The sequence below is a fragment of the Vitis riparia genome, chromosome 12, assembly GCF_004353265.1.
Source record: "Vitis riparia cultivar Riparia Gloire de Montpellier isolate 1030 chromosome 12, EGFV_Vit.rip_1.0, whole genome shotgun sequence".
NCBI classification, from domain to species: domain Eukaryota; kingdom Viridiplantae; phylum Streptophyta; class Magnoliopsida; order Vitales; family Vitaceae; genus Vitis; species Vitis riparia.
Window position 1 is genome coordinate 20517861 of NC_048442.1, and position 144179 is coordinate 20662039.

Genomic DNA, 144179 nt, shown 5'->3' on the forward strand with positions numbered 1-144179 from the left:
AGTATTAATTATGTTTTAAAGTTCTAATTAAAAAATTTATTAAAATTAATAATTGTTATCATATTTTAGTTTTGTCATATAATAAAAGGTCTAATTTTGAAATTTTGTAGTAAATTTTTTTTTAATCTATCATTTTTTTTTTAAATATTCAATGAGAAAATCTATAAAAAATGTATCAAATTTAATTTTGTTCAGCATTGAATGAATTATGAGGCAAAAATAGTGATTACATTTAAATTGGAGGAATTTATAGAATTATGGAATTCAATTTATAGTAAAATTATTTCTTATTTAAATTGCTACAAAAATCATATTTTTTTTCTTCAATATTTTGTGAGGAATTATATTTGCATATAACAATAAAGTTAAAAGTTGAAAAGAGAAATGAGAAAAAAAAAAAAAAACCTTTTCCATGCACTAAGAAAAGTGTTAAAATATTTGATTTTGTCTCTTAAGACAAGATTGTCTTAAAAAGAAAAGTGATAAGCTAAATACGAAACTACTTAAAAGACTTAAGTGGGAAAGAGAAAAAACAAATAACCTCTTAATAAAGATGTCTACAATTTGATTATTAATATTGTAGGAACATATGAACAAAATCACAAAAAGAAATGAAAGCCACATTAACTTGACAAATGTTCTTGAAAATATTGTTAAAATATGAAAGGAAAAAACAAAGTGAAAATAGTTCACATTCTTGAGGTCAAAACAGAATCATATTGGAGATTAGCATGTATATATATAGTTCAGTGGTTCACATGGCCTTTCAATTTTGTGCCTGGAAATGGCAATGCTATAATGTAGGACTGTGTCATGAAGGTTCCTGGTGCCTTCAAAATTCAAAGCTTAATTAACCTTTTTAAGCATGATATGGAATTCACCAAAACCGAAAATCAGCAAGACATTGCAGATGAAGCCATGCCCATTTAATGGCCTCACATGTGGAATCAAAACAGAATCTTACCTATTGGGATGTTTAATGCAAAGAGAACCATAGGTAATTTCCATGCCCTTGATATATGTTTGATCATGGAAATATCATGAGGTTCTGTCACAAACGATCCTCATGTCTTCAATTTAAATCTTTATGATTAAACTTGAAACAAAATGTTAAAGTTGGGGGTCGTTTTCAACTTCATCTTATTTCTACCAGGGTTGTTAAAATGCCGTTTAAAGAATTAAGATCCCTCCCCTTTCCTTTCTTCCTCTTGGAGAAGGTTCTTTGAAGCTTCATGTTGGACTTAGTTTGGTGAGACGGCTTGTGAATTTTCATTTTGGGATAACAAAGAGTTTAATCTCAGCCACATAGTGGAGCACTCAGCATTTATATATCGGTTTAAGTGCACCAAAATAAAGACAATTCCATTAGCTTATAAACGTGTCCGGTTTTGTATATATTGCTAAGCTATCAACTCTGGTCCAAACAAAAGCAAATGGCAAGACAGTTTGTGATAGGAGATGGCAATGCAGGCCAAGCGAGTTTGGTGCTTGTGAGCTCCGGAGGTTTATTCTTGCTTTGCATGATCGTTATGTCCCTCTCAATTATATCCATGGTCATATTTGCTTGTGGTGATCACAACTCTGGCTCACCTCGCAAGAAAAAGGGTGATTTTCGTCGCAGTGCTGCTATCCTTCATGGAGGTGGCAGCCATGGAGGCATAATCTTTAGCAGTAATTATGGGGGGAACATGGCTGGTGGTGGTGGTGGCGATGGTAGCTGTGGTGGTGATGGTGGTGGTGGATGTGGAGGTGGAGGTGGAGGCGGTTGTGGTGGTGGTGGTGGAGGTGGAGGTGGTTGTGGTGGCGGTGGTGGTGGAGGTGGCGGTGGAGGTGGTGGATTCTGTTGAAGAAAATGGTATTTTACTGGACAGCACAAGCATAGTTCGAGCAAAAGAAGGTATCCAATTCATTTAATATCAAACTCATCACACCGTATCTGTTTTTCCACATATTGTATACTTGGCCTCAGTGTTTTCTGCTTTTAAGAACATGCACCCGTTCTGCATCACAAAGAGGGAACTGGCCACGATTGTAAGCCCTTCGTTCTTATGGGCTGCCTTTTAACAAGCACTATCGGAAGTTAATAAATGAATTCTTCTACTTAACTCCTCTTGGGGCTGGGCTCGTTGAGCACAACTATAAGCTATAATCAAGTAATTAAAGGGACTCGTTGAGGACAAAATATAAGTTATAATGAAGTACTATCTTTTTCCCCTTTCATATACTCATGTGCATAGGTTTCTAATTGGTATATAAAAGAATTTGTCAAATTGTGGAACTCTTTCCAGATGCTCAGCATAGCATATCCCAGATTTTGTTAGACAGAAGAAATGTAGTTGAGTTTTCAAATGCTTCTGCTATGAACTCGATGTCTTTCTCTATAACTATGTGACATTTTTCAATATATAGTACTTGCTCATTGCTTTTTTCAAATGGGAAAAGTGTAGATGTCTCAGATGTTTAACAGAAATTATATGACATACTACTCAATGTATATCACAATCAGTTGGTGGGGATAGCATGTATATATTCCTGGGCAGAGAGAACAAACTTGGTTTGATTCTGAGCCTTTCTCTACAAGGTACTTCCCTATGGAGTATTGACTACTAAGTTTGTTTAACAAAAAGTTAAAACACCATGGAATTAAGATTAATATATTTATGTTATAGGAACTGCTACTCATACTTCTTCAGGTGCTAAAGAGCACCTTAGACAATTCATATAAATTAAGAGCCTCAGTCAAGACACAACCCAAATGATCCGGATTCAATATGAGGCTGATGCAGCATTATGCTCCAGCAGAGCTAGCTAGCCAGCCTTACATTATCAGGATCCCCCAACTGAGAAACTGGGGATCCCCCAACTAAGAAACTGGTCTTGTTCATAATTTTTTGTTTTGAAGAAACTGATAGAGTTCTGATTTATATGAGCTAATAGTAGTATTCAGTACCATTTCTTTTTCTGGCAATCCTAATAGCTAGTCCACATGATCCTTAGAAATGTTATTTGAAAGGATCCAAACCTTAATTTTATCCAGTCATCAAAGTTAAAGTACTATGTTATTAACTTGGAAAAGTTGTTTTTTTCTTTCTGATATACATGATGACATGCATGGGATGTAAACTTACAAAGTTGAGGACATTTGTACACCTATCTATTCTAAATATTCCAATATGCATTTCAGTATTTAACCTGTTGGGAAACCTGGCTCTGTACGTTCTTCAACTTATTATCCACAGTAAGACACACATTGCCTTTTAATGCATGGGCTAGCTAGCTCACACTGATCCCACAGACTGGACAATGGACATTGCAGGGAAAATTGGAGGAATGTGTATAATCTTACTGATTGAAGGATTTCACATAATAAACATACACCCACACGACTGTATATATTCAAAGTGAGATTTCCATACTAGCAATCAGTAGTTGGAAAGTGAAAGTGAAAGAGAGCTTGTTTCTTGTCATATATCTTGGAACCCATGAAAGACAACAAATTCATTTTGCCTGAGAAAGCATCCTTTTTAACTGACTCATTATCTAAGCAATGAACCATTTGCAAATATCTCAAAAGGCTGCATTTTTTAGTGACAAGCTTGATTTACAGCTTTAGTACACGTAGGCAAATACTCCGCATTGCAGTTAATTCATTCAGTATATATTATTTTGAACTTGTATGTTAATTAATTTCAGCAAAACCATATGATGAAATTGAGGAACTAAATATTTAATATTGAAAAAAAAAGAAAAAGAAAAATGCTAGCTTGCAACTATCATCCAGTTTTAACCTGAGAGAAACAACTGGGGATTCCTTATTGTGAGCAGCAAAACTAATTGTCCAGTTTGGCCTTTAAGACAAGTACTTAAAAGATCTCACTTCTATGCTCAATTTTACATGGTCAGATCCTAATAAGTACTCAGCCCTGTGGCCTTGGTACCACTTGTTTGTAACTATCCCAAATGTTAACTTCCAAATCTCTTCTGTTTTCACTAGATTGTGCTTGTTTTCTCGACGAAGAGTTGGCCACAGAAAGAGAAAGCATTGTGCTGATCTCTTTGGTGCTTTCCCGAGGATTAATATTCACTTCATTACCAATTTCAAAGTTGTGGCTCAAACTTAACTGTAAATCAGGTAGCTGTTTCTTCTCTTTAAACCTGTCTACAAAGGCACTTTCTTCTGCTTGCAATACCATTTCATTTATGCTCTGGGGTTGTTTTTCTTGTAACCTGTGGAGCTGCATTTTAAAAGGGTTAGATCAAGTCAGTTCAATTAACCAATTTCAGATATAAGCATATGGAAAAGAGTGATCTATGTTAAATACCTCGACTCGAAATGGGGATTCAAACTCAGGTTCAAAGCTATTTGATAAGAACAAGGGATTACATCTGTTGGATTGAAGTTGTTTGTTGATGATGCTGGGATTGGTACTCCAAATAGAAGGCTGCATGGCATAGTTATTGCCACCAAATGAAATTGGCTTCGGATGCATTTGGTTTGATAGAAGTTCAGAATAGGAACCATCCCAACATATATTTAGAGAATTATTTCTACCCTTCCCTTGATTTTCAATCAACTCGCGTGGAGGCCACTTCTTCTCTTCAACAAATCGGCTAGTATGAATCGGCACAATTCCTGTTCCCCCATCCCTTACATCAAACAGGTGTGAGTTTGTTGACCGGTCCTTGTTCCAATCCGTACTCATCAGATCAAGTTCAGAATCCTTGGTCCATAGCGAACTTGTTTTCCTCACATCATGATCGAAAGCCCACTGTTGGTTTCTATAATATGAGAGAAAAAGGACAGAGATCATCAGTTAGGAATATGTCTAAAACATTTGCCAAACAAGTTCTTTTGGGTTTCTCATCACTGGAGTTGTAATTTAGTGACCTTGAAGAGCTAGCTTTGGGGTCAAACTTCTGTCTCAATACAGGAGAAAAGAAGTGGCTCCTGTTCTCCATTCTAAAGTGTCCGTAAGGACTGGCTCTTTGGTACATCTCCAGAATGTGATCTCTTACATACATCGGTCTACTCGTGTGAGATAGAACTGTACAAAAGATGCACAAATTAAAAATAATAATAAATAAACAAATAAATAAAGGGAAAACAGAAAAATAGTGATCAGCTCATAAACCAGCAAGAGCTCATGAATCTGATACTATTACATTCTTCAAATAATGAGCGAACTCTAATCTAACATGAAAACTGTCTTTTGGTTAATTTTTGCATTTTCTCTTTACTCTTGTTTTGAAAGTCATGTTCAAATAATGACCTATTATATCCATAAATAGGCCAATTCAAGCTGAAGATGCAATCCAGACGCTAGATACAGCTGAATAGCGTGAAAGCTATTCATGTGATCAAAGCCCTGTAGTTTAGATGTCATACTTTGTTGATCAGTGGTTTTGGCTAGTTTGTTTCATCAACTTGTCAACCTGTCTTTAAATTGTATGCTAACAGACCTTATAAACCGAAGATATTGTGTTGAACTGCTAAAAGGGCACTGAAATTTTACCTTGTCCAGAATCATCAAGCTTCTTGCTTCGATACATCTGAATTTGAAGATCACCATGCATAAATTCAGGAAAATGGACAAAGGCAAAAATATTAATGGTTAAAAATAATGGGACTAGTCGCTCTGATATAAATGTTGACAGAGTTAACCTAACCAACTTGGGTCATTTTCATTACCTGCAAGTGACTCTTTACATGAGCTATGCTAAGTCCTCTCACATTCATCAACTGAAGAACTAATTTGGGAGTTGCTCCTGCATTTATTCAAACAAAATCAAAGTAAAAAAAGGGATGATACATTAAGAAAATAGTTTTCTTTCAGTTATTTGTGTGGGATGGAAAAATCTTTGGGAAAACAATTCCACAAAGATGATAGAGCAATAACTTTCTTCTCTTCCCTATTCCAATTGATATTTCTGAACGATGAAATGGAAATAGACTCAGAAGTCTGCACCCAAAGAAAACTTACTTTCTTGCCCACCAAGCCTTTCAACAGCATTCACAAAAGCAAGATGGAGATCAGGAGTCCAACGGAGCCTAGGCATTTTTGATCGAATATATTGCCTAACTGTTGTTCGTTCTTTCCCTTCTACAGTTGTGTTGTTACTACTGTTACTGTAATTAGCATCTGTTGATGTCTCGTCCTCTTTAACTTCATTTTCAGGAACACCAGTGGTGCTACTATCCTCTTCATCCATGGCCTTTTGATTCAAGTCAAAGGACAAATGCCCTGGAAAACATAATAGAGATGAGGTTTTGGTTTGAATTTCACTTCCATCACTCCTATCATCATCAGAAATCTCTATTCTCTCAGCCATGGCTAATAGTATTCTATCTCTTTAGCATTTCCCCGCAGCGTTGAACTTCTAGACTTCCTGGTAGCTACTTGGCTGTTGAGGACAGTCTTGTGTGCTGTTAGATTTTGAATCATTGATTTGCATTAGCTAGGCAGATGAGAAGTATAGCATAATTAAGATAGATAACATTTTGAGGCAAGAAGAAAACAAATGCATTAGAATGATGAGGATAGGAGGAATTAATAATTTCTGACAAATTTTACTTAAATGATCATGCATATGTAAAATTTCCAAAGAGATCTTCAGTTGCATTCCAAATGAATTAATTGATCAAAATGATGTGTTCTTGACTCCAAATATGAATGTTCTTATTCATTGTTATAAATGAATGTATTAAAAAAAAATGCAAACAAACTGAATGTATAGGATGCATTAGAAGGAATACACCATGCAACCCATCAATGTAAAAAGGAGAGTTTTGAGATCAAACTCAACTGATATGCCTGAATTTCTAGTTACCTAATTATTCTTGCATTACTTATAAATAAGTGAATAATGGTAATTAAATGAATGTAAATTTTACTTTCTCAATTTTATGAATGTCTATAGAAATATTAATGTGGTGAAGGGAAAAATTAAGAGCAGTAATTAATCTAAGAATTTTCCTCCAAATATTAGTAATAAAAATGAAAGCAAGAAAAAAAATGTGGAGTGAACAAAATGGCATTCTAAGTTTCCTAGAAGGCTAGAACAGTATTGGTTCATGTATTTTCCATAGTACTAGCCTACTAGGCTCCCTTCAATGGCATTATATTGTACTTCAAAGACAAAGGAAAATAAAAAAATAAAAAACAATGGAAATTCCTTCCTATTTCATGTTGAAGCCTCTTTTGACACATGAATATCATGTTATCAAAATGATTTTTCCCAAGTACAAACCTCCAAGATATTATCCCTGGAGTAATGTATGCTTAACTAATATGCATATATATGTAATATCAAATGATCAACTGCTAACTCTAACAAATTCACCATGCATTTATTTCATGAAAATGCCTTCATAAGTATGTGTGTTCTTCTAAAGAGAAAAAAATGTACGGCAGCAGTATGTACATGTGTCACTAGAAACCCTTTAAACATCTTCATCAATTTGCACAGAATCACAATTTTATTTTTGTGCCCAGGTGGGGAAGAAATTTTCCAGCATGATGATGGCCTTAGAAGGTGTCAAGAACTCTATTTTTGTTTGCCTTCTTAATTCATTTCATGGTAGTTCATGCTTTGCAAAACTACGAGATAGGTGGTAATACTTCAGAAATGTTAAAAACAACACAATGAATGATGCGAAATGCAGATGACCTGGAAAATTCCAGAAAAAAAAAATTAATCAACAGATATAAAGAGGAATATATTGAATCATCAACTGAAATTCAGGTTTGAGCTTTTATAGCAATTGAATAGCAATATTTAGCTACAAAATAGCACTTACTATTAGTAAGCTTGGTTATTTGAATTGGCAATAGAAAATTTTGGATGATCAACTTCTTGTTGAATGCAAAAGGAAAATGATACATCTTTTCTGGAAATGATAAGAAACTGTTTAAAATTAGGTGGGGAGGAAGAAAAAGAAAAAGTGGCCAAAGATTGAAAAGGGAATGATTTATGGAACTTCTAAAATCCTGAAATTTGATACAACATAAAACCTTAGGGTCTAAGCTTCCTGAAGAAATTAATGACTTGGATGCACAGAGGATTTAATCTTTTCTCTTGAGTACAAACCATTGATGACGGAGCTTCATTCATTCTTTCTTCCACGATTTGGACTGCTCAGATGAAAAGTAGCGGCAGAATCAATAAGTGTATCAAATTTCCTATATTTTGAGAACACTTTGTATTGGATTCAAATAAGATCGATGGATCATGAAGTAACCAGCTTCCCTACCAACAGAAAAGAAGTTTTTTGATGAATAAATCCAAAGCATGTATCTGAAAAGTAGATCAAAGGATGATTCCTATGAACTTACCAACATGAGGCACGCTGGTGTATCAATTGATGGATATGTTGATTGACCAAAAACAACTCAGTAAACGAAGAATAGATCAAATCTTAAGACACAGAGAGAGAGAGAGAGAGAGAGAGAGAGAGAGAGGAGAGGGAGAGATCTACTGCATGGTACTCTTGTGTTATGCATTGAGATGATTTGGCTGCATTGAACTCTGGGGAGTTATTTTATTTTCTGGCTAGGAATCTGTTGAAATTAAGCTTCATGCCATTAGTCATACTTCAGATTTCTTAAAGAATTCAATTACTATATTAGAAAGGGAAGACATTGGTCGGACAATTCCACTTTGTCCTTTTTACACTAGGATAACAATACTAATACTACGAGTTAAGATGCCACCACCACTCTCTTGAACTGTTGAAAATCATGTGACTTCTCGAGCCTTTCTCGTTTTGGTCTTCTTTGACAGGTTGTCCATCCCTCTCTCTCTCTCTCTCTCTCATCCGTGATAATCTTCATGGTTGACCTCTGCTAGGGACTGCTCTCTTTGTTGTATTGCTCAACCATTTCAAGAGATGACTTTCTTCCTATATTTTAACACTATTTCTCTGTCCCTTTGTTCTTATTGTTGTTCCCTATGGCTTTAGTTTATGTTGTTTATATTCCCACCATTTTGATTCATTGTTCTGATCTGGAAATTGTAAACCCTTTGAATAGATCTCATTGTTATCCATGGTGCTGGGCCAGCCAAATTAGCCTATGTTAACTGTAAAATAGTCTGAATTTGGTGGGCAAAAACATGCACACAATGCTTCCAGCTTTATTAAAAAAAAAAAAAAATTGTGAGGTTTTAGGGCAATAACCCTAAATCTGATTACAAACATATAAAACAAATAACAAATCAATCATGGATGCAGTAAGAGTTAACATGACTCAGTAGCATACATCTGCAGATGAGAAGAAAGAATTTCATTCATGGTTTCCCACCTCGAGTCATGTCTGATGAGACCAAATATGATGACACAAGTTAAGGTCTTAGGCAAGCTAAGACTCAACCACGTCTCCCCAAGGAACTATCACATATTCTTTTATGAGTTTTATCAGTTAAGTATGTAGAGCTAAAGTACATTAAAAACAATAGCTGATCATGTATTACCTACCTATCTTTTCCAAGTTAAAAGGAAAAAAGAAGTGTATGGTTTCTAATTTAAAGATTCAGCTTAGTGTAGAATTTTTTAGTTGATCAATGATTGAAATTAACTGTTGCTAGTGGTTCTAATTAATAATCCATATATAACCAGAAATCATGCTTTGGCTTCAGACCAAGTGTTCGGCCAGCACAGCTCACAAAGAACTGTATTCCGAATCTCTGGATGTGGAAATGATATCTGGATGGTAAAGGCTACTTATAGCTAGCCTGATTAATTTTCTAATCTAGCAAGCACAATTCAATATAAAAGGTGCCAAGGACAACCAGTTCTCAAGACCTCTTTGAAAACTAAGTATTGATTTAGGGACTAAATGAATTACCGTGATTTTTTTAAGTGAGGTGATTAAATTTATGTCTTAGGTTTCCCTATAAGCATCGCTACGTCACAGCTAGCTGGGCAATTCTACTAGGGGATTATATATGTATATATATTATCTATCTAGTCATATAATTAATATGAAAGATTCCTTGTCACACGGAGCACAATACCTACCTAAAACTTGTTTATGGGATAAATTGGCAAATAGCAAAGGTTGAATAAAAACTATATGTTTTTGAAACCTCAGATTGTTGATCATCCACCCAAGATTTATTGCCTAGTTATTAAGTTTTTAGAACCATGTCATCCTTCTATATGGATATATAAACTAACATACATATATGTAAAGTTTCCTTTGTTGAGCACAAAATAACTGGAAGCTAAGATGTTTAGATAATTGATTCTGAGTGGCTGAAAATGAGAACTGGTATATATATGAAACCCCATATTAGCCAAGAAACTAGCCTTCTGCTAGCTAGAATCTTAGTTCACGTGTCAACATCAACCAACCTTTAGAAAAATGTCTGTTGGCATTTTTTCTATATATTGGGATTCTTATAAGAGAAGTGTCGATGAATTCAAGAACCAGTTTATGCGTAATTACAAAAAGAAATAGTGAATTATTAGAAGATCATAATACAACCCTTCATGATATTATTTTTTTAACTAATTAATTAAGCTCATTTACAGAAAAAAAAAAATACAGGACGGTGAACTTTCTCCCAGCAAATGATAATGATATTAATATATGTATATAAACCTTTTCCTCACTCTAGATAAATTATTGAGTGAGACCCACGTCAGAGTCATTGTGTTCATACTCCAATATTTAAAAATAGGTATATGTTTTGTAGTATGCAAGCTCATACTTAGGTAGTCATACTTCTTGGTAATAGATGGAGCTCCTTGGAAAGAGAATCAACTAACATTTTCTTCCTTTGTATGTGTGTATCTCCTGATTACTTGAATGATCAAAGAAAAGGGTATTCCTAAATGTTTGCACTCCACTCATGAGCTTCCAGTCCTTTACACTGCTTAAAGTACATGCCAAGTAATAAAATAGAGTTTTTGAATTAAGACATTCAGAAAGTTCATAAAAGGGAATACAAACAATCTTGCTCTTTTTTGTAAATTAATGAAAATATATTCATTAATAAACCAAAAATTAGTATGGAATCACCCTATTCCAAAGATCTAATTTGCAAAATAAAAAATGCTAGCAGCTGGTAATGTTGAGGCACCCAACACTTGGTCTAGAAATTGAAGGAGACAGTACAAGTTATAGAAGGGGAAAAAGTGAAAGAATGATGGATGATAGGTAAGAAAGACCTGTTGTCTCCCATAAAGCATTAATTAGTTATACCCTTATGTTGTCTTTTTTCTCTATTTTCCTACCTACTGTCCAAGGATTTACTTTCCAAGGCATTTTAGGTAGAATTTGAAAATTTTGTCCTCACACGACAGAGATTGTTTATTTAGTCTTTGGAAAGAGAAGAGGTCACTATTGGAATCATTGAATGGATTAGGTTTAGCTAAAAGACACTCGAAACCTGACTAGATATGTGTGACATTTTATTAAAATGACTATAGGTATGTGTGAATACATTTTTATGTGTGAAGATGTGTGTGTGTGTGAGAGAGAGAGAGACAGAGAAAGATTCATGGATTCCAATAAGGCAATGAAGACAAATATTCGAAGGATTAAAGTAAGAGTTTGAATGGTAAAGGCTATGCAGGAGAGGTGAGGAAATTAATCAATCGGGTTAATCGGGTTTTGTGTAGTTAAGAAAATAATTAAGGAATTGTTCATCTTTCCCTAATCACCGATTAACCCATTTATGTTTTGTCTTCTCCTGCATGGGGAGTTGACATTTTCATTATTCTATTGCATCGGCAAACCAAAGGGAGAATCTTTGGTGGAATATACACCAATGCTCTAATACGCCAGATGAGGAAGTTTCATTAGCAAAGTTGTATGTCTTAGACTCTTAGCTACTGCATCAAGCCCTAAATTTCATGGATGAATTTGCCTCATTTTCCATCCACTACTTTCTCTGTAAATCTGTATAGAAACTCCCCCGAACCCACTTGCAAAAGGTTTCCAATTCCAATAATCTATGACCAAAACCTACGCCAAGAAGAATTTCATAAACCACTTCTAATTTTTTCAGTTACATGAAATTTGTCCCATTTTCACTTCACTCAACCCAAAAATTTAGAGATATAGTAAAGGATGTATGATAAAACTTAATATTTATTACTTAATAATTTAAGTTGTTAACTTAAAATTTATTATTTAATTTTATTTTAGGTATTAAGTTTGTTTGATCAAATTAACTTAAAACATATTTTAAATCTTTAAATTGACATATTTATCCTCATAAATTATAATTAGGGTATAAAAGATTGAGTAACAGTGAAGGTTATGAAAAAACAAAGGAGATCATGAAAATAATTAAGATAAATGAAGGTAAAAAGGTAAAATAAACATGTAGACTTAAAAATGGATTAATCGTTTTCACTTATAACTTAAAATTATTTTTAACTTTAAATCATCATTTTACTAAACATACTTAGGTGGTGTTTGTTTTTTTACTTAATTCTAAATAGAACATTAATGCTTAATATTGTTAAATATTAAGTTGTTTGTTTTTGTAATATTTTATTTCTATTAAGTATTAAAAAGTAAAAAAAAAATCCAATATGTTATTTTTTCTATTTAATTATAAAAAACTACATATTTTGACTTTTTCTATTTAATAAAAAATTTATAATAAATCATAAAAAAGTATAAAAACAAACAACCTAAATTCTGAAAACAAATTACTTTAAGCAAAAAGCCAAAAAAAAACAAACATCACCTTAATTTATTTTATGACTTAAATTAAATTATTAAATCACTTTAAGTTATTAAGTTAGTTTATCAAACCACCACTAAGTTGCAAATTTCATCTATATATTTTCATTTCAGTGACAATCTATAATGAATCTAAATTATATGTGAAGAAAAATAAAGAGATAGAAATTAAAACTCAATAACTAGGTCTGTACATACAAGAATTAATATTATTTCTCATAATCACCATGCTTCAGTGTCATGCATTGTCGATTCAGCTTGTATCTATCATAGGGTTCTATAATGTAAAACTAGGTATATATACGTGTCATAGTGAAGCTTCAAGAACAAGATCAGTAGCCATTTCTAGCAAGTTATGATCCCTTGTCACCAAGATTAATAAACTAAAAAGATAAAACAATGAAAGAATAATATAATTCATACATAGAGGGCCCATGAAAGTTGCAAGAAATGATGACGTTCTTCATCCATCATGCTTTCTCAATTACAGAAGCAGGATGGATGGAGACCGAGGCTATGTCGTTCTACCAAAAACCATGGATAGTTTATTATACACATTTGTTTTTAGCCACTTGGGTTCTGCGATACCGATAACGAGGCATTGGAGGTCCAAATTGAAAATGGCAGATAAATCAGATCTTAGAACTTGTTTAATCTAATCTGATTTTTGTGCACATACAGTATGTTGTTCATATAGATGTTATCATGATAGAATGTCCTTGACCTTCTAATGAACCAATCCATCGATGCTGATAAACCGATTAGTCTGTAAGAGTACTAGTCTTTGATCAGTGCCAACTCCATTTTTGAGCTTGCAAGTCTTTGCTAGCCAAACCTGCAGAGATGAAGCAGACTTCCATTGACATAATATACCCAACCCAATTTCTAAGTTTGAATTCATGAAAGGATGATCAACTCCTATCCACCCTTCAATCACATCAATGCCATATAGCCTTAGGGTTATCAGGCACTTGGAAATTAAAACAAAAAGTTTATAAAGTCTTCATTAAAAGAATCATAAATTTTTTTTTTTTTTTTGTAAAAATTAAAGTTATTTGTACAATGTGGCAGACTCTAATTGAAAACCTAGCATTATTCTAGGTGTTTTATTAATATAAACTCCTCCAAACCTAACTCCTAGCTACAATATTTAAAAAACCAAAATGCTAACACATGCAATAAATGACCAAATATTCCCAAAGCATAAAAATTAAGATGAGAGAGATCTCAAAAGCAAGTAAAATAGAATGAGGGAAGCCTACACACCCATCTGGTTTTGGACTTTGAGAATAATCATACTGATCTCTTTCTTCATAAACTCCATATAAAAAGGCTATAATGCAAAGAATCTAGGTGTGAATGGCTTGGTGTTGGCTAAAGTGTCGCCGCGAACATAGGCAATGTATCCGATCTGTGTGTGTGTTTGTATGTATGTGTTGTAGATCACATGCCCATGTTTTGCGGAAGGAGGGAGATGAATCTTAGGGTAAGAATCAGTCAAGAAGTAGCATGGAAACTAGCACCAAAAGAAGTGAATTGGCTTGTTTCAACTGAGAAGTGTGCTCATTAATGTTTATCCTCTTCTGGGTTTTAGCTTAAACATTAAACCCTTTTATAATCAAATTTACGTTCTCAAAAAATTCTCTTTTCCTTGTGGCCACTGCCCACTGCCTCTCTCACTCGGTCACTCTCTCTTGGAGTCTTGACTCTTGACTGTCCATTCTGCCTCTGGGCTGGTCATGCACAATGGGCTGAAATCATCACGTGGAAAGTTATAAACAAAATACCAGTCAAGAGGATGTATGCAGCAGCCCACCATACCATGGGTGTAGTTTCTCCTGCTGTAGAACATGGTGAACTTTGAAGCCCAAAAAGTGATGTAGAAGACCACTATCTATAATTTTGTTCTAGTGTAAGTTAATTACGTCTTCAAACATTCCATTTGAAATGCCCAATCAAACAAATTTTTCTTGAACAAACTCCCTAATATATATAGTTTTGTTTAACATTTTTTATTTTTCATATTTCATGAATAAAACCTACTTCCAAATAGCAAAAGAAAAGAAAGTTAGAAATTAAGAATTTGTTTGAAAACATTTTCAAAATCATTTCTTAAAATATTTTTTTAGAACCGTTTTGGAAAATATTTATCTACTATTTTTAATGAATAAAATTCTGTTTGAAAACTCTAATATACATATAAAAAGAAATTTCTCAGCTTATTCTCCATAGGGTGTTGTACACTGATGTCCAATACAAAAGCTTTCAAAATATTATCTATTTTTAAAATTATTATTAAAAAAATTATAAAAAAATTTAAAAAAAATAACTAAAAATATTTCAAAATACAAATTCTAAAACAACTGCTTTTATAAGTAATTTATTAAACCAGTTTTCTAACTTAGAAAACGGGTTTTGTAACTAAAAAAACAGTTTTTAGAACGTTCTAAAAAATTTAAGTTTGAAGTGGTGGATGAGACTAAAGGAATTCTCATGAGCAGTGACACAAGCACATTCTTGTGTTAGGTTCCCACAACAAGATGCTGGTTCATTGAGCCTGGATATTCTGTGGACAATGCCATCAACCAATCAGACTCACGGATGAGAATTCAGCCACATGGCTAGCTAGCCACTGAAACCCATGATTGGCCAGTGGTGGCCTAGGGTAAGCTTAGTTGCTGGACCACACCGAACTTCATTCAACTACACCCTCCCATCAAGATAAGTACCACCTTGTATTTTCCATTTTGATAATTCCAAGTTGCAGCATGAAAACCAGGTGAGCCGCGGTATGGCTCAGCCCTCCACGTTCAACTTGACAGTATTTATAATCCACTGCTTCTCATAATTATCTGGGAAGTAATTCACTAATGCTCATTGCTCCAGTGGTAGGTTTCAAGTGTCTTTAGCTGAGAATCCCACCAATCACATCTCAAATTTGGTCAACTCAGCTATTACTTTTTGCACTAACAACAAAAACAAGAAGAGAAAAAAAAAATGCAAACGTGTGAGTGCCATGAGCCTCCTGTAACACAGCCCACTGTAATTTTAGGTCATGGGCTACCACTGTTTCTGGTCTGCAACTTAAATCCATTGCCCTTCTATTAAAACCCAAAGTCCCACATCATTATTTGGATCAAAGCTTGGCTCTTTCTGGTTCACTTGGTAGGGTGCTGCATTCAAATGCTCTTCATCAATCTTTGCCTTCAACCAACTTGGTATGGTTTTACTCATCTGTTGCTGCTTCTTGTATGTTTTTTTCTTTCATTTTCAGCTAATTTGAGTTTGATTCTTCTTTTTACCATTACTGGTTTTGATTAATTTCTTTTAGTCCATTTATATTGATTTTATCATTTATTTTTGAATTGCTATTGGATGTTCTGATCTATATGAATTCATTCTTAATCTTTGAAATACTCATGTAAATATGAGGCAAATGCCTAATTTAGTGATCCTATTTGGAAGAATGATACATCCCATATCAACCCTAAACCCTTGCCAAGAAATAAGCACACACAATCCTAAATCTCTAAACCTCTATTTGGCATTGAGATTAATGGATTCACATGATGTCATGACAACAATCATTAACAACATACCATATAAAACCTCAACCTGTATTAAGAAACAACTTAAACCCATTCCTTTTATCCTAAAGATTGGGGAGTTTGCAATCTTTCCCACTAGCAATTGGTCCAGGACATTTATGTAACAATCCCAAATTTTTACTTCAGTATCAGATTAAATTACAGGGCAATTAATTCTTGCTGATAACCAAGGTAGCTTTCTGTGCATACTAGGAGCTCAAACACATCAGTTAGCTCCTTAGCCATATCCTCGAAAGTGTCAAAACTCAAGCTCTGTGAAGATATATCAATTGCTAATTGGCATTGATATAGATCACAGCGCAGATCTTTAACATATTAGTTATTTGGTCAGGCCAATCATCGGTCTGACTTCTCCAAAACATAAGAGACAGAATAAGCTGAAGGTGACAAATTGAGCTTTGGTTTTCACCTGTTAAACAAAGTTGAGCTTGAGCAACGCAAGATGATTTGAGGACTAGAAAGTAGTTCTACACCCAGCTGCTTGACTAGGGCGACAAAAAGATTGCATCTGCCTATTGCAATGGGAGAAAAATTCCCCATAAGAACTTTATCAGACGCAAGTTCTCACAAATTCCGGTGACTGTTCCACTAGTTAAAGGTGAGGTCAGTGAATGGAAGTACTATAATGGTATATAAATATGTACATTCCAAATACCTAAACTTATATAGCCAATAGGATTAATTATTGCCAAGGCTATTGACAACTCATATACCAGAGCTTCCCCCCAATGTTTCCTAATATGGAAAATCCTAATTCATTCAAATGTACGGCACACCCAAAACAAGAATTCTCAACGTCTGATGACGGGTCCCCTGTACTGCCCCCTCCTAATCACAAAGTTGTCAGGGGGTTGAAACTCTTCTAACCAAGTCACGTCAGAAACGGTCATTCCATTCAACTGAAGTTCGCCTTCATTTAAACACAAATCAAAAAGAGTTAGTAGTTGAGAGGAACAATCAAAAGGCAAATCCTTTTGTTTCAGAGAGGAAATGTAAAAAATAAATGATAATGAACCAGGTTAATAGAAAATAAATTCTTTTACCGGGTAGATCCTTTCTTGGAGAATTCCGGAAATAAGTGCAATGACGCCCATTCTCTGAAGAGTAAGGTGGAGACAGGATGTCTAAGATAGCACAGGGAGTTACGGCTTCAAAAGTGTGGATGTTGCCCCCAGACGATGGATAAAGGATTGTTGTCCCACAAGGCGCTATCATCTCAGTATCCCTAACAAGCACTGCCGGTCTTGCTGCACACATAACAATCAAACCTTAGTAAAAAGAAAAAGAAGATAAAACAAGTAACAGAGCAAAATACAGATATTTCAGTAAAAAAATTAACAGCCAATTAAGCCATAAAAATGAAAACCAAAATGCAGTTTCAATTGTAATATTTGCTGTCAATCCCACAAGTGAAAACCAACTAAATATAATCAACATTAAACTATGATACAACATGGTCCAGAGTAAGTCATGTTCCAACCCTCTAAGATCAGTCCAATCTCCCATTTCTACCTATTGAAGGTCATGACTATTGTTAAGTGAAATTCCCGAAGTACCAAGAAAATAATAGATAACAAATATCTCCTCAACACAGTATCCATTCCGAGCTTTCAACTTGCACCTTAGTACTTAATGGAACGTGTCCATTTTACATAACCGTCCATCTCATCAACTTTTCCTCATCTGTCACTGAAAAGTGGTGTTTCAGGTTCAAACAATTGCATTAATTTCCCATTCTATGAACTTTGAACTTGTTACTCATCCAGCTCAACAACTTATTTCAGTTCCACTCATTTTCATATATGCTTTTTCACCATCCAACCGTGTATCATCAATCATGGCTGGTCTAGACCTTTTCATAAGCTTTGAATCTTTCATTTAAATTACTTGGTTAATGTCACAACTACAAAATTTCCCCACTACTTTTTCACGTTGTGTGGATCTTAAAAACCCTTTAAGCCAACCTTCTCTAAGCAGACCCGCACGAGATGCAACAAGGAAAATCACACAGCCCACACAAGATTACAGAGTAACACTCTAACTTGTATATTACTCCACAGAATTTACAAGGAACAACCCTGGTTCTTTTAACAAGATTCCAAAAATCTCTTTGGTGAGTTCATGCAGAGAATGACTAGTAGGCACACGATTTATAGGGGCATCCATCAGCCAACCAACTCTCCCTCATCTAGGAGATTGACTCTTTTGAATTCAAACTCTTTTAAGTTCAAACTCTTCAAATTCAAAAGCTTCAGCCTATCCTAAGGCTTCAGTCATTTGCCACATGTCTAGTTGCATGTGTTGCTTGCCTCTAACTTTGCCACCTGTTCCCAAACTCAACAACCCACTCTTGTCATGCCTCTATCTTATGGACTTAGTTGCTTGCTTGCACCTTTGCTTGCCACATGCCTCTTGTGTTGCAAAGATTTGTTTGGCTCATGTCAAGTGTCTAGCACATCTCAGCCTATCAGTTGTCAATCTCCCATTCCTCATCTTACTTGGGCTTGCCTCAATGCCAAGGTGCGCTACAGGCGTCATGCTTAGTGCCAACCCATGCTTCTTGTTGAGCCCACGAACATCAAGCCCATTTATGCCATTTATGTGTCTAGGTGGCCTTATGTGCCACCCAACCTGTTACTTGTGTTTCTAGGCAGTCCATGTGTATTGAGCCCTCTCTTGGCCCACATGCTTATGCAACCTTGCCTTGGTGCTAAGTCCTCTTCTTAGCTCATCGTCCATGTGTCTGCTAACCACATAGATCCTTCCAACCGAAGCACGCATCCTCATGCCATGCACCATAACCGCAACCCCCTATTAAGGCCCAAGGGTTGCACCACACATGGCATTGCGCTCATGCGTGCAAGCTAGCAAGGCTCACCATCAATCCTTGCTCATGTTTGCCCTCATGTCATGCTCTTGATGTGGCATAATTTGTCACCATCACCACCCTTTAGTGGGCCACCCCCCTCCTTGAACATTTTAAGTCATTCCCAAAGTGTTAGGAGGAGATATCATAGCTGTTTGACCAAGCATAATGAATTTTCTAAAAAAATTGAAAATCTGAAAAATCATTTTGTCACTTGGAAACCCTAACTCAAGGCATCCTCTTTAAAGGAAAATTTTCCATCATAAAAACTCCCGCACTTGAATTTTTGTTAGGTCAAGCCACCCACATGGTGCCTTGCTTGTGCACACCTGTGTGCTGCCACTACCAAGCCTTGACATGATCCTTAGCCTCATTCATCACCTTGCCTCGTGCATGACATGTCTCCCCACATGTCATAGGCACTTAATGGGTGCAAGGTGCCACCACATGAAGCCTTGGTGTCGTGCAACCATGTCAAGGTGCTAAAAATTCACCTAGAAGCTTAGAAATACATCTCTACCTATCCATTATGTTCAAATTCTAAGCAATGCCTATCACATTGCCCCCCTCATAGGTGATCTATCCAAGACAACAAAATAGACAAACTTTGGGAACCTACAAGCTTTAGAAAAATCAAGCTTGATCAAGCTTAATTATCTCAATCTTATTATTAAAAATCAAGCTTAATCTAAAAAAATATGCATAAGAAACTAACCAAAGAAAAATTAGCCTATAACAAAGAAAAAATTATGTCAAAGATAAATTTTAGCCTGGAATTGGAGACATGCTTTTTGTTGGACTGGCACATTGTCAAAAAAGGACAAGTTACCATTTAAAAGATCTCCCAAAAGATATCAGTAAGGCTAGGACATAACATCAAAAATCATCATCTCAATACAAACATATTTATTTTTATTTTTTTCACCCGTCATGTATTAGAACTTGAAACAGAGAGAAGAGTGGCATCTACCTCCCAATCTTAGACAACATCAGCATCAAAGAGCACACACTTAGATATTCACTACAAATTATCATTGTCTAAATCAGGTACCCCCAGTGGTTTAGTACTAACATGCATATGGTCCTCTCAACACTTGCAAAGGCCATCCCTCTTTTCCCTTCAAAAATCCATTAGGTGTTGATGTCATCCATTGAATGAGGTTTAAAGCCTGCATGGAGGTTACCATGCACTGAGGAGGATAGAAGCCTCTACAAACCCTATTGAAATTTTTCGGGTTTATCTAGCAGACTTGAGAACAGTCTAGTAAGATTCTACTTCCTATTCTTCTCAATCACAAAAGCCAATTGAAACAACTCGTCAAAATTGAAGACATGTGTTACCATTTAGCGACACTTGCAATCCTGACTTAGGTTGGAGGAGAGTTTGGCTTGGATCATCAACACCCCTACCTAGAATTCATACATCCTTAAACCTTGTTCATGTACGCAACAACTGTAGTGCTTCCTTATCTAAGAGTTGTTTGCTAACCAAAAAGCTCATCCTGAGTCACTGTAATACATCTGTTTTATCCATAATTTCATTGCTTTAAAACTAATAATAAGAGTTTATCCTGCATCTCAAAGACATTCCATACAACCGTCCATGAAATCTAAGCAAAATGAGTAAGTTTCATAATAGCAAATCAAACTTGTTTCATTCATCATGTCATGCCTATCAATAAACCTCACCAGAGTAGCTGCCCAATCTTAAAAGGCTTCTATCAAATTTTCCAACAAAATTCAACAAATCCATTCACAGTTTGAAGATAAAGATACTCCTTGATCATTCATTAAATTAGTGGAATTCCTCTGGGACCTAAAGAGATAAATAAATAACTAATAACTCAAGTACAAAGCTTTTATAAACTAGTGAACACTAAACACAAAATAATCTATCAGATCCCTTGAATTAAAAAATCATAACCTCTAGTTTTGAGTTCATAATAAGGACTCACAAAAGGATGCAAAATCCTCATTCAGTACACTGCTATGGTAGCATTAACAGCAACTCACTGCAGTGGAATGAACATCCCTGCTACAGTGGTTTGGCATCTTTTTCTTTGATAGGAAACAAATGTTTTATTAACATAAAGAGAGGGTATGATGAAGAATAGGCCATATTCCAAGCTAAGTAGGAAGAAAAGAACAAAACAAAGAACAAAGAAAATCCAAAAGCCTAAAACACCCTACAAACACTACATAGGAAGGAAGGTCCCTACAATCATGTAAACAATTTCACTTCGCAACAACAATAAACATCCTACTTGAAAAATAAAAATTCCAGAATCAGGGCATTACTTGATTTTGAAGGAACAAGAGCATAGTTCTGAGTGTCATTTCAAAGCATCAAAGCACCATTTGTCATAATCAAAGTGGGAGATATGATATGCTAAAAAAAGCACACCTTGTGATGGATCAGCAGCTGCAGGAAAATCAAGCCAATCATATGATTTTACATATAATGAACCATATAGAAGCTTGCTCAACACAGTCATTCCAGGATGATTATGAAGGGGTATAATAGAGGAAGGTGGCATGCAAAAGATTCCTATCTGCAAGAAAATTCAAAAACCAGTGAGTCTCTGTTATCTAGCTTTCAAGTTTCAGAACATTAAGGGCCTGTCTGGACGAGGAAACAGCAAGGGAAAGGTCAATAGAGCAGGGGAAAGATGCAGGAAAATGTATCGGAGTTAAACTTGCACTTTCTTTCCTTTTTCTTCCCTTCCTTTTCCCTTACCTCATAGTTTTTAGAACCAAACATAACCTAAGTTCAGAAAACCAGGTGTAAAATATTGAATTCTATTAACAATGGAAAACCTAGAGTCAAATACTTACAGAAAAGCTGTCACACTCGTGTAAATGCAGGTATTTGATTGGTGGTAGTGATGGATGGCTGCCATTACACTGATGCATGGGACCTGACGATACCCGTGCATATTGTGCCTCCTGTTCGAGACCTACATCAGAAGGCCTGATTTTGTCTGAAATAAAATCATATCTAATGTCAAAAAGTGCAAAGTTGCAGTTAAAAAGGGGCTGAGATGATATAATGAGATCCTATAATTTCAAGCAAACATATTGCACGATCTTAAAATTTCAAGCAATATATGATTTCTTAAGTTATAGAGTGAGGTGAAAAGAATAAAAGATGACAGAAAAATATAAAAATGAATTTTTTTTTTTTTAGATAAAAAAGAAGATATAAGAAGAGGCACCAAAAGATTGACTCAAGGTATACAATACATATACAACCACCGCCAAAACGGCATAAAGGGGAAAAAGAACAACCCAACAGAAGGGGCTAATACAACCTCAACAAGAACCCAACCAATCAACAAAAAGGAATACATACATATATAGTCTTTGACAATCACAAAAAGGTTCCAAGGCAATCACACTTAGGAAGAAGGTAGTCACACCTTCAAAGGAAAGCATAATAGATGCTGAAATTTTATTAAAATTCTCCTCTTTACTTCGAAAGACTACAAAGGTATATATAGACTCTTATGACTCTCTTCCTTGATAGGATAACTTTCCTAATTTCTTATATTTCTCGCAAAAATAGGAAAGGAATATTATTCACTAATTAAAAGAAATAGAAACATTCCTAATGCTAATAAGAAGAATAAAAGGAATAGAAACTTAACAAAAAAGTCAGCCACTACCTAAAATAAAATAAAAAAGCTTAACAAAAGTAAACTATTAATTTTTTTTTTTTTTTTTTTGATAAGTAAAGAGAAGTATATTAAAATGAAAGAGGAAACACCAAACTAGTGTCCTCTAGGTATACAAAGAGTATACAAAAGCAGCCCCTCGACTCTAAACCAAGGAAGCGAGCCGAAACCCCTACCTATAACAAAAGCCTAGCCACTCAAAAAAGCTAACCAGAGACCGCGGGCTCAAAACTATAAACATCCTCACCCATGACCACAGATTACATACAAAAAAATGTTTCAACCTTTGGATTGACAACACCTCATTCCCAAAAGCCAACGAATTTCTTTCCTTCCAAACTGACCAAAATATACATAAGGGGGTCATTTGCCATGCCTTTTTACGGATTTTCCCCACAAACGCTCCATGCCACCCTAGGAGAGTTTCCTTAACTGTACCAGAGAGAACCCACTCCACACCAAAGAGAGAAAAAAGAAGATTCCACAATGTCCTCGTCATAACACAATGGAGTAAAAGATGATCCACCGTTTCTGCTTCAGCAAGACAAAGAAAACACCTATTTGCCAAAGAATAACCCCTCCTCTGAAGTTGGTCTAGAGTTAAGATTTTGCCCCAGGATGCTTCCCACGCGAAAAAAGCTACCTTTGGCGGCACACTCGCTCTCCAAATACCAACATAAGGGAACATAGCTGAACCACCAGGCTCCAAAATAGAGTAGAGCGACTTGACTGAGAAAACTCCACTTTTAGATGTTGTCCACACCATCTTATCCTCGTTCTCCCTTTGAAGCCTAAAAGTTTGGATTTTAAGCATAAACTGTTCCATCATCTCAATTTCCCAATCATTAAGCGCCCTTGAGAACAAAGGGGTCCAACCATCCCCTACACCATCTGGGTTCCACACTTCCGATACCCACGCGTATTTAGCCTGAGAAATGGCAAAAAGAGAGGGGGGGATTCGTAGAGAGGCTCATCTCCACACCACTTATCCTTCCAGAATCTCACTCTCCGACCATTGCCCACATGGAAGGCTAAACTGCTATACATACCCAACCACTCCTTTCTAATAGCTTTCCAAAGCCCTACACCATGCCTCCCTCTTTCGGCCCGAGTACACCAACCCCCCTCCTCTACACCATATTTGTGATTGATCACTTTCTTCCACAACACCTCTCTTTCAATGGCAAAACGCCAATTCCACTTACCCAAGAGAGCTTTATTCATCAACGCTAAGTTTCTTACCCCCAAACCACCTTTCTTCCTTTCCAAGCAAACCAGATGAGGCCTCTGGTCAAGAGCACCTTCCCCCCATAGGAAGTCCCTCTGAATCTTCTCCAACCGCATCCTTACTTTTCTGGGCAAAAGGAAAAGAGACATGAAGTAAACCGGCAAACTGGAAAGAGTGCTCCGAATAAGGGTGAGTCTTCCCCCATTGGAAATATACTGTCTCTTCCACATAGCCAACCATCTCCTAAACCTCTCTTCAACACAATCCCATACCACCTCTGATTTGAAAGGTGCCCCCAAAGGCAAACCCAAATAACTGGAAGGCAGACTACCCACCTTACAACCCAACTCCAGAGCCAAATCCTCTATATCATTCACCCTCCCCACCGGAATAAGCTCGCTCTTCTCCAAGTTAACTTTCAAACCTGAGCAAGCCTCAAACCACATGAGAAGCCAACTTAGATACGTCAACTGATCCTGGGACTCCTCATAAAACACCAAGGTGTCGTCCGCAAAGAGCAAATGGGATATCAGAATCCCTTCTCCACCCCTACCTCTAGCCCTCCAACCAGATAAAAAGCCCCCACTGATGGCCCTTCTCATTAAGCAACTAAACACCTCCATAGCTATCACGAACAAGTAAGGGGATAGAGGGTCACGTTGTCTCAAACCCCTTGAGCTTTGGAAGAATCCGGAATGAGAGCCATTTATCAGAACGGAGTATCTTACAGTTGAGATACACCACTCTATCCACTTAATCCATCTCTCCCCAAATCCCATTTGCTTTAACACAGCCAACAAGAACTTCCAACCAGCATGATCATAAGTCTTCTCTATATCCAATTTGCACATCACGCCCCCTTGATTGCTTTTCAATCTGGAGTCCACAACCTCATTAGCAATCAAAACTGCATCAAGAATTTGTCTACCCTCCACAAAGGCATTTTGGGGTTCCGAAATCACTTTTCCCATAACCTTCTTGATTCTATTTGCCAACACCTTGGCCAACAACTTGTAAAGGCTTCCCACAAGGCTAATCGGTCTGAAATCTTTCAAATCTTCTGCCCCTCCCTTCTTAGGGACTAAAACCAAGAAGGTTGCATTTAGGGATTTTACAAATCTGCCCCTTTCATGGAATTCTGTAAAAAAATCTCATAATTTCAAACTTCACCACATCCCACCCATAAAGCCAGAACGCCATTGTAAAGCCATCTGGCCCCGGGGCTTTGTCTTTGCCTAGGTCCGTAAGAGCTGCTAACACCTCTTCCTCCAAGAAAGGGATCTCCAACCCCTCAGCCTCACTGATATCTAACCTCATAAAAGAGATCCCGTCAACACTAGGGCGCCACCCCTCTTCCTCCTGGTACAGCTCTTGAAACGCCCCCACCACACTGTTTCTTAAGTTATTTTCCTCTAAATGCCAACAGCCATTAACTTTCAACTTGGACAGTCAGTTTCTTCTACTATGAGCATTCGCCATCCTATGAAAGAATCTGGTATTATTATCCCCCTCCTTCAACCACAACTCCCTAGACTTCTGCCTCCAGAAAATCTCTTACTTTATCACCCAAGACTTGTAGGCCTCCCTTGCTCCATTTCTTGCTTCACAATCTTCCATATTTAAAACATCATATTTCTCATTTTCATCCCAATACTCAACCTGCTTAAGAGCTTCACCCTTTTTAGCCTCAACTAACCCAAACTCTTCCTTATTCCAAATCTTTAGAATATTTTTAAGGGCCCTCAATTTAGCCTCTAAAATGTAGCTGGATGACCCAGTAAAATTTAAACTCCCCCACCACGTCTTCAACTTGTCTTTAAAACCCTCCTCCTCCAACCACATGTTCTCAAACCTGAAAGGGGAAGGACCCCTCTTCAACCCTCCTCTTTCCAAGAGAATGGGAAAGTGATCCGAGACAGGTCTGGGGAGAATGCCCTGCACAACACCATTGAACATATTATCCCAATTATCCATCACTAAGAACCTATCCAGCCTAGACTGGACCTGGTTATTCAAACCCCCTCTCCAAGTAAACGAACCCCCCCTCAATGGATAGTCCCTAAGCTCCAGATCTTCTACCACTTCTGAGAATCTCCTCATAGAAGCTGTAAGACCACCTCCCCTGCTACGCTCCTCTAGAAACCTTACCAAGTTGAAATCCCCTCCCACACACCAAGGGTCACTCCATAAGCCTTTAACTGACCCAAGTTCCTCCCAAAACTCCTCTCTATCACCACTACAAACCGGCCCATACACCCCAGTGAACACCCACACAACACCATCCACACAATTTTTGAACCGGCACGAAATTGAGAACACTCCTTTTTCCCATCCCACTAGCTCCACCACCCTGTTGTCCCAGAACACCAAAATACCCCCAGCTGCTCCCCTAGAGTTGACTACTCTCCACTCTATATTTCTTCCCACCCCCAAACTACGAACAAGCCCCGTAGTCATTTCTTTAATTTTAGTTTCCTGTATACAAACCACGTCCACTCTCTGGGATTTAATAACTGACTTGATGATCCTCCTTTTATCCCTATCATTAGCCCCTCTAACATTCCATGACAAAATTCTTATCTTCATTTACACCCTGATCTTGAAGCCCCTCCAAACTACCAATGTCTTTCTTTTGTTGTGAATAAACCCTGGGGGTTAATTCTTCACCATTCCCTCTAACTAGGAAGAAACTCAACATCGAGTTTCATTGACTTCCTCGATGTACAGAAATCCAAAGCAAACTCTTCCAACATTTTGTTCTTTTTCTTCCCATGTGAATGGATGATTACAAACAATAAAGTACTCCGCTTGATATAAATTTTACATGTAAAATGTAGAATTGTGAGTTGTCCATCATGTGACTTGCAAAAATTTCAACTCTGTCAATCTTGTACACTTAAAGAGACCTTTCTTTGTCTTTAAAGTTGTTCTCCAATCATCTTCATGGCCTTCTTTGACCAAGTGAAAGCAACCAACCACACCAACACCAACGTCAACATCAAAAGTGGGTGAACCTTTTGTTTTAGGTAACTTGTATATGAACTCCTTACTCAGCTTACATACCATATCAGCATCCAATACAATCCCTACAACCCACTGATTTGGACATCGTACTCCTTATAACTATCTTGCTCATCAAAAATTTGAGATTGTCCCTACCACCCTAAATTTTAGGTAACTTCAAATGGTTTTATTAGTTTTATCGATGATTGTGCTTGTGATACTTGAATTTATCTCCTCAAAGATAAATTTGAGATTGTCCCTACCTCCCTAAATTTCCATAGAATGATCCAAACTATGCTAAACTACAAGTTTTAAAGTCTAATAATGGAGAGAATATCTAAATGGTACCCTAAGCTCATCTTTTCTTAAAATGGGATCATACACCTAATTATATGTGTTGGTATACCCTAACAAATGGGTGGCTAAGAGAAAAATAGACTTTTTTTGGAAGTGGCCAAGGCTTTAATGTTCTCTCATAATGTTCCTAAAGTATATTAAGGAGATGTAATTCTTATAGGGAAAGACCAAAACTTGATGCAAGTGTTATTAGATGTATATTCCTATGATACTCTCCCACTCAAAAGGAATACAAATGCTTTTATACTCCTACAAAACAAAGATTTCTCACCATGGATGTGTGCTTTTTTCAAGAACAACCATACTATTCTAAGACTAATCTTCAGGAGAAGAAATTTAGTATATAAGAATATTTCTTGTCGAGAATCTAGGAATATTGTTGTTATTTTTAGGAAAAGGGATGAATTTTGATATTTATTTTTAAATTCAAATTTAGTTAGGATTTTTTTTTAGTTAGTTTCTTGTTCTATTTTTTAGGTAAGTTCCTATTTTATGGCTAGAGGAGTATCTATTTTTTAGGTAAGTTCCTATTTTCTAGCTCGAGGAGTCTCTATATAAACTTGTATTGTATCCTTCGTGAATTATACAGAAAATAGGATTAATAAAAATTTATTTTCCTCAAAGCCTACATGGTATTAGAGCATAGAATCTTTATCAAAAAAAATCCCTTGATGAAGTGAGAGGTCAAATCTTGGGGAGAAAACGATTTCCATCTCTTCAAGTTTTTCTAAAGTTAGAAGAGAGAAGGCTAGAAGATTTGTTACGATGAACCTTGAGTCACCAAGGACTAAAACAAAATTTGATAGTTTTGCCTTTGTTACAAAGGGATTTGATCAAGGAGAAAAAAAGAATTCTAAAAAGGATGATAAACCATGGTATGACCACTGTAACAACCCTAGCATACTCGTGACACCTTCTAGAAGATTCACAGAAAACCATCAAACTAAAGGAAGAAACATGGCAGGGAGAGTCGTGCCTACCAAGTTGAAAGCGATGAACAAGGGCTACAACCGTCCTTAGAAACATCTCCTTTTACTAAGGATCAAATAGAGCATTTGTACAAACTTCTTCAATCTCGGGTCTCTTTAAGTCAATCCTTTTCTTGTTCCTTAGCCCAAAAAGGTAATCATCTTGCCACACCCCTTATTAGCCTTGATTCAAATTGCCCATGGATCATAGATTCTAGTGCAACTGATCATAGGACTAGTTCTTCAAATCTGTTTTCTTCTTATAGTCCCTGTGCAGGAAACAAACAAATAAAAATAGCAGATGGATCACTTTCAACTATTGTTGGAAAATGATCTATCAAAATTCCCTCACTTCTTACACTCCATAATGTCCTTCATGTTCCTAATTTGTCTTGAAATTTATTGTTTATTAGTAAATTAACCTTTGATTTAAACTATCAAGCTAATTTTTTCTCATCTCAATGTGAAGTCTAGGATTTGAACTCGGGAAAGATGATTGGCAATGCTATGAAGGACTTTATTTCTTTGAAGATGGAATCAAACTAGGTAGACAAGCCCAAAGTACTTGTTTTGAACTTGTTTTAATATCTAGTGAGAATGAAATAGTGTTAAGGCATTTTAGGTTAGGACATCCCAATTTTCAATATTTGAAACATCTATTTCCAAAGTTGTTTATTAATAAAGATTCATCTTCATTCCATTGTGAAATTTGTGAACTTGCAAAGCATCATCATGCATTTTTTCCTTCACAACCCTATAAAGCCTCTAAACCTTTTTTTGTAATACATAGTGGTGTTTGGGGACCTTCTTAGGCGTATTTGCTAAAAGAAAAATCAAAAGTAGCATAATTGTTTAAAACTTTTCACAAAACAGTCAAAACACAATTTCAAACAAATATTCAAAATTTGAAAACTAATAATGGAACGGAATACTCCAATCAATTGTTAGAAAACTACTTTCGAGAAAATGGCATAATACATGAAAGTTCTTGTGTTGATACACCTCAACAAAATGAAGTGGTAGAAAGAAAGAATAGACATCTTTTAGAAGTTGCTAGATCATTCACCTTTTCAACAAAAGTTCCTAAATATCTTTAAGGCAAAGCTATTTTAATAGGATGCCCAACAAGGTTTTAAAATATCAAACTGCTATTGATTTTTCAACATGTGTTTTCCTACTTCACAGATTTCAATGAATTTACCTTTGAAAATTTTTTGTTGCATTACATTCCTTCATGTCCATAATCATAACTGTGGAAAATTTGATCCTAAAGCATTCAAATACATATTTGTTGGATATTCTTCAACACTAAAAGGGTATAAATACTTTGATCCCTGTACTAAAAGAATGTTTGTAACAATGGATGTCACCTTTTTTGAAACTAAATCCTACTTTAGTCATGATCATCCTCAAGGGGAGAATAAAAGAGTAGATTTCATTCCTATTGTGTTGTTTGAGTTGGACCAGCCACTGTTACAGCCACCGTTAGTTCAACAACAATCAGAAACTCCATGAAAATTCCAAGAAAAATGTCTAGAAAAGACAAAAAAAACAGCCACCGATGTTTGATGAGTCCATAGGTAGTAGACAAACTTTGGGAACAAATGATTTAGCTATTGAAAATTTGGACAATCTACCTTAATGTCAGCACATGATCAGGATCATAAAAATACTGAATTCATTGAAAATACAAGTAAAAACAATCAAGAGCTTCATGTCTACTCAAGACCATATTCAAAGGATGGAGGAACCTACTTTATAGTAAGGCCATGAATCTGTCCCAAGAACAGATATAATCACACCCCTTGAGAAAGGTAAGCCTCCATCTAAACCATATTCTTCTTCCAATATTAAACATGTAGAGTCTCTTAATGATCTTAATAATCTTCCAATATTACTTATCTCACACTTGACCGGATATTGCCTTTGTAGTTAGTATGGTAAGTCAATATATGCATTCACCTTTTGAAGTGCATCTCGAAGCAGTTTATAGAATTTTAAGGTACTTGAAGAATACACCACAAAAAGGGCTATTTTTTAAGAAGAATAAGCAGTGGAGAGTTGAAGTACACATGGATGCAGAGTAAGCTGGTTCAGTAGCTGATAAGAGATCGACCTCAGGGCATTGCACATTTATTTGGATAAATTTGGTTACTTGGAGGAGTAAAAAACAAAGTGTAGTAGCTAAGAGTAATGTGGAGGCAAAATTTAGAGCGATGGCATATGGGGTTTGTGATGTGGCTTAAGCATGTCCTAAAAGAGTTGAGACAACCGACAATCTACCCTTTGAAGCTTTATTGCAAAAATAAAGTTGCAAGCAGTATTACACATAATCCAGTTCAGCATAATAGGACTAAACATGTGGAGATTGATAGACATTTCATAAAGGAAAAACTTCAAACCAGTATTATATGCACGCCATTTGTTCTAACTACACAGCAACTGGCTGACATTGTAACCAAGGGACTTCATAGACCATTTTTTAGGGAAGTTCCTATTTTCTAGCTAGAGGAGTCTCTATTTTTTAGGGAAGTTCCTACTTTCTAGCTAGAGGGGTCTCTATATAAACTTGTATTGTATCCTTCATGTATTATTCAGAAAAGAAGGTTAATAAAAATTTATTTTCCTTAATGCCTACATTTCTACATGCCTATTCCTTCTTCTTCTATCCATCCATCACCTAATCTTCCCTTACATGATCTTATCACCTCATTTTCTGTCTAACAACCAGATCAGTGATGCAGTGAAAGAGAGAGTTAATGAGGCACAAGGGAGAATGAGGAAAAAAAAGGGTAAACCAGACGGTGTAATGCAGTGGACAGGAATAATGCAAAAAGAGCAGAAAATGGACTTCATCTTTAATCTATTCAAGGAAGCAGGACAACATCAAATATCCCATTTCTCTCTCCTGCGATCAATCTTGAACTCTAAACATAGATATTCCTAACATTCGTCTTTATGCACCTCTATTTTACACAAATTTGAATATTCCAATTATCATTAGAAATGTGTTAGAGCTTGTACAAAACATCCCCTTTCAAATTTTTTATCTTTACATCAACTAGCCCCAACAACAAGACATTCACCACTAAATTCTCCATAAAATTTGTTCCTAAAAATGTACAAGAGGCTTTAAACAATCCAAAGTGGAGGGAAGCCATGAAATGAGAACATTCCATAAGAATAAAACTTAGGAAGTGGTTGAATTACCCCAAGGAAAAAGACTAGTATGGGGGCAAGTGGGTTTTCACCATCAAAAATAAGGTGGATGAGTTAAATGAGAGGTGCAAGGCTAGATTAGTGACTAAGGGGCACACAAAGACCTATGGGATTATTTATCAAGAAATCTTTGTCCTTATCACTATGATGAACTCCATTAGAGTCCTATTAACTGAGATAGCTAATCTAGTTTAGCCCTTACAATAATTTGATGTAAAAAATGTTTTTCTACATGGAAAATTGGATGAAGAGGTTTGCATAAACCTACCACCTGGATTTGAGAACCATTTTAATCAAAGGAAAGTGTGTAGATTGGAAAAATCATTATATAGGTTGAAGCAATCTCCTAGAACATAGTTCGAGAAGTTCACCAAGTCCTTACTTAATGTTGGTTTGTCAAAGTCAATGGAGTCATACCTTGCTCATTAAACATACCACACACATGGATATCACAATACAAATTATTCATGTAGATAATATAATTGTCACAAGCGATGATAAGGAGAAGATGGAAAATCTAAAACAAAAAAAGAAAAAAAGCAAGCTTGAGACATTTTTTTAGGATCTAAGCGACCAGATCAAGTAAAGAAATCTTTGTCTCACAAAAGAAGTATATCCTAGATCTACTCAATGAGACGATTATTAAACCTACTACATTAATCACAAAAGGAATTTTAGTGTTAAAGGAAGACATCAAAGACTTGTTGGAAAATTGATCTACCAATTTCAAATAAGGCATGATATAGCCTATGCTATTAGCATGGTTAGCCAAACTCATGCACTCACCTTTAGAATGTTACATGGATGCAATTCAAAGAATCTTGAGATACCTAAAGTCAACTCTTGGTAAAGAAAAGGTCCATTACAGATAGAAAATCAACATCGTGCTACTATACATTTCCGAGAGAAAACCTAGTCACTGGAAAAGTAAAAGGCAACTTGTTATGGTTAAATCAAGTGCAAAAGCTGAGTTTTGAGCAATAGCTTAAGGAATTTGTGAATTATTGTAGATTAGGATCTTGCTTAAGGAACAAAGAATGGATTCTAAAGAAATAATGAAGATTTACTATAACAAGAAAGTTGTAATAAGTAATGCACACAATATAGAGCAACATGATAGAACAAAGCATGTTGAGATGGATAAATCAACAACAGTTAGATCTGTACCCCTTTCATGACAACCAAACAACAACTAACAATATTTTCACCAAGAGTTCCAAGTGTCACATTCAACTTCATTGCAACCAAACTAGGAATGCATAATATCTTCAAACTAGCTTGAGAATGAGTCTTAGAATTTGCACTAGTTAATAGAATAAATGTTGATCACTAGCATGACCAACTAATTAAGGTTATTTCCATGCAAGTATGTAGATGGTTGACCATATGTTTAGGAAAGAGTAGGTTGCAGAGAAATCTAAGAAATAAATAAACTTTAATTGATTTTTTCTTCGTTCTTTTTTTTTTTTTTTCCTTTTTTGTTGCTATATTCAAAACCTTTATTTATTTATTTTAAAATTCTAAGAATGAATTTAGTATAGCCAATTGAAATATAGTCTACTTGCATTTGCCTATCTTGGGATTAAGAGATAACTAAAATATAATTAAGATAGCAACTTCATTTGAAGGAACCTTATACATCCAAATAAAAATAAAAGTTGGAAATTAGAGTGTCCCCCTCCTCTTATTCATCAGCTTTAAATAAAATTAGCAACTACAACTTATTCCTAAAAAGTAGGCAAACGCCAAATAAATTACCTATAGAATCTAAACAACCTAACAAAACCCGCTAACAACAACTAATTTTACCCATTCAAAATTACACATCCATGGTTTTAAAAGGCTTAAAATGCACCAAGGCACAAAGTCCTCCTAGAGCCTAAGGCGCAAGGCGCACCTAAGGTATGGGCTTTAGTGAAGTGAGGCACGCCCTATTTTACATACATAATTTTATATAATATAATCAAATTTAATAATCATTTATTTGTCATAAGCACATATATCATCAAACATTATCCAAAATTTCAAGGTACATCTATTTTTCCTTTTCTTCTTCGTCTTCTTCTCTTCTTCACAGGCACACGAGGCAGAGGCTGAGCTAGGGGTTTTTTTTAGGTTTTGTCAGCTTCAAAACAAGCATATTTGGGGTTGGAAGTCAAGAACAGGTCCAAAACAACATTGTTTTGGACCCTATTCTTTAAAAAGAAAAAGACCAAAACGAGTCATTTTGGTCTTAGCAAATTAAATAAAAATAAAAACCCTTAGCAATGTCGTGTTCTCCTTTGCAACTCAATCGCTAGAGAAGAAGAAGAAGACCAAAAGAAGGAAAAAAAAAAAAAAAAGAATGAGGAAGAAGGCAGACTTGTTTGGGACATCGCACCTAGCCGGAAGCGAGCCCTTGTGTGCCTAATCAATGCCTTTGTGAAGGGGCGACGCTTGGAGTCGGGTGAGGCACCGCAGCATGGTGTCGCACCACATGGAGCCTAGGCGCACCTTTCACAACTATGAACACATCAGTAAAGAATATTTAAAAATGTGTATCAACTCCTTCTCCCTTAAATTCCAACCTTATCCTCAAGGTGATATCAAGAAACCGATTTTTGATAGTCACAATTGAGAGAGATTAATTAACTAAAGTGTAAGTTACAAACAAAGAAAGAAAATGAAGCAAGACAACAGCTAGAGAAGAATTTACTCAATGGAGATAGAGACGTTTGAGTTAAGGTTTGAAGGAAAGAATGGAGGGCCATGGATTTCTATCACAAAGCAAACTCGAGGAGCTTCCTTTACCCTAGGATTTGAGAAAGAAGAGATTGATTGGATTTTGGACTATTTGAAGAAGGCTATAGAGATGGACAGGTTCCTAGGATTTAGTCACAAATTTAAGGTTAACACTAGAGTGCACCTTTTGGAGGTAAAGATGAACATTAATGACAAATTCTTGCAAAGCTTAAAGTTTGTGACAAACCGAAAAACAACCTTTCAGGTGATTCTATAAAAAGGTTTAAATAGCAACAAGTGCGAAATACTAAGAGAATCCATATCGTCTTTGAATTTGTTTCCATCTCAGCCAATGGTTTTCAAGGGAACACAAGTAGCAAAAACTAGTAAGCAAAAATTGTCAAGGAGAGAATAGACTTTCATTTGGTGAAGCTCTATTATGCGAATGCCATGGCTAAGAAAGGGCTAAGAAGAGAAGGTTCTATACTAGTGGGGAGATGGGTTAGGGCAATGGTCTACTAAAACCCAGAAGTAGACATGAGCAAGATTAAAATAGGCAGAGCTTTGGCCAAGCATTTGGGGATGAAAGGAGTAGTCTTTATCTCCCTCTTTCCCTGGTGGTAAAGAGGTTTTCTTTGTTGATTCCATATATAAAGCAAAATATCTCCATCAAAAGAGGTTCATCTATGCATACGAAGCGGTAATGGTTCAAGTGTACAAGAGGTCACCAAGGGTAAATACAAAGATTCTAGGTACATTCTAAAAAGGGTGCATTGAGTTGAAAAAGAGTGTCTTTTGACATGTGGATTAAGAAGCACCTATTGCAACCGACAAATGAGTGCGGAAGGGGTCTTTGAAATCGATAGGCACACATCAAAGTTATTCGATCTTTCCAAGATTCATCTAAAAATTAAGGTAAAGGAGCACACAATGATTTTGATGACACTAAGAATCTCAAATTGGGCTTGGGTTTTCACAACAACAGTATCATTAGTTGAAGAAAATGAAAATGGTCAATGAGTTATCCTTAGGTTAACTCTGGGTAGAAGCCAATGTGACTTAGTAAGGTGTGGGAATCATTAAGGATAGGAGTAGATCTTGTACGCATAGGTTGCGTGCTCCCTTTCACCGGCACTCTTTAATAGATTCTCTGTTTGCTTATCAAAAAAAAAAAAAAAAAAATCAAGGATAGGATTGGAGTAGAAGGGTTGAGATGACTCAACGTTATAGCCTTATAGGTCACGTAGTAATAGAAAGGAGCTAGTGGTGGACAATTATACTTCATACCACATTATTTCAAATTCAAAATTTATATTTTTCAATCCATCAAAGATCAAATCAGACCAATTCCTATCCAAACTCTAGGTTGGCTAATTTCTCAAGTTTAGGCGAGTAGAAAAAGAGAAGTTAAGGGTAAGGAAGGAGGCCTTTTTCACTAATAGGAGCCTAAGGTGTAGTGTAGGCCAAACATAGTTATTGGTCTAGTCTGAAAAATGTGGTTTTAAAGGAAAGGAAGTGCACTTTTTATTTTGAAGGGAGCCCAAGACATTGCGTGGGCTAATAGTAGATGATAGTAAAGGGATGCCCATTACATAATCATAAAATTTCAAAAGCCTAAACAAACAACAATCACAAGGCAAGGAACCCAACCTAAAACAATGACGCAAAAGTCTTTCTCTCTACAATTGCTCTCCAATTCTTCTAGATCTCTTAGTCATCAAGGGTTACAAAATTGGTGTTTCCCTCCCTCCATCAATGGACTATTACCTATTGCTACCTCCTACCATAGGATCCTAAGGGATTTACAATGTAAAAAACATCTATTGGACTGTGGATCAGTTGAGCTAAGAGGTAGCCTTAATCTTAGCAAAATTATCATTGAGAAGATCAAAAGATTTTATTGGTAGGAGGGTAGGAGCACATTTCCCTCAAAAGCAATGTAGTCTATGATAGATAACACAATGGTGGTCCTAGATCCTATGGCACTCAAAACCACACTAGAAAAGAAAACAGACTATGACCTAGAGGATGTAAGAATTGGAGGGAATTCTCACTATGGTTCATTAGTTCAAGTCTAGTAGTCATTACTAAGGACATGAACTTAGATGGGTGGTGTGATCTGTCTTTTAATAGGTTAAGAGAGGTACCCATGGCTCATGCATTTCCATCCTAAACTCCCTCTTACCTATCCCCCGTGACCCTAAAAGTTCTTCATTCAATCACCTTTGGCCCTTTAGTCCTCAATTCTACATAGCCATCTCTAACCCCATCAAATCCATTATCCTTAATTAACCTTTTTATAAATAAATAAAAAATGGTGCAGTACTTGACTCTAGTGTTGGTTGTCCCAAATTTGTTGAATTGGACTGTTCCATAGCTCCCTCTTGCCCTATGTTTACAAGAGATACTGTCCCTAGGTCCCTGCCTAGTGCATCCACGAAGGTTCTTTCACCTATTGAAGAACAAATATAAACCCCAACTCTTCATCATTAGAAGGTTTTCACATTAAAGGGCTCACTCTTAGCTAAATGGAAAGTGTTAAATCTATTCTAACCTCTATGAATGTCAAACTTATCAAACATAATGAGAATTTTCTTTCCCTCAATAATAGTAGTGTTAGGTCTAAGGATAAGGAGAACATTAGGAGGATTTACAAATCTATTATCAAGGGGAATGATGTTTAGAGGGGGTTGGTAGTTGGGCTTCTAAGATTTGGAACAAGGATCATAAGCTAGAACATTTGTGGTTTGGAGTAAAGAAAGAAAAGAAGGGTAATTAGGGAATTTATATCTTTATATAGAGATGCTTCAGGAAACAAGGAAAGTAGAGTGCGATAAAAGATTAGTGAGAAATGTGTAAACCATTGGAATAAAGACTAGGCTAATCTTTTGGCTTGTGTGGCAAGAGGAGGGGTATTCATAATATGGAAATCTAGTAAATTTAGTTGCGTAGAGATGATATTAGATTCTTTCTCAATATCAATCAAGCTAGATTCAAATGGACAAATGGTCTTTCAACTTACTTCAGTGCATGGTCCCAATAATGTCACACTTAGAAAGGAATTCTAGGTGGAGTTATTGGATCTTTTTACTTTAACCTTTCTGAAATAGTTCATGGTTTAACATTGTAAGGAGCATTTTAAAGAAGATGAATGGTTTCAAATTAACCCCTTGATAAGGATGGGCATTGGTTGGAATTAAATTAGGATTAGTATTAATTGAAATTAAATTAAGATTAGTATTCATTAGAGTCAAATTAAGAGTAACTAATTAGGTTATAGGAGAATTAGAATTAGATTCATAATAGGTTATTAAAATCTTAATAAACTATAGATTTCTTAGAGAAACCTATAAATAAAGTTAAGTGATATAAACCAAAGAATTAATTGGTGATTATATAATATTAGTTTTTTTGCAAGTATTGCAATTCTCAATTGTCAGACTATTGATTTTTTTTTTAAATGAGATGCCTAAAAGGTCTTAGTGAAACTCTAAGGTTTCTATCTCTTATTCTTCGTATCTTCATTCTCTATATTTTTTATTTTATTTTTCTCTACCATAAACTTTATCCCTTGTTCCTTTCCTTAAACCTAAAAAATAAAAACCCTAGCCCACCTATTTGATTGTAGGCAATCATCCTAGGGTTGTCCTACATCATTTTTGGTATCAGATTAAAAGTCCTTGGTGTGAAGGTCTATGCAATTGAGGAGTGAAGTAACTTATGCAAGCATGAGTTCAAAAAATACTTCTAGAAATCAAGATATTGCTACAACACACTTAGAGGACATCTCTTTTTTTTTCTTTTTTTTTGTAAGTAACACACTTAGAGGAAATCCCTGCCACACAACAATCCTATCAAAATGCTATAATACAATTAAATATTAAACTTGATGAGATCATGAAGTTACTACAAAAGAGCCAAGAAAAACGACCAATTGAAGATAAGATTGCAAGTCATGAATTCAAACAATCGGCTAGTAGACCACATGAAGAAGGCAATTTGATGATGGGAAATCAAAGAAGGGGCAAACTATTTGTTCAAGATGAGAATTGACAAAAAAAATGTACGACTTGAAATTGCTGAATTTTATGGAAAGTTAAATCCAACAGCTTTTCTTGATTGGATTATGTCAATGGAAGAATACTTTGTTGATATGCTATGCCCGAAAATAGAAAAGTTCGTATTGTGAAGGCGAAGTTGAAAGGAGCAACATGTCTATGGTGGCATAATATTGAGAATCAACTTTGTAGAACAAGACAACCACCTATAGATACATGGGACGAGATGAAGTTGAAGATGAAGGAGCACTTTCTCCCAATTGACTACGAACACAAAATTTGTTTTCTCTCAAACAAGGTATTGAGTTGAAGAACATACAAAAAAATTCCATGAATTGAGCATTTGGAATCAAGTGTGAGAAAGTGAGGCTCAACTTACAGCCCTTTATAACGCTAGACTACAAATGGATATTCAACTTGAGTGGATAATTGCACACACTTATACCATGGATGATGTTTATCAACTAGCGCTTAAAATAGAAGGGCTTAAGTTTCAGGCTTCCAAACATCCAAGTCACAAATTGGGAGTACTTTCTCCAACCAAACAACAAGCAAACCACTTAGCACAACAATTTCCCAAACTTCTAACCATGTGAATGGTGAGGAAAATAATCAACAAGCTTCACATGTGGCTAATAGAGATGCTAATAAGGGTAGAACATCATGAGTATTGGAGACAAAAAGGTAGGTGAGACTCCTTTTTGCTTTAAGTGTGGTGGGCACAATCATTATGATGTGTACCTAAGCAAAGGTTTACACTTTTGTTTTGAAAAACCAAAATCTAAATTGGAAAATCATCCAAAAAAAGAAGAGACCAACAATGAAGATGAACTTAGTAACAAATGTGATTATTACGATGATATGACGTAAGGTCATAACCTTGTAGTGTGACCTCTATTAGCTGTCCCAAAGGTGAAAAGAGAAGAAGATTGGCAACATACTAGCATTTTCCATACACATATCTCTTGCCAATGGTGGTTATGTACCATGATCATTGATGGAGGTAGCAATTGGAACATAGCTTTGCAAGAGCTTGTTGAGAAGCTAACATTAAAATAGAGAAACATCCAAATCCATTCCAAATAGCATGGGATAACGACACATCAATTCCAATAAGCTTTTGTTGCTTGGTCACATTCCTTTTTTGGTAAGGACTTTAAAGAGTCTATATGGTGTGAGGTATTACCAATAAAAGTGAGTCATATGCATAGTTGTGAAAGGCGCGCCTAGACTCCGGGCGGCGTGATGCCCCTTCACTAAGGCGACGCTTAGGCACGCAAGGCGTGACGCGGTCCACAGGTGCGCCTCGATCCCCTACCTCCTCCGAAGTCGCGTTACAGAGGGCAGAGAGAAGCCCTAATTTTTTATTTTTTATTTTAGGACCAAAACGACGCCATTTTGGCCTTGTTTTCCCTTCTAGTCCCCTTTTCTGGTTGTTTTCAATCCGACAACTCTCTCAAATTTTGCCCTAGCCCCAGCCGTGTAGTGGAGAAGTGAAGAAAATGAAAAAAAAAAAAAAAGGAAAAATAGGAGAAAAATAGAGGAAAAATATATGTAAATTAGGGTGCACCTCACTTCACTAAAGCCTGCACCTTAGGTGCGCTTTGCGCCTCCGGCTCCAAGACTACTTTGCACCTTGGTGCGCCTTGAGCCTTTTAAAACTATGGTCATATGTAACTTGGAAGACTTGGCTTTTTTATAGAAAGGTTCGACATGATGGCTACAAAAATGCATATGCTCATACACAATGGGCATAAGAAGATCCTTCATCCAATAAAAGAAGTTCCACCAGTTAAAAGGCCAAAGAACTAAACATCACATAAGTAACATGGTTCATGTCAACTCTAAGACAATCGGCATTAGCTTGGCCATTTCAACGTAAAGCCCAATCTCCCGAGGTCCCAAAGAAGTGTTCCATGGGTATTATGAACCTTATAGTGGATGATGATTCCTTGATTGTTGTCTATTAAATGTCCATAGAGAAGGACAAGGACAACTCTGGATAACTCTAATGGTAATGGCCTCTAGGTTTATTTTAGATGATAAGGAAGTCAGTTTTTGACCTAAGCAAGAGCTAAATTTATTAAAAAATTTATAGAAGATCTTTAACCTTGTTGAGGAGAGTATGGCAGATTATTCTTGTGGAATTTTTCTTTTTCTTTTTCTTTTTCTGTTGGAGTAGGATTTCTCGATAAACTGCATCCATGTTTATGGCTCATGCTCAACCAATTAGATCAAAGGCTATAGATTTAATGAACTAGATTATAGGATAGAGTTAGCAAACTAAAAACTTTTGAAGCATAAGCAAATACAAGATACCAAATACCTTCACACTTAATAATCGAAACAGTTAGATTAAGCTTAAGAGAAAATTCAAGGCAATGAAAGGATCCTTTCTTACTACCTAACATTGTGCGGACTTTTTCAAGAGCTTCTTCTGACACTGGTCCATTGGGAGAAAACGACGATTTGCAAGCATTATAAAGCCTCTGGATTGGTGGCATGATGTAAAGAAGGGACCGCCAATCAAACTAACTAAAACCGATAAATTAGAATGCCAACAATGCCTTCGCAACAAACTTAACGGCTGCGAAAACAGTTATAAATGCAGATGAGCAATAACTGGATCTTATTCTCTGAGATGAATGGACAATAATAAGTCTGCATGGCGGCTATTTGATCCTTTGCACAGAGCTTATCCAACAGCACCTATTGAACAAACAAAATTGAAACCAAACAGAAATAAATTTTGTTAGAATCCAGCTTTCAATAGCTCATGAGACTGAAAATCAAGCTACATTTCAACTTTCACTAACAAAGAGTACTAACCATATGTTTCTATAGTAAATCATTTAACCATAACCAATGTGCAATAAGATTAACCTAAAACCACAATGCTCGTTTGGATGATGAGAAAATCAAATTTGATTCCAAATTTTCCATTATTTGAAACCAAAGAAAACAAACCCTCCCGTAAATGGCACCTAATACAAATATTGCATAATCAAATTTAAGACTCAAATTTTAATTTTCTTCCATTTTCCTCTATTTCCCCACCAACCAAACAAACCTAAAAAGAGCCCAAAAAAACCACTCCCAACAAAGAAAATTAGAAAAATTAAAGAAAAGAAATTAAGAAAATTAAATCAACCAGAAAACCTCAATTTTTCAAAAAAATAGAATACATTGGAAAAAAACGCATATTGAATCGAAGCATGGTCTTATCATTGGAGATCCACCAAAGTGAGTGGGAGAGAAAACCAACACCCCAACAACAAATAAATAAACAAACAACTAATTTATATGTGGGGATTAAGAGAGGAAATGTTGAGGGCAGATCAGAAAGTTGATAGAGAGAAAAGGGAAGAAGGCTAGCGTACCTAGGGTGCGCATGATAACAGTGAGGAACAGAGATAGAGTCACAGGGAATGGGTATACAGGAAGATGATGTTGTATATAATAAGAAAAGAAAAGAGGGCAATTTGGGATCGCGCCAAGATTTGGCCTTTGGTCCTCTCACAAAGCTTCTTGCCTTCTGCCTCTCTGTTTGAGTGTTGACCACCCAACTTCTTTCCCCCTCTTCATCTCATTTATTTACCAAACTACCCTTCCTTTTTCTGGAAATAAAAATAATTAAATTTTCCAAATCTTTTACGTTAAATCTAAACATCCAGCTACAATTCCCGAAATCCATGCATACCCAAAATAAACCCACACATACATTCATATTCATTGCTTTGTTTTAAATTTTATGTTATTGTTTGGTAATTTTGCCTTTTTTTATTAAAAAATTTTGAAAAAGGAAAGCATAATACACACATTAATAAAATTTTTGTTATATCTTTTTAATTTTAAATTTTTATAATTTAATTTAATTTTTGTATTTTATAATTGAATAAGTTAAATGTTAAGCAAAAACAACACTCGAGTGCTCATGACTTTTCCGTCAATATTTGGAATATATTTTTTAGAATTTCATGCAAATTTCATTTAAAAACCTTTTGATACCAAATCACTTTAACATATTTACTTATAAATGTCTTATTATAACCCTTTTAGGGTAAGAGATTTTAACATTTTTGAAAGGGTTTCATTGAGAAAAAAAGTTTAACAAGTCAACATCATTCCTTATTTCTTATTTGAAAGATTCAAACATTGAATATTGAGTTGAAGACCTTCAAATATTGAATATTTCATAAATATAAATCAAGTTATAAGTGTTGGAAAGTAAGTATTTAGGATGCAACGACTAGGTAAATTTGTGTAACTTAATGTTATATAGTGGATTCAGATTAGCAGTCTTAAATCTTATGGTTTTTTTTTTTCTTTTTCCATGTAAAAATTTTCGAGTCTCGTTACATATCTTTATTATTTTGTCTGTATTACCTTATGTGGAAAAGAATTGATTATAAAGATTTATTTGAATTTTTTAATTACACCCATTTACTTTTGTGGGTTACTTATGATTTGACTTTGGTTTAAAAAAAAAAGGAAAAAAAATACTTCTGATTTGACTTTGGGTTTTAAAAAAGGGAAAAAAATACTAGTACCATGCCATTTAAAGGAAAGTATCAAACTCACAAACTGGAGTTTCTCTTGCGAGAAGAAAGAAGAAACATATAAAGATAATCAAAAGTATAGTCGAGTTTGGAAAATGAAATGTAAAATAATGATAATTGTGGAATCATTATTGGACAAGCATAAAAAGGATAATGGATGAGTATGAACCGAAAAATTACTATAAATGAGAAATGATGAATATGAATCAAAGACTCTCTGTGAATAGGAGAATGATTAAAGTTCTTTAGATTACAAGAGTTATGGTAACGGTTTTTTAAATTTTTTTTTTTTCAAAATTTAAAAAGAATACATTTGACAAAAAAAAACAAAAAATTGAAAATAATTTTTTCAAATAACAGATTTTACTTGTTTTTGATTGTTTTAACCAGTTTTCTAATCACTATTTTAATGTACATATAGAAAATGATTAAAAATAAAGCACTAAATATAAAAGTTAATTTTAAAACATATTTTAAAATTTAAAAAGTCAATTAAAAATAGATTTCTAAACAATTTTTATTCTACAAGACATCATAAAATATTTTTCAAAAATTATTCTCAAAAATCTATTTTTGAGACATGTTTTTTAAAACAATTTTCAAATAGAGTCTGGCTTGTTTCGGAAGTGTTTATGAGAACTATTTTTGTCATCTAGAAAACACAAAAAAACATGTTTGACAAGGGATGTTGTTTCTATTCTTCATGTTTTCTTGTTCCCAAATTCCCTGTTTTTTAAAAACAACTTAAAAGTGCTTTCACCTATTTGTTGCGCTATTCAAATGAAAAAAAGGGTTTTTCTCCCATTTTCCATGTTTTCACACCTCCCCTTCTTGAGAGCTCCATACATGATACAACAAAGTATAGAGAAAGAGCAATATTTCCTATGGAATTTTTTACCCTTTGTGTAGATGGATAATTTGGAAAGGAGAAAAAATATATATATATTTTTTTTTAATTTTCATGGCTTCCTTAAATTTTAGAGAGATACAGTAATCTTTTTAGTGTTTCCAAAGTTTAGTTGGAGACAACTGAGCTTTTTTTTTTATGGTTTTGGAGGTTGTATTTTTCTAGGCTTGTGAAGTTTTAGTGAGAGAAAGTTTTATTTTTGATGTTTTTACAAAGATTTTGTTGGTCAATGATGATTTTAGAGTAGGAAAGTTATGTTTTTGTAGAAAAAAGCTTTGTGGCTATGTGAAAAACATTAGTGAGAGAATGATATGAAAATCAAGTGAAATTTTAGTGAGAGAAAGTTGTCTTTTTGAATGGTGCTGGTGCAGAGAAGAATGACAAATCTTTGGGAATTGAGTATTTTTTTTCTCACTATTTTTTTTTTCTCATTTTTTCATTTAGAAATAAAAAACCATTAGGCTACGTTTAAGATATGATTTTTAATGAGATGTGATATCTTTAAATATATATATATATATTATATGGACATAATATTTTAAGTTAACATATTTAATGGAATATGCTACATTATATTATATTTATTTTTAATTTATAAAATGAATATAAAATAATATGAAATAAATATTATTTTCAACGTTTAAAATAAAAATTATATCACATTCAAATATTTTCTATTTAAAAAAATTAAATATTTTGTTATGTTTAATAATATTCATGATTAAAATATTGAAACTTTAAAAATAAATTTGTTTATATTTTATATATATATATATATTATAAATATTTTTTTAGTTTTTATTTTTTAATCATAAATTTAATTTATAATAAAAAATAAAATTTTGATACATGAGATGTGTATGTCCTATATTTTACAATGAGATTAACACATCTCATGTGAAAAAGGGTAAAAAGAAAAAAAATAAGTGAATAATATTTATAGGATAACTTGTTATATCTCCTAAACATGAAATAAGATATAATATTCAATTTATTATCTTATCATCGGCTATATCTAACCAACCAAACATAGTTTTATGGTATTTTTGAAGTATATATATATTAGTGAATTAGTAGATTTGTGTTGATGGTGTTAGCAAAATTTAATAATTTAGATAACATTTTTTTCTTAATGAAAATACTATTTATGATAAGAAAAGCTTTCAAAATAATCAAAGACCTCACCATTAATGTAAGTAAACATATTTACAAGGTAAAGATTTATTTTTAAAAAATAAAAATATGTATGTTTTAAAAAAAAATTGATACAATTATTTTTTAATGAAGTGTAGATTTATAAATGATTTATATTTAGAACATCAAGTTAATTGAAAAATACTCAATTTTAAAAATAACTTCCAAACATGCAAGTTTTTCATTTTGTTTCTGTAAAACTATTTTAATTTATTCAACCAAAAGTGATTTTTTGTTTTTAAGAATAAAAAATTATTTTCCAAAATTTAGTTTTTAAATACAATTTTATTCTTGAAAATACCAAAACTATTGTTATAAAAAACTATTGGTCTATGGTTAGAGACATTTTTCAAACACCCTGAATTGTTTTGAATGGATATTTTGGGAACAAAATATTTTATAGGGTGTAATATATGTTTAGAGATAACATGTACATATATATAAATACAGGTTTTAAGGAAAATTACTAAATAAGGAAAATTATTTATTTTTCAAATATTAATACATGAAATGAACGATGTTAATATAATAATATTATAGGTTGGAAATCAATAAACATTTTTAAAAACTATTTCTTTTGTTATTAGGTATAAGTATAACATAAATGTATTATACTTATAAATATATTAATATTACAATATATTATGACATAACTTAATTTAAAAAAAAATTAAACTTTTTTATGAACTAATAGTTGTGAATTATTATATTATACAATCTAACATGTCTAATATATAATAAATACACATCTTTACGACATTAGATATTTTCAATTTATTGTAATTATTATGCATTTCATATAATAATAGAGGTCATGATAGATAGTTAAATACTTTATTTTGATGAGTTATTTCATAGTATTATTGTCATTAGAGTTTTTTAAATTTGATTAATTAATAATGGATATCTAATAATGTAGATATCATGACATCTCCAAGGGTGTTATTTAGGAAGACCAGAAGTGATGGAAGAAGATATACATATCTAATATATGTTAATTATGTGTACAAATTTACATTGATGGAAAGACAACCGTTAGAATTTTAGAGTAAAATGATAATCTGAAAAACTTATATATTTTTTTATCAATATGTTGATACAAAAAACGATTGTCGTTTCTTTAAAGGGACGTCTCCTCAAAGATTTTTAGAATAGTAGCAGCCACAGAGAAGTACAATAACTTATTCAAAAAAGAATGTATTAAGTTGATGAAAGGTTCAATCTTATTTTAACAAAATTGAATTGATGTAATACATTATAAATATGTATTTGAAGTTCTATGCATATATTTACCTCATGTATTTGTGTTGTATATTATTAATGATAATCTATTGCATAGGTTTTTGGCCTATCCAATTACAGTTACGATATAAATCCATTAACATTACACTATATAAAAACTATAATATAATGCATTTCGATATCACTAAATTTCAAACAATTCAAATTTTTATTTCAAATAGACATTTGGTTATAATTGTATTTCCTTACAAAAGATTGTTAAACAAACAATACAAAAAATAATGGTCAATGAATTGACATTAATATGGAGTCGTCATAAGTAATCAAAATTTTCAACAATATTTAAGTAGTGAGGTAAACCTAAGTAACCTTGATTCATATTAAGCTATGATACATATCATAAATTTGTAGCAAGATAGTTAACAAGAATTTCTACTTGCATTGAACAATACATGTACAAAATTTTTGAATAAGATTACTAGTATTTATTATCATATCTCATCAAGGAAAAAAAATATTTATCACAAATATCGAAACAACTGAATTCTTCTTTGCTTAGTATTTGACTTTCTAGTATGATAATCACTTTATACTAACTTTTTCCTTTGAAGATACAACATATCAATGAATGAAATACAACAAATTCATTAATATGATAATTATTCCAACATTACTCGTTTTCAAATAATCTCAATGAACTAAAAGTAAAGCATCACGAATTTCGTGTGTTCTCCACGTAAATAGTATCCCAAACTTCATTATCATCAAATATTATAAGTTGTGTTACAAGGTTTATTTTGTATTTTGCCATTATTTCTTAAAAATTGCAAAAAAATACTTTTAAATTATTATCAATCTATACCTTCTAACAAATTATTTAGTTATTTCTTTAAAAAAACCTACATGCCTTATGAATTCAAATTGATACTACATTTAACTTATAAGATTTGTTTATGGCATAAAGCATGTTAAGAAGTATAGTATAATGATCCATAAATGTTACTTTTATAAACAAGTTCAACAGTTTCTAATTAGGTCTTGTCATAATGTAATACAATATTAATATATCAATATCATTTCTTGAAGCGGGGTTTTATTATTATTATTATTTTCTTCAAAAAATGATAAAAACATATTTAAATAAATGTATAAACAAATTTCGGGATTAAACACATATTTTATTTTTAAAGCCATTGAAAATGCATGACAAATTTGTTTTCCTATATTTCATAAATGGAGCCTTAAAGGAAAAAAAAAAGCTTGAAAATGAAACTATTTTTTTATTGAAACAAAAAGAGGTCGGAGGACCTTAACAAAGAATCCTAGTTTATGGAAAATTTTGTTATCCAATTGTGAGTTCGATATACTTAAATAAAATAATCTCAATTATCAAATACAAAAACCACAAATTGAAAATTAAGGTTAGACATGAATATTTGGAAGACCCCCTAAAAATCAACCCTGAAATTGGAAAATTGTCGGTTCTATTAATATTAGATTTGAAGTTCAAAATTTTTTAATTACATTACTTTGTTTTTGTAATAGATCTTAATAAAAAGGAATTTCTTAAATACTCAAAATGAAACCTTAAAAATACAAATCATTGTAAATGATTTTTAATATACCCAAAATGAAATCTTTGAAATTGAAATCATTGTAAAGGGGATTTTCATATACCCAAGGTAAAACCGTAGAAATTGAAATCATTGTTTTCTTGAATACTTATAATGAAACCTTAGAAATTCAAATCATGGCAAATGATTTCTCATATACCCAAAATAAAACACTAAAAATTGAAATAATGGCAAAGGAGATTTTCAAACACCTAGAATAAAACCCTTGGATTTGAAATCATTGTAAAAGGAATTTCTTAAACAAAAATGAAAATGTCTACAAAGAGAAAGAAATTAGAGCACCTTCTAAAGAATTCTCCTAATTTTTTTTAGGTTGCCATTTATTGTGAAGGATAGTGAAACATGACAAAAAGGCAGACGGGTTGATAATTTAAAGTTTTATTGCGATTTTCTTCTTTTTTATTAACAAGTCATATTATGGTTAACCTCTAAATTTCAATCAAATGTGAAGCGAAATAAATATTTTTTTTTTCTTATTTTTAACAAGTAACGATATATGATATCATTCAAAATGTAAAAAAGACCAATAATAATTTTGATTCTTCATAGGTCTTATTTTCAACAAATTGTTGTATAAGATGTCATTCAAAGGTAAAAAAGACTGATAATAATTTTGATTTTTCATAAGTCTTATTTTTTACAAGTCATTGTATAAGATGTCATTTAAAGGATAAAAAAGACCGATAATAATTTTAATTATTTATAAATCTTATTTTTAACAAGTCATTATATAAGATGTCATTCAAAGGGTAAATAAGACCGATAATAATTTTGACCCTTTATAAGTCTTATTTTTAATAAGTCGTAGTATAAGATGACATTTAAAGGAAAAAAAGTGATAATAATTTTGATCCATCATTGGAATATAGGAGAAGTGACCCTAGGTCGTTATCACACACCCTATTGAGTATGATATATTCTTATTCAGTAAGGCACCATCCTATTCACAAATTTATATTTTATATTTTATATTTATATTTATATTTGTATAAATACATTGTGTCAATCTAGAAAGCCTTTCTTACCCTAACCCTAAAGATCAACAACTTCAAGGAAGAAAAACAAAGCGATATCTATGGCAGGAGTCGGACCGTTGACGCAGGACTGGGAACCGGTGGTGATCCGGAAGAAGCCTCTGAACGCTGCCGCCAAGAAGGACGAGAAAGCTGTCAACGCTGCTCGTCGCAGCGGCGCCGAGATCGAAACCCTTAGAAAATGTAAGCCTTTTTGTCTTGCTTTGTTTTCTTTCCCCATGTTTCCTGTTTGCTTTTCGAGAAAGTACTTCCCTTGAAAATTATCCATGAGAAAAGCCGAGTTCTAGGTGAAAAGAGATTTTCTTCACCTCTAAGCAACCGAAGAAACATGATTAGATTTTTTCGAGGGAACTATTTTCCTTCAAAACGAACGCAGCCGCTTTAGTTCGTAGATTGGTTTTAGGGTTTTTTTTTTGTTTTTTTGTTTTTTTTTTTCTTGTTGATCTATTTGATCCTTTGTAGTTGGGGTTTACCATAGATCATTATATTTTTCCGAATAGAACTGTGTTGTTATACTATGTCCTTTCCAATTTATGAATTGATGATCCAGATATTGATATTTTACAGGTTATAGATTGCCAATTGACGTTTCTATTTTCTTGTTGGACTCTGGTCTTGTGAGTTGTTTGTTTCGCGAATAACAGTGGAGAAAGCTTTATATTGACTTGTGAGGATATGGAAAAGAAAATTTTGGGCGTGTGCCATATTTACTGCATAAAAAGTGAGGATACTGTTATAAAGAAAAATTGGAGCTGTTTTCTTATATTGATTATTGAAAATATGCTATCCACTGAAATCTAGGAAAACAAGAATAGATGTCATAGGTACTTGCAAGCTGTAAGGATTTTCAAGTTATGAAAATCAAGTGGAAGAGCTGTAAGACCTAGTAGTACTCTTATGGATGTGTGGGAATGCATCAGTTGTGAAGTTTGACTGACTAACTTGTTCTAGAAGATAGCAAGGTCTAATGCAGTCCTGCTGAATAGTTGAAATCACTCTGGCTACTTTTTGCATGAAAAAAATATTATGTATGTAGTCACTCTAAAAATGTGTGATCAGCCTTTTTTTTTTAGGACCAGGAAAACAGGATTTATGTGGAGAAAGCAATCTTGTGTAGTTATACAAGAACAAGGTGATATTTACAGTTGCAACATGTGTTATCAAGGTGTACAAGTCTGAGGGAGTTGTCAATCATAGACCAAGACATGTGATGTGGGTGTTCAGCACTATTAGGATATCATTTGTTGTTATTGGCTGTAGTTAGGAGATTGATGGGAAGACTAACAGAGAAGAAGAAAGCTCCCCATATCATATTTATTGAATGACATTAAGCATATTATATAATCTCTATGGAGATTGTATGGTGGGCTTTACCAAAAAAAGGGTATTAATAATGCATAACTGTAATGGTTGCAGGTAGATATGGTTAATTCATGTTGTATGATTTTTGATAATATTATTTTTATGTATGGAGCTAGAGTTGGTTGATTATGAATTAAAATTATGGGGTGAAATTTAAGAATTTTTTTAGGGTAAGTAGGACCAAGACATAATGCATTTTTTTTATATGTAAATTTTTGTTATCATTGGGACATGAACTTGGAACCTCCCACAAACGCTCTCCATTCCTTTACCACTTGAGCCAGGCCTCAAGAGCAGGACCAAGACTTAATGAATGACACCTTATTTCAGTAAAAACAAAGGGAGGAGTTAAGATAAGGATGAAAATTGGTAGAAAGGTATGAATGAAAATTGATGGTCATACATGCCAATGACCTTCAGGAGAAGAGAATGCTAAGAGAAACCTGAGACAGTTGTGGTGAGTGGGCATGATTCCCTAAGAAATAATGGAGATTATAACCCTAGATAGAGCTTAAGGGAAAAAAAATGGTTCTCCAAGCTGTCCCCACACAGCTTTCTTATTTTACTATCATTTATTTATTTATTTTTATTTTGGAATCTTTGGCACAAAGTTGTAATGCATTAATCATTATATATGCTATGCATACAAACTATACACCAGGAAAACACCAATAACCATCCAAAAAACATGCAGATTTAGATCAACTTTGTGAGGGGGTAAAAGGGGGTGGAAAACCATCTATATGTGTATCCATGTGATTTATTATAAATTTAGAGTGTTGTTTGCTTTCTTGATCAACACCAATCTCTTAAATAAGATGGTTACCCACCCATTCTGGGTTTATTCATTTACCTTGTCAAATACTTCTTATTTACCAAAACTGTAAAAATCTCTCTCTCTCATTCATCTTTCTTTTTGAACCATAGATTTAGCCATTTTAGTTATATCAAAGAGCTCCACCTTCTCAAACGATCTTTTGTTTATCTCCTTTCAAATTATCCAAAAAAGGCATAAAGGAGCTACTCCCCAAACCTTTTTCCATTTCCTTCTGAAAAAAGAGCCATGCCTACTTAAGAGAGTCTCTAACAAAGGAGTGAATTACCCATGAAATACCAAAAAGAGAGAACAAAAGCTGTCACAACACTCTCACCTTACTACAATGTAAAAGGATGTGATCAATGGATTTCGCGTTTCTCTTTTTAATATACTCCATTTTATCCATAGAAAAAGGTATGATAAGTTGTTATCTTCAGTCATATCATTTTGTCCCTAGCCCTTCCTTATAATTATAAAGTTCATCCCTATAAGCTAGTTGGTGGAAAGTGCCATTTGTTAAGGGGAAATTCCCACTCGCACTTGCAGGAAAGTACCTCTTAATGCTCTATGGGCTTGGAAGAAGGTTTTCTATTTTATTTATTTATTTATTTTATATTTTATTTTTTTATATATTAGGTAAATAAGGATAATATATTAAAAGCACTTGCAGAATGGCGTATTAAAACACACACGAAGTAATACAAAAAGGTCACAAGCCAAGCACAACCTCACAACATGGGTGTTGAGTTCCTAGTGCTCCCCTCCTTTCCCCTGAAAGTACATGAAGAATTGTTGTAGTTAACCAAGCACTCAAGTTTACGTAATTCTGTCTCAAAACGGGATGTCTAGAGGTGCTTCCTCCTTCCACCTGAGACCTTAACCCCACACCCTTTTCTTGCCTCCAAATTCTTTAGAAAGGAGCCGATCTCCTTCTCGAACCCCGTTACTGGCATCCCCACATAGTTGTTAAAATTTACATACTAGGAAGGCTAACATCTCCCTCCGAAACGCAAGCAAGCTCCAACGCCTTAGAGGGTTTCGACTCCCTAGCCTTAATCACCAACTCCTTACCTGAAGGATCCTTTGGATCAGTTCCTGAATTCTCCAACAAACTACCATATTGATGCAACATCATAAGCGGTTGACTCCGGACTTCCATAGTCCATAAACCCCAAGTTAGAGAGAGGAGGAAATCGATTTGCCTCCGCCATGAGGGTTTCGTTGGTGAGTGCCATGTGGGACCACACCAATCCCGACATCGGCGATGGAACTTGCCCTTTCACCACATCTTTGACACGACTCCTCCACTTGGTCTCATGGAAATCTTTAGAAGAACCACCCCCATCAAGAAGCCCTGGCAAACCCTTTGTTCCCTTAGCCATGTCCATAGAAACATTACCCCCCCTTAAGACCTCCACCCTTGCTAGACAATCCTCTTCCTATGTTTGGCTCACTTTTAATATCCCCCCCCACTTTGAAACATGTAGCCTTATGGGTCGTTGAAGTAAAAGGCCTAGTAAGGCCATTGGACCAAGAAGCCACAAGGCCTTTTGGTTCCTGCCTGAAGCCACCCTCAACACCCACTTTATATCCAATTGCCTCATGGGCCTCAGAAGCAGTAGGCCCACAAAGGCCTTTGTGGGCCTTGAGTCTTTTCAGACACGTGGTCAAAAGGATCCTGGGTCCCACCCCTCCATTGTCCGCCCAAATGATGCATCCTTGACTCCTTCCCACCAAAGTCTCCCTCAACACTTGGCACCATCAAACATGCCCCTCCTTTGGTTGTACTCCTCTCACCTTGTTCTAGGTCTTCCTCTACTTTTGCAGAATTTGTAAAGTTGACAGTTTCCGCCTCTTCTAACCGAGCATCCCTGCCAAATGACTGCAATACAACATCGCCTGCAAGACACCCTAGTTGCCCTTCCTTTCCTACTCCCACACTGGCGTGTGAACCACCCTCATCTTCCCTTTCCTCATGACCGAAATACCCACTGCAACTGCTTCTTGAGGCCACCATCGAAAATCTGGGTGGACCTTCCCACCACAACTGAACGGAGAAACTGGAACATCCCACAACCACTTGCAATGATCTGGGTAATACTCTCCCATCATACTTAACCAATATCCTCGCCTACTGTAGATGAGACAAGAGCACAATGTTTTCATCCACAGTGACAAAACCCTCACACCAGTCCCCTAGCTTCTTAAACACTTCTCAATCCCAGAGGTGCAAAGGGAGTTCCATCACTCTCACCCAAAGTTCCTTTGTAGACCTCTCCCTTCAAGCAAACACCTAACCTCAGGATGCCATCTTATCAGAAGCAAAATTTTCTTCTTGAGCCTTCTTGCACCCCTTGCCAGCACCCTCTCTGCCTCAAAGCTATCTTCAAAGTCAAACAAGAGCAAAGCTCCCCCAAAGGCAAAGATCTTCACCCCCCCTTTCAAAGACCAAAGATTAGTCACAAAGTTTCTTGTCCAAGAAAAATCTGGTAGCGGGTCCAATGCCTCAACTTCTCCTCCCTACACTTCATCTCGCCCTCCCCCAATTGAAGCCAAACAACTTCTCCCACCACTCCCAGGCCCTTCCTAACTGCTTCTGCAAAGGACCCAAAAGCAGTCCCTTCCTTTGGAGAACTCCTCACCACAACAGGGGGAACCACTCCCCTAACCTCAGAAGAGGGGACAATTCCTAGAAAATGAAGCTTCTTCACCAAAACAGACCATCCCCCAAGATGGCCCCTCCCTTGAGGGAAGATCAACAAAAACCTCTTCGCCTCTTCAGTTATAACTAAACAAAACAAAAACCTCCCGGCCCCATTTGAACGCATCTCCAGATTGAACTTCCTCTGACCCTCCTCCCAAGACTTTTTCTACCTCGCTAAGACTTCATCTCTGTAGCAAGTTTTCACCCCTTCCAACAGGCAGCGTAAACAACTCTCTGAACCTAATCCAGTCTGAGAGATCTCTTCCTCTTTCCTCAATAATGCCTCTTAACTACTCCCACCCCCCACCAACACCTCTACAGAAAGATCAAAGGACTTTGAGTCCACAACAAACCAACACAGCCCTCCACTTGCCAACATACCTTCAACTCCTACATCTTCTCCCTTTGAGGGGGGAGTGCCTTTACCACCTACAATTCCTACTTTTGGCTATAATCTAGCCGCAGCTTGGGAGAAGTTGCTGAGAGGCGGAAATTTCTATTGACAACAAAATGAATTGTGGAAATGGTTTCCCATGAGAGGAAATGTCGTGAAGAAATTCCATTAGACTATTTGCAGTCTGTGATCACCATGAAACTTACTGCATTCTTAATGTAGTTTTGTGGGCGGAAGTTACAAAATGAGAAAGTAATTTCATATTCTCCCTTTTATTGGATCAAACCTTTTTTCCAAGTCTAGAAAATTGCATAGGGAATGGGGATCCCAGTTGGATTTAATAGGTTATGAGCATGGTGTTTCCAGAAAGAAATAATAAATAAAACAAGGACATTTGGACTGGGAGAGCAAGCCTGAAAACAACACCAATTTCACAAGGTTTAGAGGTGGGGTGTTTGGCTCTCCTTAGATATGGGAAGGATAGAGAAGAGGAGAGAGGCTGGAATTGTATAAAGGATTTAGAGGATTGGGTTTATTTGGTAATTTGTAAAGCAGCAGAAGGTCTTTGTTTCAGGAAGTGGCAAGGGAGAGTGGAATTGGCAGCAGTAGGTAAATGAAGTTTGAATTTATCCAAGGATTCAATAAGATTGCAAAAAGCAGTTTCAGTTTCCAAGCATGAAAGGCAATCTGAGGTCTTTATGACTTTCTCTAGGTTAGGGTGATGTTTTTGTATCAGGTTGTGGTTTTTTGTTTCTCTTTCCCTTTTGATTGCCTTCTGGTGCTATTTGTATGCTATGTGTGTACTTTGTGTGCTTTTTCCAAACACTTTCAATATATTTGCTTGGTTTACCTATCAACAAAAAAAAAAGAAAAAAAAAAAGCCCACCAAATTTCACAGTAAAAGAGGAAGAAGAAATGAGGAAACACAGCTTAGCTGAGGAAAATGCAAATAAATGGTAGAAGTCAGATTTATGGTAGCTGAAATACAAAGAAGAAAAGGCCTTGTGCCAGACCCATAAATGAACATATAGGTGACTGACAAAATTGTAACAGTTTCCGGTAGTTTCTCAAACTGATAGCTCAGATCAGGTCCATGATTCTACATGTGTTTTCTCTCATAGTTAGAAGGGAATGGTGGCCTTTATGCCAAACATCTTCTTACTGCACACACAAAAAAAAAAACAAAAAACACCTCACTGCCCTTTATTATTATTAGTAAGATTATATTAAATTATATATTTATATAATTTTAATTATTAAAATTTTACTTTAAATATAATTTTATGACTGTTGATACTAATTTGATATAATTGCTTAACTAATCATCCCATTAATTCGATGTTTAGACGATAATTGGAATTCTAGGGTATAAAATTAATAAATAATAACCTGATTGAGTGTGTAGGTGTACGGTAGGTGATGACTTCTTGTCCTTGTTAATCAATCTTATTTGAGTGTGTGTGCCTAACTCATAGAAGTGCTGCTTTTTGGCCTACCAGTCGATAATGAGTTGTTTCATTTGACAATTGTAATAATCCTTTGATTGCCAATGCAGTTATGGAATATTAATGACCTGTTATTTGTATGTGACTAAATTATTGCTTGACCAGCTGTCGTTTCAAATGGAACATGGTCCCATTTGATCCCCTTCTTTCCCTTCTACTCTTTTTTAACTCTCTCTCTCTCTCTCTCTCATCTTTAATGATGTGGGATGTCCACTTGATACAGTTTATGACTGATAATTATATGACGTTTAATAGGTCTTTAATCTTGTGATCTCGTTTCATTTTATCTTAGATCCTTGAACATCCATTCTGATAGTTATTGCCATCTCTTGTAGCTCATGCTGGGACAAACAAAGCTGCTTCTAGCAGCACCTCTTTAAACACAAGGAAGCTTGATGAAGAAACGGAGAATCTTGCTCGTGAGTATATCTTGGTTTTTGCTTTAATAAATTGCCTGGAACTATATTGGTGTTTCCTTTGACTTATGGAAATATAAAAATTCATTTTTTATTTTACTTTCCCACAAAAAATTAGAATTTTATTTTCCTAAGCTAATCTAAAGTTGAAGATTTTTCTCTGAAACTTCCTGAGCAACCATTCTTTGTGGGAAAGAGATGCCAACATTTGAGCCTTTAATAAGTAGCAACTATCCTAGATACCACACTAGTTTTTAGCTTCCTTTATTGTTAGAACCACCATGACCTGAATACAAAACGATAATGATTCAATATCTCTAATTCTCAATCAAGCATCTGGTTAACCTTGTGTTCTAGGGCTTGTGGCACCTTCAATATTCCTGTTGTCTGTCGTCTGAGCTTCTTGCTCTGGTGAAGAATAGATTGGAAAAAGTGGAACCTCCCTGCTCCAAGTATGATTTAGAAATTGAGTCCTAAGCCTGTTTTCCACACAAATCCTAGGAAGTAAGGCATTCTATCCTTCTCTAATAGCTCCCAAAGATCCCAATGTCACCTGTTGTCCCACCCCAAGACACCTACTATTCGCTTCCCTAAAACTCCCCCGATGACCTTCCTTGACAACTTATCTTTTTTGCCATAGTAAAACTCTATACCCATTTACATAACAAGGCCTTGTTTAGGACCAATTAAAGTAGGATATTGAAACTATATTTTTTCTTAGCAAAACATTGGCCACATGCTACTTCCTGCCATAATTCCCTCATCTAAATGGGCAACCCAAAACTAGTCCAATTATAAACAAACTGGATCCAAGTTTAGCTCCTTAACCTTGCCAACCAAAATGAAACCTGATTAAGGTTAATTATTTTTTGATATGTTGTTAATATCATTTTATTATTTTTAGCAATTTAAAATTTTAAAAATTTCACCTTAGCTCATTGTACATGGTTGACCTTAGGTGGGAACTAATTTACTATTTACAAAAACCTGAATAATAAAATGGTTTTGAGTTTAGCTTACCTAACCTACCATAGAGGGGCAAAATTTATCCACTCATTCTTGCCATGTGTCAATGAATGGTCAATCTTGGATTGACAAGTGTGCCGAGTGGTGAAGTAAAAAATTTGCCATGTGTCGAACAATTTATAATGTAAAACACATGTGACAAATAAAAATGCCATGTGGTAAGATGATGTCACATATCAATAAACACATGACCAGCTTCTCTTTAGCCTCACCCATCCAGTTGTTTAAAGAAAAATTGAAAATTTATATAAAAATGCTCATTTCCCTCCTCTCTTAGCCTTAATACTTAAAAAAAAAAAAAATCTATTTCATATTTATTTAGTATAATGTGGGGGTAAAAACTGGTGAAAAGTATAGGTATCAAAAGCAGGATGAATGCATGTCATACTGTGCTGACATGGGTAGTTGGGGTGAATTTGAAGAGATTCTTTGTATCATAGTAGGCAACTAAATTGTGATAGAATGAGTCATTTGGGGTTACGAGTAGGTTCTTATGAGTAGTTAATCATTTTTCAGTTTTACTGCTTTATTATGCTATATTTTTATTGTTTTAGGTCTGGAATTTAGAATAGAATGATCTTGGGTAGGTTGTCTGGTTTTAGGGTTTTAGCTTCCCTATATAAAGGTTTAAAATCCTTATGGGTTGGTTTTAAAATGTATTTTGGAGAGAGCATGGCTGAAACTAGAAGTATTAAATTCTTTTTTTTGGTTGGGTTTTTAAGTGTGGAGATTCTACACATTCTTTCCTATGTTGGTGCCCTTCAACAAGCACATTGTGTGAATTTTTTCATTCATAACCCCTGATTATTTGTGAGGAGAACTATGAATAAATAAATGAATAAATCTGATATGCTTTCTGAGTAAAAATATGCATAGTAGGTAATAGTACAACACAACCACTAGATCTTCCCATACTGAGTAATATCAGTACCATGGGGTGCATGAATCTTCAATATTTTACTAAATTTGTCCTAATTTGGTATTGAATGTTGATGAGCATGGAGCTCATAAGCTACGCTTTCTACAGAGTGTTCAAATAATGAGGTATAATTTCACAAACTGGCTTTTCTGTGCATGATGGTCTGACATTTTTCTAGATTTTGCCCATTTGGTACTGAATATTGGTGATCATGCCACTAAATATTTTGTGCTGTCTACTCAATTTCAGGTACTTGGTTACATTTATGGAATTGTTTCTTCCTTTTTGTCCCTCAACATTTGGTTTAATATACTGTCCTTGAAGATTATATGTTTTTGCTTCTTCCTTGTGAAGTGTTCAATTTTCAGATGGTTCTGCAGATCTCTTGCTTTTTGTTTGTTGCACAATTATTTTTGTTGGAAAAATATTTCTTTCACATGTATTTACATATTTGACATTGTAGTTATGGATCATCTAATTTTTGCGTGCAGATGATCGAGTACCAACTGAGCTGAAGAAAAGTATCATGCAAGCTCGAATGGACAAGAAACTTACCCAGTCTCAACTTGCTCAGATGGTAAATCTTTCTCCCTTACCCAATATGTATCCTCTCCATTGCACTCGTATAGAACTGCATAATGAAATGGAGCTTGTTTGCAGATGATCAATGAGAAACCTCAAATAATTCAAGAGTATGAATCTGGTAAAGCTATTCCAAATCAACAGATAATTGTCAAGTTGGAGAGGGCTCTTGGAGTGAAACTTCGAGGAAAGAAATAATGAAACCATGGTGGACACAACAGAGGACAAAAATTGTCTGGAAGTCATCATGTTTGGAACTCTTGTTATATAGTCTGTGTTGTGAAGGGTTGAAGAGGAGTTTGTCGTATGCAACAACTTAGGTGTCTTGTTGACCTGAAAAAATGAAACCTGTGTGCATTTCTAGTCAGTTACTGTTTCATGAGTCCGTCTGCTTTATGAATTAACCCTATACTATTCAATAATGATGTGGGTGTTGCTTCACAATATTAGCTATTCTTGCCCCTATTGGGCCTCGAGCCAATGGCTTATACCGGAATGGGGATTTTTTTTAAAAAATATGATTAAAAAAATAATTGTAAAATAAATATAAAAATCTGATATTTTTGGCAATATTTCTAAAAGTTATCGGTTTATAGTTTATTAATTAGATCGGTGGAATCGTAGTTGAATTAGTGATGTCATGAATATATAATTTATGTATTATTAAAATTAAAAATTATTATATAAAAAATAATAATGTTTAGTTTCAAATTAGAAATTAGAAATTTTATTTTTAAATAAAAAAATTATTTTAAAATCAGACATTTATTTAAAATATGAGGAATAATATTTAAAAAATTTTATTTAAATTAAAATCATAAAGTTAAAAAAATAAAAAATATGAAATAAAAGAGATAAACTAATAAAATAAATAAAAATAAAAAACATAAATAAAATCTGGAAATAATTGTAAAGCTCCTGGACGAAACGGACATGAGTCCAATCTGGTTCAGGTCCTCCTTAATTTCAATTTGAAACCCTAACACTAGTTAGAAGGTAAGAATTTTAAAGCCGAAAAGCATCTACCATATTTATATTTCTGGTCTTATGTTTCTAATTTTCCGGTATTTAGCTGATTCCAGAAAACCCTAACAGTCAATTGAACATGGACATCTTGTCCAAATTCGAATTGGACCATTTTATAGCCCTGAAAAAGCTAACAATACTTGGACGTAACATTCTTCCAGCTCCAAGACAAATGGATTTGCCAACCACTCACACTTGTTGTCTACAACAATTGCTCGAAATCGACACACTCCCCAAGATTTTGTTCAGTGGGTATTGTGATATGATTTGATAAAGTTTTTCTATTTACATTCCAATTAGTACAATAATATTTATATTTATTTATAAATATAAAAATTCAAGAGAAAATGATTAAAAATGGTGGCTCCTGCTTGATGGGGACTTGAAAGGTGGTCACACATTTTGATAAGTCACCTTGTAGGGTTGTAAGTAAGTAATGGGCAGGCAACATGCCAAGAGTGACTTTCAACCACCCTAAATGAAAATTTTCAGGTGAAGTGGTAATCTCAGGCCAAAGAAGGTGTAATTGTATTTAAGGATGGCAATGAGTGGAGTTCGGTAGGGATCAAATTCCATTTCTTTATATTTATTCTCACCCTCATTAAAAAAAAACATTAAAAATGGTAGGATAGGATCGGTGTAAGAAATTTTCATACCCATATTTTGCGTTATTTAATTGTTTTTATTTATTTATTTATATATATTTTTTATTTTTAGCATTTTAAATTTTAGAAGAAGATAGATATAATTTATAAATAAATAAATATTATAATATTTAACTTTTTTTTTTTTATGAAAAGTAATATTTTATATATGTTGAACAAAATAAAAAATAAAAAAATTGAATTAAATTAATTTTTTTTTATTTAAGACATTATATAGCATGACAAGATAAAGTCATATCTAAATCCACCTTAAAATTATCTTAAATTTTAAGAAAATCCTCAAACTTATCAAATGTTTTAAACCTGTTAATCTTTATCCCAAACTTATCCCATTAAGACAGCATACCTAAAAACACCTATTTCACTACCAATTCTAAAAAAATTTAACAAGAAATCTAATTCTATCATGCTTTTGGATTTATTTTTTGAGCTAACAGATCAACTATTACCATTTTAATTGACTCCGAAGGCAAAGTGAAACTCACATAACACTCCAAATTTATTGTCTTTGATTTGAGAATTATTTTATTTGGTTGGGTAGATAGAAGGTATTTAACTATTTATAATCATACAATATTTGATTTTTTATTTATTTAAAGAAAATTGGTTTAGGACTTGGAATTTCTAAGACTATCTATTCATCAATAGTCTTAATTTCTAAGTCATAATTTCAACTAGTCAAGAATAATAATTTCTAATTTTTATTTATTAATTTTGTTTTTTTACCTTAAAATTATTTATCAACATACCCAATAATAATTGGCTACTATTCTTACACAAATGTTACAGGAACATTCCGGCCTTTAATAGATCAGGAACTGCCATGCTTGGCCTTGCTCCAAGCCTCCCAACACATGGAGGATTGAGGTTGTTTAAGCCCATTTTGTAAATTGTTCTCTACAACTGAAATGAGATGAGAGATGATGGTTTTAATTTCATTTCAATGTATTGACTTCATCTTATAAAAAATTAGTAAGAGTGTGTTCAACGGTATTTTCATAAAATTATTTTTAAGAAAAATATATTTTTTAAAAGTGTTTTTTTTTTAAAGAATTATCTATAAAATGTATTTTCAGTGAATAATATAAATGATTTAAAATTTTTTTTAAAGTATTTTTAAAATTTTATTAAATAACTGACTTATTTTAAAAATATTTTTTAAATTAGAAGTGTTTCTTAAAATTATTGTAAAAAAATTCTCCAGTGTTGAATTCCCATTACTTATATATAATGAAATAAGTTTTTTTTGATTTTTTTTCATAATCCTTTTAAGAGGGTTTGTTTTAACATAATATTTAGAGTGTTTGACAATATTTTTATTTAAAAGTGTTTTTAACGAAAGTATCTTCTCTGAAAGTGTACTAATTAGAAAACAATACAAAGTGATTTTCCAATATATAATTTTTTTAGACTTTTAAAAATGTTTTTTTTTTTTTTTAAATTTGGCAAATACCAAATTTTTTCTTTTTAAAAACATTTTTTTAAGGCTAAAAACACTTTCTAGAATTATTGTCAAAGGAACTCTATAAGAATGCATTTAGTAGTGTTTCTATTTAAAGTATTTTTAATAAAAATGTTTTTTTCTACGAGTGTTTTTAAGCAAATTATCTATTAAACATTTATTTATAAAATTCTGTAAGTTCTTTTTCAACATTACATGTGATTTTTCAAAATTTTTGAAAGTGTTTCGTAAATTTTGTCAAGTACATAATTTTTTAGAATTCAAAGAATCACTCCCCAACATATTTTTAATATTTGTTTATAGATATTTGTTTACATAAAAAAATTAGTGGTTTAATTACCACTAATTTGGTTTTCAAAAAAAAAAAAAAAGTACACTATGGATATCCTCTTATCGATAAGTTTCCCTAATCTTCAACTATAAAAAGGATAATAATAATAACAAAATTGTTATTATTATTATTATTATCTTGTTGGTAAAACCTCGAGAAGAAAATTTGTTAAAACCAAGGGACTAAATCCCTTGAATTAAGCAACTAAAATTCGGGAATTTGAAACTCAAATTCCCTCTCTTTACCCATAGTGTCTTCTATATATAAAAAAATTCAAAAAATTCAAAAAAATAAGAAAAATCCAGAAAGAAAAATTTTAAGGAGAAAATCCAAAGGTAACTTCGTACGGGAAAAATGACTTCACAATAAAAGAAACGGCAAACAAAAGAAACGGCAAACGGCAAAAGAACTGCTACACGTGTTTTTCGCAATTCAATAAGGTCATTCGGGAATAAGCCACTTGTGACATTCGATTGATCTTTGAAATCAAGAAAACGTCATCATCGTCTTCCAAAGTGTGATGAAGGCAAAAAATCAAAGGGGAAATATTCTTTTGAAAAAGAATATTATTTTTGAGATTGTACCCACAATATTTTTAATTTCAGTAAATATTTTGTTCGCATTATTTTTCTATTTGTTTTTCTAATTTTATAGGACCAAAATTATGAAATTAAAAAAAAAGATATTTACTAAATTTACAAATTTCGTAAATTTGGTCTTATAGAAAAATAATGCGAACAAAATATTTATTGAAATTAAAAATATTGTGGGTACAATCTTAAAAATAATATTCTTTTGCAAAAAAATATTTTCCTTTTGATTTTTTGCCTTGATCACACTTTGGAAGATGACGTTTTCTTGATTTCGAAGATCAATCGAGGGCCAGACTTATTCCTGAATGATCTTGTTGAATGGCGAAGAACGCATGTAGCAACTCTTTTGCCAATGAAGCTCTTTCTTTTATTGTGAAGCCCATTTTCCGTACGAAGTTGCTTTTGGATTTTCTCCTTAGGATTTTCCTTTCTGAATTTTCCTCTCCTCTTCTTGATGGAAGACACCTCTATTTATAGGTGAAGATAGAGAATTTGAATTTCAAATTCTTGAATTTTAGTTGTTTAATTCAAGGGATTTAGTTCCTTGATTTTAGCAAATTTTCTTCTAAGAGGTTTTACCAACAAGATAATAATAATAATAATAATAATTTTCTTATTATTATTATTCCTTTTTATAGTTGGAGATTAGGGAAACTTATATATAGTGTACTTTTTTTAAAAGACCAAATTAGTGGTAATTTAATCCACTAATTTTTTTATGTTTACAAATGCCCTCACTTTAAGATGCATCACATACATGCATTACCATGTGGATGTGGTGAGTCTTGGAGTAAATTTTTTTTCCAAAGAAATATTTTAATAGGAAGTTTCCTATTTTTTCTTTTTAAAAAAATATTTATTTCCTACTTTTTTTTTTTTTTTTTCCAAACTCCACTTCGTTTTCCTACTTACTTTACACTTTGAATCATCTTCTAATTCATTTTCCTTCTTACTTTACACTTTCAGTCATCTTCCAATTTGTCATCCCTGTACACATTTTTTTTAATCTAAATGGGACAATAGTTGAGAAACTGGAATTGGACTTTTTCAGAGAGCTCTTTTGATCTTTGGGTGTTATTCAATCCAACTTGAGAAACCCGACTTGAATTCACCGTGAGAAATCTTCATCTCTTAAAACTTTTTAAGTGTTTTTTTTTTTCCAAATATATATATATATATATATATATATATATATATAAAACACTTACAAGTTTGAAGAGGTGAAGATTTCTCACGGTGAATTCAAGTCAGGTTTCTCAAGTTGGATTGAATAACACCCAAAGATCAAAAGAGCTCTCTGAAAAAGATTAAAAGAGTTCTCTGAAAAAGTTCAAGTCCAATTTCTTAACTATTGCCCTCTTTATATAAAAAAAAATGTATATAGGGATACAAATTGGAAGAGGATTGAAAATGTAAAGTAAGAAGGAAAACGAATTAGAAGATGATTCAAAGTATAAAATAGGAAAATGAAGTGGAGTTTGGAAAAAAAAAGTAGGACATAAATATTTTTTTGAAAAAAAATAGGAAACTTTCTATTAAAATATTTCTTTGAAAAAAAAAATTTACTTCAAGACTCACCCTATCTACATGACAATGCATGTATATGATGTATCTTGAAGTGGGGGCATTTGTAAACATAAAAAATGAAGTGGGGGCATTTGTAAACATAAAAAAATTAGTGGATTAAATTACCACTAATTTGGTCTTAAAAAAAAGTACACTATGTATATCCTCTTATGGATAAGTTTCCCTAATTTCCATTTATAAAAAAGATAGTAATAATAATAAGAAAATTTTTATTATTATTATTATTATTATTATATTGTTGGTAAAACCTATTAGAGAAGAAAATTTGTTAAAACCAAGGAACTAAATCCCTTGAATTAAGCAACTAAAATTCAGGAATTTGAAATTTAAATTCTTTATCTTCACTTAAGGTGTCTTTTATCAAGAAAAGGAAAGGAAAATTCAGAAATCAAAAAGATTCAGAAAGGAAAATCCTAAGGAGAAAATCCAAAAGCAACTTTGTATGGGAAAAGAGGCTTCACAACAAAAGAAAGAGCTTCATCGTCATTCTTTGCCATTCGATAAGGTCATTCGGGAATAAGCTTGACCCTCGATTGATCTTCGAAAACGTCATATTTCAAAGTATGATCAAGACAAAAGAATCATAGGGAAAATATTCTTTTGGAAAAGAATATTATTTTTGAGATTATACCCACAATATTTTTAATTTTAGTAAATATTTTGTTCGTATTATTTTCCTATATTTTGTTTGTATTATTTTCCTATTTGTTTTGCTAATTTTGCAGGACCAAATTTACGAAATTTATGCATACAAATTTCTGTCACGCCCCAACATATTTTTAATATTTCTTTATAGATATTTTATGGGGAATATTATTAATTTGTTATCACTTTTATTATAAAGTTGTTACGGAAGAATCTGCGGCTTATACCAAGGAAGTTCTATTGTTAAGTTTGTCATGCTAATCTTCCCCCTTAAGTTGTTCAACCAACCCCCCACGTAATGTTATCTCTGATAGGTATTTTCCCAAACTACATTTGCTAAGAGGATAGGCATAACGCGTGGAGAACTCTACCTTCCCTATGGAGGAACAAGAACGCATAAAATTAAGAGAGAAAAATGATCTTTATGGTTTGGATTCAACGACTAAAATTTTACAGAAAGATCATAATAATGCGGCTAGAATACAGATTCAGTTGAGGGTAATTATGTCATTGAGCTGGGAATAGAAATCACTGTACAATGATGAGGTGCAGCTTGAGAAGACTTGTGTTGTTGAGGCTACACCAACTTTTGCAGGAAGGGCAATGTGATCAAGAAATCATGACCATATTTAAACTTTTGGGCTGCCATCAGTAGGTGGGAATAGGAATGAAAATAAGATGGAAATAGAGATGAATCGTAATAGAATGTAGAAGAGAAGAATCAAAATCCCAATGATAGAATAAATTTTTTATTTTCAATTTTGTCGTCAAGAACAAAAGCATTCCAAAAATCTATAACCCAATGTAACAACAATCAAACCATGAGATGCCAAGAACTCGAGTTGCTAGAGACCATTGACACATACAATAACATGTTCCATGTATCTGGGAGTCCTGGAAGACACCAGTGGCTACAATCAGGAGATTGCTTTTGATTAATCATCAGCTTCTCTCGTTTGGATGAATAGATTGATGGATGTGCATCTTTTCGATACTGGGATAGCTTGGTGATGTTCAAGTACCTCACTGGTGTCCTCATCCCTCTGATCCTTCCCTCAACAATTCTAGCCATGGAGTTTGGAAATGGTGGCAATAGGAATTCATCCAAGATGGGTTGAGACTGATTGTAGCAGTAATGCTGCCCACTGTGCTGCGGTGAGAGGCTCCGGAAAAAGACTGTTGTTTTGGTCCCGTCCACGTAGCGATCCACCCACCTCGCCCAAGTCCTCAAGCCCATCCCAAATGCTGATGCTCTCTCCATCTCCTCCACCAATTTTCCCTTATATTGAAAAAGATCCCACCTGCAAAATTTTCCCTTGTTAGCAAAACTCCATTTCGAAAGTAGTCATCATAATTCACATTTTGTTGATCAGAGAGCTTACGATTGAAACCGCCCTTTGTGCATCCACCAATGTCCAGTGTTGAATACCATGATGTCTGCGCCTTGCCAACGCCGAGCTGAGTCTGAAATTTGGTCGAGCCTTAGAACCCTAGTACCATCTGTTTTATTGACATATGTTTGCACTAGAAACGGGTTCATGTAGAACTCCACGGAACAGTTATAATCCTTTCAACAGGAAAAACCTCAGTTAAAGGACTGCATCATCGTCCCAAAAGGTAAATTAATATCATTGGAGAATAGTACTACTGAAATTGGAGGAGAAAAAGGAGGAGGAAGAGAAGGAAAAACACCTCCACTACTAGATTAAATAGCTCTCTTACCTTTGATCTGAAGGAGCGCGGGATGCGGTTCGTTTCAATATGAGATCGAGAAGGTGGAATAGCGGAATAAAGAAGGCACGCAAGAGATGCCCACATATTTCCATTGAGGGAATCTCCAACCATAATCAATCGCTTCCCTCTAAGCCTCTCGAACATGTCTGTGACATTAAACCTTAGAAGACAACTTTGTCAATATCGACTTAGTTACACTGACATGAAACAAAACATCTTAACTTCAAGTTTGTATTCTTTAAGGTCATGTACCTTGGAATTTCACATTCATTTGGTTGCCAACTCCATTTCTCGTAGTCGGAGTCTGGTCGCCCGTTCCTCCTGCAGCTCACTTGATCATGAAGGAAAGGACACTGAGGGCCATAGAGAGGCTTTCCTTCTGGATCATAAAACCATTTCCCATCGAAGATGTCACACTTTTCATTACTATGGTTCATCAGTTTTGGGTTCTCAATGATCTTAGATGGTTCATGGAAGTCCATGTTAGGCTTAGATGGTTCAAAGATCTCCATTTCCGGCCTAGCTGTCTCCCTGTCCGGCCTGGGAAACTGATCAAAAGATAATGTGGATGTGGTTGTGTTTTGAAGAGCTGAACTTGGGTAATCAGTGAGTTTAGATGGCCCAGAGAATTCCATCTTAGGCTTAGATGGTTCAGAGAACTCCGTGTTAGGCCTAGGTGGTTCAGAGAATAATACCGATGTATTCATGATTTGAGGAGCTGAATCTGGAAACCCGGTGAGCTTAGATATTTGAGAGAACTCCACATTAGGTGTGGGAAACTGACCAAAAGATGTTGGGGATGTGGATGTGTTTTGAAGAGCTGAATCCGAGTGCTTATTGAGCTTAGATGGTTCAGAAGGCTCCATCCGTATGCCTAGAAGAGCAGAAAGATTTGTACTGTCATGGCTGTGGTTGAGGAATAGTACTGGGATGATGCAGCCCATGAAGCTTGCAGTTATAGAAAGCTTCCATCTCTCTTTGATGGTGGAGATGGTGATCATAGCCATTTACTTCTCATGTGTTTCTTGTCTATGAGTCCCAACAGGTCATATCTATCGTTTGTGAAGTTGGTTCGAAAGGAAATAATAATTTATGTGGGGAGCCCCATCAAATGTGATTCCTCATGTAAAGGATAATAAATATCCTCAAAATATAAATATTTTATAACCTGTCCTCGATAATTAAGAGAGGCTTTTCAACATTTCAGAATTCTTCTTTTCTTTACATCTTGACCCGTGTGGGTATTGGCGCATCTATGGCCAGGATATTTTCATATTCTTTTTAATTTTTTTTTGAATTAATGGAGTTCAGATAAATGACAGCTGACATAGTTGGGCTAGACTTGTTCCATGGGAATGCAGTTAGTTCTCAGACTAACATTTATTTGAGACTTTGGCCTTGAATCTTCATAATGAGGGTGGCAAGATTTATTGACTCGAATCATTTTAATGAACATGTGCCAGTAATCAAATTAAGCTTGATTTAAGTTGGAATCCATCTTGGACTGCTATTCTTAAATTTTCAAAACGAAAGAAGCATCAACACAATTTGAAGAGCTAAGATCAAAGGTATGTGGTTGAATTTTTTTTCCCCTTTGATTAGTACTCTTAGTGGGGGTAGGAATTGAGGGTATCATTGTCAAGTGAATTAGGTGTTAATTTGGAAGCATTTGGGGTCAAACAAATGATTTTAATGCACTTGAATGAGTCACAATGTTGTCCTGGCAGGAAAGTGCAGTGCACTTTTCTATTGCATTACTTTCAATCTAGGGCCTGTTTGGATGCCTAGAAATTAGATGATTTAGAGCAGTTTTATGATGTTTGGTCAGGATATGGGAATTGGCAGCAACTGTCATGCAAATTAATGTACTAAATTCACTGGAATTGAACTCTTACATTTAATTAGCAGTGCCCAAACACCTAATGTAGCATTCTATGAACTAGTCATGGTTCTAAGTTCTAATTCATATTTATCTCTTCATCCATTTGTGGACATATCCACAAGGATGGGGGAGAGAAGGAGAGGCCAGGGTCAGCAGAAGAAACATTCAATGCTGCTAGAACCATACAAGCTATTAAAGGAGCCAGGGTCAGCAAGAGAAACATCATTTCAGGTACAAAAATGTGACTATGATATCTACTAGAATGGACTGAAGAAATAAAGGACCTGTTTTATCATCGATAGAGCCCAAAACTTTTCATGGATTAGAATTTGACAGGTAAGGTTGAAAAACATTTTCAGCTGAATGTTCCAAAGGAAATTGGACCAACCATCCATAAATAAGTCTAAATTGCTCAAATATGAGTCAGCTCAGCCATGTCAAAGTCCTCAGTTTGGCCCAAGTTCTGTTTCATTTGTGTTACTAATTATTTCTGATAGCCCATGAAAACAAATGAGTCCATCATTCAAGTTTAAGTAAACCTCAGTAGAAAACTTTGATGAATCACATTACAATTACTGAGGGCATAGTAAGATATCAATGCACTTGTACTGTTGGATCTGATATCTCTCAACTGAGGACTCATATGTCCATGACCTGTCAATAGTAAATACTAAGACTGTCAGGAAGGGACTATAATCTTAAGTAGTCTTTCTTCTAAAGTCCCTGCAGTCTACATCTGCAAGATGCAATCCCAATAATACAATCCCAATAAAATGATTTTGCAAATTCCTATGACCTTCATCAGTTAAGTTCCTAAAATTAATCTGAGAGAGAATCTGGCTATAAACTCAAAGGTGGACCTTAAAACATGCATCTTGAAACAGATATTCCTTTTCCTCATGTCATTGTGACTGTTTAGCTAAATTGGTGATTCTAGACAAATTTTCCTAAATGTCTTTTAACTTAATTTTCCAAATTCTTCCTTAGATTACCTGCCTAATGAAAATCAAAATGTTGAATTTACTAAAAGACTAAGGTATATAGTTGAGGTTGTAGATTGATGAAATTGAATCAACTAAGGTTTTCAAATTTATTTTTTTCTTGAAATATTTTTTAAGGAGTTAGGGAGGCTTAGGAAGCACATTTTTATTTTTTTATTTTACTATGTGTTTAAGTGTTTTGTTCCAAGATCAATCCAAATTTTGGTAAGATCAATCTAGTTTTTTTTTTGCCAAATCCTTCCTTAAACTATTTGCCTAATGAAATCAAGATGTTGAATTTACTAAAAAAATACTAAGGTATGTAGTTGAGGTTATAGAAGGATAAAATTGAATCAATAAGTTTTTTTAAATTATTGTTTTTCTTGAATTTTTTTTTTTTTGAGTTAAGGAGGCTTGGGAAGCTCTTTGTTTTTTTATTTTATTTTTACTAAGCGTTGAAGTGTCTTGTTCTAAGATCAATCCAAATTTTGATAAAATCAATCTAGTTTTTTGTTTTTTTTCTTAACCGTTGGATCAAGAGCTTCTTTCCTTTTAAACCTAGAAATGCTTCTTGTTTTGGGAAGGTGAGGCTAACAACTACTTTCTTCATCCTCTTGAGCTCTCACTCTCTCTACCCAATTAGTGATGTTTGGTTGCCAAGAAAATTCCCTTTTTACCTTGATTTCCAAATTATTTTTCCAATGGATTTTCTTGAAAATGGGTTGATTTTTCCCATTTAAGAAGTGCTTGGGGATGAGATTTTCGATTGATCTATGAACACCCTCAAGCATTCATTGACCAGAATGTAGAGCCTGTTGGGCATGAACCAACGGTGGTTGAAGAAGAGATAACCCAGAGAAAGGGTTTTTATTCCATTGCCCATTGCAGATCAAGTGGTTGATTAGAGTTCAAAGACTAGAAATGTTGAACACATGGAAAGTACATCTCACCCCTATTCTCCCCAAGAAAGGGAGAAAATAAGGTTTTGAGTCCGGGGATTGAGTAAGGACTTAAGTCTGATATCCATCCTCCATCTAACAAATTCCTTTCGAACTGATGAGTGTCCAAATGGCTTACCCTTGCAACAGGTTAACAACCTTAGCGTGGGTTGGTACCTATTAGGCCTAATGAGCAGTCCACGAAGCTGCATCCTTACTCACCTGGTCCATGCACATTACTCTCTCCAAGAGGTTGGCTACCTATCCTAGATCTTCCCATTTCCAAGAAGATCCCAGGCTTGATCTGGTTTAGTATCAAGGTGATTCTATTTCCGATCCTATATATATATATATATATATATATATATATATACGGGTTTGTGCAACATTTCCATGATATCGTTATGATCAATTAATGGGACTTGGCAAGATGCATTTTTATCATTTATATGGATTTTGGTGAAAGTTTTTTTTTTTTTTTTTTTTTTTTTTTTTTTTTTTTCTGGATTGACCTTTAAGAAGAGGTTGAGATCAAACTTGGTGTATACTCAAGTATGTTTTGAAAGATGAAGACATGCAACTGAAGTGAAAATGTGTTGGTCAAGTAGTTTGTAAAAGGATTGGTTTACTTGAGCTAGATAAATCCTTATACACATTGGTTGTTTTTTATAGTGGAATTTTTCATCATTGATAGGCCTGTGGTTTTTGATATTTTAGAAGATTTTTCATGTAAAATCTAGTGTCATTGTCTCACTTGATCTCATTCTACTCTTTAATTTATTTCCATTTATTGATATGATGAATGGATGAAATATGAGTTGAAATTGGTGTGATTATCTTTTGGATATTGTTGAATAATTTTATGTTCAATTTGGTAAAGATATCAAGAAGTACGAAATTGTAAATGTATTAAGGAGGAATTTGTGGTTATAGATTTGTGTTGGGAAGTGTTGAAGCATTTGCATGCATGTGACTTCCATTTATAAATTGTTGGAAGAGTGTTGTTGCATTCATGTTTGCATGTGATTTTTAATTTTTGTTGAAGAGTTGTTCAAAGAAAGGAATATAATCTTGAGAAATTTTAAAGTAAGATAATATATGTTGGGGGATGCCTTGAATTTGTTTAAGAAAACACCTATTCCCCCACCCCTTTGTTCATTGAATGAAACGATAGCATATATTAGAAATGAAAGTTTTAAGTATTAGCTTGCATTGTTTGTGAAAACTGCATATTCACCTAGCGTGAAGGCTTGGTCAAAGCTAAAGTTTTGGAAAGTCTTAACTAGATTACTAAAGGAGATTAGGGCAATTAATCATTGCCTAACCAACAAGCCAAAATAGATAAAGCCATGACCTATATATTCAACCCAAAACAAACCTATCCTAACCATCCAACCATTCAATCAATGCTCAAGCTTAATCTCTCCAAAGATGGGCATGACAACTTTTTGTTGTGCATTCTCAAATTCTTCCTTTAGGGTGAAGCCTTGGTGTTGACCGTCATCTCTTAGGTCATGACAAACCTTAAAAAAAAAATTAAAGATGAAAGAGGCAAACTCAACCCACAAAACATGTACCTTGTGGATTAACAATGATGGCCTCCATACTATGTGAATGCTTGTCAGTATGAAGGAAGTTCTAAGCATTATAATTGATGAGAATCCTTCAAGGTGTGGTCTTCATTAGAGGAATAGCTTTTACCAATCATGGCTGAGAAGGAAGCTCATCTAAAAAACATGTTAGTGACACCTACAAAAGGCAGCTTTTAATCCTTTAATAAAGCCCCATAAGCTCTTCATTATAGTCACTACTCCATCACGAATTGAATCTGGAACTCTTCAAATAGCCTTAAAGGACCTTTGGTGGGCTGCGGTAATGAAGGAAGAACTTCAAGCTTTTCATGACAACAAAATGTGGTAGCTCATACCTAATCAATCCCACTCACGTACACTAACGTCACTGGATCACAGTAGGTACTATATAGAATCATATAGAGAAGATGACTCTATTCATTTTAAGGCGTGACTTATTGCAAGGGTACACTCAGGTTTCTAACCTCTATTTTGTTGAAACACTCAGACCAGTGGTGCAATTGACAATGATTAATTCAGTAATCTTGCTCTCCCTTTTTCTTAATTGGTATTTGTGTCAATTTAATATTAAAAATATATTTTTGCAAGGAAATTTAAAGAAAAATGTATATATGTCACAACTCCCTACTTTCACTACCTCCAAATTTCCAAATTATACACATCTCTAAAAAAAATCTTCATACAATTTTAAACAAGCTGCGTGCTTAGATTGATGGTTTGTCTCGGTCATTGCTCCATCTTGGCTTCTTTTGTATCAAGATTGACTTCTTGCTATTTATTTATCATACAAATGACCTCACTCTTCCCTTGCTTATGTTGATGATATTATAATAGCAAGAAATGATAATAAATATTTTATTATACAAGTTATTCAAAAACTTAGTAGTAAATTTACTATTAAAGATTTGGGTGACTTGCATATTACTTCTTGGGCATTGAAGTAAAACCTTTCACACAACCAAACATTAGCTATGTAGTTAATAAAATTGATCAGCATTTTAATGAACCTAAATTTGTTTATCAAAAGGCTGTAAAGAGCAGACTGTTATCTAAAGGGGACACAACATTTCGGTGTTTGGTTCATTTTTCAGTGTCTTATTACCTTATATGGTTTTTGTGGATTGGGCAGGTTGTCCAATGACAAGATGCAATATAGTAGGATTTTGCGTTGTCTTGGTGCTCAAAGAAGTAATCCACTATTTCTAGCTTATTCTAGTTCTAAAGCTAAGTATAGAACCATTTCCAAAACCACGAAAATAACTTAGCTATCCTATCTACTCTGAGATATTGGCATTATCCTCTCCCAGCCTAATAAATTCTTTTATGATAATATTATTGCATTGCATGTGTATGAGCCCCCATGTGATAAAAAAATATTGAGCTTGTGAAAAAGGAAAAATAGGTATTGAGTTTGCTTATCACTTAATATATTCCAATTTCAACAGTGCCAGCAAATATGCCCCTCTCCAACTTGAGAGGGCATGTTTGAAAGGAAAGTTTGAATATTTGTTTGCATAATTTGTTGAAACAGCATATTATGGCATTGTTTTGGGTGGCCAGCATGAAGGCTTGGTCAATGTTAAAGTTTTTGGTAAGTTTGGATTGCTAAAGGAGATTATGGCAATTATTAAGATAATGGGTACTAATAAGAATAATTGAAATTAATTTGCAATTATTCTATGCTATTCTTTCCATTTTTCATATTATTGTAATACCATATATATGTAATAAAAATCAGTTAAAATCTTATATATTTTTAAATTATTTTATTTTTATATCGAAGAGTTAAAATAATATAAAAATAATTTATTGGCTTTAAACCTTTTTTTTTTTTTCACATTTTCTTTCTTACTACATTTCTTTTTTATTTTATTTCTCTTACATTTTCCTTCAAATTTTTTGAAAATCAAATATAGTCTTAAACTCTTAGGTTATATTTGGTTCATGATACTAAGAAATAAAAAAAATGTAAAAAAAAAATGTTTTTCTTGAGTTTAATTTTATAGTGAAATGAATGAAAGAAAATAAAAAATAATTAAATTAATTAAAATGTTATATGCTTTCAAATTATTTTATCTTAATATAGAAGATTTTAAATAAAAGTAAATGAATTTAAAATAACATATAAAAATAATTTATTAACTTTAAATTTAATTTTTTATTTTCCTTCCTTAATCTAGAAAATGCAATAGACTTAATAACCTCAAATGAGAGAAATAAAAGTTTTGTTATAAAAGAGGAAAATATAGAAAATGGAATACATGTGTATGAGAGAGCAATATGAATCCTTGCGTAACCAAAATCTGCTGCCAATAATTCATAGTTATCCAGGAATAGCAAGAATGAGAGGTCCCCTACAAGCTTTTAATGTAGCATGTGAGCACACTTCAAGAGACAACTACACCTTGGAAGGCATGAGCCATGGGTGGGTAGACATGCACGGACCAATCCATAAAGATATGTATGACATATATGGACAAATCAATAAGGATATATCTGGTTGAGTTCTTGACTGGTAGTTACCAAAGGAGAACCCGCGCCAATGGAAGTGCAGTTTATGAGCAAAACACAGAGTTTCTGATCAGTTCCTTCATCATTGTCGCCATTCTTGCTCCATATCAATGCTTAATATGGCCTACCATGGTTAGACTAAAAGTTAAAGATTCTGTTTGTTAATGATCCTATGAAGCCTTTCCAACCTTTCTACTATTTGAAATTTTTTGTTAAAAGATTTGTTTTTAAGTGCTATAAAGACTGTAAATGCTTTCTAGAATCGCTGTCCTTAGGTGATTACTTAATGGCCACTGACCTAATTTGATTAGACATGATCACTTATTAGCAAAAGTCACCGCCACCGAAGCTTAGAAAATTTCTACTTCTGGTCATCCACGCAAGTCATGCCAGAGAACAATTCACTTCAGTGGTTGGCAAGTCTATTTCAAGGATATATGGCCATAGAAATTTTAGCCATCTATAGTGAGAACATGAGAATTGGCACATTTTTCTTGTTTTGCTAATTGACACGATCCCCGCAAGAGACTGTGAAGTGTGAAGCCATGCATAGGGACAAGGCAAGGTAGGTTTTGTTTTGTTGTAAAGATAAGAGAATCCAAGGGACCATTTTAATGGATACGAAATAGACACACCTGGGTAGGGATGAACAGTGTTATCAGATGGTGTGCGTGGACCACTCGTGTTGGAACTCAGTAGCTGTAGGTTGCACTCATCTTTCCCTAATGTTCACAAGAGAGGCTTTTAGTTCAACAATTGTGTCACCCTTCTATGCTTTTCATTGACTGTTAAGCGAGGAATCCATAGTCCTCCACTGACTATTAAGTTATGAATGAAAGTTAGTTATTCCATCATCGGTGCTCTTACGTGCATACATATTTATATATATACATATTTACATACATACATATATACATACTTACATACATACATACATATATATATATATATATATATATATATACATACATCATACATACATACAACTAAGATTGTATGTTCTTGTGGGATATATGACCAAATCAATTTTATATCATCTAAAAGGTTTTATTTGTTTAAATTAGTGTAATACTTTTATAATGCATGCATTGAGTTTAGGTAAGTATTTTAAGATTTTTTTTAAGTCAAATGCAAGCATTGACTAGTACAAAATTATGTATTAATATTGCAAGCTGCAGAGAATATGTATGGGTGCAGTTTTAGATAAAAACCATCACATAATTTCAAATGTGGTGGATAGAACATCAACATCTATCAAATGGAAGGATAAGATAGATTACAATACAAGTCAAACACGACATAAAAATGGGTCTGGCTAGAAATCAAGAACAGGGGGAACTGGACGGTCCTCTTCGGCGGGTGATTCTGTCACCCATTCTCCATCTGCTTTCCTCATCATCCCTTTGTTCTTCTCCACCCACCATGACGCTGGAACCAAGCACTCATCCTTGAGAAAATTACAGGACTTATTCACCAAGGCCAAGCTCCTCTTCACCTTGAGTTCAAACTTTGCATTTGGCCCATTCCAACCAGACACCACATGCACCATTGCCTGCAAGTTGTGCCAGTCACCGGGGTTCTTCGAATCCTTCAAGTCTGGAGACTTCCTCGTGTCGATGATTAGCTCAGTTCCCGTCTTCACATAGCCGAGGATCATGCTCGGGTAGTGCGGTATGAGGTCGATAGTGTTCCTTACATGGAGGATGTGGAGGTTGGAGTGTTGCTTGATCTGGTTATTGAATGCCCTGTTCCCTATTTCCGGGCAACCGAAGACGATGGCTGATACTATGACATCGGGCGGGACGATCTCGTTTTCAACTATGTCGAATGAGCTCAATACTGCTAGACTCGCACCCAGGCTGTGACCTGTGACGATGATGCTTACTTTCTCGTCTTTATACTTATTCATCAAGCGTTTAATATTTGATTGGAACTGTTTTCTGGCGCTTGCCTTTGTGAATGGAGATCTGGGGTCACCTGAAGTGTAGATTGTGAACCAACCCCGCATGACCTTCACATTTTTCTCATCATCTTCATCAGCACTGTCACTACTGCTACTCCCCTCCTTATTCTTTATTCCTTCTTGAGGCCGTAGCAATTCCTCGGCTGACTCAAGCTCAGCCCCTAACACGTCTACCCATTCATAGTCTCTTGTCGTTCCACGCCACGCCACGTAAATTTCACGTCGTCCCCGGGCTCTACTCACTTCATCGGTGGTCACGGCGATGTACCCAATCCAATTGGACTCTCGATCCCAGGACTCCCGAGACATTGAGTGGAGGATGAAAGCTTCAGGGACGCTGACACGGGCGGTGGCGTAGAGGTAAGCGGAGACTTCATAATCAGAGGCCCCTATGAGCATGACTTTTTCCAACAAGAATTTCATGCCGTAGCGGCACGCGCCGCAGTATCTGGAGTTCTGATCATTGATGAATGAGTCATAAGTTGCCTGGCAGAAGTCCCCGCATCTAATAATGAGCTCTCGGAGACTTAGGTTGAGGGGCTCAAGCAAGCCTTCCCAGTTGTTGCTTCCGAGAATCTGATCCAATGATGGTTGACTCTGTGATGTTCCCATGGTTACAGGAGCCTTGAAAGAGAGGGCAAGCAGGGAGTTTCTACTGAGTTTTGGGGGGATGGAGAGTCGGGTCCGGGTTTTGGGAGAGAAAGGGAAAGTGTGGTGGTGGGTTGGGAATATGCACAGTGTCTGAGACAGTGGAGCTGCCCACATAGTCTCAAGTTCTCAACTCGAGAGGCTTCAAATTTTAGGGCCAATTAGAAAATCCGTGATGAGTGAGAAAGTATATAAAATGGGGTTGTTGGAGTCCATGTGACCCACCAAGCTAATATAATTGGGGGAAGAGAGATGGTTGGAGACAACAGGTGGCACAAGCTTGACCAATGCTTGAGTTTCGGGTGATGATAATCTGATAAAGGGGCGGCTATTTTTAAAAACATTATTATTACAACACCATGATTCTCAAAACATCCAACTACGGCAAAACCTGGACCCTTTTTCAGAATAGCAGTAAATCATTTTACTTTTCATACTAGGCTCTCGTTTTCTTTTATATTTTCTTGATTTTTTTGTTTGAATTGAAAAATGAAAATAAAACCAAAACTAAAATTAAAAATAAGATCATCATTTATAAAAATAATATTCGCTTATTAAATATGAAAACCTTTTTGTATGAATCAAAATAAAATTCTTATAAAAAATAATTTGTTGGCCTCTATGACCTGTTTTTTTAGTAATAACCTTTTAAAATAAAATTAGTCTGATATATAAAACTTTTATCGAGATTAAGAGCGAGTTTTTGACTTTTCAAAAATCAATCAAACAATGTGTGGGGTTCATATGAGATAATTTCATGTTTTTTATTTTCATAAAAAGTTAAAAATTAAAGTTAAAGTCATAACTTTTAAAGAATAATACTGGTATTAAATAATATTTATTAAATATAAAAGAACTTATATAGACCAAATTAGAGCTTTTATAAGAAATATCACTTTTCTTACTTCATATTAAGCTTGTTTTTTTAAACCATGAATTATTTGAACAAAATTAAATAAATAAGACATAGAAACTCTTATTAAGCCTTAAAAAGGAATTAGTTTTTCAAAATTTGTTCATAGATACGTTTAATATTGAAGTTTTTTATTTATAAAGAACTTGCCTTTCAAAAAAAACATATATATTGTGAATATCAAATTTGTTTTTTTCAAAAGATAAGTTTACTATAAAAATAAATAAATTTTATTTATTTATATAAAACTTTTTTTAAAAAAAAGTAAAGTTCAAGAATGGCATAATTCATCTTTTTGAAAGGCAAATTTCACATAAATTTTACTTGGCACAAATTCTTATTTTTAAAATTTTAGGAGGATTATTAATTTTAATTTAAAAGAAAAAAAAAGTTTTCTACTTTGCATAAAGGGCCACACCACATTCAATTATTACACAACTTTGGAGTAATAATCAACAAGCTTCTTTTTTAAGTCTTTAACTATGATGCTTCCTTGGAGAAAGATTTTTAATTTTTTTTTTAATTGTTGTACTTCTTTCTACAAATTAAGGGTTACAAGTTACAACCAGGGATGGGTATGGACATAAAGCAATTGGGGATGAAATGGGTTTACGGAACTTTATATTTGTCAAAAGCTTGAATAGTAGGTTGAAGACGAGTATGGGTTTTATACCAACCATCTTCGCCCCACTTCAAATGTGAATTTATCCATCACCCTTCAAATATTATAAAATACCAAAAAAAAAAAACTTGATCCCTTTATATAAATATTTGCTTCTTCTTATATTTTTAGATGACTCCTTTGCCTTATCATCCTCTTCTTCCTCCATTTTTCCTCCCTCCTTTAATTTTGGATACAAGCAAGCTCTCTAGATCCTAGGGCTACTAGATCTAAATACGATGAAAGCATTCATTTGAAGAAAAAAAAAAAACTTATATCTAGGTGCTAGAAAAATCATACCTTTTGAATTCAAAAGTTCCTGAATTCTACTCTAATTGATGTAGAGATCTAAAAAATCTCATAATCTTCCACCTGTTAGCTTTGTCTTTGAACCTCAACACATGTATGAAGTGACTACATAATTGAGAGGAAAAAAAACAGAGACTAATGTAGGGACCCCTCTCCCTTAAGACACGTGGCGCACCTCGCTGTCCGGAGCAACTCCATCCGGACTCCCCCAAGGGACACGTGGTGTGCTCCCTTATCCTGACTCCCTCAAGGAGAGGCACACGGCACTCGCGAACATCACATTCGGACGACCACCATATCCTATCCGGGTATGTTGTCCGGATCATTGACTAAAGTGAGCATGCCTTGCTACGTCATTCCGACAGCCTGCCACAACCCACATTTCGCCGCCTGTAGAGCGAAAGGACAGGAATGATGGCAAGTCACCTCCCACGATCTCTGACAGCCGCCCGTAGGGTGATGATGGCCCTACCACCACCTAGAGGCATCATGACGAGCCAAAAAGTCTTCCCATCATTAAAGAGGGAGGTAGAGCCTCTGACACTATATATATGAACCTTCACACAAGGAGGAAGGTAAGCTTACTATACCAAGTAAAAGGCCAACTGTGCCAACTGCTTAATCTCTCTAGTCATGGCTGACAAAACCATCGGACGTCCTGTCCGGACATATTTTGCAGGGACAACTGAACTAGAACTCAATTTTGGTTGAGAGCGCACGTCCATTTGACAGCTACGTGGATCACTAGGACGCGAGGCCTCAACAACTAAGACTTTCTCTTTAAAATAATGGATTGAGTGGGTTAGCTAACCATAAACCTTTAGGAGATTTATTCAGTCACTCTAATATGCTTAAATGACTTTAGTCCGATCTATGCTAAGGTCGCTTAATTTAACCCATTGAGTCATAATTAATTAATTAATTAATCATATTAGATTCCAATTAATTAATTAATCAAAGTAAGAAAAAAAACCCAAAATAAATAATCATTAATTTTTTTGCAACTTTATACTTTTACCAAAATACCTTTATGCACATAAAATATTAATTTTCCATAAAACTTCAAAATAAATAATTATTATTTTTTGTGCAGATTATACTTTTACTAAAGTGCTCTTATCCACAAGTGTGATTAAATTCTAATTCTCTTAAGCCTTTATACTAATAAAGACTATGAATTTGAAAAAGGACCATTGAGACCTATAGGAAAATACTTGTTCTATCATAATACAGTTTTGAAGTTGACTCAACACTTACTATAGAGAGTCAACTACATTTCAATACCTTATAAAATTATATTGAAATGAAAATTAATCATATTAGATTTAATTGATTTCTTGAGTTTGTGACTTACTATTCACTATATGGAGACTTACCATGAACCAGTGTTCATAATCTAATGAAACGAAGGCTATTAACTTCTTAAAATTACTTCTACTATATTTGAATTTCATATCCTCTTATTTTGTAATCAATCGATGTGCTCTAGTCCATGAAAAACATATGTTATACTTAAGAAATAACTATGACATCAAATATTTTATGATCACAAGGCTTTAAAATCACCTATCAAATATATAATTAAAAAGTAAAATTTGAATTAATACAATATTAAGTATCATCCAAAAATTCATCGTAAGTGTATCTCTAGATTTTAAAACTTTATAAATGTATATTACACAATATATAATTAAAAAGTAAATTTTGAATTAATAAATGACTATCCAAAAATTAATTTTAAGTGTACATCTAGATTTTTAAAACTTTAATAAGTATCTAATTTTATGAGGAAAGGGATTCTAAGTATTAAAAATATGTTTCTAAACCTCAAAAAATCAAAATTTCTAAGAAAATATTGATGTCTCATCAACACATTGAATTGTCTGACACTGTATAATCTAATTTTAATTCATTTTGTGTGCTCCCACAATGGGCAAGTGGCAAAGACATCAGAATAAACTTCTTCACCGTCATCCATTTTTGTGGGCAAAATTTGACAAATGTTAATAGCTCCACTTGGTGATTTTTAATGCATAAGCTAATTTGGTTCTCTTGACAACTTTTCGAAAACAGCTCTAAAAGAAGGCTTTTGTCAATTATTTTTAATAATAAAATTCAAACATGAAAACCATATTATCAACTTATTCTTTATAAGAATATTATGTATTGTGTAATGTCAAAATTTTAAAAATATTTTTCATATTTTCAATTATTTCTCAAAATATTCCACAGAAAACACCTAAAAAATAATTTAAATTTGGTCTAAAAATAACATATTTTCACTATAAATTCTTAAAAGAACATCTATCAAATATGTTTTTTAAGTTAGAAAATTATTTTATACTCTAAATAATCAAAAATTGTTTTAAAGAACAATTTTGAACATATCCTTAACTTTTTTTTTAAGATCATGTTTGATTAATGAGACATAATATGAAATACAATAAGAGAAGTTATATCATCACTTATCTTCTCTTCATCCAAATATGAGATACGATTAGTGATGAGATATATCATCTTTTATCTTTTTTTTTTTTTTTTTTAATTCCTTATACATGAGATATAATAATTGTAAAGTGTATTTTGATGAAAAATTTAAAATAAAATGGAAAAAAGGAACCCTCTAACAAAATAATACAAAATAATAATTTTAATGGTTATTATTAAGAAGAAACATTTTTTTTTACATATTTAACAAATTAAATAAAATTTTAATTTTAACTAAGATTGTGCTTGTTCGGTTGGATTAGATGGTGAGATAGGATTTAAATTTCCTCTCCCTTGTTTGGATTGTAATTGGATAGAAAATGAAGGAGGATAACTTATTCGGAGTTTGTTTCTAATCTTCCCCATGCATGATAAAAAAATCCCATGCATTGACATACTAATGATATAAAATCTCATATTAATCCATCTCCTTTCCCCTTAAAAAAAAAAAACCTAATATGAACTATGACGTTCCATGGGTGACCATTAAGCAAATTAGAGGATTTCGAAGAGAGGCGTTCACAATTCTTCTTTGATGTCTTTAACCATAAGTGAAGATTTGAACAATCATAGGTAAGTATTTGGTTGTTGAGAAACTTCAATTGTAATCTCTAAGACTTGTTAATTTTCTACATTTCACTATTTATTACTTTAGATTTACTCTTTAGTTTATTTCCTAGTTTCTCAACCTTTGAATTTTTAGCTCCTTACATGATTGTTCGGTTTAGAGAATCGTTCCAATTGCAAGGGTTACCACTTTTTCTTTGTTTTATTCTCTTTGGTCTGTTCTCTAGTGTGTGACCCTTGTTGTTACTTTCTTTAGTAGTGGTAATGATGTTGGGAAGTAAAAGGGAAATATTTAGAGTATTGACCAATTAAGGTTAAAGATTCCTCCACGATAATAACTAAAATTAATTTAATAATAATAATTGCATAACAAGAATGAACAATAATAATTCAAGAACATTCAACTAAAAAGGGACATCAAATATAACATGAAAAAACTTTTCAAATTGAGGTAAAAATACCACCAAGAAAATTTTTTCTACTTCAATTAAATGAGGATACAATAATTAAACCCTTATGGGTTTCTTCACCTTAAAAACTTATATAAATATCTCAATGTTTGAGATGAGAATCCATCACCTCAAAAAACAATGAACATAAGAAAATAAGAAAGAAAATATACCACAAAAATTCCTTAAAAGGTTAATAAAGGAAACTGTTACCTTTGAGCCATAGAACAATGTCCATGATTTTCTTTCCTTTCCTCAATCACCCCCTTCTCTCGTAATACCAAAACCCTAATGCTATATTTATATATAATATCCAAATATAAAATACCCTAGTAGATGGGTTGAGCTGCAAAAACTTAGCCCAACAAATGAAATGAGCAAGAGTGGTAAATGGAAGGATAAAGTTGGGGGAGAGATGGGTTCAAATCTGAAAGTGATAAGTGTTACAGAGTGATACGAAACAAATCCATGATACTACTACATCTAAGATGACAAAGTACCATCCATACCACCAAAATCTTGTGTGTCATGTAAGAAGGTCACCATGAATTGGGGGTTCACCATCTAGGAATTCATGTCAGAAAATTTTAATGGGTTTAGAAGCCGATGGGGGGATCACAAAAAGTTAGAAAAAGATATAGGTGTTCAGGCCCCTCCAGTAGCCTTGGCTGCAGTAGCGGTCTTCTGATTTTCAACAATGAAAGCATCAATATGTAGAACAGTAAAATTTTGAAGAGTAGAGACATCTGCCTTGCCATTCACTTGTGATAGAGAGCGAGATGGAGGATCTGAAAGCCTGCAAAAAATTTCAAGGGGACCACATCAAATTAAAAACTAGAGCATATGCATCAACTTCTAGAGTGCAATAGAATGATAGACGCATCTGGATGATTCACTAATTGGATAAAGAAAAAAGGTTGCAAATATGAATAATAAAGGAAATAGGAAAAAAGAATAAAATTTGATAAATCAAATAGAAAAATCAAATACCGTACGTAAATTAGGATAAAGAAAAGAACAAAATTTTTGAATATAAAATTAATTATTATAGGAATAAATTAATAGCATGTGATATAAAAATTTTCTTAGGTTAAAATAGATTTGTATTAATGAGATTTATTTCCTTTATTTAAATGAATCCTAAGTTTAATCAATTTCTTTGTTCAGTTCAATTTTTACTTTTTTTTATCAAATAAGGAATTATGACCCTTAAATATTCTCTAAAATGTTATGTTTATGAAAGGGTAGAAAAATATTTTATCATATGAAGAGAATTTTATGTTGTAAAAAATATCACTCCTATTATGTATTTTAATATTTGACTAGTTGTGTAGTTAACTTCATTAATTAGTTATACGAGGATAGTGTAGTAGTCACAAACCCGATATTATCATATGGTTGGTTAATCCTTTTCGAACTGAAGGATCATTTATTTCCGAAAGTCCCATTAGTTTGGGGAAAAAAAATTGTTTATGTTTTGTATGTTTGAAGGTTACTTTTACAAACTGAAAGATCATGTGTTATGTTACTTTTATTTTAACAAAAGAAATTGTTAGTATATTCCTTACTTAGGTAACATTCATTACCTTTACTTTTGAAAACCCCTTCCATGTACCCCAATTGTAGATGACAATGAGTGGCTTTGGGGACAAGAAGGTTCTTATTAGTTTAGTTTATGTTTGGCCATGACACCTTTGTTTAGATATGTAGGTTTAGGTTATGTGTTATGTTATTTGAACTAAATTAGGACTTCATACTTATGTGAATCATTAAACTTTTATATTGAAAAGATAGTTTTAAATTTATAAACTCACCCTAAAAGGAGAATTTATGATTTTTTTTTATTTTTTTTTATTATTTAGTCATTTTTGCATATTTTATCTTTATGTTGAATGTGCAAAATTAACAAAGTTCCCCCTAGCCTTGGAGTGTCACAATAATATTATAAATATAAAAGATATAAGATATAGTTGAAATATTTAAATATTCAATCCTTATATCAAGTGAGCAAACATTCGAATTGCTATATTTTCTTATATGATTTTTAATTCCTTGAGGCATCCAAACATTAGTATGGGATAAGATATTTTACATAAATAATATCTTAGGGTATCTATATCCTCATCTAATTTGGCCAACCAAATATAATCTAAGTCAAATTCAAAAGAAGTACTTATTAGATAATGAATTAACTCTTTTGAAATATGGAATTAATATTGTAAGAAATATTTATATACATGTGTAAAAGGATAATATAAGGATATTGAAACCAAGACTTTTGTTTTTTTTGGTTATATAATATAAAATTGATATAACAATAATATAATGATTTTGAAAATTAGGTGAATGTAATTAAATAATATTTTAATTATGTGAAATGATATTGAAATAAAAAAATAGTTTTTATTTTAAATAAGAAAACACAAAGTATTTATAGAATGATTGAGAGTCTATAATTAGTTGATTTAAAGAAAGAGAAAAGTAACATTAAAAGGGATGATATGAGAAATAAAATTTTAAAAGTGAGATACTTATTATTATATAATTATTTTGAATTAAAATGATAAAAATAGTTAAAGGTGCATTAAGGCCTTGTTCGATAACTGTTTTTTTAAAACAGTTTATGATGTTTTGTAAAATAAAAGTTTATTTGGGAACTTAAAATGGTTTTAATCTATTTTTAAATATGTTTTAAAAATAATTTTTGTATCTAATATTTTATTTTTAATTATCATATATGTTTATATAATATTTCTTAAAATAACCACTAAATGAGTGAAAATAACTAAAAGATGTTATCAAAACACTTTATTTTTTGTTTTTAAGAACAAAAAGCAGAAAATGGTTTTTTATTGTTAAACATGTTTTTTGTTCTGAAAAATAGAAAAATGTTTTAAAAATCAGTTCTCAAACATGTCTTAAGTTTTTCAAATATTGGTTCAGTAAATAAAATAATAAATAATATTCTAAAATATTTTTAGATATACTTAATAAATTAATTATAAAATTAATATATTAATAAATATATCTATATAAATAAAAAAGTTATTATAATTAATATATTAATGAATACATCTGTATAAATAAAAAGTTGAATTATTTATTAAATTTTGTAAAATCTAAAACTGACTTCAGTCTTCAACAATGATGATGGATTGAGCTTTGTGTGGACAAACCATAAAAGGTGTAAAATTTGATAAAAAAAAAAAAAGGCTTATGACTTGTATTAGAACTCACCCAACTTACAGCCCAACAGTTTAAAAATTGGGCCGGCCCAGACTCAGCCCATTTTCACCTGGCTGAAGCCTGATGCAATACTCTAGCTGTAAACCGCTGTAGGGTTTGATTGCAGCACAAGAAGCCTCGACCCCTATTTACACGGAAGTATTCAATTATTTCTTCTCTGAACGGTGCGTTTCGATCGATCTTTGAATCAAGGTACTGCTCCAATCTCGGTTCGCAATTCAATGAATTTCTAGGTTAGAAACAGTCGTTTGGATGCTGAGAAAATGAAGGAAAATACAGAAAATGTAACTTCACGTAAAACTCATAGGACCCTTTGGCTTAGTTAATTTTTATTTATTTTTATTTTTATTTTTATTTTTTGGCGGTAAAGAAAGGGAGAGGTAACATAGGAATCAAAATATGATTTTTCTTGTATTTTTCTTCATTTTATCCGATTGCTTTATAACTTGGAAATGCTATTTCTGTTCTGGGGTTTATCTTTGAACAGCGGTGGAACTATTGCAAGTTTGGGTTACGGTTCAGACTGAAATTTTTTAGGATTGACGATGTTTGCTATTTGGGAATGTTTTCTTGCATAAAGATGGATTTAGAGAAAATATGAGAAAAGTAATAACAAGATGAATTTATAATCACTAAGTTATAAAAATGTCTGTGAATTTGTTAAAATCGTCAAGGTGAATTCATTATGATTGTTATAGGTATAATAAAGATGTGGAATGTGAAGGGAAATAAGTGATATAATGGGGGTCTACAAACTCTTCATATATTTATGTATAGATATAGCTATAGAGTATCTGTAAAACAATTAGGATCTCTTGTCTCCTTGCATTAACTTATTTGCATCCCAATTATAAATGTCATTGATCATGGTAACGGAAGCACTTGATGAAGAATGTTCTAAATCCCATCCTTTATCTTTGTAGGAGCCCTTTGTCCTCTGTGAATTGCTTGGAATGAAATTCTAATCAATCTTGCCACTGCAAAAACGATGAGAAAGTTTGTCCTAGATTTAAACTTGCATGGGTTTATATGGAATTTGATTGGTTTTTGTGTGTGTGTTCCCCCTCTGCTAGTGATGAGAGGTTATGAGAAGTCATTGTTGCAATTATAGGAAAGGGAATTCTGAGATGAACAGATGTATCTTTTTTTTTTTCATCACTGACATTCCAATGCTGGAGCTGGTAGGTTTCTTTATGTAGCATCCTGGTTGGAGGCTCATATGACCATTCTGATTTCATTCCATTAAAGCTCCTTTTTTTTCATTCTTTCTCTAGAAGCTGATAATAGGTTATCCTGTTGAGAAACTTAAGTTTTTCTCTATAATCCTAGGGCACACTGGTTAGAGTAGGGAATGACTGATCTTGGGAATTCAGGGATGACATGAATGTCTATACTTTTTTTTTGGTTTTATTTTTTTCTTTCTTTCTTTTGTCCCCCCTCCTCTCTCTCTCTCTCTCTCTCTCTGTTGAGCTCATACATATGACTTCCCATGGTATTGATAAATTGAGCAATCAAACAAAACTTCACAAAACTTTTTTCTTGAAATACATTGGCAAAGTTGGTTCTCTGGAAAGTTGATGACTTTCTTTTCCTATGTCTGACCTTAGTGTTCTTATCCTTGGTTGTTCTGTAGGTTGCAGTCTAGATGAAAGATGAACTTCTTAGTGGATTTAAGATTACCGTTGGCTAGGCCAACCAATGGATGATATCTTTGTTCTTTCACTCTAACAGATTCTTGATTATCTTACAGGTTGCTTGCTTTCATGTACTGAAGACTGCAGCCTGAAAAATGGCTTTGGTCGATGTGATCAAGTCCTGCCTTGATTCTATTAACCAAGTAAGTGTGTTTTTCCCCTATCTGAGGATCTTCTTGTTATTTGAGTGGTCTATGCAATGATGGTTGTTTGATGTAATCATATAAAATATAGAGCTATCAACAAAAATGCCACTTCTGTTTCTTTTTGATCTTTTACTTTGATTTTTTTTATCAAGCATCATTTTTATGGTATTATATGGCAGTTTTTAGGTACCATACTAAGAACTTTTCATATTCAACTAATTGGCCCCTTAATTGCAATCAGTTTGTTCTGGGAAATGAAATAAGTCCTCCAAATCCTCTTTTATTTCAGAACCTAGTTTCTTGATATTAATGGTAGTATTTCAGAAGACAAACTTCTGGCCTGGTAGATTCGTTTGCTGGCATCTTCTACACCCCACAGTACTTTCTTAACTAGAGGGCCCAGTTTTTTACTCCGTGAATTTATTGAGTTTTTCACCCCACCCCACACTACTCCCTTCTTGTTGTCGCATGAATCATTGGAGACTTCCAGATTGGTAATTTGCTTTGATGGTGTGTTAACAAGTATGGGATTGTGGCAGGTGGCCTGCTAATATTGAATCTATAGGGATTCCTCTCTGTAATAGTGTTTAATCCCTTTCAGCTTTTGAAACTACTCGTCCCTCTCTTTGAGCAAATAATTAGCATATCTCATGAAATTAGAATTTTCTTTTTGCCTTTTTAATAAAAATTTGCAATGATGCGCTGGAATTCAATTAAAATGCTTATTAAAAAAAGTTTCTGTTTATAAAAGTTAAATAAGAAATCGGCTTTTACAATGTGGCATCCACAGGAAAGGTGTTCTTCACATGTTTGTGCTTTGCCTATTGGCATCTCCTGTTCTCGTTTCTAAATAGACCTATATGCTTTCCAATGTGTATTTCTTAACGAAGCAACCTTGGGCAGATTGGATAAGGTTGTGTTTTTCTTTATTTGTTTTTTATTTTTTATTTTTTAATTGTTTCCCTTTTATCCTTTTGTTTTCTTTTTCTTTATGGGGATGGTGCCTTCTGGCAAGAAGTGGATTCAAGAAATTAGCATGAGTATTGGTTCCTCACAGTCAACTTTGGTGGAGATGAAAGGAACACAATAGAAGAATATTTGAGGATAATTAGTTGTGTATCGTGGGCAGGAATTTGTTGGGCTGGGGGTGGGGTGGAGGTGAGTGGCAGTGGTCTCCATTGCAAGCAGTGCAAAAGAGTCTCTTTGCTTTGTGGGGTACATATCCTAGTGGGATTTTTCTTTTCTTGCCCTTTTAGAAAATTGTCGGTTGAGTAGACCAGATACCCCATGTATTCTAAACTTTACCTCTTCTTTAACTGTTTTTGTATGGAATCAACCTGATTTTATGGGTTGACAAATGACGCATTCCGATTTCTCTTTATCTTTTTAGATATCAGATCACATTGAGGGTGCCACTCTTTACCTAGATGGTGGATGCACAGAGAGTTTCCAGTTCCTTGGTGCATTCCCCTTGTTACTGCAACTTGGAGTGCGGGCTGTTTGCAGCTTGGAGAACATGTCTCCCCTTGATTCAGTAAGGACAATTTTTTTTTTTTTTTTTAAGTTTAATATAAGCTATTTGTGACATTTGTTGTCTACTTTGTTGTTGGTGCTTCATGAACTTTTCATGACCGACTTTCAACTAATTGGCAATTTTTTCACTCTTGAAATGAATTGATTGACAATGACTAATCCCCATCCCTCCCTTCTTCATTCAATGAGTTGTGGATGTTTGCACTATGCTTGAAAAGTGAATGCAATCCATACACCATTTCATGTAGAAAATAAATTTCCCACTCCTCGAAAGTTCTGAAGAAAGATATACTACAAGGTTTCTGGACCAAGAAACTCATTGCCAATTTAGTAATTTTTGAAAGTATTTTATATGCTCTGTGATAATATTTGAATAGATGCATATTTCATTGTTTTAATGTGCTGTGCTGGAGTACTGCAGAATATATTTCTATTTTGCCAAAGATGGATTCCTCTATTTTTCAAGTCCAAATATCCAAAACTAACCTCAAATATCTAGGTACTAAGGGACCTGCTCTTTGTGGTTTTAGCTGTTGTACACCAGGACCTGGCACACAAGTGGAACTAAAGCAGCAAAATAAAATGACATTACAGGATCCGAATACCATTCACAATCCACCAATGTTCTAAGTGTCCTGTGTTGCAATTACAACCATTTTAGGATGTGATATTACATAATTTAATATTGCTACCTCTAGCATGTTCTTATATTCTTTGTATCTGAAACTATTTACTTATGGTAGCTTATGGATGATGTTATAAATTTCCCATTTCAACCCTCTCTGTAGGTGGTTGACTGGAAACCAAATTTTGATCCCGTGAGGAAAATTGTGGTCATCACATCACGTCTTTTGAGTGATGCACATCGGTATATCTTACGTTGTCTGAGCATGCATCGAGGTGTTCGCCATTGCACAATATTTACATCTATCTCAGAGGTGCTTCTTTGTCATTATTGTATTTGGTTGCTTGATTTTATTAATTTGGATTTGCCTTACTCTATGCAAATAATTAACTTTGTACTCTCGTGTACTAGTTCTTTTGGCACTTTTAATATATTCTCTTATTTATAAAAAAAAAAATGCAAATAATTAACTTTGCAACATATATGATTGTCTTTCGACCTGGCATTTGTATGGATGAAATTTGCTATTAATGCATATTATAAATAGTGGAAATTGATCGTGTATTTATTATTAACATGTCCTAATATATGCATACAACTAAAAAGGTCTTGCTGTGGATGGTGGTATTTCAATTATTTCCACATTCTATACTGATGAACTGAAATGTGAGGTCACGCACCTACGTTGGTGTCATAGATTGAATACATAGGATGACATGATTATTGAAATATCCTGCAACTTAAACTTGTAACTTAGAAATATAATACTGCTGTGGCAACATTTGAAAGGTTATCAAACTATATTTCATGGTTTGTTTACTTCATCTGTTTTATTTGTTTGTTTTATTTTGATTGAGTATTATTAACTGCACAACAATTGCAGATAGCTCATTCAGCATATCCTGATTCACCTCTGGGTCCAGATGCTTTTCATGAATATGAATCCTTGCTTGTTCTAGATTATGAGGAGCTTGTTAAGAAATGTGAGACAAAATCCAGACAGTCAGGAGACACTAGCTTGCTGGAGAATTTGACCTTGGAAGATGAGGGATGGTCACAACTTGGTCCTATTGAAGAGAGCATTTCTCAAATTGAAGCTAGGCCAAGTCCAAGAGATTTAGATCAAGATAATTCAGTAGGTTGCATGGAAGATGTAGGGCAAAAATTGGTTGTTTCTGTCCATCACTTTCCTATGATTTTGTGTCCTTTTTCACCAAGAGTCTTCATCTTGCCTTCAGAGGGAGCGGTTGCTGAAGCATACTTATCAACTGAACATGAGGATTCCCTTAGTCCTGGATTGCCTCCATTAAGTACTGGATTGCCTCCTGATGGCGATGACATTCCCCCTGGGGCAACTCTTACTGCACATTTTCTGTACCACCTGGCTACCAAGGTCAGATGTGCTCTACATGCTTAAACCTGAATTTATTCCTTTTTTCCAGTGCTGGTGTTCTAGAATATTTTTACTAATCCCCTTGTACTGTTTATCTTTGTATTTATCCTCCAATATAGTCTTGGTACATAGGTATCTTCATTTCATCTCCTTTTACTTATTTTAGTTACTTGACCATTTATTTTCACAGAACCATGCCCTGCTCTCATTTAATCTAATCAGTTAGGGAATATTAACCTTGTTTCGTCTTAGGCCAACTTATGATGATTTCTTCTAATGTGTAAAAAATATTTATATATTTTATTTTTATATTTTTAAAATTGTTTTTATGTTTTATTTTCATATGTTTTTATTTTAAACTGTTTTAATTATTTGAATTTTCTAGGTATGAAAATACAAGATCAAAGGGCTTATTTTCTGATATTTTAGGTTCAGTTTTCTACTTGTGATGGATTAAATCTTGGTGCTACACTTTACCTTTAAAGGCATTCTCATTTGTTTCTGATTTTATGAATTTCTTTCTCCTAAACATGCAGATGGATCTGAAAATGGAGATATTTTCCTTTGGCAATTTGTCAAAAACAGTTGGGAAGATTTTGACAGACATGTCAAGTCTTTATGATGTTGGTCGACGTAAACGATCGGCAGGGTTATTACTCATTGATCGCACTCTTGATCTTCATACTCCATGCTGCCATGGGGACTCCCTTGTGGATCGTATTTTTTCATCTCTGCCCCGTAGGGAAAGAACAACATCCTCTACTCACATAAAAGGCTCACAAACCCAACCCAAACATCGCTATGGTAACCTGCACCGACGTCCTCTTGATGTTCAGATACCACTTGGCAAAATTCTCTGTGAAGAAGATTCCTCAAGAGATAATATCCGACTTTTGGAAAGCATTGAAGCTTTTTTATGTGGGTGGAATTCTGGTAGCTCTGATGCTCAAATTGTAGATTTGGTTAATCTCAGTGCCAAACTTCACTCTGAAAAGTCCCCTCAATCTGAGATTGAGCTTCTGAGTGGATCTTTTGTTGCTATGGAAAATTTTCATGGAACGCCATACCTGGAAACCATACTAGATAGAAGAATGAAAGATGGAACCATCCTAGTAAAGAAGTGGCTTCAAGAAACTTTGCGTCGGGAGAAAATGACTGTGAATGTGAAAATGCGTCCTGGTTTTGCCACAAAATCTGATTTGCAACCTATGATTAAAGCTCTTACTAAAAGCCAATCATGTTTACTGAGAAACAAAGGAATTATTCAATTAGCAGCAGCCACACTCTTCACTCTTGATGAATTTCATTCTTCCAGATGGGATGTGTTTACCAGTGCTGAGAAAATATTGAGTGTAAGTGCTGGAGACACAAGCCAGAGTCTTGCAGCTCAGATTGGTGATCTTATCAATAAGAGTGCTTTAGTGGGATCACATGAACAGAAGAATGGAAAGATGGAGCCCTCAGAAGGCCTACTCTCTTTTCAAGATGCTTTGCTTCTAACAATTATGGGATATATTTTGGCTGGTGAGAATTTTCCAACATCTGGTTCTGGTGGCCCTTTCTCTTGGCAAGAGGAGCACATGTTGAAAGAAGCTATTGTGGATGCAGTTCTTGAAAACCCAGCAATAGCAAAACTGAAGTTTCTTGATGGTTTAACAGAAGAGCTTGAAGCCAACATAAACAAGATCAAATCAGAGGAAGCCAAAGAGGATTCTTTGGATCAATTAAAACTTGATGAGTTTGATGATGATCAATGGGGTAACTGGGGTGATGAAGATGCTGATGATAATAATAATAATACTAATAAAGAGCATGTTTATGGTGACATGCAGCTGAAGTTGGAATTGCGCGACAGGGTGGATAACCTTTTCAAAGTCCTTCATAAGCTGTCGAGTTTGAAGAGGAGGAATATACCCTTAAGAGAAGGGGCATTGGCCGTGGATAATGACTTCAGTGGTGATCCCTCCACAAGTAAAGGACTGCTTTATAAACTTCTAACAAGGGTACTTGGCAAGTATGAGGTACCCGGGTTGGATTACCATTCCTCTACTGTGGGGCGACTTTTCAAAAGTGGGTTTGGAAGATTTGGCCTTGGACAGGTATTCCAAACACTTCCACCCCTAAAAAAGGGAAATACTAATAAAACAAACAAACACCTTCCTTTAATGGTTCAAAAATTCTGAACTCATATATCTGAAACATGCAGGCAAAACCAAGTCTTGCTGACCAGAATGTTATTCTGGTTTTTGTTGTCGGAGGAATCAACGGTCTTGAGGTCTGAATTCCTTAAACTCTTCTAGCTTATTTATTTATTTATTTAAAGTCTATTCTCTCATTATTTGTCAAATTTCAAGCATTCCGACCACAAAAACCTATTACACTTTCCATTCTCAATTAACTTTTCCAAATGACTAGACTTGGCTCAATGTTCTATCACTACAATGCACACTAGCTCTTTCGGTTTTTAAATTTCCATAACAGTAACATGACATTTTGTCCTCTGAATGTGTCAAAAGGTACGTGAGGCTCAAGAGGCATTGTCTGAAAGTGGAAGACCTGATATAGAATTGATTATTGGTGGTACAACACTTCTTACTCCGGATGACATGTTTGATTTGCTATTGGGGAACTCCAGTTACATTTGATTCATACAATAGTTTCATTTGTTTTCTTTTTACAATTTGGAGATTGGTAAAAAAAAAAAACAGAGGAAGAGAAAAAGTTAACAAATCAGGAATGCTGTTTGCTGACATTTCAGGTGATATGTGTTAAATTGAAAGCCATTTTAGTTTTAATGTAATGTAATCTGTTGATGAGAAGTGGGAAATTGGCCCTATGAAGAAGGGAAGAAAAATGGGAATGCTCCCAATCAATGTGATATACTTATCATTCAATTGAAATAAGAAATGTATATTTGATCTTGTGATATAATTGTGGTCCCAGGTTATGTTTTCAGTGGTTTTATTTTCAATTTTCATGTATATATTTCCACTGAATATGTATGGTACTAAGACTGCGATTGGTAGTAATTCTAATAAGTATTTTTAATTTTTTTTTATGCTTAAAAGATAAAAAATTTTAAGTGTTAAAAATACTATAAACACTTCCTAAAATCACTGTCAAACGCATTCTAAACCCCTTCCTCCGGTTGTAGAAGTAGAGGGTTTCTCAGTTTTATCTTAAAACCTTTAGTAGGAAACTAGGTGACTCATGAAGCTTGAATAGAATTGTGAAGTGATACAAGATGAGCAATTATATTTACATCCACCCATTCACTCTACATATCCATTTTAAAACATCAATCCTATTAACACATCCACTTAAGAATTTTCAATATATTTAAAATATCTTCATTGTTATTCTCTTCCACGTCTATCTTCTTCTTCCTTCTCTCAATTCGTGTTTTACTCAACGACAAATCCTAGTGCTATGTTCAGTTTATGAAAAGTACTAAGAAAATAAATAAATAAAATGTTAAAAAAAATGGTTTACCTATATTTGATTTTATGATGAAAAATATAAAAATAATTAATAATTTATACAATTTAAAATTATTTAATATTTATATAATTAAAGAAACTAAGTGCAATGAATTTGAAAAAACATATAAATTGGGTTGATTGCTCCTTTGATGGATTAAAGAGTTTGAAGAAATGCTATTAAGAGTGTATTTGAAAGTAATTTTAGAAAGTATTTCTAATATTTTTAATACTGTAAAGAAATTTTTTTAAATATTATAAAGATTAGTATCAAATACACACTAATAAAAGTATTATATGTTAAAAGTGTTTTTAGTAGTCACTTTCAAATAGCCTCAGAGTGTTTTTGAAACCATATAATAATTTCTTTTATTTTATAAAAATAAAGGTTTTTATTATCATAATATAATTTTTTTTTTCATAATAATAATTCCCGACATTAAAAAATGATTCCAGAATTATTAAAAATGTTTTAAATATATTGAATTAATTTATCTTTAAAAAGTAATTAAAATTTTATTTTGTAAAATGAAGGAAGGAAAATAAAATTTGTGTCGTTACAACAGCAATGCCCAGCGCTATGTTCGCGAAGCGCGTCTCTAAAACCCCGTAAAAACCCTCGTACCGTTGTCTCGCTCAGTCAGCTGAATCAATGGCGGCATTAGAGCTTCTCCTCTCTCATGCTCGCCGCCATTGCACCACCAGAGCCAAAGCTTCACTTCTAGGGTTTCACAGATCTCTCTGTTCATCATCGTCATCATCATCAAATCCAGACCCGCCTCAACCCGATGAGCCCCTAAAGAGAAGCACTGAATCGGCGCCAATCCAAAGCGTTTCCTACGCCATGAAACCGAAAGACCAATCCCCACCAAGCCCAGAGAATCCTCAACCCCAAACACCGTCGCCGCAGCCGCCGCTCCCACGGCGGCCGAGGCAGCCCGAGTCCGACTGGGGCAGCGCGGAGAGTCGCTCGATGTGGACTCGAGAAGACATGCGGTACGTGAAGGACGCGCCTTCGATCTCGCCTGTGTCGTATCCGACCCGGGTGGCGCCGCTGCCGGAGGACAGAGTTACAGCGGAGGCGGAGGAGGAAGTGGGGAAGAGGGAGAGTGAGGAGATGGAGAAAGAAAGGATCAGAATTGAGGCAGAGAATCGGATTAGAAGAAGGGTTTTTCGAGTTGAAGAAGAGAAGGCTTTTCCATTTCCTAGGCTGATAAAGGTGGAGAAGAAGCAGGAACAGAAGGTTATTCTTGATTTGATGGATGCCATTAGAGAAGTGAAGGTCGGTGTAACCTTCTCACTATAATGATTTACAATTGCCAATGATTTTTAGTTCGAATAGTTATGAAACTTGGAATATATTTTCTTACGTTGATCAACTTTTAGGGTTATTGAAGCTGTAAGTATAGCACTAAGCAGAGCAGGTGTAGCCAAATTGCAGGCCAAACGGTTTGAATCTTAGGCATGAATTCCATTTGAAAATGATTCTGGATGTTTTTCTTTGAAGTTTAAGATTTCTGTTTGGATCATAGACATACTACATTTGGAATTGAGTTGAAATGGGGAACACTTAATGAGTGAAAGAATAAACAATAATTTTGTACGTGCTTCTTTAAAAGAAGGTGGTTGAAGATGAAATTATCTAGAATGTGTGTGTCAGAAATGAATAGGAGAATTGAAGAAAACTGATGCTGTAGCAATGTTAAAAAAGAAAAATTAGTTAGATTGACTTTTTTTTTTAATCTTTGTCTACAGTGAAATCTAAATTGTAGCAAGAGCCATTGTCCTTGAAATTATTTTGAAACCCATTGATGTAATCTTCTGCTGCTACGTGTTTTGATCCTATAACTTCCACTACTAAAGGAAGAGATCACTCATCCTAGTAATGCATGCTAAATTCTCTGTTATGGACCGAATTTTGGAAATAAGAGTAAAGAGTGGCAATAGTTAGAACAGCAATGGCTTATATTTGCTTGTGGAAGTAAGAATTTTAACTCTTGACTAGCTTCAAAGGAGGGGATGGGATATTCTGAATAGATGTTACATGTAAAAGGGAAGAAAAAGTTGGCTGATCGTATGCTCTTCACTACTTCAAAACAAGAATGTATTGACACTTTTTTGTTCTCTGTTTAGAGTAGCTCGGGTAATGCATTCCCCTGTAAGAGGAACACTTCTGAGCTGACATGGCTCTTTTATGGGAAGAAGTGGAAGAAAGGATGAAGGGCTGCTCTTTGTGCCTGTTTAGGAGGTTATGGAAGGAAAGAAATAGGAGGAGTTTTAATGAAGTAAAACAGTCAGATCAAACTATCAAATCCTTCTTTGTGTGTAATTTTTTGGACAAGGCTAGAGTTTACATAGATGATTCCTCTATGTCCATGATAGGCTTTGTAGATTGGGTGGGAGAGATTATTTTGTTTACTCTTTGTCTTTTTGCTTATCTGTTTGGTGCTATTTGTATACCTCATGTGTACCTCAATGTGCTTTTTCTTACGCTTCTAATATATTATCTCATTTTTCCCATAAAAAAAGGCTTATTTCTTAAATAGTTAGGGTCAACTATGTGAAACTTGGAACAGAGGAGGGTGTGTAGGGGAGAGGAAGATAGGGTGATCTGGAAGAATGACATGTTTTCTGTTAAATTCCTCTGCTCATCTTTAGAGCCAATAAGTTCATTATCTTTTTCAATAGGTGTTATTCGGAATTCTTGGGTGCCATCGGAAGTTGGATTTTTTGCTTGGGAGGCTACGTGGGGCAGGGTTTTATGGTATTTATTGTTTTCCTTGTTTGGCATGTCCTAGATGTTACCATCAACGATCAGAGAGACATTATTAGGACGACATGACTCTTTCATGGGTAAAAACAGAAAAGGCATGGCGTGCTACTCCCTCATGCATTTTTTGGACAGTTTGGAAGGAAAGGAATGGTAGATCATTTGAAAATGAGGAACAATCTTTTAAGGGTTGAAACACTCTTTTCTTTGTAATCTTTAGGCATGGTTCAAGTTGTTTAATAGGTTTTGGTCCTTCATCTTTAGTTGATTTTTTTTTTTTGATAAGTAAAGAGAAGTATATTAAAATGAAAGAGGAAACACCAAACTAGTGTCCTCTAGGTATACAAAGAGTATACTAAAGCAGCCCCTCGACTCAAACCCAAGGAAGCGAGCCCGAACCCCTACCTATAACAAAAACCTAGCCACTCAATAAAGCTAACCAAAGACCGCGGGCTCAAAACTATAAACATTCTCGCCCATGACCACAGATTACTTACAAAAGAATGTTTCAACCTTTGGATTGACAACACCTCATTCCCAAAAGCCAACGAATTCCTTTCCTTCCAAACTGTCCAAAATATACATAAGGGGGCCATTTGCCACGCCTTTTTACGGATTTTCCCCACAAAAGCTCCATGCCACCCCAGGAGAGTTTCCTTAACTGTACCAGAGAGAACCCACTCCACCCCAAAGAGAGAAAAAAGAAGATTCCACAATGTCCTCGTCATAACACAATGGAGTAAAAGATGATCCACTGTTTCTTCTTCAGCAAGACAAAGGAAGCACCTATTTGCCAAAGAAAAACCCCTCCTCTGAAGTTGGTCTAGAGTTAAGATTTTGCCCCAAGATGCTTCCCATGAGAAAAAGGCTACCTTTGGCGGCACACTTGCTCTCCAGATACCAACATACGGGAACATAGCTGAACCGCCAGGCTCCAAAATAGAGTAGAGCGACTTGACTGAGAAGACACCACTTTTAGATGCTGTCCAAACCATCTTATCCTCATTCTCCCTTTGCACCCTAAAAGCTTGGATTTTAAGCATAAACTGTTCCATCATCTCAATTTCCCAATCATTCAGCGCCCTTGAGAACAAAGGGGTCCACCCATCCCCTACTCCATCTTGGTTCCACACTTCCGATACCCACGCGTCTTTCGCCTGAGAAATGGCAAAAAGAGAGGGGAAGGATTCGTAGAGAGGCTCATCTCCACACCACTTATCCTTCCAGAATCTCACCCTCCGACCATTGCCCACTCGGAAGGCTGAACTGCTATACATACCCATCCACTCCTTTCTGATAGCTTTCCAAAGCCCTACACCATGCCTCCCTCTTTCGGCCCGAGTGCACCACCCCCCCTCCTCTACACCATATTTGTGACTGATCACTTCCTTCCACAACGCCTCTCTTTCAATGGCAAAACGCCAATTCCACTTACCCAAGAGAGCTTTATTCATCAACGCTAAGTTTCTTATCCCCAAACCACCTTTGTTCCTTTCCAAACAAACCAGATTCCACCTAACTAGATGAGGCCTCTGATCAAGAGCGCCTCCCCCCACAGAAAGTCCCTCTGAATCTTCTCCAACCGCATCCTTACTTTTCTGGGCAACAGGAAAAGAGACATGAAGTAAACCGGCAAACTGGAAAGAGTGCTCCGAATAAGGGTGAGTCTTCCCCCCTTGGAAATATACTGTCTCTTCCACATAGCCAACCTTTTCCTAAACCTCTCTTCAACACAATCCCATACCACCTCTGATTTGAAAGGTGCCCCCAAAGGCAAACCCAAATAACTGGAAGGCAGACCGCCCACCTTGCAACCCAACTCCAGAGCCAAATCCTCTATATCATTCACCCTCCCCACCGGTATAAGCTCACTCTTCTCCAAGTTGACTTTCAAACCTGAGCACGCCTCAAACCACATGAGAAGCCAACTTAGATGCGTCAACTGATCCTGGGACTCCTCACAGAACACCAAGGTGTCGTCCGCAAAGAGCAGATGAGATATCAACATCCCTTCTCCACCCCTACCTCTAGCCCTCCACCCAGATAAAAAGCCCCCACTGATGGCCCTTCTCATTAAGCAACTAAACACCTCCATAGCTATCACGAACAAATAAGGGATAGAGGGTCACCTTGCCTCAAACCCCTTGAACTTTGGAAGAATCCGGAAGGAGAGCCATTTATCAGAACGGAGTATCTTACAGTTGAGATACACCACTCTATCCACTTAATCCATCTCTCTCCAAAACCCATTTGCTTTAACACAGCCATCAGAAACTTCCAGCCAACATGATCATAAGCCTTCTCTATATCCAATTTGCACATCACACCCCCTTGATTGCTTTTCAATCTGGAATCTACCACCTCATTAGCAATCAAAACTGCATCAAGGATTTGTCTACCCTCCACAAAGGCATTTTGGGGTTCCGAAATCACTTTTCCCATAACCTTCTTGATTCTATTTGCCAACACCTTGGCCAACAACTTGTAGAGGCTTCCCACAAGGCTAATCGGTCTGAAATCTTTCAAATCTTCTGCCCCTCCCTTCTTTGGGACTAAAACTAAGAAGGTTGCATTTAGGGATTTTACAAATCTGCCCCTTTCATGGAATTCTCTGAAAAAGCCCATAATTTCAAACTTCACCACCTCCCACCCATAAAGCCAAAACGCCATTGTAAAGCCATCTGGCCCCGGGGCTTTGTCTTTGCCTAGGTCCATAAGAGCTGCTAACACCTCTTCCTCCAAGAAAGGGATCTCCAACCCCTCCGCCTCACTAATATCTAACCTCATAAAAGAGATCCCTTCAACACTAGGGCGCCACCCCTCTTCCTCCTGGTACAGCTCTTGAAACGCCCCCACCACACTGTTTCTTAAGTTATCTTCCTCTGAATGCCAAACGCCATTAACTTTCAACTTGGACAGCCAATTTCTTCTACTATGAGCATTCGCCATCCTATGAAAGAATCTGGTATTATTATCCCCCTCCTTCAACCACAACTCCCTAGACTTCTGCCTCCAGAAAATCTCTTCCTTTATCACCCAAGATTGTAGGCCTCCCTTGCTCCATTTCTTGCTTCACTATCTTCCATATTTAAAACATCATATTTCTCCTTTTCATCCCAATACTCAACCTGCTTAAGAGCTTCACCCTTTTTAGCCTCAACTAACCCAAACTCTTCCTTATTCCAAATCTTCAGAATATTTTTAAGGGCCCTCAATTTAGCATCTAAAATGTAGCTGGATGACCCTGTAAAATTTAAACTCCCCCACCACGTCTTCAACTTGTCTTTAAAACCCTCTTCCTCCAACCACATGTTCTCAAACCTGAAAGGGGAAGGGCCCCTCTTCAACCCTCCTCCTTCCAAGAGAATGGGGAAGTGATCCGAGACAGGTCTGGGTAGAATGCCCTGGACAGCACCATTGAACATATTATCCCAATTATCCGTCACCAAGAACCTATCCAGCCTAGACTGGACCTGGTTATTCAAACCCCCTCTCCAAGTAAACGGCCCCCCCCTCAATGGATAGTCCCTGAGCTCCAGATCCTCTACCACTTCTGAGAACCTCCTCATAGCAGCTGTAAGACCACCTCCCCTGCTACGCTCCTCTGGAAACCTTACCAAGTTGAAATCCCCTCCCACACACCAAGGGTCACTCCATAACCCTTTAACTGACCCAAGTTCCTCCCAAAACTCCTCTCTATCCCCACTGCAAACCGGCCCGTACACCCCAGTGAACACCCACACCACACCATCCACACAATTTTTGAACCGGCACGAAATTGAGAATACGCCTATTTCCCATCCCACCAGCTCCACCACCCTGTTGTCCCAGAACACCAAAATACCCCCAGCTGCTCCCCTAGAGTTGACTGCTCTCCACTCTATATTTCTTCCCACCCCCAAACTTCGAACAAGCCCCATAGTCATTTCTTTGATTTTAGTTTCCTGAATACAAACCACGTCCAGTCTCTGGGATTTAATAACTGACTTGATGATCCTCCTTTTATCCCTGTCATTAGCCCCTCTTACATTCCAAGACATAATTCTTATCTTCATTTACACCCTGGTACTGAGGCCCCTCCAATAATACCCGAGCTTGTTCCCATTTTCGCCTTTTTGTAACTAACAGTCCACTCCAACTTCTTAAGTTCCCTACTGGATTTTGAAGTTTTTAAGCTTGTCTTCCTCGTCACCCCTTCCCTGCCCTTTTGCTCCATTCTCCCCTTCATTCTCCTTAAGAGATATAGGATTTCCTCTTCGAAGCCTTCCGTCGGCATCCCCAAACAGTGACTGAATCTTGCAAGGCTACTAGTGCTCCACCCTTCCCCACTTCCCCCTTCTTCTATGTGATATGCTTCCTCTTCCTCATAGAGGCTCATAAAATCCTCCCCAGCTGGTACCAGAGCTAGCTCCTTTCCTTTTTCGGCATCACCCGAGTCCCGAAAATGTCCCCTCCTGTCTCCGCTAGCTGACACGACACTGGTTCTCCCCATTCTTGTCTCATAACACTCCAACTCCCCTTCCGCACCAAAAAACACCCCCTCCGGAGACCCTATAGCCTCGGCGTTGCCCCCAAAAGAAGAAGAAGAAGGGTAGAAGTGTCCCCGATGCCCCAACTGAGAAAGAGAGGAAGGACCAGCATCGTACCTGGAAGCCTCCTCCATCAGAGCCTCGTCGGTGCCTCTCCATTCACGCGACGTCAACCCAACATCTTTTTCAGCTTGGATCGCCATAAGCTCTGGCTCCATCTCCTCTTCGGCCTCCGCTGAAACTGAGAAAGCCCTAACCGAGGAGGACCGCTCCTCCAACTCCAATCCAGAATTGGGCTTTGAAGCCCACCCCCAGCCCGCCATTTTAAAACTACCAGGAAGTGGGCTTTTGGCCCAAAACCTTTCCTTACTAAAGCCCAAGTCTCTACTTTCTTTAAAAGCCTGCACCTTATTATTTCTTGGCCCAAACCCGCTGCTTGAAGGGCCCAGAACACCTGCGACGGGCCTCCTTTCCTCAACCACCTCTGCACCTGCCGCCTCACCTTGCCCACTGCCACACTCAACCTGAGCCCCTGACCCCTGAGCCTGCAGACCACTTCTGTCAATTTGACATCCTCTCACGCTCCCACAGGCACGTGTATCCCCCTACCCTCATCCCTGACCTCCCGCCTCTCCTCATTAGACCAAGTTGATCTTGCTACCACCTCCGAGAACCATGGAGGATTTTCCCACCAAAGACTCACCGTCCAACAACAGTTCCCAGCTACTACCTGCAACGTACCCTGTCTGATCTTCCCAGGAGCTCTCACCAAAATGCGAGCCCACTGTAGCTCGGAGAAAAAGGCTGTATCCTCATCCACAGCTATGAATCCCCCACATCTCTCTCCTATACTCTTGAACACGTCTCTACTCCAAAGGTGAAGTGGTAGACCGATTACTTTCACCCACACCTCCTTTGGGTGGCTTCCATTTCTGCAACAACCCACTTCAGGTCCCCATTTCTGCAAGAAAAACTCTCTCATCTGAAAACTTCTGCTACCCCTTAATAGCACCCAGTCCGCTTCCACTTTATCTTCAAATTCGAACAGCACTAGGGCTCCACCCAACCGGGAAATTTTTAAACCTCCCTTGAGAGACCAGCTTTCATAAGCCCAAGCTTCCAATAAGGACAGAGGCGGGGCATCCTCCACACTATCACCAAAGCATCCTACCAAGCAGCGACTAAGCTGCACCTCCCTTCTGGTCAAGTCCCGCTCCCCAACATGTACCCATAAAGCTTCCCCTAACTCTCCTTTCTCCATTCTCACAGCATCTGGCATAACTCCTTTTCCTTTCTCCTTTCCTTTACCTCTAAAATCTTCCTTTACAGAGGTGGGATTCCCCATTTCAAACTTCCTCATGGGTTGATTAGTAATACCAAGGGCTCTTAGCTTCTGAGCCAGCATGCACCAACCACCTACTAAACCTTTACCTTCTGGAAAAACTAGACAAAACCTCTTCGCCTCCAAGTCCCTCACCGAACATAGCAGATACCTACCTGCAGCATTTGAACGACATTCCAACCTATATTTCCTTCCTCCTTCTTCCCAAACTCTAAGGCTCCTCGAGCTTGATTCTTCTCTGCACCACTCTTCCACTCCTTCCAGCAGAGAACTGAGGCTCTTTTCTCCAAATTTTATCCAAGAAGAGAAACCTTTGCTTCTTTCCAGGATAACCCCCCTCAGTTTGCCTCGAGTCTCTTCAATGGAGATCTCAAATGTCTTTGATTCCACAGCAAACCAGCTCTTGCCCCCCTTCGGAGCTCCTTCTCCCTCCGAGAAAGCAGCCATTAACTCTTCTCCTAAAATATGATGAAATATGTTGTTGCCATAAAATGCCAAACCATATCTATCTAAAATGTAGTTGATTTTGTGGTGGGCTCTTATTAGGAAGGGGTTGTTTTTCGTTGCAACTCGGTTTTGAGACCATATCTTTAAGTAAATATAAGCGATGCATCTATTTGATGCAAGGGTTTATTTCTTAAAGTAGTTTGAGCTATAATAGTATTTTTTTTAGTGGTGTTGCTAGGAATTTTTCTTTTTCAAAGTTTTAGTAATTTGGAGAAATATCCTATGAGTCCTAATTTTCTTTTTTTCTTTTTTTTGGCAATTTTGCTGGAATTTTGTAAAAGAGGAGGTGATGTGAATTTTTTGGGAGTTTGAGTTAACTTCCTTTGAAAGAAGCTTAAATGTCAGTTTCATAGTGTTACTCCCAAGGAAGGGGGGTGCAGATGATTTAAAAGACCATAGACTAGTTAGTTTGGTGAGAGGGTTATAGAAATTGCTAACAAAAGTCCTAGCTAATAATAATAATAAAAAAAGGTAGAAAAAAGTGGTTTCGGATTTTAGCATGCATTTGTGGATGATCATTGAATATTGGATGCAATTCTTATAGAAAATGAAGCCACTGACTTAAGGTTTTCTTACCTTTGTCCAATTTACAACTTAGTTGGCTTTTGACGTGTATACCTTAGGGTTGGGCCTACATGGTGAGGAGCCTAGATGAGCTTCTGGAGATGTAGCCTATTTTGTTCCTTTTGTATGGATCTCCTTGTAAAGAATTTTTTTTTTTTGGGTCTTTTGATTAGGTTTGTATCTTATGGGGATGATTTCTCATCATTCTCATGTTTTCTAAATATTAATTAATACATCTTTTGTTTCTAATCTAAAAAAATAGTTATGAGTGGTTTAATTAGGTTTTTTTTTTTTTTTTTTTTTTTTTTTCCTAGGTGATTTTGGAAAAAAAAAAAAAAGGTTTGGTCCCAAGCGGATTAGATAGATTAAGTGGTTCATTTCTATGACTTGTTTCTTCATCTTGTTTAATGGAACTCAAGGGTTTTTCCAGAGTTTTAGAGGCTTGAGACAATGTGACCCTCTTTTCCTATACCTCTTCATCTTGGCTATGGAGACACTCTCTTGTATTTTGAATAGGCAAAAGGAAGGGGGCTTCATTGTGGGTTTCATAGTTAGTGGAAGAAGAGGTGTGGGAATGGACATGTCTCCTTGTGGATGATACTCTTATCCTCTGCGATGCTAGTCAAGGGCATTTGGAGCATTTGAGCTGATTTTTCATGTGGTTTAAGACAAGCTTTAAAAACCAATTTGGGGAAAAGTGAGTTGATCTTATTCAGAATGTAGAGAACCTAGTTGGTGTTCTGGGCTCATCATGAGTTTGAGAAGTTGTGGAGCAAAGATTTAAAAAATGACTTGGTATGTGGAAGATAAAATACCTATCATTTGAAGACTTACTCCAAAAATCACAATCAAGATTGCCAATCTATTTCATGTTTTTATTTTTCATCCCTAGATAGGTGAACCTAAGGTTGAAAGTTCAAAGGGATGTTCTTTAGATGGGGAGGTTCCTTTGAAAATAAGCCTCTTGGTAAATTGATCTAAAAATCACAATCAAGATTGCCAATCTACTTCATATTTTTATTTTTCATCCCTCGAAAGGTGAGCCTAAGGTTGAAGATTCAAAGGGATGTTCTTTAGATGGGGAGGTTCCTTTGAAAATAAGCCTCTTGGTAAATTGACTGGGAGGCCGGGTGTGGGTATTAGTAGTCTATCCATTCTCAACAAGACACTTCTAAGAAAGTGTTGTTGCAAGGAAGTAAGGGGGGGGGGGGGGGGGGGGGGGGGGGGGGGGGGGGGAGTGAGGAAGAGTATAAGGTGGGTTTGTGGAAGACAATAAAAAGCGGGTGAGAGACCTTTAATAGCAAAATTGGTTTTAGGGTGGGCAATAGGTAGATGGTGAAATATTGGAAGAATAGGTGGTGTAGTGACTTATCATGGGAGAGTCTTTTCTTGAGATGTTTTCCCTAGCCACTACCAAAGATGCATGGGTAGCTAAGGTGTGGGAGCAAAAAAAAGGAGAGTTGTTGGAACCCCCATCTCTTAAGACAAATCCATGACTAGGATCATGATGGGTTGGAGGTTTTTTTATGAGATTGTAAGGTTAGACAATTTGTCACAACATAGAGGATAAAATATTGTGGTTGAATTTGAAATTTGGCAATTTCTCTGTTAAGTCTCTTTGTTCCTCTTTGTTTGTTGGAAGAATGGAGGCTTTCCCTTCAAGCATGGTTTCGAATCCTTAGATTTTGCTAAGGGTTGACTTTTTTTCTTGGAAAGCTACATAGGGAAGGATCTTAACATTGGATAAGCTCAAAAGGAGGGGATGACAGATGCCAAATGGATGTTATCTAACGGCTAATCACATCCTCCTTCATTGCACTACAATAGTCATTTTGTGGTTGTTGATTTATCTCCTATTTGGCAAGAAGTGAGTGATGCATTTCTTGGTAATAAGTGCCCTTTTGGGTTGACATGGGTCCTTTGTTGGGAAGAAGAGGAAGAAAGCTTGGAAAATGACTCCTTTGTGCTTATTTTGGACTATTTGGGAGAGGAAGAAGAGAATGTTTGAAATTATTGGAGAAGTGGATCAAGCGATCAAACAATCCTTATATACAAGTTTTTGGAGCGGCTTAGAGTGTATATAGAAGATTCCTCAGTTTCCATGGTGGACTTTATTGATTGGTTGAACTAAGTAGGGAGGAAGAGTTACTTTTTTGTCTTTCTCCATTTTGTTTGGCTTTTTTGTGCTTTTGTATATGTTGTGTATGCTTTTGCCAAAGCTTTTTGTTTGCCCTTTTTTAAAAAAAAAAATTTGTGAAAGCTTTTATTAGACACTTTTAATATATTTGATCTTTCCCTATCAAAAAAATTCTTCAAGCTTTTCCTTTGGGGTTCATTTCTATCAACTTTTTTTCTCATCTAATTTTTATTTTATTAAGTTAAAAGGAGTTTTCCCTTTTAAAGGCACACAATCTATGATTCTATGTCTCAATTATACTAGGGTTGGTGTTCTATTTGATTTAGTTTACTTGAGTTGTGAACCTAGAATCAAATTGTTTAGCTCATAAAGCTACTGCAAATTGTTTATATATTCTTGTTTGCCTATCAAGAAAAAAATAGAACTACTGCAAACTGACTTAGGTTGGGCTGGGCATGATTCTTTTCAGCTTCTACCTGCCCAAAGTATACCCTATCATCATCCTGCCCTGTGCCATGAGTCAGAGGAAAGGTGGAGTGCATGTATTTCTGCATGTGTGTGCTTTTGGAGCAAAGATCAAAGTAGTAAATATCTGCAGGAGAATAATGAGACTTAAGAGATGCAGTGTGGCAAGGTGGCTTGTTATGATCTCCAATTACATGTTTCTTGTAAAAAGATAAAAAAAGGAATTCACTGAATTTTATCCTGATATAGTTTTACTCAAAACTGCTGTATATCACCCACTATGGTCCTCATTTCCTATGTTAGCTCTAGGAGTGTATTAATTATTGAATCAGGATGGCTAGGATTGTGTGCCATAAAATCATTTATCAGAATACAGGATTACTATTTATTATGTGGGGAAATAATCTGTGCACTATTAATTGGTAGATCCATTAATTGTCATGGTTACCCCATAAATATTTTTCCTGGTTTTCTCCCCTAAATTTTAATTTTTCTGCTTATAAAATCAAAATTATCAGTAACATTTAAAAATTTGAAGATTTGAGCCATTAATCACTTTGGAGCTGTTATGTTATTTTTGCTTGCTTATAACATGCTATAAACATGAATATTTTATTCATATTTTTATAAACATTTTTGGTTATTACTAATTTCTCTGTGTTACTTCTAGCTATTGTTCAGGCTAATGCAAATCGGAACTTTGATGAAACTATTGAAGCACATGTGAGATTGGGTATTGATCGACGCCGAAGTGACATGGTACTTGCTAATTTATCTAACGTATTTTTTAATATTATTTCTGATATCATGTACCATGGAATAGAATATGATTGACCAGTGCATATGTTGTTTGGATCAAATTCCTGGAAAATGCATTAGATTATACAAAATTTTGTGAGATAATATGTATGATGTTTGATCATGGTCCAATTCAAACTAGATTGATCAATCCCAAGTCACTATTCAATCTATGCACTAGATATTGTGATGCCATCACATGGTTCTCAAATTAAAATTGTAACGTTAGCTGGATACTCCTGACATGCAGTCATGACATAGTAGTTGGTGCATTTAAATATGTATCTGTTCTTCTTTCTAAATGGGAGCATTGAGCCTGAAAATGTTAGGTTTGTCTGAAGGTCTATGGATATAGCTTTGTTGTTATTAATTTTTTTTATTCTTTTGTTTTCTGTATTTTAACATCTTTACTTGATCTGGTCATTTGCATAATTTCAGATAGATACTAATCTAAGGACACTGGATGTCATTAGAAGTTTATACTCTCTAAAATTTAGATAAAACACCCTTTTTTCTCATGATATTAAATCAAGAGGGAAGAGCTTAAGGATCAAATAACATGAGCACAACCGCCAAAATGCAGGAACCAATCAAGGCTGGTGAAACTGTCCACCAACTATTTGCAAAGTTATAATCTTTATTTAGCTAGAAATCTATGGTGCACCTTTAGCTAGAGCTTGTAATACATTTATTTTGTTTACCTATCAAAAAGAAAAAAAGAAAAGAAAAAAGAATCTAGAAATCATCTCCCCAATTTTTAATGTTCTGCATGAACTTATATAGGGCACCCTATTAAAAAAATCTCTTTCATGAGCCAATGCTTCTCATGATCTAGACTTGTTCAAATTCTGGCAGACAAGGAATCAACCTCCATGATGAGGTCCCTAAATCCATGCTGTTTACTGCCTAAATCCAATTGAGAGGATGCTGAGTTCTGCTCCAATGGCTCAACTTTAGCTGTATGACTTGAAGAAAGCATAGATAATGCTACCAGTTAATTCTAGAAAGAGCCTTTGATCCTATTTTGGTTCAATATTGTTTAAGGAGCATCCATCAAAGTTGAATTTAATGTTATGCGTCCTAATATACGAATAATCAAGTGGATCCTGCTAAAACAATATGCCTTTGGAGGCTTTGTGGGTGCCAGATCCACAATATGTTGGCATGTTCATAACTGAAGTGATTTCAGTTTTAGTTGGAGTTTGTTATTTGATTATGTATGATATTTCATTTTGGGACATTTTAGAGTGTTAGGAATATAAACTGAGGCTTCTGATAAAAAAAATACAAACTGAGGCTAGCTAAATAGGCTACTATATCGTATGGAAGAGTTTTAGAATTCTTCTAACTTCCTCCTTGCCATTCCCTTCATTTGGTGTCTCTTAGGTGTTGCCCAAATCTGTGAAGACTTTGTCTATTTGGCATGGAAGCTCTATAGAAAGAGAGGAACATGTGGAGAATGGCACCTTGAGTTTATTTTGGTGCATATGAAGGGGTGGAATAGAAGAATTTTCAAAACTTGGAACTGCTAGGGCTGAATGTTAAAGAATTACTCCTAAAATCCATGTTTGTTTAGTTCAAGGATTTCCTAGGGAAGAGAGTCTCATCTTTATAGACTTCATAGATAGGTTAAGGGCGGGCTAAAGGCATTTGGCACTGGTTGTGTACTTTTGGCCTTTGGTGTGTGTGTGTTTTGTGTGTTATGTTTGTTGTGTGCCAGGGTTCTTGTATATTTTCATTTGCGTATAAAAAAGTTGTGTGCTTGTGTATTATGTTCCTTGTGCACCATGGTTGTCCCTCTTATTTTTGGTGCCCTCTCGTATATTTTTATTTGCTTATGAGACAGAATGGTTTTAGAATGTCCTTAATTGATTAATTGATTGTAGTATCTTGTGTAGCATATAAATTAAGGCCAGGTTGTGGAAAAAAGGGTACACTTTGAGACAGATTAATAATAATGAATATTTGAAGAGCCTTGCTTCTCTTATGGGGAGGACTCCCAGAAAAATGCTTTGAGCCCACCCTTCATCTCTGCCTTCTTTCTCCTCTCTCTTCTTCTGCATCTCCTCTATTCATCTCTCATGCTCTTAAGCCAGGAAAAAAAAATCAGTAGAACCTTTTAAGTAAAGTTATATCAAGGAATCCACATATGAACCTTCTGATGCTATGCAGTCTATAGAAGCATACTGTTGCTGAATCTCTGCAATGAGTAAAATAGAGATGGATTTGTCTTCGTTCAAGACAGAGCTTTCCTCATATTTTTCTGTTTTATTTTACAATATGTCGCAAAACTTATGGTGCACGATACATATAAGGAACAAATAGGAAAATGATGCATGATATGTTTACAAGTTGACAGCTATGGTAATTAATAAGACAAGGAAATGCTATTTTAGTTTCTTACAGAAAACATGAAAAGTTCTCATCATTTTTTCTCCTGTTGATTTGTGTTGCTTACATATTTCTGAGGCATTATTATATTCATTTTCAAACTTTTTTGTTCAAGAGGTTACACTTAACTATTATCTGAATTGAAGTGCAGACGGTTAGGGGTGCTGCAACTCTGCCTCATGGTTCTGGGAAGGTACCATCCAAGCTTATGCTAGACTATGAATGTGCCATTTTTGTAAATTACATTCTAGTTTGTTTATTTGATAAGTATTATCTTGTCTCAGGTTGTCAGGGTGGCTGTCTTTGCTGAAGGAACAGCTGCAGAAGAAGCTAGGGCTGCAGGAGCTGATATCGTTGGTGGTGATGACCTTATTGACGAAATCAAGAATCTCCACCAAGGTAATTAATTAGTGCTATGGATATATACTACTTACTAGAAGTTCAAAAGGCAATTTCCACCCCATGGGGCTCTTCCTTTTCTCTGTCGAAATCTGTGTTTCTTGTGCTTTTGCTTTCTGCCATTATGATCCAGCAGCTTCTGTAATACATGATTTACCTATGAAATAAGTGGGCTTTTAGAGGCTAAGAAGGATGGCCAGATAGGACTTAAGAAGGAAAGCAAGTAACAAATCCTATATGAATTTTTTTCTCTCTATCTTCTGATATTTTTTGAATTATTGATTTATGAGATGGACTTTCTGACTGTGTTTAATGTCTAACATTTGAAATGATATGATTAACATAGAACTGAAGAAAAATGATTTATGGGAACAAATGTCATTCACTTGTAAAAAGACCAGTGTAAAAAGAGGAGGGTAAAAATATAAGTTCATAAATTTCTCCTTGTATGTTGTAATCTCTTTTAAAGTGGCATTTTGCCCCCAACTTTACTGAAAAGAGGTTTCAAGTCTTGAAATTATACTGTTTTAAAGTGCGTTCACGTGTGATCAAGAACACTAAAGTTTTTTTTATGGTTAGGGAATGGATCAAGAAATCCAGAAGTGCCAAATGGGGTCTAAAACTTTCTCCTGTCCAATCTATATCTTGCTAGTTAGGAAAATTTAAGTTTGGTCTTTCTTTTTTATTTTTATAAGAAAATAGCATGTTCTTACCAAGTCTTTTTTGCTCCTTTCAGTAGTTCACTCTTTAGAGAATATGTAAACATTTTTAAAAATTTATTATATTTTTAATAGGCTTCAAATTGTATTAAAGGTTTATTTTTTTAATTGTCATCTTTTCATGTCATTGACGGGTAAACAGTGGCTGGACTGAATCAGAAATAGGAGATAGTTCTATCTAGGATAGTTGGTAATGCACTCCATTGACTGAATCAGAAATAGGAGATAGTTCTATATAGGGAGGGGATTGTGAACGCTTTACAACAACTGCTCTTTGAAGAGCCAAGCTGGAAAGCTGATATTGAGGGGCTGCACCTCCAAAGTCTAAATTCCAGTGAAGCTGAAGGCTTGGAGTTGCCATTCACTGAGGAAGAGATCCACTCTGCCCTGTTGGACTGAATGGTGACAAAGCTCCTGGACCGAATGGGTTTACAGTGACCTTTTGGCAATTTTGTTGGGACTTTGTGAAGGAGGAGATTGTGGATTTGTTCAAGGAGTTTTTTGAGCAAAAATCTTTTGCCAAAAGCCTCAACACCACTTTCCTGATCCTAATTCCAAAGAAAGGGGGAGCTGAGGACCTTGGGGACTTTTGGCCTATCAGCCTATTAGAGGGACTGTACAAACTCTTGGCCAAGGTGTTGGCGAATAGGCTGAAGAAGGTCCTTGGAAAGGTGGTTTCAGTGGACCAGAATGCCTTTGTCAGGGGCAGACAGATTTTGGATGCCTCGCTTATAGCTAATGAGGTGATCGACTTCTGGCACAAGCGTAAGGAGAAAGGACTGATTTGCAAACTGGACATTAAAAAAGCCTACGATAGCATTAATTGGAATTTTCTCATAAAGGTCTTGCACAAGATGGGTTTTGGGTCTCGGTGGATAGAGTGGATTTGGTGATGCATTTCAACTGCCAAATTTGCCATCCTGGTCAATGAGGTGCCAACAGGCTTCTTCTCGAGTTCCAAGGGGTTGCGTCAAGGAGATCCTATTTCTCCTTATCTTTTTGTCCTGGGTATGGAAGTGCTAAGTGCACTCATAAGAAGGGCTGTTGTTGGGGGATTCATCTCAGGTTGCAGCCTTCAGGGAAGAGGGAGGATGGAGATGGATGTTTCTCATCTACTCTTTGCCGATGACATGATCATCTTTTGTGAAGCAAGGAAAGAGTATCTAATCTCTTTAAGTTGGATTTTGGCTTGGTTTGAGGCGGCTTCTGGGCTAAGAATAAACCTAGCTAAAAGCGAATTAATTCCCATTGGGGAGGTAGAAGAAATTGAGGAAATGGCAGTGGAGCTTGGGTGTAAAATGGGGGCTCTTCCTTCAGTTTATCTGGGGCTGCCCCTTGGAGCCCACCACAAGGCCATATCTATGTGGAATGGGGTGGAAGAAAGAATGAGGAGAAGATTAGCCCTTTGGAAAAGACAATACATTTCTAAGGGCGAGAGAATTACCCTCATCAAGAGCACCTTGGCCAGCATTCCTATTTATCAATTGTCCCTTTTTCGAATGCCCAAGGTAGTGGCAAGAAGGCTTGAAAAGTTACAAAGAGGCTTCCTTTGGGGAGGGGGAAGAATGGAAAGGAAAATCCACCTAATCAATTGGGAGGTGGTGTGTACTCAAAAGGAGAAAGGAGGTCTGGGTATACGGAAGATTGATCTCCTTAACAAAGCCTTGCTGGGCAAGTGGATTTGGAGGTTTGCCTTTGAAAAGGACATTCTTTGGAAGAAAGTGATCGGGGTGAAGTATGGTCAAGAAGGCTTTGGCTAGTGGACTAATGAAGCTCGTGGGGCGTTTGGAGTGGGGGTGCGGAAGGAGATTTTGAAGGAAGCAAATTGGTGTTGGGATAACATAATGTTTAAGGTGGGTAAGGGGACTAAGGTAAAATTCTAGACTGATCATTGGTGTGGTAACGAGGCGCTGTCCAGAATTTTTCCTCAGTTATTTGCCTTGGCGGTGCATAGGAATGCAACTGTTAATGAGGTGTAGGACTCTAGCATCGGTCAAGGGGGCTGAAATCTCAGATTTGCTAGAGATTTTAATGATTGGGAGCTGGATTTAATAGGAGCTTTGTTTAACATGCTGAGGGACTTCAAGATCTCCCAAGAAGAGGACTCAATGGTTTGGAAAGGTGGGGGTCAAGGCACCTTTGGAGTCAGACATGCTTACAATCTGTTGGTTGCTCCCAATACCCTCGCCTTCCTGGTTAGATGCATTTGGGTGGACAAGGTCCCAACTAAAGCTGCCTTTTTTGCTTAGGAGGCTATGTAGGGGAAGATTCTCAACTTGGATAGGCTTAAAAAATGAGGGTGACAGTTTCCTAATTGCTGTTTTTTGTGTGGTTGTGAAGAGGAAAATGTAAATCACATTTTTTTACACTGTATAGTGGCCAGGGTCTTTTGGGAAATTGTCCTTGCCTTGTTTGGGGTTCATTGGGTGTTCCCAGAGACAGTCAAAGAGGTGTTATTTAGTTGGAGGGCCCCTTTTGTGGCGAGAAAGAGGAAAAAAATCTGGTATTTCATCCCGTTGTGTATTTTTTGGACGGTATGGAAGGAAAGAAATAAATTAGCCTTTAGGGAGGTTCTTTGGATATACAGAAACTCAAAAATTATTTTGTTTGTAACTTATAGAGTTGGGCTAGAGTGTACATGGGAGAGGAGTCCTCTTCGCTTTTAGTCTTTTTGGAGTGGCTAGCGGCTACTTAAGGGCTGGTGTGGCTGCTTGTTTCTTTTGTTTTTGGGTGTGGCTGCGTTGTTTACTCCCTGTATGCTTTGTGGCTTTTTGCCCTTTAATACAATTTGTGCTCACTTATAAAAAAAAAAAAAAGTTTGATTTTGATATTTAAAATTACAGTTTTTTCTTTTGAGGGTTTCTTGTGCTCGTATGCTCCATGCAGCTCATCCTCTGGGCAGATGCAAAACAACATTCTGATTGATTTCAGCCTCTTTGTCATTTGATATCACCTTTATGTGTGTGTCTATTTATTAAGGAAGTTTATTTCAGATGATTCCTTGTGTTGGTGTGTTCCTCACAGTTGGTCCTCACAGCTGCAAAACAGAATTCTTTGTCATTTTAGTTTCGTTGTCATTTGTTTTTCTAACTATAAATGTAGATCTCTTATTTGAAGTACAATCAACTGAGGAATTGAATTTTGAAACCCATACTTAAATATATGTAGGTGGTGGCAAGCTCAATTTCGACAGGTGTATTGCAACTCCTCAAATGATGCCCCGTCTTACAAAGGTTTGGGAATTTGGATATTGTGAAATATGCAATTAATTGAATTAACAACCCTTCATATATGAGGTTATATTCATCATTTTGCAGATATCAAGGATTCTTCGTAGTTTGATGCCAAACGCTAATGTGAGTTTGTTATCTTTCACTTTCTTGCTTGATGGATGGAATCAAGAGATGGCTAATAATGGCCCTAACAATTATTTGTATTAATATATTGTGCAGCGAGGTTCTGTGACTGTTGATATTGCTAAGGCAGTAGGAGAGGCAAAACGAGGTCGTGTGGAATTTAAAATGGACAAAACTGCAATTGTGCATGTTGGGCTTGGAAAGGTACAGTGTTATTTTTCTCATTATATGATTAGTTTAACAGGGATATGAATGCCTCTTCTGACAAGGAAAAAATAATGTTTTACAGGTGAGTTTCTCAGAAAAGGTTCTACGGGAGAACATTGGTGCATTTGTGAATGCTCTTTTGCTTGCAAAGCCAGCAGGCCTAAAGAAGAGTAAGTGGATGTTTTATAGTTGGGAGTTTATTTTTCATTGCCTAAAATGATATTAGGTGCAAAGTATGATGCATATGCTATCATGCTGTCTTCATATCCCCAAAGATAAGTGGTCTTGTGGTTCTGCCATGCTGTTGAAATACCTCTGTAACTACTGTTCAACAAACTTTTGACTCAAATTTGTCTTTTAGTTTTCTCGATAAAGAAATCAAAGCTATGAAGTATCTTCCGTTTCTCAGTGTCTCTGATTTTCTTTGGCATTTCCATACATCTGAAGTCAAACCATAGGCCCAAGCAAATCATAGTAGCTTTAAGCTGCAGATGCTGAACAAAGCAGATCTAGTTAGTGATTACAAGAATCAGCTGCATGTAAATGGTTGAATAAATTCATCTAAATCTCATGTACAAAATTATTTCATACAATGGGCTTGAATGAGGATGAACAGGTCTAGTTAGTAAACTCAAACTCACAAACTAAGCTGCATAGTGGTTGGGGTAGAGATTGCCAAACCTTGAGTCAGACCATTCTACATGATGCTGTGGAATCTCATGTAGTTTTACTTCCTTTTTTGTTATCAAAGTCATTTTGATACGCAAGGCATTTTTATTACTTAAAATCTCCACTTGCAACAACATCAACTTCTCTTATATCTTGACTGGTAATATTCTTTATTCTGATAGTGGTTTATGATTGAAGGCCAACATGGTTTGACTTCTTACTTGTGTATATGATAGAACTTGGTGTTTCAACTGGTGATAGAATGTAGATTGGACCTTTTCATGCTTTGATGAATGTTTTGCCCCCTTTTTGCAGCTTCCAAGTATGCTGGGTATGTGAACGCCTTCCATTTATGCAGTACGGTAAGACCTCAAAATTGCTGTCAGCTATTTTCTTTTTGCACTTGTATTATTTTATGTGGCAGCAATAGAATGACAGGAATCCTAGTTTATTCCGTGGCCAAAAATCAGCAACTTATCTCTATGCGACTTCATTTTAAAACAGACTAGGCCAAGTAGCTTGTATAATGAGACTATGTTACAAAAAGAGCTAGGTGATCCCAATCACTTGCATTCAGTAGTTTCTCAAACCCCACTCATCTACTTCTGTGTTAATTTAGCTCTAGCTGAATGATGATAGTCCCTTCTTCTGGAATCAATGCATTTTGGGTGCCCATTATTTTTTATTTATTTTAGCTGCACTATCCCTAGGTTGAGGATCAGAAGGATCGCATTTTCCTTTTTTGATTGGCATATCAACCAAGATGGTCGTGCCTTTGCATTCAGGATGCTCATCTGTCCTGCTACTAATTGTTGCCATGTAAATTATTTTGTTGACTTGCACATAGTTCTCTACGCGAAGTAATCCATGATGTTTTTATTACATGCAGATGGGGCCAGGATTCCCAGTTTCGATACAGTCATTATCCATGGCCGCAGACCACTACAACAAGCTGCATGCCCAATAATGTGATTCAGTGGCCAGCTGATATCTTAAAACCAGATTCTCACATAAAACCCCTTGTTGAAGGGTATTCCAAATTTTCCTCATTCTCTTTAAAGTTGCTTATGAATTTCCATCATCATTTTTGGGTAATGGCTGCATCCCAGCTGAGAGTTGAGAAGTAGTTATTTGATTTGGCTCTTGCTTTACCTTCTGTTGTTATAGGGATGAGAATTCATGCATCCTGTCTGAAATAGAATTGAATTGAATGTTAGTTGGAAGCTTAATCTGAGACTTAAGTGAAACAAAAATCCTTTCCCCCTTCTATTGATTGGTTATATATATGGCACATCTCTCTGTTGGAATCTGATGTTCTCCTCATGGTTGGTTGGATTTCCATTCCCATGCAAGATGTACTTTGTAGGGCACTCTGCTATTGCCCTCAAATGGTTGGTGCTTGACTTTAGTAATCAGCCATACTCTGGTATTGGTATTGCATTCCAATGCCAATGTCCAATGATGGTAATTTAAATTAAATGATCATTAGATAACGTGAACTCTACTCCCGTATTTGATTATAAGCTTAATTTTCACGCTTGGGATGAATAATTTTTGTAAGTAGTGGTTTCAGTTGGGTTTCTACATGATTATGGTATTGGCTGCAGCCTTTAAACTTTTATTTGTTTATTTCGGGTAATCTTCATGCTTTATTAGCTCAATCCATAATTTATGTCACATCCCACGTAAGTTCAAGGCCACTTTTGGCTTGGTTTTGAAAAGTAATAAGAAAATTTGAAAATTCTATTTTTATTATTAAAAATAAAAAAATAAGAAAATGTTTTTTATAATTAGAAAATATTATGTTTTCAAATGATGTTTTTTAGTTGTTTTTATTTGTTTTTTAAGGATTGTTTTAAAAAGTAATTATACATGTATTTTGCAAATGAGGTAGAAAAAAATTGTAATACTTATATTTTGTTTTTCCTCTTAGACATTTAAAGCAGGAAGTAATTATTTATTTTAAAAAACAGAAAACAACTTTTTATTTTTAAAAACATAAAATAGAATGACTTCTAAATTCGTGGTTTAATTGTTTTTACTTATTTTATAGGATTATTTTATAAAATAATATGAAAAATTAAAAAAATAATTAAAAATAAATTATTATATATAAAATTTATTTTTTATTAAAAGAATTGAAAACATAAAAAATAAGTTAAAATATTTAAAGTTTCTAAATAAACTTTTATTTTAAAATTGTTTTTGAAGAACAATTATTTGTAAAATCGTTGCAAACATATCCTAAGTATATTTTTATTTTATATAAAAATTATTATTTTTATTTATTTAAAAAATACTGAATTTTATTTTTAAAGTATGAATTAACGGTATGATTAGATTTGTTGTCGGAGTTGGGACGTGGACGTCCGATGACGCTTGCTTGTGACCCTTTTGATGCCCCACTAATGCTGTGGGTAAAGTACGACCCATGTTTTGTTAAATGTTTTTGCTCGAAGCGACAGAATATTTACTTGCCTTGCAGCCTCCATTTGCAACACACTACCCAGAGCCCTGCTGCCCTCCACTCACCCTCTTGCTACCAACCCTACACCCTCTCTTTCAAACGTCGTCTTTAAGTTCTTCAATTACTAAAATGCCTCTGGTTTGCCACGTGTCAACCTCCCCACTGTGGTGACAACACCCTTGGTCGGTTGGTATCCACACTCCACATTGCGTTTGTGGAATGCACTCCATTATTCATTTTGTCCTTTTCCTCGTCACTGACTCACTTCTGCACGTGCCGGCCCGCACCCCCCAACTTTACTCTTTTATACTTGTAGCCCCACGTTAGCTGAATCCGACTTCCATGCGTCCTCGCTTTTCTTTAAAAAACGCATATAAAGAATATTGTTGCATTTATCTTAATTTTGAAAGTGTAGATGTGCTTAACGTGTCCCCTTTCACTAATTAGTCATATTTCATTTAGGGCACATCTAATTCTAAGTATTGGTACTTTGACCCCATATTTATTTTTTTACTTTTAACTCTGGATAGAACTTAAAATTGAGTGTTTGTTTTTTTTTTTTTTAAATTTTTTGTTAAAAGTAATTTTCTTTCAGATTTTGAATTTTTTTTTTATTTTTTATGAATTATTATAAAATTTTAATTAAATAGAAAAAAATAAAATATTAGTTTTTCTTTGATTTTTAGTACTTAATCGAAATAAAATATTATAAAAATACATAATTTAATACTTAATATTATTAAATACTATTTAGTTTTAAATTTTATTTAAAATTAAGTAAAAAAATAATCATCTCTAAATAATACATAATAGTGTTAAGTATTAGGTTATTTGTTTTTATAATATTTTTATTTTTATTAAGTATTAAAAAAATAAAAATATAAAAACTAAGAGTGTGTTTGATAATGATTATATGAAATATTTATAGTATTTCTAATGATTAAAAAATAAAAATTTTCAAGTATTAGAAGGAATAAAAATATTTTTTTGTAATCACTACCAAACAAGGTATAGTATGTTATTTTTTTCATTTAAAAAGAGTCAAATATTTTAGTTTCTTTTATTGAACGAAAAATTTATAATAAATCATAAAAAATATAAAAATAAATAATTTAAAGTTTGAAGGCAAATCACTTTCAACAAAAAGTTAGAAAAATAAACAACTTCCAAACCAATATGAGTAGGGTGTTGTTTGAATTCACTCTTAAAAAATTGATTTTTTATTTATTTATGTCTATTTAGTTAATTTTATTTAAAAAAATTATAACTTAAAAAAAGTGCTTAATATAAAATTTAACATCTATTTTTTTTTAATAAAAATCCTATTTTAACTTATATAAGCATAATTTTCTTATTTAATTAAAATTTTTATAATATTAATATTAGCCTTTAATGTAATGAAAGAAGTCAAAATCTTTTTTAATCTTAAAAAAAGTTTCTATTTTTATTTATTTATAAAATTGCATATATATTATCCTTTAAAAATTATAAAATTGATTTGGGCTTCCATTTTTGGTTAAAAACAAGAATAGAAAGCAATGAAAAAGCGATGTGTTTTTTTTTACAACTTTTTCAAAAGCAAGGGTATATACAATTAAAATTTGCATAGTACCAGTCTTAACATAAATATATCAAAGCATAGGGACCTTAGTGCAAAACCCCTGCGCCACTCCAACAAAATTCTCCGCGCCACAAAACGAGACAAAAACAGAGAGAATAGAGAGTGAGTGGTTCACTTCAGGGGTCTGGGCTGAGATCTCCGCTTCTCTCTCCTCTGAATTGCTTCAAGCATTTTCCAGGGTTAGGGTTTGGCTTTCTTACTCAAAGCAATGGAGGCGGATGAGAGTTATCGAAGGAAGGAGCGCACAGCGCTAGTTGCAATCGTGGTTCTGGCGTCTGTCGCCCTGGCGTCGTTGCTTGTCGCCTTCAGCTACTACTGCTACATCCGTAACAAGGTCTCCAGGCGCTTAAAGAACCAGAAAAGTGAGTTCTCTGAAAGATTTTCGTTCTGTCATTGTTTATTTTTGACTTTCTGGTTGGTTGCCGAGGATGCTGCGGAGAAAAAAAAAAAGATTCCTTTTGGTTCTGCGGAGAATGAGGCATTATGATTGTTTCTTACGATAATTTTGCTTTTATCGAGCCGGAAGGAGTAAAAGGAAATGAAAATTTTGAAGTTCTATTTCCGCTGCAAAATTTGTTATATTGATTCAATGATGTGAGCAGGAAACACGAGAGAATGGTAAAAATCATTTCTGGATATGGTATGACAAACTAGTTTTAGGGAAGGCGAATATGCGTTATAGAGATTGTCCTAATTTGCGTTTATGGATTGTCAATCGATGGAACAAAGATTTCATCAAGAAGTCATCACTAAGATGGCCACTGCAGAAATTTAGTCTAAAAACTAATTCGAATATGTGAGGAGATTTTCAAGTAGGTCACATTGGTGCCAAGTGAAGGGCCACCGACATGTGGGCTTTTTTCATACAATTGCAGAGGCATATACAAAATTTAATGAATTGGAAAATGACATTATAAAATTTATATGATACAGTAGATTATAACAACTCTAGATGGCCTGCTATAGTGTAAGAAGACTAAAGCTTATGATCTCCAAATTGGTGATATGATGTGTGCCTCAAAGTTTGCACATGCTGTTGATTACAAGAGAGATTATGTAGCCATTTGCTAAGTGTGCATTCTTGATGGCTTTACCCATTTTGAAATATATATATATCTGCGTGTGTGTTTGTGTGTGTATGTGTGTCTTTTATGGGAAAAGACCAAATCCATTACAAGCGCCTAGAAAAAGAGCGCACAAAAGTATACACAGTGTATACAAAGACACCAAAAGGCCATACAAAGCAGAGAGAGATACAAAAAAGAATAGCCTCTCCTTACTTAGAGCCCAACCAATCAATGAAGTCTACTATGGATATTGAGTAATTTCCTATGTACATTCTAACCCATCCCAAAAAATTACAAATAAAGGATTGTTTGTGTTTATATGTATGTATGTATATATATGTATATATGTATGCATGTACATGTAGACACACACATATGTGCATATATAAATATGCATGTATAAAAAACTCTTGAGACATCTAATGCATGAGACTATTTGCATCTCACTTTTAGCCCTAAGCTTAAAACAATTTGTTATGGTTCTTTTTCCAAATGGCTGCATGGAGGAACCCCAACCAGATTGCGAAAGTAGGAACAGAAAGTTTGTGGTGCATCAATCACCTATGTCCTCTCCACCGTAATCTGTCTCTTTCTTTGTCTCTCAATGACTTATCTATTAACTTGTTATGATAGAATGTTATGTGTTTCTTTAAGCCATTTGCATGAGATTTGAAGCTAGATGATCTTTCATGCTCCTTATATGGAAACCATACCCAATCATCTCCTTTGAAGAAATGAAGTCTTCCCAGGTATGCCTTTGACCATTTGCCTAAAGGTTATCCCAACTTAAAAGTCCATATTGGTGACATAATGGGCTGCTCAACTTGCAAGATGTCAATTAAACAGCTACCATCAATAAAGGACACTATTTCTTTATTGTGATCTTTGGAAGAGCAAGATAATGCTCTGTATAAAATTTTATTAGAGAAGAGAAAGCATGTAATACTCATCCATGCACAAAGGCATGAGCCTTCTTTGGCATGATTAGCATTATGGGCGAGGTATGAGAGAACATACTGGACCGACCATGACATTTTTCTGAGCATTTCTTTCAACCTTAATTACCTTCTTGGCCAATATTGATGTCTTGTGATTTCATAGGGTGAAGTTACTTGCTGTGTAGTTCAATCTAAGTGTGCCCTCAAACTGTTATAAGCTTTAATTGAATCCAAATTAGCTAACTGAAAACCAGCGGAGCATCTTGAAAGCCTAAAATTTCTGGCTACTAGGGCTAAATCTGAGGCTTTTACCTTAGCTGTTGAATTGGCTTCTTTGATTGAGAATGGGAGGGCTGAAGCCTTACATAAAAATGGGTTTGAGCTATTTGCTGCCTGTGTGATATAGGCTTGGACTGGCATCTAGCTTTACTTTTGCTATTAGCTCTTCCTTGTGCTTTTGGGAGCAATAGCTTACAGGAGAAGGGACCTTTGCTTGGGGAGGTATTAGTTAGTATAAAGGATTACATACCCTAGATGGCTGATTAAGTAGCTTAGGACAGGATCTTACAAGAAAAGCTAAAAAATAAAATATAGTTCAACATAATCTGATAAAGGATTTTTTAAGAAAGCTACAAAATAAAATATAGTAAAACATAATCTGAGAAAGGATTTTTTAAGACAACACAAACAATGTTGTCATCCTCACGACTCATGGGCGACTTGAAGGAGGACAAGAATTCTTTATGAATACTTATAATAGCCTGGCACATATATTATTTCATTTATTAATTGATGCACAAATACACATTTAGTAGAATGCATAAATATGATGAAATCTGGTTAGAAAACATCTGACAATATTGTTTATATGCCATGGATAATAGAATAAAGTTGGTTCCCTTGGAAATATTTGATCATAGAGGTCACTAGTACATTGAATATTAGTGAACCAGATTTCGTTTCATTTGTTTAACTTTCTTTTTCACTTTGTATCTGATCTATTAATTTAGAAGCTTTTGTGTGCCTTCTTCAAGGGTACAACAGATTACTAAAACAATAGGTCTTTCTGCTAGTTTCTCCTAGCAGTAAAGCAAATGAAGTTTTTGCTTCCATGGATTGGATTCCTTAAGCATGGACTCGACGACTGCATATGTTTTCTCAATGGATCAATCATTTCCAATTGGGCCTGCAAATGGTCATGTATTGGAATCTGTTATAGTTATGGGCAAGCTGATGCCAAGAGCTCCCTCACTCATAACTTCTTCCCCACCTTTGGGAATCATTGATGTTAAGGGTGCCAATTTTAGTTATGTAAACCATGATAACTGGGCCTTGGAATCAATTAAAAGCAATGTTATGGAACCAGAAGAAGTGGGTCATTTCCTTGGGAAGAAGTTTTTGGGCTTGGGAAGCAGTTTGGGGGAGGATGTTAGCATTAGATGAGCTTAAAAGGAGTGGATTAATGTTTCCGAACCAATATTCTATGCGTAAAGGTGAAGAATGATCTCTTAATCATTTTCTCCTTTATTGTTCTAAAGTAAGAATCTTGTGGCTACTAGTTTATTCTTTGTTTGGAAGAGCTTGGTTGATGCACGCTTTAGCAAGAGGGAATTTCTTGATTTGGCATGGGTCCATGTTGGGAAGAAGGCAAAAAAGGCTTAGAGGGCTGCTCTTTTGGGCTTGTTTTGGACTGCATGGAAGGAGAGAAATCAAGCACATTTGGAAATGTGTAACAGGTAGATCAAACAATCAAATTTTCCTCCAAGTGTATTTTTTTAGAGTGGGTTAAAATATACATAAATGATTATTCAATCACATGATAAACTTTATTTATTGGTTGAGTTCTAAGTAAGGGGATGAAGTTGTTTTTTGTTTCTCTTTTCTTTTGCTTGCCTTTTGGTACCTATCATATACGTTGTGTGTACTTTTGTGCACTAATTTGCTAGCCACTGTTAATATATTTCCTCATTGACTATCAAAAGGGAAAAAAAAAAAAATGTGGAACCTTTAGAAGGTTGGAGTAGTGCCTATTGGTCTAGCTGGAGTATTAGTCTAGAAAAATTCAAAGGGATTTCCTTTGGAAAGGTGGGGCATTGGAGAAAAAGATGCATCTTGTGAAGTGGCCAACCATGTACATGGAGAAGAGTAAGGGGGTTGGACATTGGATGCCTTTCTTTCCCAAATAAGGTGCTTTTATGCGAATGGAATTAACAATATGTAATTGAAAGAGGACTCTTTTCGAATCAGGTCATTAGTGGAAAATATGGGAAGGAAGAGGGAGGTTGGCAATCTTGTGAAGTGAGAGGCGGGTATGGAGTCAAGCTATGGAAATCTATTAGGAAGGATTTGAACACCTTTTATACTAGATCTTCCTTTGTGGTCGGTAATGGGAGGAATGTGAAGTTTAGGAAGGATAAATTGTGTGTGGATGAACCTTTGTGAGTTTCATTCCCTTCTTTATATGCCTTAGACTGCTGAGATTATTGGAACCCTTGTTTCTCTAGTCTTTTAAATTATTGATAACTGGACAATGTAAAGGACTCATTTTCAAGGTTGCAAGGAGTGACAATAGATAGTGAGGGTGGAAGACAAGGTGACGTAGATGAACTCGATAAATAATAAGTTCCCAATTAAATCTTTATACGTTGCCTTGGAACCAAGGGAATCGATTTCCTCTCCAACGAGTGTAATTTGAAATTCATGGGTGCCTTCTAAAGAAAGTATTTTCATTTGGGGGGCTAGCTGAGGGAAAGGTGTTGACCCTAAATTAGCTTTAGAAAAGAGGGTGGTCTTTGATCAATAGATGTTTTTCTTTTATAAAGTAGAGAAAGAATCCATATATCACATCCTTCTTCACTGTATCAAGGCAAGGGTCCTTTGACAATTGCTTTTCACTTAGTTTGGTGTTCATTGGGTGCAAGCTGCTACAGCTTAAGAGACTTTCTTACAGTGACATGGATCCTTCGAGGGTAAAAGTTGCAAGGTTTGGAGAGTGGCTCCATCGCATCTCTTGGATTGTATGGAAAGAAAGGAATTGATGGTCATTTGACAATGAGGGGCAATCAGATCAAGCCTTGAAAAGTTCTTTCGTTTCTTTACTTTTTTTTTTCTTTTTCTTTTTGTGGATGAAGATGTACATAGTTATAGGCTCTATGTCTTTAAATGGTTTTGTAGATTGATAGGGTTCTTACTAAGAGAGGAAGTTGTTTTTTGTGTTCTCTCTTTTTGGTTGTGCCTTTTGGCACTCATTGTATATGTCTTGTGTATTATGGTGCGCTGTATATTTACTGTTAGTTTATAAAATTGTTTTATTTGCTTATTTAAAAAAATTTGGCTTAGGTTGACTATATGCTGCTGTTTTCACAGGTCGCCAAATTGTGAAAAAAGTAAATATTTCAAGTTTCTTCACCCACCCCCCTCCTCTTTCCATTCATGTTTTGAGCAACTGAATATTAAAAAAAAATGATGTTTCCACACACACACACGCAGATGTGTTTTCTTTGACAGTGCAAATCCACTAGCCTTGCTTCGCAAGATTGGGAAGAACCTTATGCACAATGATTAGAGATCATCAAGGTTCAGTAATCAAAACATGTTCTAAACCTGTAGGTGGTGGTTTTGCTATTGAGGTTGAGGTCGTAGTTCTCTTGGAGGGCCTTGTGCAAGGAAAAACTTAGGGCTTGTCCAACTTTGTGGTGTTGGGAGGTTTTGTTATTGTTATTTCATGGCCGACTAAAAAGGAAAGAGGTTCATGGAGACTTGGTACATTGTTGTACTAAATATTTGATACCTTTACAAAGTTGGGATGCTCCATTCAATGGGGTTTCTTGTTTTGCTAATAATGGTGGCAGATGAACTAGCTAAAAGAGGAGCAAAATAGTTGGTTTCTTTTGTTGGAGATCATGTGCCTCCTTGAGTCTACTTAACGGTTGTTCAAATGTTGCCTCACTTTTTGTGACTTCTCTCGTTTGTTCAACTATATGGTTCCTTGTAAAGGAATCTATTCCCTTGTACATTGTGGATGAATGTCTTGTTCTTCTTGATTTTTTTTTTTTTTACTTTATAGAAAAGATCTATTAGGTTGCTGATAGCAAAAAAGGAAAAAAGAAAAAACTATGTATCGATTAAGTCTATAGTGCAAACCTCAAACCTCCCATTCCTATGCGCTGGTGCCTGCCATTTGAGCTGCCTGTGGAGAGTGCTTTAATAGATCATTTTGCATTGAAACCCTGAAATATCTTCTTATTCTTTATTTCTTTAATAAAAATAGGAATGCTGTATTTCATGCTATTTTAGTTTTGAACTAATTCACTAAGCTAGAAAGCGATATTAGGCACAGTTTAGTGACAATTTTTATTTATTCAGTCTAAAATAATGGGTTCAAGCCTGTGAAGTCTATATTATCCATTGTTTGGAGTTGCTTGGGTTCTTCCTAATTTGATCAAAAGACTTGTTGATTGGATGACATGGTGGTTTCTTGGATAAGAGGCATAGGGAGGTTTGGAGAATGGCTTTGTTTACGTTTGAAGATCTGGAAAGGAAGAAACAAAATATCCTTTGAGTGGGTGGAGCAGTCAGAGTCAATGGTGAAAGTATCTTCCCTAAAGTTTTGTTGTCTTGGCTAGTGGTTTGGGGGAAGCTAGTACAGCTTCCTTGCTAGATTTTGTCGATGGCTTGGGCTTGCCCAGTTCTTTTCTCCCTTTCTCCGGGTTGTGATTTTCTTTGTATACTAGTGTACTGGAACGTGCTCCCTTTTGTTGGGCACTGTGTTGATAAAATTTCTTCTTGCCTATTAGAAACATAATGGGGAATGAATTCATATTTTGATTTATGATATATCCTAACTCCTGTTGAAGATTAACTGCTAATTTCTTGTTGACTTGGTTCTGTTTAAAGGGATTGATTCTGAGGATAAAGGTGGTTTTGCAAATCTCCAAGTTGCTACAGAGAAAGGGCTTCAGGTTTTCACTTTCAAGCAGCTACATTCTGCGACTGGTGGTTTTGGCAAATCTAATGTGGTTGGTCATGGTGGGTTTGGGTTGGTCTATCGAGGAGTGCTTCATGATGGTAGGAAAGTCGCTGTTAAGCTGATGGATCGGGCAGGAAAACAGGGAGAGGAGGAGTTCAAAGTGGAGGTTGGATTTTGACATTCATTTGTTATTCTTTTTATCCAAAATTTCACCGATGAGAAAATTAAGGAAAAGAAAAAATATTTTTTGATAGGGTTCCAATAAATATTAAAATTTGAAACTTACATCTGATGTTTAATTGGGTTCCAATAAATGAAAAACTTATCTCAAATAAGCTAATTTATTATATTAGGCTCTGTTGACTTGAGCTTTTGCTTTATGGTTCCATGGTTAACAAAATTTCAAATATAAAAGTATTAGTATTTTATTTTCTTAACTTTTTTTTTTTGTTTATTTTCCTACCTTTTTTTGGAAATACAGAACTATAGATTAATGCCCCTGGAATTCCAGTTCTGGATTGGATTACTATGGTTATGATTGGTTGGTAATTGAATAATAGGTGGAGTTACTAAGTCGGCTTCGATCTCCATATTTGCTGGCACTGCTTGGGTACTGTTCAGATAGTAACCATAAATTGCTGGTTTATGAGTTCATGGCAAATGGTGGACTGCAGGAGCATTTGTATCCCATCTCGGGTAAATGGATTCTATTTGGTTTTGCTCTTTGTTGCTTTTAACTTGGAAGCTGTGCTTTACATTGTGCTGGAGGAGAATTTTTTTTAGTTTTTCAAAAGGGAATCTAGTTGGATGCCATGGGGTAATTCCTACCTTCTAATATGTAAAGTTTTGGTATGTAGTTTTATGAAAGGAACCATATATAATGTTTTATAACTGATATTCTGGTTCATACACATCTCTACTACCAAAGCCCTAAGTTTTTGTATGAGTTAACTTTCCTCAGGCTTGTCTCATTTTTGTAATAAATGTAACTAATTCATAAAAGACAATTATGATGATATAGAGTAAGAAATATCATAATTTGAAATGCTCTTGCATTAAGAAAGGATTTCAAATGAGGTAAGAAAAGAAAGAAAGACCAAAAAAGGAGGAAAAGACGATGTCAGGGTCTGTTTGGCTGCATGTAACTCTACACTCGAGCAGTTGAGAGAAGCCTTGAACATTTGTGGGTTGCATGTGAACTTTTATAAGCTCTTATTTACATAGTAGGCATTATTCCTGCTGAGCAGTTTTGCTGTCATTGTTATTTTTTGTGCCAGAGTTTCTGTCTAGCAGTTTTAAGTGTAACTGGTGGTTTGCAGTTTAATTTTAACGTTATTAAAATATGCAGGTTCTAATTCTGTTTCTTCAAGGTTGGACTGGGAAACCCGGTTGAGGATAGCCCTGGATGCTGCCAAAGGTTTGGAGTATCTCCATGAACATGTCAGTCCCCCAGTGATCCACCGAGATTTTAAGAGCAGCAACATACTCTTAGACAAAAATTTCCATGCTAAAGTTTCTGACTTTGGATTGGCTAAACTTGGATCTGATAAAGCTGGTGGACATGTTTCCACCCGAGTGTTGGGCACCCAGGGATATGTTGCTCCTGAGTAAGAACCAATATCAGCTCCAGTCTGACACAGCTTGCTTTATTTACTACATATAATTCCCATTAGTTATATTTGTTAGTTCCCATTTTGGTGCTAAGCACAAACTGTGCTTTATGCCTTTAGGACCTAATTACGAATTTGGTATTGGTTTGCGGTACAGGTATGCATTAACTGGCCATCTGACAACAAAATCAGATGTGTACAGCTATGGGGTTGTCCTTTTGGAGTTGCTCACTGGCAGAGTTCCAGTGGATATGAAGAGAGCTTCTGGGGAAGGTGTTCTTGTATCTTGGGTGGGCTCCTCATCTCTGCTTAGTTGATTCCACTGCAATAAAATGATTCATAACATATTAACAACTCTGTTCCACCTTTTTACTTAGTTTAGAGGAGCTCATCTTTGGCATCCTTTCTCTTATCTTTTACTCTCTCTCTCTCTCTCTCTCCCTCACACACACACACACACTCATGCACATGTGCATGCCACACATGCCCAAACATATACACACGCTTCTTTGGCATACTTTCTCTTATTCTAGTCTCTCTCTCTCTCTCTCTCTCTCTCTATCTCCTTCCTATCTCTCCCCCTCTCCCATCTCCCTACCCTCCCCCTATCCATCCTTCTCTCCCTCCCTCTCCCTACCTCTCCCCCTATCTGTCCTTCTCTCCCTTTCCCCTATCTCTCTTACTTACTCTCTGTCTCTCGCTTACACACACACACACACACTCTTACTTCATTCTGACTTTACGGACTATCTCATGTTGTCTATCGGTTTTGCTACAGGCTTTGCCCCACCTCACAGATAGAGAGAAGGTTGTACAGATAATGGATCCAGCACTGGAGGGTCAATACTCCATGAAAGAGGTTATTCAGGTGGCTGCTATAGCTGCAATGTGTGTGCAACCAGAGGCAGATTACAGGCCATTGATGGCTGATGTTGTACAGTCACTGGTCCCACTGGTGAAGAATCACAGGCCAACTTCAAAGGTAGGCAGCTGCTCTAGTTTCCATGCAACCAAGTCTCCCCTTTCACAGGAGCCTGGAAAAGCAAGTTTGTGAAATAATTGAAGCAAATTATAAATATCTCTATGTTCTTCCTCAGCTAATTTAAGGACCTAAAATTTCTGCTAGCTTGTTTTCCAGGGCTTTTGTTGTCCTTACTCATCTGTCTGGAGAAGAAAATAGGTTGTAGTTTAGGTCTCTGTTTGGAGAAGAATCTCTATTTTGTCAGAAATGTATGTGCTGGGAAATTGAATTTTGTTGACCTGCATTGATCCTGTTGAATCCTTCCATAATGTATTTATAGTATATAACCTTTCCTTGTTAATATAGGATACATGTATGGTAGTTAGGACTCCTAGCCTTGTATATATATATATTTCTCAATTGTAAGTAATTCATTACATTAATGAGAATTAAGGTTTTTCTTCTTTCTCTCTCTCTCTCAACATGGTATCAGAGCCAAGGAAGAAAACCTAATTCTTTCTTGTTTCCCGTGTCATCAACTCCGGGAAACCTTCCGGTGACCGTGTTTCATTCCGGTCACCTTCCCCATCTTCCAATACTTTCCGGTCATTCGGATCGTCGACAGAAACTACTCACCGCCGGCGAACTTTTCCGGCGAATTTTCCGGCGAGCTTTTCCGGCGACTTTTCCGGCGACGTATTTTTCCGACACCGACTATACCAGAAGGAGCGCCTGGAGGAGATCTACAACTTTTGTGAAGGCACCGGCACCAAAATCCCATCCACGCGCCGTCCACGCGCAAATTTCCGTCCGGCGACTGAATCTCACGCGCCGGCGCGTGAGGGCGCGTGAGGCCTTTTCCGGCGACGCGCCTCCTCCTCCAGCTTCGCCTGACGCCGACCAGCCTCCCTACCTCCCTGGTTCTCCCATCCGAGCCCTGCACATACCTCTTTTGGGGATTTTTGTCTCCGTCGGCCCTCCAAACAGCCTTTCCGGCGAAGCTCCGACTACTTTTTCTCCACTCCAATCCCTGCACGTGCCTTGGGAAGTGTTCTTCTACCTTTCTGGTGGTACCACGCCGCGATCTGAGGCCGTCTCCCTTTTTCGGTGGTGCCACGCCGCAATCTGAAGCCGTATTAGGGCTCTCTTCGATCCAAACATACTTCATTCTTCAGATAAGTAGATATGACTACTAAAAATTCCATTTTTTCCGCTGTTATATCTGGATCTCCTATGATTACTTCGGAGAAATTGGTTGGCAGTGACAATTATCTTTCCTGGTCTGCGTCTGTTGAACTTTGGTTTATGGGTCAAGGATATGAGGATCACTTGATTACACAGGAGGCAGATATCCCTGAGGTTGACCGCGTACAGTGGAGGAAGATAGATGCACAGTTATGTAGTGTATTATGGCAATCGGTTGATCCCAAGATTCTTCTTCATCTTCGGGCCTACAAAACTTGTTTTAAATTTTGGACTCAGGCCAAAGGATTATATACGAATGATATCCAGCGTCTTTATAAGGTGGCTTCTGCAATTGTCCATCTCAGCCAACAGGACTTGGATCTATCTACTTATATTGGCCAGATTGCCTCTCTTAAGGAGGAGTTCTTGACTGTGATGCCTCTTACTCCTGATGTTGGGGCTCAACAAACACAGCTTGACAAGTTCTTCATGGTTCTTACTCTTATTGGCCTCCGTCCGGATCTTGAGCCTGTCCGCGATCAGATTCTTGGTAGTTCATCAGTTCCGTCCTTGGATGATGTGTTTGCTCGCCTCCTCCGTATCTCCTCCACTCAGACTTTGCCATTTGATAGCACTTCAGATTCTTCTGTGTTAGTTTCTCAAACTAACTCTCGAGGAGGCCGTAGTGGTACCCGAGGTAGAGGTCAACGTCCTCATTGCACCTATTGCAATAAACTTGGCCACACTCGCGATCGTTGCTATCAGTTACATGGACGACCTCCTCGCACTGCCCATGTGGCCCAGTCCTCTGATTCTCCGCTGCCTCAAGCTCCGAGCTCTTCCGCATCTCAGGCTTCTGTTGCCTCTGTTGCCCAGCCTGGTAATGCCTCTGCCTGCCTTACCCACACATCTTCTCTTGGACCCTGGATTCTAGATTCTGGAGCTTCTGATCACTTATCTGGTAATAAGGATCTTTTCTCCTCTATTACTACTACCTCTGCTTTACCTAATGTTACTTTAGCTAATGGTTCTCAAACTGTGGCTAAAGGTATTGGTTTGGCCCTTCCTCTGCCTTCTCTACCTCTCACTTCTGTCCTTTATACTCCTGAATGTCCTTTTAATCTTATTTCCATCAGCAAAATCACTCGTACTCTTAATTGCTCTATTACCTTTTCTGATAAATTTGTGACCTTGCAGGACCGGAGTACGGGGAAGACGATTGGCATAGGACGTGAGTCTCAAGGCCTCTATCACCTCACCTCGGATTCATCTCCTGCAGTTTGCATTTCCACTGATGCTCCTCTCCTCATTCACAATCGTCTGGGCCACCCTAGTCTCTCCAAGTTCCAGAAGATGGTCCCTCGTTTTTCCACTTTATCGTCGCTTCCGTGTGAGTCATGTCAGCTTGGGAAACATACTCGTGTCTCGTTCCCAAAGCGTTTGAATAATCGGGCAAAGTCTCCTTTTGAGCTTGTCCACACTGATGTTTGGGGTCCTTGTCGGACTGCGTCTACTTTAGGATTTCAGTATTTTGTCACTTTCATTGATGATTATTCTCGATGTACTTGGTTATTTTTAATGAAAAATCGAGCTGAGTTATTCTCTATTTTCCAGAAATTTTATGCTGAAATCCAAACCCAGTTCAATGTTTCTATTCGTGTGTTACGCAGTGACAATGCCAGGGAATATTTTTCAGCCCCATTTACTTCGTTTATGTCTCATATGGGATTCTTCATCAGTCTTCTTGTGCTCATACTCCTCAACAAAATGGGGTAGCTGAACGCAAGAATCGACATCTTGTTGAGACAGCTCGTACTCTCCTCCTCCATAGCAATGTTCCTTTTCGTTTTTGGGGGGACGCTGTTCTTACCGCTTGTTATTTGATTAATCGTATGCCCTCCTCTGTCTTACATGATCAGATTCCTCACTCCCTTCTCTTCCCTGACCAACCACTTTATTTCCTTCCTCCTCGTGTCTTTGGTTGTACTTGCTTTGTTCATATTCTCACTCCTGGACAGGACAAGCTTTCCGCCAAAGCCATGAAGTGTCTCTTCTTGGGATACTCTAGACTTCAGAAGGGTTATCGTTGTTATTCCCTTGAGACTCATCGATACTTTATCTCCGCTGATGTCACCTTCTTTGAGGACTCACCATTCTTTTCCACCACTTCTGAGTCTCTTCCTGTTTCTGAAGTCTTGCCTATTCCCATTGTCTCCCCACCTGATGCTATGCCTCCTCGGCCACTTCAGGTTTATCATCGTCGCCCTCGTGTCGTTGCTCCTCTCCCTTTTGCTGAGGCACCTGCTGACTCACTTCCTATCCCTTCGGCTTCACCTACCCCGGCTCTGCCTTCTCCTAATGACTTACCCATTGCTGTTCGGAAAGGTACTCGCTCTACTCGTAATCCTCATCCTATTTACAATTTTTTGAGTTATCATCGATTATCTTCACCCTATTCTGCTTTTGTTTCTGCTATATCCTCTGTTTCTCTTCCAAAGAGCACCCATGAAGCTCTTTCCCATCCAGGCTGGCGACAGGCAATGGTGGATGAAATGGCTGCTCTGCACTCTAATGGCACTTGGGATCTTGTTGTTTTACCCTCGGGTAAATCTACCGTTGGTTGTCGTTGGGTTTACGCAGTTAAGGTTGGTCCTGATGGTCAGGTTGATCGCCTTAAGGCCCGCTTAGTTGCTAAAGGCTATACTCAGGTTTATGGTTCTGATTATGGTGACACATTCTCTCCGGTTGCCAAGATTGCTTCTGTTCGCCTGCTTCTCTCCATGGCTGCCATGTGTTCTTGGCCTCTTTATCAATTGGATATTAAAAATGCCTTCCTTCATGGTGATCTTGCCGAGGAAGTTTATATGGAGCAACCTCCTGGTTTTGTTGCTCAGGGGGAGTCTGGTTTAGTATGCAGGTTACGCCGTTCTCTATATGGCTTGAAACAATCTCCTCGAGCATGGTTTAGCCGTTTTAGTTCTGTTGTTCAAGAGTTTGGCATGCTTCGCAGTACAGCAGACCATTCAGTTTTCTATCATCATAACTCTTTGGGGCAGTGTATTTATCTGGTTGTTTATGTGGACGACATCGTCATTACAGGCAGTGATCAGGATGGTATTCAGAAACTAAAGCAACACCTTTTTACCCACTTTCAGACCAAAGACTTGGGGAAACTCAAGTATTTCTTGGGAATTGAGATAGCTCAATCCAGTTCTGCTGTGGTCCTTTCCCAAAGGAAGTATGCTTTAGACATCCTGGAAGAAACTGGTATGTTAGACTGTAAACCGGTAGACACACCTATGGATCCGAATGTCAAACTTGTACCAGGACAGGGGGAGCCTTTAGGAGACCCCGGGAGATATCGACGGCTCGTAGGTAAATTGAACTATCTCACCATTACTCGTCTAGACATTTCTTTTCCTGTGAGTGTTGTTAGTCAATTCCTACAGTCACCATGTGATAGCCATTGGGATGCTGTAATCCGCATTCTTCGATATATCAAAAGTACACCAGGCCAAGGTGTGTTGTACGAGAACAGAGGTCATACTCAGGTTGTTGGTTACACAGATGCAGATTGGGCAGGCTCACCCACAGATAGACGTTCCACTTCAGGGTACTGTGTTTTTATTGGAGGTAATCTAATATCTTGGAAGAGTAAGAAACAAGATGTAGTGGCCAGATCTAGCGCTGAAGCCGAGTATCGAGCTATGGCTTTGGCAACATGTGAACTCATATGGTTGAGACATCTTCTTCTAGAGTTGAGATTTGGAAATGATGAACAGATGAAACTCATATGTGATAACCAGGCCGCATTACATATTGCATCCAATCCAGTCTTTCATGAAAGGACCAAACATATTGAAGTTGACTGTCATTTCATTAGAGAGAAGATCGCATCAGGATGTGTTGCTACAAGTTTTGTTAATTCAAATGATCAACTAGCTGACATCTTCACTAAATCTCTCAGAGGTCCTAGGATTAAATATATTTGTAACAAGCTTGGTGCATATGACGTATATGCTCCAGCTTGAGGGGGAGTGTTGAATATAATGTATTTATAGTATATAACCTTTCCTTGTTAATATAGGATACATGTATGGTAGTTAGGACTCCTAGCCTTGTATATATATATATTTCTCAATTGTAAGTAATTCATTTACATTAATGAGAATTAAGGTTTTTCTTCTTTCTCTCTCTCTCTCAACAGATCCTTTAAATCATTCCATTCTGAAAATATTTGAATTCTAAATGTACTGGAATGATATGCATTAGAAACATCTTAGAAGTAACTGTTGTATACATTATTTTCAGACAACAATTAGTACAGGGACATTGATTCTTCTCCAACCAGTTGACCTTCTTTTTAAGTAATCCTTACATCAACAATTTGATTCTAATCTTCTTGAGTCGAGCAACGACATCTCTCATGTTGATCCTCTCCTCAGGAGACTCAGCCGTGCATTCCAAAGCTAATGCCATGATGCATAAGACACAGTTCTCTTTTATGGCAAAATGTTCGTCCTCTTTGTCCAGTAGATTGGTGTCCACGAACTCCATCACTGTACTGGCTAATGACTCCACCCAACTCTTCAACGTTAGATCCCCAACGAACATTTCATCTGTAGGCTTTTTCCTTGCAAAGACTTGCGACAGCATAATCCCGTAACTATAAACATCACTCCTCGTAGATACTATTCCTTCTGAACCATACTCTGCATGGTTGCGATATTAGGTTTTGTTAATAAAATGAACTAATAAATAGTATTAGGCAAGCGGATTGGATGAATGAAAAAAGAGAAATCTTGTCCATATAAAACTATAAGAAATACAGAAGAGGCAAAAAAACACATTTTTTCTAAGGACTCAATAATCAATTGATAGAACTTTAAAGTAAGCAATTTCTTGAGTAAATAGAAAAGCTATTTGGAAAAAGGAAAATTTTCATCAACTCTGACTCTTGTAATAAGCATGTATAAAAAGTTGGGAGCAACTTTACCTGGTGCCATATAGCCAATTGGGCCTAAGGTCTTAGTTTGTTGTCTTGATTCACTTCCTGGCAGTAGTTTCGCAATGCCAAATCACCTACATGTGCAACCATGTCTTCATCTAGCAAAACATTGTTGGGCTTCAAGTCACAACCATGATGGAGATACTCTAATGCAGAGGCTACATCAATCATAATGTTTAATCTTTGAATAAGATCTAAACAATAGTTGTGAGAGTACAACCACCTCTCAAGGTTCCCATTAGGCATAAACTCAAGCACCAAGGCCTTGAAATCAAGGTTTGAGCAACTACTAATTATCTTGATAAGATTCCGATGACGAATATTTCTCATTACTTCACATTCTGCTTCGAAACCCTTGAAAGATCCTAGGAATTCTAAATTGAAGACCTTTATTGCAGCAGTCAGCCCATCAAATAATACCCCTTTGTATACTGTGCCCATGCTTCCTTTTCCGATCAAATTTCCTTCACTGAAGTAGTTTGTTGCATGAAGAAGCTCCTGATGTGAAATCTTTCTATATGTTGTGGGAAGTGATGAGTCAACTTGAATTGGTATATCTAACCTTTTTTGTCTTCTTATCAACAAAATAATGAGAGCCAATATAATTATTGTTGATGCAATTGTCGGTAGAACACATTTCAAGAGGAGGGATTTTGCCTTGTTGATTTTCTAGTGGTGACTTTCTTGCATGCCATGACTTGAAATCGTGGTGCTCCACATAGTGCTTCATTGGAGATGAAAGACTTGGCGGTGAAGTTCAGAAATGGTCCTCCATTACGAATTTCTCCTTGTAGTATGTTGAAAGAAACATTGAGATGTTTCAAATATATGAGGGCTTCTAGTGACTCTGGAATGGTACCGGACAGGTTGTTCCAAGATAGATCCAAGGACTCCAAGCTTACAAGATCGCCAAACTTCAGGGGTATTGGGGTTGCATGTTATTTTTCGATAAGGAGAGTTCAACCAAGTTCTGGAGTTGTCTTACGCTGCTTGGAATATAACCTGAAAATTGGTTCTTTGACAGATCCAAATTTATTATGGTCTTCATGTTTCCTATTTCTAGAGGTAGATTCCCATTCAGGAAATTTGAAGACAAATTAAGGTACAAGATACCTCCAAGACTCCACAGTGATGAAGGTATTTGGGAAGCTAATGTATTGGAGTCAAGAAAGAGTTGTTGTAGTGCAGTAAGATTCCCAAAGCAACTTGGCACTGGTCCAGAAAGTTCATTTGAACTCAAAAGCAAGGAACCCAAGTTTGCTGAATGGCATAGATCATTAGGAATGGATCCATGTATTCTATTTCCAGAAATAATGAACTGCTGGAGCTTTTGGAGCTGTCCCAATGTTGTTGGGATCATTCCTGTCAGTTCATTATCTCCGAGGTTCAGTGCCATCAAGTTAGACAAATTACCAATTTCTGTAGGAATCACACCTTTGATTTGGCAAGAGGATGCATCAATACTTTCAAGAGACACAGAGAGATTCCCAAATGAATTTGGAAAATGACCTTTTAGGGGATTATCTTGTATCCACAATCTCCTCAAGGATTTGCACTTTGTCAAAGAAGTAAGAAAACTTAGCTCTGAGGTGGAGTGTTCATAAGTCAAATAGTTACTCCCAAAGCCCAGATGCTGGAGTGATCTCAAGTTGCCTAGATCTTTTGGCACATAGCCGGTGAAGAAGTTATATGATAAATCTAGACTGAGGAGTTTTGAAATGTTTGAAATAGATCTAGGAATACTCCACTGAATTCATTGCCTCCTATATGAAGTTGTAGAAGATTAGGAAGCCAAGCACCAATACTTGATGGAAGATTTCCTGAAAGGTGATTATCTGCAAGTGAAATTGACTGTAGTTTTGAGATGTTAAAGATTGCCTCTGGTACAATGCCTCTTAGGTCATTTGATATCAAACTCAGGTTTTGTAAGCTGAGAAGACACCCCAACTCTTTGGGAATATTTCCCTGAATGTTGTTTTCTTGCAAGTCAAGCACCTTTAATGCTGATAAATTACCAAATGAAGGTGGAATGGTTCCTGTCAAGCTGTTCCTTCCAAGATAGATCTCCTCAAGCATGGGCAAGTTCCCAATTTCTATCGGTGTAGTTCACCTGCAAGAAAATTAGTAGGAGTTGATTGGAAATTTTGATAAATTGAAATTTAACACTTGCGATGAAGGTGAAAGGTTACCTGCCAAGTTGTTGATACCGAGATATAATTCTTCAAACTTAGATAAGTTGCCAATTCCTAAAGGAATGCTTCCAGTGAATTGATTGAATGATAATGATAGTGTGCGGAGCTCTTGACAATGTGATAAGCTAGATGGGATCTTGCCTTTAAGTTGATTCCATGAGAGACTAATGACTTCAAGTGACGGGAGATTACGACACATGCTCGAGGGCAGAGTACCTGAGAGGTTATTACTTGGGAGATAAAAAATCCTCAAGGAAGAGATGTTGAAGAGTGCTTGAGGTATTTCTCCTATAAGAGAATTAATAAGAGTCAATTAGAAACCTTAACAATTGAAATTCAACTTTAAGGATGTATTAAGTATGTGGCAATAAAAGTGGAAATACTAATGAGAATGGAGGTCAATCACATTACCATATGAGCAAGAGAAATGAAAATCTTGACAAGAGTGAGATTGGTTTCCATGAGAATGGTTTTTTGATTCATATTTCCATTCTAATTAGTCATTCAAACACAAATGAATGAGAAATGGAATGGATTTTCCAATTCCCATTCTGTATTCTGGCTTTACAAACAGGCCCTAATAGTGAAGGTGGAATGGTACCTGTCAAATAGTTCTGACCAAGATATAACACCTCAAGCTCTGATAAGTTGCCAATACCTTTAGGTATGCTTCCTATAAATTCATTGTATGATAGGGATATCAGTTGAAGTTTTGCACACATTTGTGTAAACTTGTGGGGATTTGTCCACTCAATTGATTGTAGCTGAGATAAAGTCCATTGAGATTTGGAATCCTATCGCACACATCCATAGGAAGATTTCTATAGAGATCATTGGCTGAGAGGCTGATGCTTTGTAGAGACGAAATATTGAAAATGCCAGATGGTACGGAACCTGTTAAGTTGTTGACGAAGAATGATAATATCTTCAAGCAGAGAAGATTACTCATCTCCTTTGGAATATCACCTATCAAGTGGTTACTATCAAGATACAACTCTTCAAGCTTCGATAAGTTACCCACGGATTGTGGAATGCTTCCAGTAAGTTCATTGTTGAATAAATATAACTGTCGAAGCTGCCTGCAGTTACCTGAAATTGAGAAATGGATTTGACATGTTTTTGCATTGAATATTTCAGATTTGATGGACATCATGGACTACATTCCTATTCATGCATGCTAAAGCTCCAAAATATAGTAAACTTTGGTGTTATTTATGAACATGGTTAACATATCTATTGAGTAGCGGATATTGATAGTAGTTTCTCAATAAGAACCTTACCTATTTCATTGGGAAGAGAGGCATGGAAATTGTGATGTCCCATATCGGATAGGGGAGAATGTTCTTGGCGCTATATATGTAGAGGCTTCTCTTAACCAAGTAGACGCGTTTTAAAGCCGTGAGGACCCCTTTGGGCTTAAAACGGACAATATCTACACAATTAGGAGCGGGTTGTTACAAATGGTATCAGAGCCAATCCCCGACCCAGGTGCGGGGATTTGTTTGGCCCTGTAAGGAGTGTTTATTTGTTTGACCCCGCAATCCCATGGGATACAACAAGGACGTTGTGTCTGCATTGCGGGGGGGGGTTTGTGATGTCCCACATCGGATAGAGGAGAATGTTCCTGACGCTATATATGTAGAGGCTCCTTTTAACCAAGTAGACGCGTTTTAAAGCCGTGATGACCCCTTTAGGCCCAAAGCGGACAATATCTACACAATTGGGAGCAGGACGCTACAAAAATAGTTATCACTGAGATCAAGGGAAGCAAGGAAAGACAGGTTGCTGACTTGTGGTGGGATGGTTCCTTCAAGACCCATGTTAGAAAGATTCAATGCTGTCGGTCTTCAATGGTGGGCATTGCAAGAGACACCAAACCAATTACAATAGGAGGTTGTGCTCGACCAGTTTGTTGCCAAAATGCCTTGAGAATCATAAGTTATATGGGCTTTCAAGGCAAGAAGAGCATAGGTTAAGGACACAGCTAGTGTGAGGCAAGTGACCCAATAGTGCAACAAAAGGATCACTGAAGCAAAAGGTAAGAGGAAAACCTTCTTTTCCATTGATAAAGAGAGTTTGAGAGAGGGAAGGTATGTAGTTTGTATAAGGTGGAAGTGAAGGAGGGGAGCTCAGAATTCTTTTTATAGAAAAGGAAGCCACATGTTGTTGGTGAATGACTATATACATAAACCAGTGTTAATTTGGGATCATAAGCTTTTCATTTTATTTGCCTTTGTTATTGCAAGTTCCCGATGCCTTTTCTTTTTAGCCTTTTTTTTTTTTTTTTTGATACACGCTAGAAGTTCTCCCAAAATTAAAATTTGAACTTCATATATATCACAGTTTAATCCTATGTGTATTAGATGCCATATATTATGGGCCCATATTTTAACAACTTGAGTTTTGAGAAAAGTCAGTAACTTAACATGGCGTCATAGACATAATTAATTACATGTCCCATTAGAGTCTGGAGTTCAAGTCTCTTTGGTAATTTCCTTTTTCTTTCGATCTATATTATCATCATATTAAATTCTGGATATATTTGGTGGCCTGTATTGGTGAAAACATGTTCATAGTTCTAATTGAAATACTTGAGTCTTGATGGTGAAACTAATAGATGAAACCCAGAGGATTTCTGTGTGTAAACATCTAAAGAAGTTGCAATACAAATTTTGCAAAATGTTAGGTTCTTTCAATTACTCAATGGATTCAATGTATTGTATATATTTTTATTTTTAATAATTTTAGACTTTTCTTCTACATGCCAAATCAAAGACTTAATTTAATTTTGTAACTTTAGCATTGACTTGGTTTGGGGTGCTTGAACCTTAGACCTCTTAATTAGGTGGCAGAAAAGTGGGTGAGAGAGATTTGATTATGGTAGTGTTTGTTTGTCTTTTTTTCTTCTTGAAATTTGAATAGAGTTGAATTTTTTATTATGGTGATCTTTGTGTTTTTTGTCTCAAATTCGGATGGAACTAAACTTTACTTGAATCTAAATATAGTACCATCATGTAGACTCCATTTCTCTTACACCCTTCTTGTTATTATTGTGAAAACAACCGGTTACTTTGAATTAAGACGAGGGTAAAATTAAAATTAATTAGAAACTTGTACATTTTCAAATTCTTTAATATTTTTTGGATATAGAAGTGTTAAAATAATTCAATGACTTTGAAATAAAATATAAAAATAATTTATTGTCTAAATTGTTTAAATTTTTATGAAAGTTGATAATTTAAGGGTTATTTTATTAAAAGGGAAGAAAGAATCCCAAATTTATAAATTTTATCCTTCGAATTTTTAAGCCTAAAAAATGATTTATTTTTAACAAAAATACTCTTAATTTGTTCTCATAAAAATAACACTCTCTTTTGACACTTATATGAAAATAATTGAAATATTGAAGGAGATTTATATTAAAAGTAAGTTATTTTTGATAATTTTCTTTTGAAAACAAATTTTAGCACAAATTTGAAGTGTTTTTTGCCTTTTTTTTTTCCTCATGTAATACCCATTCAGAATAAATTGAGGTGTTTTTGAAAATATTGACAAACAGATCTTGATTTCTTGATAGATCCAATTCTGTTGCAACTTTCAAACTTGAAGTTTCCTATCTTAAACATGAGATCTTTCGGGCTCCACATTGTTAAGAAAATGCTGCTTTGAGGGAGTGTTTTTCAAAGTCTTTGATTTGGCACGTTAGGCAACTAAATTCAACACTTGCTGCCAAGTCAGAAGCTATAGAATTTTAGGAGTGTGTTTTTCAAAGCATTACTTCAATAATTGCATTACATAGGTGAAGATTTTGGAAGCAGTCTAGGTACACTAGAGGTAGAGGATGAGTTTGGAGGTTTAGGGGCCGAAAGGCAACTCCAATAAATGCAGAGTCAAGGGGTATTGACATTTTCTTCTTTTATATCCATCCATCTGTATGTTTGGACAAATGTATGACTTTCTGCATCCATGGCTACAACCCCTTTCTCTTTTCCCCTTTTTCTTTGTCCATTAATTTCTAAGATCCTGTTGAGACTGATTCGTATAAACTTCGAGCACAGATACTCACTAGTTGAAGGAACAATCTTTAGCTTTTATATAGGAGTGATAAAGTTTGGTGTGCTTTGCTAATATGATTAGAATCTAACATATTTTTCATGGGTTGAGATTAAGTATAATTGTATTTAGATCAAATTTGAGTAGGTTTGGATAACCTGTTATATAAATAGGTTGTTTATTTGGTCAACATGTATAATATAAAATTGACTTGAATTAACCTATTTAATGAGTGTACTGATTAACATGATTATAACTCTAATCCATTTAATCCATATTTGATTTATTTAAAATCTAATTTTAAATAAATGAGTCAAAACTAGGTCATGAAAATGTCAGATTGAGAGATTGATCATCATACAAAATTCAACTCGATTTGATCATTAAATAACACTTATTAAATGAGTTAGCGTTTGAGCTCATGTTTCTAATTAGATTATCATTTGTATTATAATTGAGTTGATTTATTTAATTATCTAACATTTGATACGATGTGAATAAGATACACTAACATGAATTGTCACCTTTACTTTTATTAGTAAATTAATACATCGACCTAGAGAATAAAAGAAAAAGAAGGAAAACCATATTCAAATGTTGATACTGTGAAATTTTTTTTTCAATGCTTTAACCTTTTTTTTTTTCCTTATGTCTTGTTCGTGTCATCACAACTGCATTCCTTTAGTTAGGGTTGTTTTTGTTGCAATTATTGTGTGATAATTTTTTTTAATTCTTGATTTTTTGGATTTGGTTCTTCATGCATAGATTCATAAATAATTTGGAGGTCCTTTTACATATGAATTCCTAAAACTTTTTTGATAAATTTTAGGAAGCATACACCCAAGTTGGTGAACAATTGTAAACGGTCATAATTTTGAGTCATACTTAGATAAATTTTTAATCCAAATTATCTCAATTTGAGTCTAAAATCTAATCAAAGTTCAGATGTGATTGATTTGTTCAAACCATTTAACAAGGAAATTGAAACCCATACGTTGTTTTCCTTTTTGGTGTTTTTCCTAAACTTGTATGAAATTGGGTTCTTTGAACATTTTATCATGTCACTTTTCTTTTCTTTTCTTTTCTTTTCTTTGTGCCTATTTGACATTTTAATTTTTTAATCAATAATGTAAAATTAAAATGCTGGCATTTTCAAATTTTCCTTTTTAAGTAAAATGCTTAAGAAAATGTTTAGAAGTTGTATATCTAGAATAGGAAGGTTTTTGGAGAATAAGCATTTTCTTCTTAACTAAGAAAGCGGGGCTTAAGCTTTATAAATTTAATTAAAAACAATGAAATCAAATACTAAAGCAAATTAAGAACAAAGTAAAAGAAACACTATCCTCAAACTTGAACATAACATAAGTTGGTTACAAAATCTTAAGAGAGGAATGCATTTTGCCTTAATTCCTATTCTCTGAGAAGAAAGTTATTTTCTAAGCTTAAGCTTGCTAGGTTTTTCTTTTAGGGGATGATGAATGTCAAAGTTGCATTTAACGAAAAGAAGTACTTGCTCAACTCACTCGTGATTTCTGGTCACCTTAAATGCTTTAATAGATTGAATATGATAATCTTAAAACTAGTTAGCTCTAATGATAATTTCTTTAATGAAAGAATTGGATCAATTACTATATTGTGGCCTGGCTGTTGTCCAAAGCAAGCTTGTGCATGTTGCATTGTTCATGGTCATGGCTATTATAATCCGTCTTACATAGCTCCTCTCACACTTTTGCACACATTATCCATGATCATGGTTATCATAGCTTGAGTAGACCTTATTAGAAGAGGTGACAATCATTCTTCCTTATCTTTTTCCTTTCCCTATTAAGTCCTTACTATGTTGTGAAGTATTTAAGCTTCCCTTGCTTAATTAACATATATAGCTTGATTAAGTCCTTATCTTTTTCCTTTCCCTATTGGTCCAATGACCTTGTTCCTTGTGAGAATGGGAGTACTTATGCGGTTTCTTTTTGTTATCCTAGGTGGCATTAGAGTTGGGTATCTTTTCATCCTTTTTATCTCTGGTAAGATTTGTTCATATGATACTTGCAATAAAGTATAGCTTGGACGAGGTTAGGTTTCTCACCTTTGGTTAACATGGTGTGTGGGCTGCTTGTTTTTGTGGTCTCACCCATCCTCTCAGTCTTCCTGTCTTCCTATACCATGTTTGAGTTGGCTTCCATTAAAGGGCCTAGTTGATAACAATGCTTCCATATGATCCTTTCGATGAGATTGTTGTGATTTCAAATCTTCCTCAATGTATTTTTGAGCTTTGAAAAACAATCCTTCTATAGCAATAGGGGGCAATTTTGATGGCAACCTGAGTAGCTTCAACCTTTCCACAAGTCCTTACTTAAAAGCCATCACCATGACCTCAATGATGCACCCTGAACTTGGGATAGTTGATGCTGAATCGCCTTAAGAATGCTTGAATGGATTCCCTATATGCCTTCTACACCTAGAAAAGAACCTCTAGCTTTTTTACTACTGTATAGAGTGAA

The 144179-nt window shown here is 35.5% G+C and overlaps 8 protein-coding genes across 13 annotated transcripts; 4 read left to right on the forward strand and 4 right to left on the reverse strand.

Annotated features, from left to right (window-relative positions):
• Window positions 1-3760: 3760 nt before the first annotated feature.
• Window positions 3761-8539, reverse strand: LOC117926430 (putative two-component response regulator ARR21). Of its 2 annotated transcripts, XM_034845525.1 has the most exons (8): window positions 8334-8539; window positions 8089-8247; window positions 5982-6424; window positions 5690-5766; window positions 5514-5550; window positions 4889-5045; window positions 4323-4779; window positions 3761-4235 (listed from the first exon to the last, which is right to left on the reverse strand). In XM_034845525.1, the coding sequence occupies exons 3-8, from the start codon at window positions 6328-6330 to the stop codon at window positions 3918-3920; spliced, it is 1395 nt and encodes a 464-aa protein (XP_034701416.1). In that variant the 5' UTR covers window positions 6331-6424; window positions 8089-8247; window positions 8334-8539; the 3' UTR covers window positions 3761-3917. The 2 variants fall into 2 exon arrangements, with proteins under 2 accessions (XP_034701416.1, XP_034701417.1); XM_034845526.1 differs by lacking the exon at window positions 8089-8247.
• An 8140-nt stretch (window positions 8540-16679) lies between these two features.
• Window positions 16680-41931, reverse strand: LOC117926935 (plant cysteine oxidase 4). Of its 3 annotated transcripts, none has more exons than XM_034846266.1 (6): window positions 41781-41929; window positions 40805-41109; window positions 22008-22153; window positions 21577-21724; window positions 17350-17553; window positions 16680-17216 (listed from the first exon to the last, which is right to left on the reverse strand). In XM_034846266.1, the coding sequence occupies exons 2-6, from the start codon at window positions 40902-40904 to the stop codon at window positions 17098-17100; spliced, it is 717 nt and encodes a 238-aa protein (XP_034702157.1). In that variant the 5' UTR covers window positions 40905-41109; window positions 41781-41929; the 3' UTR covers window positions 16680-17097. The 3 variants fall into 3 exon arrangements, with proteins under 3 accessions (XP_034702157.1, XP_034702158.1, XP_034702159.1); XM_034846267.1 differs by lacking the exon at window positions 41781-41929 and adding an exon at window positions 28415-28671 and having other exon boundaries at window positions 40805-40823; XM_034846268.1 differs by having other exon boundaries at window positions 17088-17205; window positions 41781-41931.
• Window positions 41932-48956: 7025 nt separating this feature from the next.
• LOC117927002 (multiprotein-bridging factor 1a) lies at window positions 48957-59141 on the forward strand. Its single transcript, XM_034846358.1, has 4 exons — window positions 48957-49153; window positions 56088-56171; window positions 58605-58690; window positions 58777-59141. The coding sequence occupies exons 1-4, from the start codon at window positions 49012-49014 to the stop codon at window positions 58891-58893; spliced, it is 429 nt and encodes a 142-aa protein (XP_034702249.1). The 5' UTR covers window positions 48957-49011; the 3' UTR covers window positions 58894-59141.
• A 6584-nt stretch (window positions 59142-65725) lies between these two features.
• On the reverse strand, window positions 65726-67778 carry LOC117926506 (protein trichome birefringence-like 42). The gene is made up of 4 exons (XM_034845609.1): window positions 66991-67778; window positions 66727-66898; window positions 66387-66571; window positions 65726-66305 (listed from the first exon to the last, which is right to left on the reverse strand). Exons 1-4 carry the CDS (start codon window positions 67743-67745, stop codon window positions 65819-65821), a joined length of 1599 nt encoding a protein of 532 aa, XP_034701500.1. The 5' UTR covers window positions 67746-67778; the 3' UTR covers window positions 65726-65818.
• Window positions 67779-75783: 8005 nt separating this feature from the next.
• On the reverse strand, window positions 75784-77471 carry LOC117927086 (phospholipase A1-IIdelta). The gene has a single exon (XM_034846491.1). The coding sequence runs from the start codon at window positions 77367-77369 to the stop codon at window positions 75957-75959; it is 1413 nt and encodes a 470-aa protein (XP_034702382.1). The 5' UTR covers window positions 77370-77471; the 3' UTR covers window positions 75784-75956.
• Window positions 77472-85982: 8511 nt separating this feature from the next.
• LOC117926956 (sec1 family domain-containing protein MIP3) lies at window positions 85983-94206 on the forward strand. 2 transcript variants are annotated; one of them, XM_034846293.1, is made up of 9 exons: window positions 86026-86076; window positions 86808-86880; window positions 87635-87721; window positions 89115-89258; window positions 90046-90195; window positions 90766-91275; window positions 91812-93374; window positions 93482-93550; window positions 93792-94206. In XM_034846293.1, exons 3-9 carry the CDS (start codon window positions 87674-87676, stop codon window positions 93918-93920), a joined length of 2613 nt encoding a protein of 870 aa, XP_034702184.1. In that variant the 5' UTR covers window positions 86026-86076; window positions 86808-86880; window positions 87635-87673; the 3' UTR covers window positions 93921-94206. The 2 variants fall into 2 exon arrangements, with proteins under 2 accessions (XP_034702183.1, XP_034702184.1); XM_034846292.1 differs by lacking the exon at window positions 86808-86880 and having other exon boundaries at window positions 85983-86076.
• Window positions 94207-95340: 1134 nt separating this feature from the next.
• On the forward strand, window positions 95341-116916 carry LOC117926570 (50S ribosomal protein L1). Its single transcript, XM_034845706.1, has 10 exons — window positions 95341-96036; window positions 107750-107827; window positions 110409-110450; window positions 110542-110656; window positions 114544-114608; window positions 114693-114731; window positions 114828-114935; window positions 115021-115108; window positions 115923-115969; window positions 116497-116916. The coding sequence occupies exons 1-10, from the start codon at window positions 95407-95409 to the stop codon at window positions 116572-116574; spliced, it is 1290 nt and encodes a 429-aa protein (XP_034701597.1). The 5' UTR covers window positions 95341-95406; the 3' UTR covers window positions 116575-116916.
• Window positions 116917-119792: 2876 nt separating this feature from the next.
• Window positions 119793-129544, forward strand: LOC117925794 (probable serine/threonine-protein kinase PBL7). 2 transcript variants are annotated; one of them, XM_034844878.1, is made up of 6 exons: window positions 119793-120057; window positions 126597-126835; window positions 127230-127365; window positions 128018-128276; window positions 128437-128569; window positions 129058-129544. In XM_034844878.1, exons 1-6 carry the CDS (start codon window positions 119904-119906, stop codon window positions 129331-129333), a joined length of 1197 nt encoding a protein of 398 aa, XP_034700769.1. In that variant the 5' UTR covers window positions 119793-119903; the 3' UTR covers window positions 129334-129544. The 2 variants fall into 2 exon arrangements, with proteins under 2 accessions (XP_034700769.1, XP_034700770.1); XM_034844879.1 differs by lacking the exon at window positions 119793-120057 and adding an exon at window positions 122735-123436.
• Window positions 129545-144179: the final 14635 nt, after the last annotated feature.

Bases quoted from the DNA above. Each gene is read 5' to 3' on its own strand.
- LOC117927002 (XM_034846358.1), top strand. From the start codon at position 49,012: ATGGCAGGAGTCGGACCGTTGACGCAGGACTGGGAACCGGTGGTGATC. The intron at 49,154-56,087 runs GTAAGCCTTTTT...CATCTCTTGTAG, and splicing joins GATCGAAACCCTTAGAAAAT to CTCATGCTGGGACAAACAAA. The intron at 58,691-58,776 runs GTAAATCTTTCT...TGTTTGCAGATG, and splicing joins AGTCTCAACTTGCTCAGATG to ATCAATGAGAAACCTCAAAT.
- LOC117926570 (XM_034845706.1), top strand. From the start codon at position 95,407: ATGGCGGCATTAGAGCTTCTCCTCTCTCATGCTCGCCGCCATTGCACC. The intron at 110,451-110,541 runs GTACCATCCAAG...ATCTTGTCTCAG, and splicing joins TGCCTCATGGTTCTGGGAAG to GTTGTCAGGGTGGCTGTCTT. The intron at 114,609-114,692 runs GTTTGGGAATTT...ATCATTTTGCAG, and splicing joins TGATGCCCCGTCTTACAAAG to ATATCAAGGATTCTTCGTAG.
- LOC117926956 (XM_034846292.1), top strand. From the start codon at position 87,674: ATGGCTTTGGTCGATGTGATCAAGTCCTGCCTTGATTCTATTAACCAA. The intron at 90,196-90,765 runs GTGCTTCTTTGT...CAACAATTGCAG, and splicing joins TATTTACATCTATCTCAGAG to ATAGCTCATTCAGCATATCC. The intron at 93,375-93,481 runs GTATTCCAAACA...TGAAACATGCAG, and splicing joins GAAGATTTGGCCTTGGACAG to GCAAAACCAAGTCTTGCTGA.
- LOC117926506 (XM_034845609.1), bottom strand. From the start codon at position 67,745: ATGGCTATGATCACCATCTCCACCATCAAAGAGAGATGGAAGCTTTCT. The intron at 66,899-66,990 runs GTACATGACCTT...TTGTCTTCTAAG, and splicing joins AATGAATGTGAAATTCCAAG to GTTTAATGTCACAGACATGT. The intron at 66,572-66,726 runs GTAAGAGAGCTA...TCCTGTTGAAAG, and splicing joins CGCGCTCCTTCAGATCAAAG to GATTATAACTGTTCCGTGGA.
- LOC117926935 (XM_034846266.1), bottom strand. From the start codon at position 40,904: ATGCCACCAATCCAGAGGCTTTATAATGCTTGCAAATCGTCGTTTTCT. The intron at 22,154-40,804 runs GTAGTAAGAAAG...ATTTTATTTCAG, and splicing joins AAAAGTCCGCACAATGTTAG to ACAAAATCAGGCCTTCTGAT. The intron at 21,725-22,007 runs GTAAGTATTTGA...ATTTTCTTGCAG, and splicing joins ACGAGTGTGACAGCTTTTCT to ATAGGAATCTTTTGCATGCC.
- LOC117925794 (XM_034844878.1), top strand. From the start codon at position 119,904: ATGGAGGCGGATGAGAGTTATCGAAGGAAGGAGCGCACAGCGCTAGTT. The intron at 126,836-127,229 runs GTTGGATTTTGA...ATTGAATAATAG, and splicing joins AGGAGGAGTTCAAAGTGGAG to GTGGAGTTACTAAGTCGGCT. The intron at 128,277-128,436 runs GTAAGAACCAAT...TTTGCGGTACAG, and splicing joins CAGGGATATGTTGCTCCTGA to GTATGCATTAACTGGCCATC.
- LOC117926430 (XM_034845526.1), bottom strand. From the start codon at position 6,330: ATGGCTGAGAGAATAGAGATTTCTGATGATGATAGGAGTGATGGAAGT. The intron at 5,551-5,689 runs GTAATGAAAATG...CTTCAAATTCAG, and splicing joins ATGTAAAGAGTCACTTGCAG to ATGTATCGAAGCAAGAAGCT. The intron at 5,046-5,513 runs GTAAAATTTCAG...TCTTTTGTACAG, and splicing joins GCTTGATGATTCTGGACAAG to TTCTATCTCACACGAGTAGA.
- LOC117927086 (XM_034846491.1), bottom strand. From the start codon at position 77,369: ATGTGGGCAGCTCCACTGTCTCAGACACTGTGCATATTCCCAACCCAC.